The sequence below is a fragment of the Cyclopterus lumpus genome, chromosome 5 (genome assembly GCF_009769545.1).
Source record: "Cyclopterus lumpus isolate fCycLum1 chromosome 5, fCycLum1.pri, whole genome shotgun sequence".
NCBI lineage: Eukaryota > Metazoa > Chordata > Actinopteri > Perciformes > Cyclopteridae > Cyclopterus > Cyclopterus lumpus.
The window spans coordinates 19370103-19514281 of record NC_046970.1 but is presented as its reverse complement, the minus strand read 5'-3'; the positions used below and the strand labels follow the sequence as shown (position 1 = coordinate 19514281).

At 40.4% G+C, this 144179-nt stretch overlaps 4 protein-coding genes across 4 annotated transcripts; 2 read left to right on the top strand and 2 right to left on the bottom strand.

Moving 5' to 3' along the window:
• Positions 1-719: 719 nt before the first annotated feature.
• On the top strand, positions 720-13029 carry LOC117730803 (suppressor of tumorigenicity 7 protein-like). Its single transcript, XM_034532795.1, is given in 16 exon segments — positions 720-915; positions 1328-1410; positions 2092-2251; positions 2336-2390; positions 2549-2664; positions 2802-2880; positions 3145-3233; positions 3509-3609; positions 3770-3884; positions 4033-4105; positions 4203-4309; positions 9398-9547; positions 10011-10103; positions 10327-10353; positions 10356-10465; positions 12018-13029. Coding segments are annotated over 16 exon segments (1623 nt in total). The 5' UTR covers positions 720-746; the 3' UTR covers positions 12114-13029.
• An 8764-nt stretch (positions 13030-21793) lies between these two features.
• On the bottom strand, positions 21794-31030 carry LOC117731349 (protein Wnt-2b-A-like). The gene is made up of 5 exons (XM_034533640.1): positions 30628-31030; positions 27501-27725; positions 26381-26648; positions 25089-25353; positions 21794-22969 (listed from the first exon to the last, which is right to left on the bottom strand). The coding sequence occupies exons 1-5, from the start codon at positions 30807-30809 to the stop codon at positions 22740-22742; spliced, it is 1170 nt and encodes a 389-aa protein (XP_034389531.1). The 5' UTR covers positions 30810-31030; the 3' UTR covers positions 21794-22739.
• Positions 31031-36165: 5135 nt separating this feature from the next.
• Positions 36166-51002, bottom strand: LOC117730936 (CTTNBP2 N-terminal-like protein). Its single transcript, XM_034533007.1, is given in 8 exon segments — positions 36166-37866; positions 38019-38189; positions 38294-38446; positions 38448-38483; positions 38632-38739; positions 39742-39975; positions 47457-47561; positions 50921-51002. Coding segments are annotated over 8 exon segments (1809 nt in total). The 5' UTR covers positions 50960-51002; the 3' UTR covers positions 36166-36903.
• A 16443-nt stretch (positions 51003-67445) lies between these two features.
• On the top strand, positions 67446-132288 carry LOC117731151 (potassium voltage-gated channel subfamily D member 3-like). The gene is made up of 6 exons (XM_034533313.1): positions 67446-68548; positions 119845-120007; positions 126509-126610; positions 130431-130523; positions 131141-131385; positions 132051-132288. Exons 1-6 carry the CDS (start codon positions 67446-67448, stop codon positions 132286-132288), a joined length of 1944 nt encoding a protein of 647 aa, XP_034389204.1.
• The last annotated feature ends 11891 nt before the right edge of the window (positions 132289-144179 follow it).

Below are 144179 nucleotides of genomic sequence, written 5' to 3'. Positions count from 1 at the left end.
TTATTATATTTTTTCAAAATAAATGCTATATTGATTAAACAAAATAATAATACAAAATCTGGATAATTGTTACCTGAAGCTGTAACACTAAAAGGAGAATGGAAGAAGTACTTCTCACCATCACTCACTAATTACTTACCCCAAACATTAATATTCATGGCCTTGTCTCAAAGCGCCAAAAAAAAACACTAGAGCGAGCTAAGTACCATCAGGCAGAAATCTCAACTCCCAATATCTCCAACTCACACCAAAATAAGCTAGATTGATAAATAGCATTCATTTTTTTTATATAGGGGGGAATTGCACGATGAATTGCACTATTTTAGAGTTTCTTTTAATGCATACGCTGTATCCTATTAAGTAGCACAACAAATAGATAGTTACAGTCCTACTCACTCAAATACAATGGGTTACTTACTTGTATTACTAAACTGATTAACGAAATTATTCACTTCGTTGATTAAATATTCTAGATTGGGCACCATCACATGTTTGGGACATTTGTATCACTTAGTTTCTAAAGCCAGACATAAGCTTTGATTTATATCCAACTCAACTGCAAGCCATTTGTATACAACTAATTATTTATGTTTGGATGATGAGTAAACGACACTATTCGTGTACATAAATATACTTATATATTTTTTTCCTCCACCCCGGAAACGGATCTTTGTACGGATTTCAAAATAGAAGTCATCTTCCTTCTCGATCACGTGACTCCTCTGTTTACAGGCATCCGGAGAAACATGGAGGACACCGCTGGCAGTAATCCCCAATCTCTCGGATTTACAGAGAAATTAAAGTCGTGGCTCTCTTGGTCATGGACCTACGTGTGCTTCATTTGGTTCGGCATGGTGCTGATCATGATATACGTCCTGTGGAGCCCGCTGAAACTGCAGGAATCTCTTACCTCGGGTGAATTAATGCAACTGCTAGCTAGCTATTGTTAGCTTTAGCTGACAGCGAGCGCGAGCTCTTGGTTTGACAGTTCGGTTTCGGACTCATTCAGGCACAAATAGTGGCGACTTTCCGGTTCTATTTAAATTGAGTTTTTACATGTTTATTGTCTGCTCTTTGTGATGTTACGTTCTGTCCGCAGGCTGTGTTTATTCTATGCATTCATAGTGCGATAGTTTATTGTTTTATTACCAAGTAAGCTGCTTATTGGTCCTCGTGTAATCAAGATGCACGAGACCCACTCCCACTGTTTGTTTTTATTCTGTTTTTTGTGTGCATGGTCACAGCAGTGGACATTAACTTCTCTCAGTTCTGGTTGCATTGTGACACCAACCTGACTGTCCCTTCCCCCCTCCTCTCCTCCTTTCAGCCTCAGTGTTTTTGAATACACTGACCCCCAAATTCTATGTGGCTCTCACTGGAACCTCTTCTCTCATCTCTGGACTCATCCTTGTGAGTTATCGACTTATCCTCACACCGTCCAATACATGTTAAATAGTCACCCCTTTGCAAAAATGATATTTGCTTGTCGGCCTCTTGGTAGATACAAGTTTCTATAACCTTGTCCTAAATTTCAAATTTGTATTCAGGAATCCAAGATTAGACACATGTGGGTGGAAGCCTAGTTTTAGAGAAGGGTCACTATTGAATTCAAGGCTGTAATGCAACATCATGTTGGTAAACACATGGCAGTGGTTCCTAAACTGCAAAGCCGAAAGGGAGACAAGTTTAATTATTTGAATAATTTTGAAGCATTAAACAAACACGAGTGCTCTCATGTTGGCACGGTTGTATTGATTCATGTTAGCAAGTCGTATGCAGAGCGGAAAATGCCATGTAATGTACAAGAAGGACACATTTTTGACAAACAAAATTGGCACTTTTTGAACAAAATTATTAGCCTCTCTTGCTCTTAAATTCATTGTGATTATATATACAGAGCTTTTTGTGTTGTTTTGGCAGTTTGGACAGAGTTTAAGTGAAATACATTTGTTTAAGCTTCCAAATGGGGTTATGGCAGAAAAATGAACCACTGGTCTAGTGATGTGATGGAAATTACCACTAAGATATAACTTTTTGTCTAATCATTTACTTTTTGTGAAGCATGTTTCACCGTGTGTGTTCTCCCTGCAGATATTTGAATGGTGGTATTTTCGTAAATATGGTACCTCGTTCATTGAACAAGTGTCAGTGAGTCACTTGCGTCCTCTTCTGGGTGGAGTGGAGAGCAGCTCCACGACTGGCCTCTTTGCATCAGTTAATGGAGAGGCAGAGCCGAGGCCCAGTGTTTCAGGTAGATACGTATATAATACAAGCTATAACAGCAATGCTACTCATTATACCACAAGCACTAATAACACAATCTTTTTTTCGGTAGAGTGTAAGGTCTGGAGGAACCCTTTGAATCTGTTCAGAGGAGCAGAATACAACAGGTATGTGTGACTCAGATATTTATTTAGCTGAGAAGAAGGATTCTAATAGTACTTAAACAAGATGGTTCATAATGTCAAAGTCCCAAATACTTTGGGACTTTGGTGAAGGGGAGTTTGGTTTAATTTCATTTAATAAATGTTTATATCTTACACTACAGGTACACCTGGGTAACCGGGAAGGAGCCCTTAACATACTATGATATGAACCTGTCTGCTCAAGACCACCAGACCTTCTTCACAGGAGACACTCCGCAGTTAAGACCAGAAGATGCTGGTGAGTGTTTTAATCAAATACAGACTAACTCCCCAATTTAGTCAATATGTATGTTTTTCGTGCTTTTCGACATGGACACCTGCAATTAAATATGTTGTACGGTCTCATCTGTAATACGTCGAAACCTGTCTCAACAGTGATGCAGAAAGCCTGGAGGGAGAGAAATCCTCAAGCCAGGATCAGAGCAGCTTACCAGGCCATAGAAATGAACCACGAGTGAGTCCTGCTCTTACACAGTTACATATTTTCTCCTTAAATACTGTATCTATAAACACAATACTGTAACTTTTTAAACCATGGTAATGCAGTTAAACGTGAATACTCAAAGCAACTTTCGGTGATTGTGCTTGCTTTAGTTACAAGCACATATACATTAACTTCATCATATTCTAGCCTTTTTATGGGTGCTTTCATACTCAAATTATCGACTTGATTGTGTTACGTTTTTCATGTGCATGCAAACATTACATTTGTGTGCAGATGTGCTGCAGCCTATGTGCTTTTAGCAGAAGAAGAAGCCACAACCATCACAGAAGCTGAGCGCCTCTTCAAAAAAGCACTAAGTATTGGTAAGAATGGATTTGAATTTGCATAAAGTTTTCACAATGACTGAACCGTGAGGCACAGTAGCAGGAAGATAGCTAACTAGTTGAGGAATAACTACTCCACGAATTGTGCTATAAATAGAATAGACCACATCTGTTCACACCTACCTGTGATCGGGAATGTCATCCCAAGTGTATGTATTTTCCATCAATACTCAATGCTTTTCCTCTGCACAAGTGAGAAGTTGTATTATACATGATGCATTAAATGGCTCATATTCTCTTTTTGCCATCCACAGCTGGAAAAGATATCAACTTACTGGTGTACATTAAACGTAGACTGGCAATGTGTGCACGCAAGCTGGGCCGGATTAAAGAAGCGGTGAAAATGATGAGAGATGTGAGTTTATGTCAAAAACGGGACTTCCTTCTATGGTGTGCGATTTGTGCAATTACGCCTGCAACTGAGTGACAGAGGCAACATTTTTACTGTATTTAAAACAAAGGCAGCACAATAATACTACTGTTTTGTTAATGTATGGTATTTTTTCTCTTTACAGTTAATGAAGGAGTTCCCTCTTTTGGGAATGTTAAATATACATGAAAACCTCTTGGAGGCACTTCTAGAGCTTCAGGCATATGCCGATGTCCAAGCAGTCCTTGCCAAATATGATGGTAACACTGAAAGCAATACAAATGTCTTTAACAATGTTTTTTTACGTCATCATATTGTTTTTGGACAGAGCTACGCTCGGTGTCATCGAATTGATCTTGAAAATGTATGACACGTGTCGCATGTCCCCAATTTCTTCTTCCGTCATAGACATCAGCTTGCCAAAATCAGCCACTATATGCTACACATCTGCACTGTTGAAAGCACGAGCTGTATCGGATAAGTACGTGTCCATATCGGTTCATTTGGTTTTAAATATCTTTTGAGCCGTGCATACAATCCAACATGAGTATCTCTTAAACATGTTTCGTTGGTCTCAGGTTCTCTCCAGAGGCCGCGTCACGGCGAGGGCTAAGCACAGCGGAGATGAATGCTGTGGAGGCCATACACAGAGCTGTTGAGTTCAATCCACATGTGCCAAAGGTCAGTTATTTGGCTAATAATAATTGAGTAGCGCGAAAAACCATTGATCTCATAATGGAGTGCTTGTTCCTGTTCCACAATTACCACGACTTGTTTTTGAAATGGTCCTCTGTTCGGGCTGCGTGTTTCCAGTTTTATTTCCACACTCTCATTCAAATGTATGCATTTCAGTATATTTCCTTCCACGTAGCTGCTATGCTGCACATGAGTCTGTCTGATCAGACTAAATATAGAAATAATATATTTAGTCTGATCAGACAAAATATATTATTTCTATATTTAGTCTGATCACACAGGTCTCGCATGTCTGCCATGCATCAATCAAGGTCACAAGCAGAACAAACAGGAAAAACAGGCAGACAGGTAAACCATCAGTCAGACAATATTATGGGTAATTATGTCATCAGCAGTAGCAGACTTACAGAGAGAGTCTCTTCCACCCAGAACTGCTGCATAGTGTATTAACAGCAGGTGTCAGTGTAGGTCTTAGCTAGTAATACTTAGCTCTTAATTCATTTGGTCACACCTGACTTGCCAGCTTAGGACCTTATAGCTTTTGTGCATCTGTGTCTATTACTTCTATATTTCAGTAATTCGGGTGATTATTGTATTTAGTATTAATCAATTCTATACAATTATAAGGGATAGTATATACTTGTATATTTAAAGGACACAATCACCCTCATTATTAACTACTGGTACAAGATGGATTTTTGGAATAATACACACGTTATGTGTATTAGTCGTGTAGCTTGGATTTCACATTTGGGTGCCAAGATAAACATATAACAGATTGTTGCCAGTGCAGAGCAGTTCTCTGTCCAACCAAACCAGAAAGAACACAGGACTACAACTGGATATCTCTCTGGTCTTTCCCTTCAGTTCCCACAGGATTCAATGTCACACACGCACACACAACTAGTTGCAGCAAAGGTTTCTCTCACATTAGCCTTTGTAGTGTGGTGTTGTTTCATCTCTCTCTCTCTGTGTGTGTGTGTGTGTGTGTGTGTGTGTGTGTGTGTGTGTGTGTGTGTGTGTGTGAGAGAGATAGAGTGTGTGTGGTGTGTGTGTGTGTGTGTGTGTGTGTGTGTGTGTGTGTGTGTGTGTGGTGTGTGTGTGTGTGTGTGTGTGTGTGTGTGTGTGTGTGTGTGTGTGTCAGCACTTTGATCCAGCCTTTGATTTTTAAAGTGAGGGCCCTCATTTTCAATGTCTCTCCAACTGCTCCCTCCCCACTGAGCCCATCCTCTCTCCTCTCATCACGTACCCTCATCCTGTTTCTTATCCTCTCATGTTCCCCCATCGCCTGTTTGAGCCAAACAGAGAGTCTGATGTTGGCCACCACTGTCAACTTTAGGTCATTTGTAACACACCTTTCACAGAGGGTTATTGCTCTGCTCGTCTTTCAGCATTTGACTGGCATCTGGTACTTGCTCAGGCCTCCTAACAGAGTTGTGTTACGATTTTTGCCTCGCTGCATGTGAAGATGTAACAGTGGGGAAGGACGAGAGGCGGGTTGTTGCTTTGTGTTGTCTGGCATGATGAGTGCACCTGTGACTGTGTCCTTTTTCGACACGCGGGCTGGCCTTCTGTTAAGAAGGGCTTTATCTGAAAGTTCCCTAGTGCTTAATACTGTAGTCTTGTCCAAGGAAATTACACCATTGTGTACATGTAGGGCTTCAACTAAAGAATACTTTAATCTGTGATCAATCCATTATTCAGTACCGTCAAAATAAATGATTTTACACTGCATTATTTCAAGAAATGTATTTTCCTTGTAGATAAGAACTAAAGATAACACCTTCTATGACGCCCTTGTCTATAATGTGAAATACTTGTAATGTGTTATGATCAGCTTATAGTACTATATACTTACATTTTTATATACACTCATTAATATTCATAATGCTTTATAACAACACTTGTCTGTTTGGGTTTGTGTTGCTATAGAAAGGCCAAAAGAGTGTTGAATGAAGTAAATGCTGGAAAGAGAAAAGGAAGAAAAAAGAAAAAACCAATGGACAAGTGGAGCCAATAAAGAAACAATGTTAGGTCACATTCAGTGTGTGGGTGTGTTATCAAGCACGCCGAGGAGATTATGAATGAATATCACACGAGGCTTCGTCACATGAGTTCATTCAAACTGCTCAAAAAGCTACACGAAACCCCCACATGCAGTCTGTTTCAGTGCACACGACCCCTTACCCTCAGCAGCTCTCCATCTCGCCCCTATTTACCCCCCTTCTATTTTTCTCCCCTCCTCCTTGTCTTTCTCTGTTTGTCCTCCTCCTCCGCCACCCTTTTTCTCCATCTGTCTGTCCACTCCAGTCAGCCTTCCCACCCGCCAGTGGTTAAGAAACTGACAGTTTGCCGGATGCTTGGACAGCTGATCAAGTGTTGCTGCTCTCTGAATCTGTTGTACATTTACATTTCGCACCACTTTGGTCTGCACGCGTTCATTTGGAGGCAGTCTGGATGACCCGATCCCATCTACCTTGCTAGTTTACTCCACTTTGGAAGGCGGTTTTTCATCCCACCCCATTCTGGTTGACATCTTCTCATAGATGGCCCGTCAAGACTCAGAAAGGCAGGCCGTTGCTAAGTTTACCTCCTGAAATTGGCTTTTTGGTTTGTAATTTGAGACGGAGCAGCAGTCGTGGGTTTGTTTTAAATGAAGATGGATGGGGTTCGATTCAGACAAGGCAAAGAGAGTCTTAAGGAATTGCCTCATCCTGTCCTACTTTGGAATAAACACAGAGTTATCTGCCACTGTCCTCAGTAGCGGTTGGAGTAACGAGTAGCTGTTTTTACTGACTATGGAATTCTTAATCTGTAACACCTGTTTTTCTTTTGTTTTTTTTGTTCTTTCACTGTGTGAAAGTGTATGTTTGTCTGGCCTTTTATAGAGCAACTAGTAGGCTGATGTCATTGTTGCCTGTGTGTCCCATTGTGAGAAACAAAGTGCTGCAGATTAGAATCAGAAGGCAGTTTATGAGTTATGCTCTGGGCTTATGACTACCCAGGGATAAAAGGAGAACACATGAAACTCAATCCCTTCATCAAAGAGGCGAAAGGGAGTGGAGAAGCGGACCGAGGAACGAGGGGGGGGGGGGGGGGGGGGGTTTGGTCGGCCAGCACAGAGGACTGAGGTGTCACCAGTTCTAATGCCGTGGCATGCAGGGAAGGACAGCTGAGCAGCCAGCCTCTCTAAATGGTTAATCTTAAACCACAGAGGACCCAGATCTACATGAGTGCCATGTCCTGCTCATTCATTATCAGCAACAGAATGATATGGAGCTACTAATATGTGTACATCTGTAATATATCCCAGTTGACCCAAAATGATAAATTGGCTCGCTGTCAGATTGCCAAAAACGATCAAATCTGTAAATGCGAGATTGGGCCCCAAATTAAGATCACCTTCCTACTCGACAGGCTTCACGCGTGTCCCTAAGTGTTCTCATACAATGAATACAAAATGTGGGGAGTAGAGGATGGTGAAAGGTTTGTGCTCGGGGGGAAAAAAAAGGAGGCCCAAATTTGTGAGGAGGATGAAGGCGGACACTCAAATGTCTCGGCCGGAGCAGAGAGAGCTGATTTTAAGTAAGTCCGACAGGATAAGTGAGAGGGTCAAACACGCAGCTTCTGGTTGAGCTGCCAAGCGTTGTAGCGGCTACAGAGGATGTGAGAAAGAGAAGAGGCGAGAAGACGTGACCGCCTGCGGGAACGGACGCATGAAGTGAGGAGTGGTGTTCACACCTGTTGGCTGGTTGCGTGCTCGATTGAGCTTTTAGTCCGAGTCAGGAGGTGGCGAGTGAGGAGCACACATCAGAGGGCTGAGGCGGGCCTGGCAAACTGTCTGCATTGAACACACTATACGTAAATATGTTTATGAATATTGGCCACAGTTCAGCAATGAGGTCGAGAAAGCAGAGTGGCGACATCGACATGGCTGACATTTGCAGAAGACAGATAACCGGGGATGAGCCGGGTCCGGGGGCAGGCTGGGATCATGAGGGTGAGAGTGGAGGAAGAGGGCAAGGCAGGGGGACATGGGTGAAGCAGCATGCTCTGTCTGGCTGGCTGGCTGGCTAGATGGATGGATGGATGGCTGAGCCTGTGACCATGGAGGGGATTAGACAGGATTAGCTGTGGGGTAACCTTCCCAAAGTGTCAGTCTGAGATCCACAGCGCTGTGAAGCTGGCCGCCTGGGAATCCAGCCCAGGGGGGCCCACAGCCCCGCACTTGGGTTTTGTTTAACACAGACCCTTGGCACACTGGGCACCACAGACATAAAGTATATAGAGTGGGATGTCATCAAATCAGCATACACCTATAAATGACTTATCCATGGACAGAGCTTGGTCTGAATATGAAAAAAAATAAATATATATATAGATATAACAGAAAAAACAGAACACAATATGCTTGTGTTGTTATTTTGAGATGCTTGCTTGCTGTTACTCCAGGAAAGCATACCTGTTCTATAGGCGTAACTCTGGGATGTGGGCCTTTGTCAGCACGGCGAACCGACTGACTCACTGGGACCAACTTACACAGTAGGGAAAGAGAGGAGGGGCGAGCATGGGGAAGGGGGGTGTTGCACATTCATGGAATGAATGTACTGTAACAATAACACACACTCTGAGAGCTTTGGAAAGTGTGTCCCCCCCCTCACTCCCCCCATTTTGAACAATTGCAAAATATGTCTGTCAACAAATACCTCGCATGTAGAAAATATTTTTTTCAGCCACCAAGGACTTGGCCAGGGGGAATTGCCCAATATCATTCTAAGTAAAGTGCTGACTGAGAAACAAGAAGTAGGTGTGAATGAAACCATTAATTCGTATTTAACCACAAGGGGGCAAGAACTTCCGTGAACAGTTGCCGAGCCCTCACCTAGCACAGATAATGTAACGCACCTCTTTCTCACCACCTGTTCAACGGAAGAATGCAAATATTCACTGGGACTTAAATTGTAGTTTGGTTGCCTGAGAAAGAAACGTTGGGCTTCGTCAGGAGACCACAAAGCATTCAGGTACTGCACTGTATACCGATCAGACGTTGTGTATTTCTTCCTTTTCCCGTCTGCAGTACTTATAGAGATGAAGAGTCTGATTCTTCCTCCAGAACACATCCTGAAGAGAGGAGACAGCGAGGCCATCGCCTACGCCTTCTTCCACCTGCAGCACTGGAAGAGGGCCGAGGGAGCCTTAAACCTACTCCACTGCACCTGGGAGGGCAGTATGTGTCACTATCACTACTTCTATCCAATACCAATGCTTTGCATGTGATGCTTTTTTTGTTTTTGTTTCATTTCATGTAAATGAGTTTATTTCAGTTTTGAAAATCATACTTTTCTCTTTGGGTTCTATTGAAAGTGAATGCGCCCCATTCTACGCATGCTCAGACGTCCGTAAACAGTATTTCAACACAGCCGGGCCATCAGAGACGCAAAGTGTCTTCTTCTGCGCTTCGTTTTTTTTAAAATGGTTGCGTCGTGAGTCATGTACAGCCCGAGAAGAATGAGATCATTCCTCAAACGAAGCACTGGTAGAATGTTATGTTTCATTCGGGTGTTAGTATCTTGTCACTGTACAGTATTTAGCTACTTCAGTGATTTACTGAAAATTATGTCAGTTGTTTAAGTCACACTCGTTGTTTTCATTCATCTTAACTCAATTTGTGCCTCTGTCCGCTTTAACAGCCTTCCGGATAATTCCCTACCCTCTGGAGAAGGGTCACCTGTTCTACCCCTACCCAGGATGCACAGAAACAGCAGATAGGGAGCTGCTGCCCTGTAAGCTACACAATTATCCTTATTATTATTATTATTATTATTATTATTAAGTACATTAGCCGACATGCAGTCCATTAATGTACCGAGTTGCTCGCAATTTGACTCCATTATCCTCTCCCTATTTAAACCCCACGTCTATTCAAAATGCGTCATTGTTGTTTTGTTTTGTTGTTTATCTGCCCTGGCTCTGACTTTTTTTCGTGCCCTATTTCACTGCCCGCAGCGTTCCACGAGGTGTCTGTGTACCCGAAGAAGAGCTTCCCTTCTTCATCCTCTTCACAGCAGGCCTTTGCTCCTTCACCGCCATGCTGGCCATGCTCACACATCAGTTCCCTGAGCTCATGGGTGTCTTTGCCAAAGCAGTAAGTACTTCAGCTACAAGCGCACATTTCATCTCAAAGGGTTCTGCTGTACAATTTATAGAGACGCTGATTCAGATGAATCGATGTAAGTTTGGTCGACCGCTGGCATCTTCGGGGTAATCTTCTGATTGGGTCGGTGTTTTGAACGCATGTGTTTGTAACCTGACCTCTGTGAAACCCCCTGTCAGGAACACTGGAGGCTCATGGGAGTCGTAGGCCTGTGAAGTCTGTGCTTCCCGCCAAAACAAGCTGTAGCCCAGCTTAAGCTATCGGTGACCACATAATGCAAGTTTATCTCCATTTCAAACATAGTAGTGCAGCTTACAGCCTTGGAGATTTAGAACAGTTGAATGCGCCCATGGCTTCCTTTGACTGTTTATTTATTATAGACGTGTTTGTTATCTGTTTTTAACAAGTTTGGCAAACTCCATACTTTGGGAAATCTTTTGTTTATGGTCTCTGTTTATTAGGGCCTGCCTTTACATAGACATGTAGTAAAAACAAGGCCACGGAGAACAGCTAGTGCTCTTCCTTTTTGTTATGGGAAAGATCGAGGGCAGATAGGATTTTTAACAGCAGCCCCGGCTAGCCTGGTTTGCGTAATGTTCAGATGGAGTGCATGAAGACGAGTGAGGGAGGAACACAGAGGTCCTCGCTGCCTTCTGAGGAAAAACAGATTCCTCTAAATCTGGTGCTCGTGAACAGAAGATCCAAGACTTTCCTTAATTCACGGACAGCAGACATGTGTCGCGTAGCAGTTGATTATGTTTCATATATTAAATGGGATTAGAGGCGTGCTTGATTTGCACTTGTCTAGCCAGGCTGATACATCCACTTATGAGGCTATTAAAGTGTCAAGTGTATCAAGCACACCTCAAGTAGTTTCAGATAGAAACCATATTGTAATATTTTAGAGGACGTTTCACAGTTACTTTGCAACCTTAAATCACTAACATGTGCATTTGAAATGCTCTATTATACACATACCTATTATATTGTATAACCTAGATCCTAATCGTAGATCTGAGTGGATATATTCACTGCTGGTAATCATGAAAATTAGTGTTTGAGCTGTTCCTTCTAGGTTCTAAGTATGATGAGTATCTGTCCGATTTGGTAAAATTCGTTATTGCTCCTCATCAGTAAACAGTCAGAAAATATAAAGTCTATCCCCAAATCAAATGAGTAACACTTTCCACAAACACCATTTTAAAAAAAAAAAAAAAAAAAAAAGATAATACTTGGATGTATTGCTGCTTTGTTTTTCTCATCCCTGTACTCTGGATGGCATGTATAAATCAGCCGTGAACTTCCATGCTGCAACTCAAATACATATTGCAAACCGTGCTTAGCATCTTAACTGTAATATAAATGTTTATCTTCCTTTTGAAACACACAAGTTTTACCTCAGGCTTTGAGACAGAATATAGTGCATGAGTGACATAACATTTTAGAGAAAAGCAATTTATACTTATAAAGAACAAATGGGAAGAGGTCTTAAGACTCATGCTGCTTCTCTCTCTCTCTCTCTCTCTCTCTCTCTCTCTCTCAGTTCTTCAGCACACTCTTTGCGCCCCTGGGTTTCTTCGCAGACAAGATGGAAAGCTTCATGCCGTCCAGTTTTTGGCACCAGCTGACTCGAATCTGACCCCATCTCTCACACACGCACACACACACACACACACACACACACACACACACACACACACACACCAATAACACTCCAGACCCTCAGACAAAAAAAGTGTTTGCTCTCCTGTCTTCAGCATTACTGTCCACTTGCTGCATTGTTACTGATTATGTTGGCTGAGGTTGTATCAACACGGCAAAGCCACTCTTGAGATGCCCTCCCACATTGTTCCAGCGGCCAGAGTTTTTCCAAGAGCACATTTAGTGAATCCCATCTGCAACGATTCCACGCGTTCATTTGTCATCATGTTAAAATTGTGGTTTTTAAGGTATCCCACCAAAGGCTGTGTTGCAGATTTTTGCCGCAAAACTTAAATAAGGAGTTTGTGAGAGGCACTCTCCTATTCTATCACAATAGAAGTAAAACAAAATTTAAAAAAAACGGCATGTTTTTTTAATATGAACTACTGTCAAGTCAGATGAGTTAGTTTTAACCAGTTAAACAACAGGAAACAGAAACAACAACAGTTTGTACATTCAGAATGTCCCCTTGTAGAATATGTTTACCAATATGATCCTCAATTATTTATCACAAAAGATCCCATTGGCCATTTGGGATGGGACCCCGATGCGTCCTACGTCCACCCTCAGTGCACCACAGACGTCCAGTGGGGCAGATTTAAACGTCTGTAAGGCCTCCGAAAAACAGAGCTGTGATTTACAGCCTCGAAGTGCCTGCAGTGTATACAACGCCTCTGCAGTCCAGCAGTTGTTACCATGGCATGACACCTCAGCACTATATCACTGGGGCAACCGTCGCCCCGGCAACATTGAAATGTAAATGGGCTCATCACTGGTCGCACTCATTCCTGCTGATTGCGCCACAGAATGTTATGAGTCAGTGTGCTCGTCAACTTCTGAAACGGCAAAAAAAACAAAAATGAAAGACGCGCACGTTGTCATACTGAGAATCGACTGAGGCAAAGTAAGGTTTGCTGTAATACAGTCGTTCTAAATGCAGAGAAACATTTGACGATGGGTGGCAACATGAGGATTGATTCTTCTGTATCTGGTTTAGTTCGGGCTTTATTAAAAGATTTACTCATCTCTGTTTTACCAAACGTAAGAGGCCAGCTTCTCCTTGTTGTAAAGTATAATGTAATAACCTGTCAGAAACAAATGTGCCTGGTTAAAAAAAATGTAAATGTAAAATATAATCCTATTATCTATGTAAAAATGTAATGATTGAAGCTTATTGAAAAAAAAAAAAAACTTTTAATTGTTGCACCTCTTGGTCAAGTATAAGAAACATCCCAAATTGCTTATTACATTAACAGGTCTATTACATTTTATCTTAAGGCAGACATGTTTACTTTATTTTCTCAAGTTCTGTTACTTATAGTTATTACATTATCGTTACAACATTATTAGTACAACAATATAGAGCCCTCGTATGTACTTTAAGTGACATCATGCTTACAAATCTTCACTCTACGTGTCATAAAACGTGTGATAATAAAGTGCCTTTAAGTACATGAATAAAAAAAGGATTTAACTATTGTGTAATTTGGCATTTACTGCACCTACAATATTGATGTCAAGTTGAGTGGCAACTCTCTTCAATTTTGATGCATTCAATCTGATAAATAGATGCCTTCAAATGTAATGTGTAACAGAATTGTTGATTGTGCAGTGATTAGCATTAAATTAGACCCAGCAGTCGAGTAACAAAGAAAAACAACGAAAAGGGCAAGCTGGTGACGATTTAATGGCACGTGAAAATGTGCGTTTACGGTATGTTGCAAAGTTGGATTATGATTTTAATAACCCTTCCTCGCTCTGAACTACAAAGATTCTGTTTTTTGCGCCTCACTCTGGTTTGTAATCTGTCTGTTTAAATTTGTGACACTTGAGATGTGACATTTTATAGTGTTCAACCGAAATGTAAGATGCTGAAGACGGGAGAATGTTTGAAAAAATTGTAACTTCCCTTGGATGAGTTTGAAAGCAAAACTCACAAATAAAATTTGCTTTCAGTGAAATTTCTTTCTGTGTTTTAATTTGGTTGTTGAGGTCGTTTTGTGTACCGTTTTAAAAATGCGGAAATTATATTTTCAATTTCAGACATGAACCTATTGAAGCTCACTTTTCTTGACGGCGGGTGCCATTTCAATTGATGTTTTTATATGACTAGTGTATTGATAGGGAGTCGGTATCTGGTTCAAGGACAAACTCCTCGCTCTGCCACCCTGCTGCTCCTAGACTATATAAAGCCAAGAGCCATCATTATGATTACACCACTTCACCACCATCAGCAGATGCTTTTATGTGGCAAGTTCTCAGCGAACCACTGGTGCCATAATCATACTCCATACACTCGTGCTCAAGTGGCGAACAGCAGTAATGAAAATCGCTGTAGAGGATTGTTGACGGGTGCTCAAGTGTCTGCTCTCGGTGCCAGAGCGCGGTCCCATGCTGCATGTCGAAACATGAGTTGTTCACTGACCTCCGGAGTGCATCAAAGTCAGGGTGACGGCAAAAAAAGAAAGAAAGCGTAAAACACACAGGGGGTAACGTTTCGACAACGACTATGTAATGAAGACAGATGTGTAGACGTTTCATATGATCTTCTCATGTCCTGTATGATATAAAAGATGTTTGAGACATTTACAACATGAATGGCCAGAGTCAGTAGGGTTAATAAGATACAAATAAAATACTGAAATGATGATTTGGAGCATATTACTTGTGTGGAAACACACGGACACTTAACATCTCCAGTGAAAAGGTGCAGTCCTGACAGTTGACCCATAAAAGGAGAGTTTGTGTGCGCTGCTGCCATCCCACTAAGCTCTTTGCCCGGTGTGTCCCTGAAGATGACATGAAGTTTGAGTTGGACTTGAAATCTCCTAAAAGATCTGCCTCAAGTAAGTAAAACCCAAGTGAAATGTGGTTTCATCGGCTTATGAGTTATGACAACATGAGGTATTTCATTATCCAGTTTTCTGATGACCACTCAGTGAGTTGATGATCAGCCAACATTAGACTACAATGAGTCACTGAGACTGCTTCCCTCTTCTCTGTCTCCCAAACTGCATCATATCTGACGCACGACAACTTAAAAATAAACTCTACATCTCCAACACTCCAGTGTCGGTGTGTGTAGAGAAAAGTGTCTTAAAAAACGAAATGGAGTGAACTCAAGGTAGTTCATATAGGCCACGTAATAATAATAAGTATTACTTATATTAGTGTTGTGTATTTGATTCCATAATATTGTAATGGTCTGATTTGATTTACCTCACTGCAGTCCCGAAATATTAAAAACATTGTTTTATTCAGTGTGTAAAGCTTTGTGCAGCAAGCACACTGACTATTCTCTTCTTATTCTCCATCTTTCATAGAAAGGTTTGGCCCATATCTCGTCCCGCAGCGTTGCCGGCACATGCGTCAAAATACATCAAACGTGCTGTCTGATCTGGAATCGTGTGCTATTTCGTTTCTAAGAGATTCGCTCGGACGTTTCCCCAAAAAACTTGAAAAACGCAGAGAAATTGTCCCATTCACTTGAATGGGGTTTCGGTGGGAAGAGAGAAAAAAAACACTCATTCTTCTCCCCCATAGTGATTTGCCATACTTGATTTCAAGTTTGAAACGTTAACAAAACTCTGGACTTTATTTTGCCAAATGGGGATTGTTGTAGCTCTCAATCATTTTCATGCAATCGTTGTTTCAGGAACATCTTGGGGCTGTTTTCAGGGTTTATAACGGGTGTGTATTGCACAGAATGTTCAGAGCCACAGTGGAGAGAGGAGCTTCAGAATCTTGTGAAAGAAATATTCCTATTTTGCCACCATTTCTATAATTTTCACTTTTAAATTGAAGGTGCAGAACAGACTTTAAAACATGCGTCTGAAGTGACTTGAATATGTAAATATAGAACATTAACAGTGATGAGGGGACATGCACCAGATCGTTTGACTGTAAATGTCCGAGGGCATGAGTGATTTTCACAGGGATGAAAATGTCTGCGTTTCGTACAGGTCCGACAGACGAGTGACCGGCGTTGGGCGTGGAACCAGTCAGATGGTCTCGAGGAACATCAGTCTCTGAGAGGGCGGTTACTTCCGGTTACAGTCTCTCACTTCCTGTCACACAAGTTGGGAGTGGCCACGGCGTCCATGGGTAAGGGTACATCCCGATTCTTTGATTGGTGGACGCTGCAGATGAACTGATCTGATACATTTAAGTTAAAAGTTTTAATTGGTAATGCTGTTCAGACCGACAATTAAAGAATTAATTGTAGGTCTGAACAACAAAAAGACCACAAACAACTTTGCTTCATTCATTCAAAGGATTTTTCTTTTTCTTTTTTTTGGTACAAACATGATTTTATTTTTGTTATTTTTTCATCCAGCGACATCAATAGGTGAAAACAAAATTGTGGTCAGCGTTTTGACTTGGGGCCAAATAGCTGCAAAATGTAAGGACATTCCCACCAGCCACAGATGTTACTTGTGTTCAAAGATTCGGGGTCGACGGTTCAATCCCCGACGCCTCCTGTACGCATGTCGAAGTGAGCGAGAAGCTGAACCCCAAGTTGAATGTTTCACAGCAGCCCGCTGCTCCTAAATAAAACAAACAATTGCAGCAAATGTCACATATGAACACCTTTTTAGGTGTTTTTATATTTAGACTCAGCATCTTTCTGATGGTCATGTTTTATGGGGTATCTTCTGGTTTTGTTTGTTTTGTAGTGTGTTACTTGTCTGTTGTGCTCTGTGGACTGGGTCTATTGTTGTCTGTATAAATGTTTGGTGGAAAATGAGTTTCCCCACTTGGAATTAATAAAGTTTTCCAATCTAATATGTATGAATACATATGTGACGATAAATCTCAAATTGAAGTGAAGCGCAGCAAAAATCTCATTGTGATAGTGTGACACAACCTTCATGACAGTTTGGTAAAAGACTGCAGATGTGCTTGAAAACTCTTTCCTCTAACTCTAAATCTTTACATCTTGACAGCAACTTTTGAGAACATAATGCAAACGGTTAGGACACAAATGCACCGTGGGAGTTTGTGGGAGCCCGCTCTCATTAATGTTGTCCTCTTTCCACAGTGGAAGTCTCTGTCCAACGACGAGCAGGCCAAGTATTACGAACAGGCCAATGGAGAGAAACGCCTCCACGCTCAGCGCCACCCTGACTGGACCCCCGGCAACAATTACGTATGTACAACTCATGTTAACGCCAGAATACTAGAGCTTATAAAGCAAAGTCACGGAAAGAGTCTTGTTTTTATCAGCACATGTCGGATGGAAAGTTTGTTTGTTTTTGTGTAGGGAGTAAAGAGAAAGAGAGACAGGAGCAGGGCCGTCAAACTGGATGCCAAACTGGCCGAAGGTAAGACAATTTCTCTGATGTTTTTGCCTCTCTGGTTCAAAATATACAGTATTAATACAATTGTATGAGATGATGGGGACTATAAAGAAGAAGCACTGGTATCTGTTTAAATTATGATTTTAACTAAACTGAAGCTGATCAATAAAATGATCAATGTTAAGTCATAAAAGAAGTTCCAAATGGTATTTTAGGTTAACGACAGGACCTGGTTCTGTAATAGACAATTATATTCTACAGTTAAAAAAAACTATCTTCATCACTAAGGGGTTTATGGATATTTTTTATATCACTGTGCACGGTTTAAATCCCTCTGCTCCACGAAAAAGCCGTAACGCTTCATCCACGTATTGTTTTCTGTCGCTTATGAGATTTAATTATTTATTATTCGATCTTTATTTAAAAGGGACCATGTACAGTTAAAACATAAATGTCACCACTGTACCAGATTGTAGCTGCAGCTAATTTGCACCTGTAGTCCCTTGACAGACCATAACAAACATAAAACAATAGCAAACAGTACAGGATAAGACACAATACAACAGTATATGTGGTAAGAAGAACACACAATGTACAGCACATTAAACGTAAGTAATACAAACTATTACAAGTAAGTAATAAAAAACATTAAAGGTAAGCATGAAATGAATTTAGGGATAATGCATTTTGGAACACAGCCCTGTGCCCTGCTCGAGAAAGACGCTGAAACCCCCAATATATTAATTTATTGTATGTCACCGGGGACATAAATGTAAAGGATCTGGGGTAAATGCTGCGGAAATATAATTCACATTGTGTTGCCTTTTTGTTTTCTTTATCAATGCTATATGAGATACTGTATGAGAGATGTATAGCTGGATTCTCCCGGTAACCAATAAGTATGATGTCACTTGGCAAGGACAGTAAATAAATTACACTAAAGCGGCTACAGTCAAGTCCAATTTCATGTCCACGTGAAGCCTTTTAATTTCTGCTGATAGGGTTCCTCTCTTCCAAGAAACACAGGGAAACTTCTGGAACAGATTTTCAACACTTTTCCCTAAATAGTCTAGCGAGCAACAATTTCACAATCTATACACACATCAACATATTTCCCATATTGCTGTACATCATAGATATGCATCGCATGATTAGATGGAGTCCAGTGTTTTGAACCCGTCGGACAAGTTCAAGGGGAATATTAAACATGTTTAGTGTGAGACTGACACACCACTGAATGGTTCTTGACTCATTACAGTGTGTAAGCATGGATTACAACATTCCTCTCCCCTGGCTTCCCTGAATGTGAGACATCCGTGTGGACCACACTGTTAGTCTTTCCCCCCCCCCCACCCCCCCCCGGCCAATTTTAGCTCTGAAATGTTGTCAAATTGAGATGCCCGTTTGATATCACTATGATGACAGAGAATGCCTGCGATGCCTCTCCTGTTATTTTTACAGAGTTCAACTGGATCACACATTGTGGGGGACAAAGCTCTGCGGATACTATGACAGATTTAAACACCAGCAAAGTAGTATTAATCCACTCTGTGCGTGCACAGCTTAGCTAATTGCTCGACGAAAACCAACTTCTCAAAGAAAGTCCCTCGATTTCCCTCAAAAGAACGTTCTTTTTAAACTTTGAAGACGGACTCTGGAATTACCTGACGGCGAGCGCACTGAATGTTAAAACACTGTTGGCTGCATGTCTTGGCCATTTGTCTGAAATCAGGGCTCAACACAAGAGACCAACTGAGCTGTAAGAAGGGAAGACCTCTAATAGGAGTGACAAGGGGGGATCAACAAGGTTTATTATGGAGCCAGTCAGGAATTTTGGGACCTGCATTTCAAAGGTATAAATACCTTCCAGACAGTTATACAATCTAGGACACTGTCGCTGTATGCTGAAGAAAAAGCTTGACTTAGATGTTAAAATGTGGCATCATCTGCTTAAGTACAAATGTTTGTTTGCGTTGGCTGAAATGTAAAGTTATATAACGTCAAAAAAAGTATTCCGATTTTTTTAATGCGATGTTGGAGTTGCGAAAAGCAAAGTGACCTCAGGTACAGGAAGTATGACATTCAGCCTCGACCTCTCCATAAGTCCATAGTACAGATCAGTGCGGGCCCGCTGGTTTCCAATGTGAATGCAGGAATGAAATGTTAGATTTCATAACCGACTTAAGTTGCTTTAATCACGTTCAGAGAATGGAAATAGGAACTTTTGAGTGCAGCCACAGGCCGTATGTGTGAACCGCGCTCACCTTTTCTAATCTTTAAGAAAAACACGGCCGACATGCTCTTCATTTACATTCAAAACAGGCTCCTTTTGTTAGCAATTAACTTTTGACTTGTGAACGTTTAACACGCCGTGTCATTTGGCTTCGATCAAAGCACTTTGCTTTGGCATCTCCCCCCCACCCCCTTCACTACGTGGACTTCAAAAAATCAGTTGACCCTCAGCATCCACAGCTTGTTGTCAGAGTAATTTTAGATCTATAATGCCCTCTGAGGGTTGTGTCTCCGATGGCCGGGCTCGATGTCTGGCAGCATTACCAGATGTTGAAAAAGTCAAATTCAGGCCTCCACAGCTATACTTCGCTGCTCCTTCTGCAACGCGTTGGCCCAGTTTCATGAAATAATTCACTCCTCACAAACCAGTCGCAGCCAGTATATATGCGCACAAAGGACTGAAAGCACACTTGCAAAATATTGCATTGTAAAAAGTATTCTGTCACAATACCAGAAACATGCTGCTGAGGAGAAAAGCTGCACAACCTTGAGATGCAACTCTTAGAATGCAACTCGGCACTAAGAAGCAGACATTGGAGACAGAGTGTATAATAATAACAACTGTTTTTTTAAAAGGGTTTTTTCATAAAAATATATAAACTCTTTTAAACAGAAACTTGTGTTTTTAATATTTTCCCATATAATTAGGTTCTTCAGCGTTACAGTACATATCTTGCTGTTCATTTTTTATTTTTTTTTGTTAAGATCTGCGACAATTTAGCAGCATATAAATGTACATTCTCAAGCCTTTTAGTTTGAGGGAAGTAGCATTAAACGTTATCAGCAGCGACACATTTGCTTGAGCATGGAGCAGTGATCCAAGGGGTCTGACGCCATCTTCAAAAAAATAATGAAATGTGCCTCAACAGCCGTGATCTGTAGCTTTAAAAGCTATAGAACAGCATCGATGCAATATGTAGTAAATGCTCTTCTTTTCTTTTTTTTCTTTTTTACATAAACAACATCAAAAAGCCGCATCTGAGAGAATAGAAAGTACCGTGAGATTTAAAAAACGTGTCCGTAGCATTCTGGAGTTTTACTGCCATCAAAATAGAGGCATGAGTGGTGGATGAAAAAAACAAGAAACAATAATCATGGCCGAGAGCAACTGGAAGTAGGTGAATTATGGTAAACAACAAAGGCTGCAGGGATGGATAACCAGCTGTTCAGATCAACAACAGCTGCTTTGGTCGGGGCTGTTGTTGAAGGTACTGATTAGGTTGTAACGGTATGCGATGTTTACGGTTTCTTAGAAAATATCACGGTATCAAGGTCCGGCGATACACGGTACTATATTATTATTATTAATAGTGGTCGTAGTTACAATGGCCCTTTTGAGGAATGAGAATTGAATTTCAATAAACTAAATTAAAAACCTGATTTAGAGAAATAGTATGAAACTATAATGTGTTATATGACTGGAGTTTAATGTTGGCAGCACTATAGGATGTTAAATGAAAAAGAAACCACATCCGCTGAAAGCTTTTAAAATAATGTCCTATAATTGTTAACACTTACTGTGTATATATAATACAATATTTAATACTGTAGGTGTGCAGTCTGCCTTCTCCCGTCTGAACCTTTAACTCCAAAAAAAAAAAAATGCTCACCTATGTCGGGTTTTTCAATACCACACATGAGCAAATAAGATATGACAATTTTAATACCGTGGTATACCCTGATACAGGTATACCGCTACAACCCTAGTACTGATGATATAAGGAGTATCCGTTTTTATATAATAAATCTGTGAGTTTTAGGATCAGACAGCAAATCACTGCACAGCAATTCGGGATGATATTGCACTGTGTTTTGACAACTTTGGATTCCCTCACCTCAAAGATATCGTCCTACATGACGATCATCAGCTGAAGGAGTTCAATAATCTACATAGAATGTGCACCTGCATGTATTTGATTGGCCTACACAACGTGTTTACCAGACAATGTTACATTTGTTTGACGCAGTAGTCTAATTGAAATGTACGAGGGGGGCTGTGTATTTTTTTTTGGGGGGGGGGGGGGGGGTTACACAGTTCTAAGGACAGTTACCTGAAGCTGTCTGAATAGCGGCGAAACAAAAAAGTTAAAACAAAGACAAAGAGCCAGAGGTAGAAATGATAATGTTCTCCATAAGGAAACACAGCCAGAATGTGTTCGACCAATCGCAGACCAAATATGTGAGATACTGTATGGAAAGTGTAACTCCAAAGTCCATTGTGCCGCTTCATCGTTCCTGCTTCGTCTGTCGTTTTCTCTCCCGGGAACCTGCTCAAATTCAGCTTCAAATGCAGCGAGTATGCGGCCACTTTAACTCAACGTCCTTTCTTGCTCCTTCTGTTTGCGCTTGCTTCCGGTTCACAGTGTCATCATCTGATCTTAATCGAGTAAGAAGCTCCCTCCGACTTTTTGCTGGTTTGTTAGAGTTGCACTCATTAGCAGCGATTGTCTTTTTTTTCTTCGTATTTTAAATGATTTTGTTGCAGTAACGTCCAATGATATCATTTCAAATGACACAGTGTTTGTACAATATCTCCAAAAGATATCTCCATCTTTCTTTCTTTCTCTCTTCGGGCTAAATATGACTGTAAATATGATCGTCAGTATGAGCAGGATGTCATGTGGTCACACCGTCTGAACGTTCTATCACCTCATATCTCTGCTTCAAACGACGGTGCGTTTACAACAGAACAATACAATATATTCAGACGTTTTGTATCAAAGATTTAACGTTTGTCTTAAAAAAGCTCAACAAATTCTTCAAAGCAGCACACAATCAGTAACCGGGCCTAATTTCCAGTTTAGCATCAAAGTCTGTGAAGTCTCTGCTTCATGAAGTGTCAAAGGATCAAAAGCCACAGAGGTATGACAGTAAAGAGATCCCAATTATATATCCCATAATAAAATGCAGTCATTCGCGAGCAGGTTATGGAGTCCGTCCGTCGGGGACTTGTGATTGGTCGGGTCTCCTCGTTAGGTTATGTCCAGCCAATCGGGACGCTTGTGGGGCTTGCAGGTGTGAACGTCCACCAAGTCCTCGCAGTGGTTGCACTCCACGGCGCAGCACCACTTGAACTTGCACTCGCACTTGGTGACACGTTTGACACGCGTGGTGTCGTAGCCCCGCCCACAGCACATGACCTCACAGCCGTCAGTGCCTCTGGAGGACTTGTTGCACACTCTGCCTGCTGTGCCCAGGGAGCCTGGAAAGAAAAATATGAAATATTTGCGGTTGGAGAGTAAATCATAGTGTTCGTATCGCATAGTGAAACATCTTGTTTGGATTCGCAGGCTTTTCCCAGTTTCATGTTTTCATATTAATAAAAGTAGGAACCATAGAAGTGAAACCATGATTGCAGCCTCACCCTAACACTATTTTAACAAACAATTAAGTACAAGAAAAAGTATATTTTTTATGTTACAGGAATTAAATTCTGGAAGAGCTGTAGTTGCATACACATTTGATATAACGCAATAGCAAACATTTGATCTTGCTATTTACAAAATAATAAGCTGGAAGATATTATACCGCTGTGTGGAGCTGAGGAGGACTGGGGGGTAGGGGGGGGGGGGGGGGGGGGGGGGGGGGGTAGGGGTGATTTTGCATTACACATCCATATTTGATCAAGTGGTGATACAGAAATAGAGATAAGTGCCACTTTAAAGGAATTGGAACTTAGACGTGTGAACGACATGCACCTTTTCTATTGTACACACAATAACTATAGTCACCGTTCTTCTTCAGTGGTTGTTGGTCCTAGTCACATTTCAGCTCAACCCTAATTCCTTTTTGGAGAACCTCCAGTGATGACATACTGTCGATGTCCAGAACTGCTCATCTTGGCAGCTGACCACCTCTGAACACCATATTTTGATGCTGAAAACGTTTTTTCCAAAGCAGAATGTGACTTTTCCACACGCCTCGGCAGGGTGTTGGCTTCCAGAGGCGCTGACAGAACAGTCTCGGAGACAAACACCAAAGTGTCCACGTACTCGGGTGTAAAATCTAAGCCTGAGATCAGATGCCATGTCTAATAACAGAGCATCCCTGAAGTAAAGAAAGACGGATAAGAGGAGATATTCCCCTCAGGCTCTAGGGAGTGGAGCCTAATACTAACCAAAAAATAAGCCTGCATGTATCCTTAGGCTATGAATTCCTCTACAATGGAGATTAGTGGCGAGGAGGGTCATAAGCTTTCTTTTTAAGATCACCTTTTAACAAGGAAAGACAGCCTTTCCTTTGAGCGAACACACCTTCATTACCCTGTGTTGTCAGAGGAGTGGGAGAATCTGGTGGTACCATCATGCCCCCTCCACTGATGCCCTGCGCTATCTCACCTCACCCATTAACAGTGAGCGAGTGAACTCCTTCACGCTCTATTGAAGGGGGCTGGATTGGAGGAGAGAGGCAGAGCTTAACAAGGTAAAGCAAACACCAGGAATTAAAGGGGATGTTAAAGGTCAAATCATTGAACGTTAAGCTGTGAAGGAATGCAAGCCTCCAGTGGACGAGTCTCTGATTCTCATAGCAGGACCAGCCACCTGTTGGACCTGTCTCTTAACAATATACGCAATAGTCTTTTTAATTGAAAATTGGAAACAATTTGTCGAATAATATTGGACTCAAAAATGCGTCACTGAATCTCAGAATATGGATTGAAGGTGTTTTGCTCACCTGAATGAAATATAGATTTCTTTATTCTGAATTGTTACACATACTGGGGGTATCTCAATCCAGTCTTTATGATCAGTTATATATAGGCCCCGATAAGGTCCTTCTCTACCACATACAATAGTATCTAAATTAAAGCTGTTCATAGCCAGGTCGGTACGGGATGTTATGTCGGCATAACTTTTTCAGATCAACTTGTGTTGATCAAAAATGGAATTTTTTTTTAAAAAAACGAACATTTTGAAATGGTGAAATAGAGAGCCGTGACACGTTTATTTCTTAACTTTAAAGCTTCTCAGTACATATCTTGGTCACATTTCTTACAAAACAAATTCCATGGTGCGTAATCCAACAATGTTTGTTGATGTTATGTTTTTATGTAAATACCAATTTATTGGCTTTCTGAGAACACAACCTCTCAAAACTTTAAGCATGGCGAAATACCAAAAGGGATTGTCGGGTAAACGTTGTGTAATTTGAGTTAACTGACTCATTTTAACAATGAGTAAGAGCACTGAGCTCAGGGTAGCGTAATGTTTTGTGAATATACAGCCACCATTGTCTTACAGTCTTAATTTCCCTCGTTTTGTGTATGTCCATCTTAAGTATTCAAAGAAAATAATATTTTTTTAAAAACCTTATTCACTCACCCGCTGAGCGCTCCGTGAGACAGTAATCCGGTGAGTTCTCGACGTACACCAACTCATTCTTGGTGCTTCCCTTGAAGTCCTTGTCGGCCACCATGAAGCCCGTCCCGTCCTGGTTCATGGTCACCTCGATGGCCGTGTTGTACTTCTTGCGCAGGTAGTCGCCAGTTCGCCGGAAGTCGGACATCGCCAGCCAGCAGGTCCTCAGAGAACAGGAGCCGCTGACCCCGTGACACTTGCACTCCAGCTTCATAAAGCGCTTCACTGCCTAGAGCAGAGGTCAAAGGTGACAGGGTGTTAAGCCTATGATGTAGCCCATGGCATGATGTAGGTGTGATCAGCGCTTCGTCACTCTGACTGGAGTTTACTTTGAGTTATCTTCCTTTTGAAACAATCTGGCTTGTTTGTGTTGAACCTGAAACTAAATCTACCGCTGACAGCCAATTCATAATGTATGCTTCTGGGAGATTTTATCTCACTTTGTTGCCTGTTGTGAGGTGTGTGTGCGTGTGCGTGTGCGTCTGCGTGTGCGTGCGTGCGCGTGCGCGCATGCGTGTGTGTGTGTGTGTATTAAAGTTATATTTGCAAGATAGTTTACAATGGTCTTAAACAAATCAGAGTATTAAAGGGATATTATAGAGTCTCTTTAAAATAAGGATGTGACTTGTGGTAAAATATACTACTGTCTCTTATAGTCTTTAGTAGGACACTTACATAAATAAGTTGCTCAACTGCAACGCAGACTGGAGCTGAAGCTCACTAGGGGTTAACTTGGGCTGGGGCTGTCCGGGGCTCAGCGTTGCCGTGTCATTTTGCCAAGGTTGAAGCCCCAAATGTTTTGAGCATAGCTCCGATTTTATAAATGCTGTGAAGCTCAACAAAAACCTAATATGTGCAATAACAAAAAACTGTAACATAACTGTGTGTGTATGGGGGGGATCTAACAGTCGATGCTGAGTGACTCAAGGAGCGAAGGGTAGAGGAGAAATAGCAGTTAACCTTCATCATGGTTGTGCTGTTTGATTTGATTTGACCAACCATTCGTTGCATAACATTAGCCTACTTTGAGTTTGAATTTTACAATCGGTGAAAAAGAGACAGACATTTATATACTGCGGGGTAGTATACTCCCTGATAATATGTCATAATTTATGTTTAAGACGTGTACTCTGAACGTTTTAAGGAGCCACAGGGCATGAAAAAGCATAAAAACAGAGCTTACTTATCTATATAAGGTACCCTAACCTAAACCACCCTCCCACATAACAAAACCCAATGTAAGCCCTGCTGCTCACCATCCGCCCGCACCGGTTGTTGTGCAGGTTCATCAGGGCTCGAGCGTCTTTCACCATCCTCTCTCGAGCATCGACGAACGCCTTGGCAAATTTGGTGCCGTAGTTGATGTTGTCGCTGCATCCGCCCCAGTCGAAGTTGCCCCTGTCGTCGCTCGCTCGCCCCCGCTTCTGGCCATCGCAGTTGCAGATCTTTAGCTCGCCCTGACTGCAGGCCCTGGTAATGGCGTAGACCACCCCCGCTGAAGAGATTGCGTACACGAAACGCCGCCTCACGGCTGCCTGAGGGGTGGGTGGGGGGGGGGGACACAGGAAAGAGAGGCGTCGTAATGAAATCCTTCAGAAAATAAGCTATTTCGTGATTTTTATTTGTTTGCATATTTTCTTACTGACACTTTTCATTTGACAGTGTCCTAAAGGTTAACGGAAACCACGCCGCAAACTGGTTTTGTGGCTTTCTTTGGTAAGACTCAAGCGCTTCTTTTAGCCGCCTCTCTCCACTATCTTCCTGACATTAGGAGCACAAAAAATCATTCCATTTATGGTGGATGGTCCAGACAGGGGGTAGAAGCATGTCAACTTTAATCACAATCCACCTCGCTCTGCTTTCACCTTTTATTTTGCACAGATGGCAGCTTTCTCAGTCACTGGGCTGTGTTTTCATTTCAGACAAGAGGAGATTTTGGGGGTTATTTGGTCTGGCTTTCCCACCCACCTCCTGTTCTCATTCCTGCTCACGCAATGAAGCAGAACACAGGCGATATGTCAGGGAGTAAAGCTTTGTCTGGCTGCCAGAGACATCTACCCAAATATTTACTCCTATTACTGTTTATACATCACCAGTGTAGATCTCTCGATCTGCTACTTGTTTTCGGAGAACATCCACTTTCCCAATCTTCCCCCATTCCAGAGAAGGTGGAGAACAAATCAACACTTTCTCTTTCTGTTTGTATTCTAGGACAAAGTTGATTTAATAAGACACCTATTAATTCTCTGCTTATCTGGTAACCGCGGAGGCATTTACGAGGATGATTAACTTGAGTGTCTCTGACATAAACAACCGCTGTCACGCACGCACAAGGAACCACACAGATAGAAATCCCTGTCACACATGTGCAGACACTCACTTCGCAGCATCACCCTGCCAAACACAGTGTGGTCCCGGTCCAGCGTGCTGCAGTTCCAGCGGTGGTGTCTGAACTGGTGCTGGCACTCCTTGATCCACTCCTTGGCTCCCTCGCCGATGGACTGCATCAGGTCCGGGTGCCGCTGGCACAGCTGCCGCTGCTTGTTCACCAGGCCGGGAATGTTGTCGCAGATCACCCGAGCACCCAGCGCCCCGATGTACCTGCAGACAACGGGTGTTGATGGGGATGAGTTAAAGGGGCCCTGCGTGGTTATGCACCCTGTGGGCCCGACAGCTTGGCCTGTGCAAAGTGACGCACTGTATTGCGGCTCCGGAGGAGTCAAGTCTGAGAAAAGTGACCCACAGTGATGTCATCAGGGTTATTTCTGCATTCACGCAAAGGCGGACGGCCCCCGTTGTTAACTTTTTGTTTGTGCCAATAAATAGCCTAATTTTGCTGCTTTGGATGTGCTATACGGTTGTCGTGGTTCATGACAAGTGAATACAGATGCAAACAAACGAGGTTCATCTCATTTTAAATAGCTGAATACATTATATTAGTTTGGGCTGCACGGTGGTGTAGTGGCTAGCACTGTCGCCTCACAGCAAGAGGGCCGTGGGTTCGATTCCCGGTCGGAGCGGTCCTTCTGTGTGGAGTTTGCATGTTCTCCCCGTGGCAGTGTGGGTTCTCTCCGGGCTCTCCGGCTTCCTCCCACAGTCCAAAGACATGCTGCAGGTTAATTGATCTCTAAATTGCCCATAGGTGTGAATGTGAGAGTGAATGGTTGGTTGTATGTCCCTACATGTGCCCTCGATGGACTGGCGGCCTGTCCAGGGTGTCCCCTGCCTTCGCCCTATGTCAGCTGGGATAGGCTCCAGCGCCCCCGCGACCCTAATGAGGATAAGCGGTATTGAAAATGGATGGATTATATTAGTGTTAATATTTTAATTTATTAAAGCGTCACTGTCAGAAATGGCGATTTTGCAGCCATTTTGCCACTGGTTTGTTGACCTTTTTGTAGTTCTTTTGACCAACTGGGAGATATTGAATCTGTCATGAATTCCCGAAAACTCCAACTTTGTTCCAACCAGTTCGACCCTGACCAAGAAAGAGATGTAGCCGCCCCACACACCGCCCAACCCTTCCTTAAAGTGTCTATTTCACTTTTTTACACTTTTTGTACAGTTTTCTTTTCTTTTCTTTTTTAGGAAACAAACGATATACTATGTGTTAGAGCAATGCAGAGATGATTGTCAGTGTATTTTGTCATTTCTGGACTGAGCCAAGCCGGCTGTTTCTGGCCTTTATGCTAAGCTACGTCAGCCGGCCGCTGTTTGTAGCTTTTATATCTATAGCGTGCAGAGAAGAGACGCACATATTCACATCAAGATTTCCTCAAAATGTCGAAGCTGTCCTTTTTAAATCGAGATTACCGATTGGACTCCTGCTAGCGTGCCTCCATTTCTTCACATCCATAGATTGGTCTTCTTGAGACTCCGATATTCAGGACGTAGAAGAGATTATTAAATTCCTCCCGTTCAGTGGAAAGCATCTCTTTCCCTTTGCTTCCTGCTCCATTCAGACATAATCCCGTACTTTGTAGCAACTCTTAAAAGGGCGGATCACATGCTGGTGGTATTGTGACACTGGGGGGCCTCTCTTATCAACAGAGGACAGTCATCTACAGTGCAAGTGACCGCTCAGGCCTTTCCCTCCCAGTCAGACAGATCAACCCCGCTCCTGCCCCCACCCCCCCAGCACCCCCTAAGCCTGAACGCTCCACTCTCCATCCGGATATCATTATAGGCCCTAATCGCAGCCACATTTGTGTCGCCTGGCCACCGAGACAGAAACGGACGTAGCAGGCATTTTCCACTCCCGTTATGGCTCTCCGGTCCCGTTCTAACCGCGACTATCTGCCTGAGCAGTAAAGCAGAGCAGAAGCACTGCTTGTGTTTATTGTGTGTTGTACATGCCGGCTGTGCCAAAAGACCCCTGACTGTCTCCAAGAGGACACACACGGAGAAAGCCAGAGGAAAGGGGGGTCCTGTGCAGCAAGACACATGGTGCACATCTAAATGATCGCAATGGTTAAAAATAGGCGCTAACAATACCAACCAGGATTAAATACATATGAATGATCTCGGCACAAAGCTTCCAAGACTCTGTGTCTCTATTAGTTTCTCTGGAATTTCTCAGTGATTTAATCACAGTTTCTTTTTTTTCATAATATATTTGCATAAGGGATTATTGCACGATGGAAAATAGGATAACGTATGCTTTTGGCTCTCCGGGGAAATTACCATTCACATCCTTATTTACAAAGGGTGCATTTTTTGTTATGGGGGTGCGGGGCTGCACACAAAGGAAGAAAATGTAGAATTAGAACTTATCTCTGGCTGGTTAAACATAAAGTGGCAGCACATCAAATATAATTTCTGTAAGTGTGGCCGACACATGAGACCAACTATTTCAGGTGGGTGGGATGAGGGGGTGCTTACCTCCGTGTTTTTTTCTTCCACCTCTGAGCATTTAAAACCTCAAGAGAATTATCATCAAGGGGCATTTATTCATGCACCAGTGCCAGCACCTGCCACTTGCTTCGGGCAAGATGGATGAATAGGGGAGACCGCCCCCCCCCCCCCCCCCCCCCCCCCCCCCCCCCCCCCCCCCCCCCCCCCCCCCCCCCCCCCCCCCCCCCAACACCATTAATCTTAATAAACACATGACACACATTACTGTGCCACACATTTCACTTTGCATTGATGTTTAAAAAAACCAAAACAATAAAACCAGAACAAAATTCCCATGCAGAGGTGACTTTTTATTGGATGTCAACGTTTAACTAAAATAAAAAAATCAATCTTCATTATCGAGATGAACGTTTTAGATCATGTATGAAAAGTACGATAGTGTTTCATCTTTATACCTGAGAGAGGAACACATTTGAGTAAATGAGCGTAAAATGTTGTAGATTAGTTTTTTGGGGGGGGGTTATGTTTTCACCAAAACTCCTTTCTATAAACTTTTCTATAACTTGGGCTTTTTAGTTTCATAAATATGTATCTAATGAAAAAATACACCGCAAAACGGATCTAGATGTCAGCAGACGCGCTCACTCACCACCACGATGAATCCACCCTCGGTGTGAAGAAGAGCAGCAGCAAAATAAAAACCAAGTACATTTTGGTGATGGGTTTGGAGTGACGCTGGGCTTTGGTCCCGTGTCTGCTCCCCATCGCCCTGCTGCTGACTGCCACGCTGCGAGATTTCATCAGACAAAACATATTTCCTTCCTTTTTCATGTGTTGGCCAAAGCTGCACGGTCAGGTGTGAGAGTCCGTGACGCTTGTCTGCTGTCCATCATCTGGGAACAAAAAGAGCTTTGAAAAAAAAAAAAAAGTTTTTTAAACTCCACCGGTCAACGTTCAATAACGCGCCATGCAGATTCTCGGTCTGTATCCATAACCATCAGCAGCGTCGGTGATTGTGAGCAGAATAAGTCCTCCGCGCTCAGATGTCTCTCTCTCTGTCTCTCTCTGTCTCTCTCTCTCTCTCTCTCTCTCTCTCTCTCTCTCTCTCTCACTCTCTCTCTCTCTCTCACACAGTCTTGTATCAGCAATACATTTTCAACTTCTCTCCTCAGTTGTTGCGCACTGAATGTAATGAAAGCTGGGGGGGGGGGGGGGGGGGGGGGGGGAGAAGACGCGTCAAGTGGAAGAACCGTTTCCGTGGATGGGACCGACGTTACGCGCACCTTTCCTCCCGGCGGCCGGGAATGAAGATGCGCACGGTAAACGCGTAGCTCTCCGCTCCAGTGCGTCAGCTGTCTGTGACCCCCCCCCCCCCCCCCCCCCCCCCCCCCCCCCCCCCCCCCCCCCCCCCCCCCCCCCCCCCCCCCCCCCCCCCCCCCCCCCCCCCCCCCCCCCCCCCCCTTCCTCCGCCCCCGCCCCCCCCTTGTCTGAAAATGACAAATAGCGGTATGTAGACCAACAGACAGCAGGGCAGGAGATGTATATATTTAGTGTGATGGAAAGTAATCCTGCCTGGGATATCTACAGAGCAGTGCGTCCAACTTGTTGCCATTTCGGGACAACCATTACAACTTAGTCTTGCACCAATGATATTCCTTCTTCTTCTTTTTTTGTGCAGTTTATTTTATTATAGAGTATAGTTCTAATAGGAATATTGAGTTCAGGAAGTCGTGCAACTAAACCAAAGAGCCTCCTCTGGCATCCATGTTGAATACATCATGTATTCACAGAGATTATTAATCGTATCGATACGAACGAAAACACACAAAAAAACATCTGTGTTTTCGAAGAATACAAATGAGGCAGGTCGGTCGTGATGTCTGTTTTTGTGTCATCGGTGCAGAGGGATAACCTTCAGCTATGAGGGGTCAAGCTTTCTTGATTTGACACATCATTAAACAGGAACTTAGTGTCTCTAGTCCTTCAGGGGGCATTTTAGACATTGTTTCATTAGCCCTCTGGTCCAGTAGTGATGTCTAAGATTTCTGTTAAAATCAGTTAAAATACATTTGCCTCAAAGCATTTTTACAATATGTACAAGATAAGATGCACATGAGACCCTGTGTTTGGAGAAGAAAACTGCCCAACAGATGAGAGATTGCTCCAACAGGTTGGAGAAGCATGCAATAGTTGTCGTATGCACCGAAAAGACAGGAATAACAATGGCAAAACTGCACTATGAAAAAATTAAAGACTGGCACCATGTGAAAAATGAAGAAATAAAGACATCAAGCAACTTCCAGGTGCCACTAAAACGTCTAGGAATGAACCCCACAACCTCCTCTCTGCCACAAAGATCTGGAAAGAGGACTTCACATACACACAAAGACTCAACGATACCAAAACTCAAAGAGATATAAAAGGTTTAGGAAGATTCATCCTAAATTGAAAAGTTAAATGGATCTGGTGCACGTTGAGAGCAAAATAAAGAGGCTAGATGAACAATTGTGTGCTTTAGTGAACAATTAAATAATAAACCTGCCATCTCCGACCTGCAGAGTTGAATCCCCTTGGCATACTGACAGCCACCCTTTTGTTGTGAAGTGTACATATACATTATGGAATTATCTGGTGGGCTGTAGACTGCAGGTAATTAATGGGAAACACAGGATTAGTCATGGAAAATGAGAACATGTGGAAGCTTTTCTTTTTGTATCGAACTGAAAAAATGATGTGACTGTTGTGCATGTTCATAACGCCATGTCAATGCTGCAATGATGACACTGCACGATACAATACATGGAAACATTTGGCACAAAGCACATGTTTGACACACAGATGTTATGTGAATTTCCCCATTGTCCTCATGTAGTTGTGTCACTAGTCACTGGTTTAAAGATACAACTCCAGTCGTAGCATCTCACATTTACATAGCGATTGACTTCTGACAAGACTCACTGTATATCTGGCATGTGAAGTATGGGGTCCCTTTTCTACTAAAATGAATAATACGTTCTAAAAGGTTGCCTTCATGCCATATGTCATATGCCTTCACCTCCTCCTCCTCCTCCCTCCACCTCCAAGCACTTGAACCTCTCATGTAATGCCACCGGAGTGCATGTTTGTAGTTCAGCTCATATCAACAGTCCCAAACCAGAAACAGCTTTGTCTCATCGGGCCAATGTGGAAACATATGACCCACCTCAAGGACACTTCTGGCCTGTATCCTTGCGACTTCAGTGGGTCACTCAGTGTGTGTGTGTGTGTGTGTGTGTGTGTGTGTGTGTGTGTGTGTGTGTGGGGGGGGTGGGGTGGGGGGGGGGGGGTGTTGTCCAGCAGGTAGAGAAAGACGCTGACGAGAAGCTGTGTGCATGCTGTATGTGTGTGTGTGAGGTCATTTTAATCAGTGTAAATCCAGGGGTGTTAGTTAGAGATGTACGTAAAGGTCAGTAACAATGTGGCTGCCTAAAAATACCACAGCGAATGGAATAGTGAATGTTTGTGAATGCAACCTGTCATCTGGACGGATTTCCAAATGATACTTTTTCTTGATAAGGAAATTATTATAATTTGTTTTTTTTCTCCAAAACAACAAATAAATGCGTATAACTTTGTGCACTTCACAGCACAGATGAGCGTCTCGTCGGCTTCAAGCCTGCATGCATGTGTCCTTTCTGGCTTGCTCCACTCTTCCATATTCTATATCGCACACACAGCCCAGCTGTTTGTCCTTCAGTTATGTCACATCTAGATTTGGAGCGACACTCGGATCCTCATTAAATGTGGCCCCGGTCTTTCTTTACCCCGGGACTAGCTATGGATTTTACAATGACAACTCCATAACAAATCGCTTTACAGGGAGCAGGTGATGGCGGCGATAACACTCGTCATCCGGCCCTCCCTCTCCTTCTGTCTCTCTGTGAGCCTGCAGCTCCAGCTGTGGTCTTAAAGAGGCTCAGTGTGGGGGACCGAGCGCTCCTATTCTAGACCCATCTCAGGGCCTGGGCTAATTTTGGACGGAGAAGAGGCGACGACAGGGAGAAAAGAAAAAGCGAGCGAGAGGATATAAGAGAGGGTATTGGGCCCACGGCACAGACGAGCGAGAGGATGACAGCGATGATGATGACGTCGTTGTGGGAGCCGTGGCAGTGACAGCAGTCGTCACGGATGCAGACGAGAACACGGATGGCTATACGGGCCGCATGTCCGTCTGAAATGAGACGGTTGTAGATGTGCAGGTTAACTCTTGACAGGTTACCCGTCCTTGACCTCCGCTGCGTCATCATCTCATTCACATGACACGGCACTGCAGCCGTGACGCCGTGTGTCGTTTTGGAACGTCTGCTTATGAGTCATAAAGTATACAGCACTTCCCAGATCTGCCCAGGAGGGACACGTGGCGGCTGTGGCAGTTCTTTTCAAGTTCAGGTTAATTTATTTATACTTGTATAGTGTCTTATCACAAGTACATCTCACAAAACCTTAGAGGGGAACCAACAAAAAAAAGATCTAATAGATTTACATCAGAGCAAATTGCAACAGCATGAAATCTCATGAAGATCTTACCCAGGAAAAACAACAGGATTCGGCAACTTTACTTGGGCACTTAAAAAGAAATATAATCCACTTTATTTTTATAAGCAGAAGAAAAGAAAACAATTGAATCATTAGCCCTCTTGTCATGTGGAATCCTCACACGAAAAAGACAAAGATCCATGTTTGGGTCTTGCTTGAATAAACGTTTGTTTAGAAGGTGTACATTTTTTTATCCAAGTCATGCAGCCTGTCTCAGAATTTGAGTGTCAATGCGTACAAATACATATCTGGTCAGCGCAGATATGTAATATACCCAAGTATATTATAGTTGTATACAGATATCCTATTTTACAAATATAACTGGGTATATTCTATATTTCCAAAACACAAATATTGACAATTTGTATAATGTATTAATATTATAATAATAATTTTTGTATTCTTTCTTTCGGGGGGGGGGGGGGCTCAAGTTGGGGCCAGGCCCCGTGAGCCTCTATTGCCCAGCCGCCACTGGTCCCACCTGCAGAGCGGAGTGAGCAGGACGTGGCCCCTCACAGCTCATCAACCTGAGCCTGTGTTTATGGAGGTTGAGAAACACGGGGCTCTGGTGGAGGACCGTGGTGTTCCTGTGCTGGATTCGGGATGCGGCCCTGCTCTGGTCCCGTAACTGGAATGTTAATTAGGTGAACGGAACAGAGATGAAGAGGTGACCATATATATATATATATATATATATATATATATATATATATATATATATATATATATATATATATATATATATATATATATACATATATATATACTTCAACATCTCCACTGAAATTGGTGTTACTCTCTAAAAAATGATAGTAATGGATTGTATGGCAATTCTACATTAATCACATTTTCAGACATTTGGATTCACAAATACAGCCGTTGATAAAAATCGATTAGAAAACCTTTTTATTGTATATATGAAAGAGATAATTGATGGTTCACAGCCTACTTTCCTGTACTGCTACTTATCAAATACTGACCTCTAGTGGACACATCTTGGATGTACAGTACTAAAATATATATGTAATCATATTTTGCTCGGCAGGTCAAAATGTTTATGGATATCAATAACATTTACTAATGCTTTGAATCAATACAAATAAAGCTATTTTCATGCATTCCTCTAAATTAGAGCTGCAACCTTTAGTCAATTTATCAATTAGTCAATCAAAAGAAAATGTATTTGCAACCATTCTGATAATTGATGTTATAGTAATTTTTCATTAAAATGTCAAAACGATTCCGTTTCACAAATGGGAAGACTTGAGGTCAATTTAGAAATTACCACATGGCATTTATTTAATTATGTTCCTGAAATTTTAAAGGCCAAACAATATATCATTTAATCTAGAAAATAATTGGCAGAATAATTGATAAAACCTCTCCACAAATTGTTTCCAAGTCACAGACTGTGAGCAGTCTTTCCTTATTAGATAGTCAGCATTAATACCTACACCACCGCCTACTGCCAACATATAATTCCTCGGAGATTACAAATAAATAAATAAATAAATATGGAACAATCTTTGGGATTCATTTATTATATTTTTCACTTGTCAGCATTTACAGGACTGCAAAAGTAGAAATAACCAACATGGCAGTATTATGCATTATGATACAGTATGAATCAATCATGGTTGACTATAACAACGTGTTTTATAATGATTCCTTATGAATGACAAAGGCATTCTTCAGAATCACTACTCTTAAACAAAATATGATGGTGCCTGCATATAATTTGAGCCTTTAAGATAACTGCACATTAAAGTAATACATGATCAAAGCTCAGTACAACACTTATTAGATTATCTGTTAAACTATTAATAATAAGGGGAACATTAATAAAATACTCTATACATTTGTATAAAAAAGACAACTAAGTACATGAGCTATACATTGTAACACACTGGTCCAAGGACTACTTGTTAGATTTGGTCTGAAGATTTAAGGATTTGTTTTAATAATAAGCAACATACATATAAAAACAATACCTTTTGGTGATAAACAGATTTTCATTCTTTGGAAGTATGACGCCATAAAAAAGACTTATTGTAATAGTTACGGTGTGCCAAACATACAGTATTGGCACATTTGAAATACAAACTACCACGTGGAAGTCCAGCCCTTTAACCACTACATGAAGTAGTGCCTCAGCGCATAAAAGAAGAAAAAAAGAATAAATACAATTGTAACAGTGTTTGAAGGGACCTCTGTTCAAAAAGCATAGGATATTAATCCTGTCATGTTCAAAACAATATCTCAACAATCACAATTACGAGATGTGGATAAAACCCTCGTGTCACAAGCAGAGCAGCAGCTGTCTAAATTCTTGATGAATCACATGATCAGTTTAGTTGGAAGAAACCACCATGTCCAGTTCTTTGACTGCCTCTTGGCTGGAGGTGAGGCCGCAGCTGCCCGAGAGGGGGCTGTCGGAGTAGTGGCTGGCAGACCTGGGCAGTGTGGCCGGGGAGGGAGGGGCCTGTGCCAGACCGGGCTTCTTTGGGGGGATGGGGGGAGGGTTGCCCCTGTCTGCCCTGGAGATGGTGGGTGATCTGATCCCCTGAGGAAGCGCTCCGGCTGCCCGCCCGATGACCGGAGACAAGGGCGCTGCCAGGCTGCGGTAGTCCGTGCCGAAGGGTGAATTGTTTGGTGCTGCGAGCTTGGGCGCGGCGCTCTGCTGCGCGGTGGTGAAGCGGGACAGGACTTGAGTGACCGTGCTCCGGGCCATCTGCTTGACCGGGCTGGCTTCAAGGGAGGAGCTGCTGGTCACAGGGGAGATGTCCTTTGGCGAGAGGGGGAGTGCAGGCTGTGGGGCCTGGGCCGGAGGCTCTGGGTCGGCAGTACCCTGGAACTTGTGACGAGCAGCGTGGAAACGCTGGTTGATGCCGGCCTGGTAGGGAGACTGGTAGCTACCAGGGCTGGGGCTGCCTGGTGGGTGTTTGGCAAGGACAGGCGAGGAGCAGGGGGAGGAAGGAGGGAAAGTGGAGGGGGCGGCACTGCAGGAGGAGACCGATGCCTGGGTCTGATGGATTTGAGAATTTTCAACCCCGTTCTGTACACAGATGTTATCTGAGAGGGCGTCGTTTGGGCCGTGGTACCCGTCGGTCTCCATCCGACAGCGGTGATCGTTGTCTTCCTCAATGTCGTCCGCTGTCATAGCGTTGTCCGCTGTCATAGCGTCTACCGCCGTCTTTCCTGGAGGAACCTTTGTGGCCCACTCGTGTCCTTCTGCCTCTACTGGAGCTGTAACGGCCTCCCTAACATCTCTCATCATGTTCACCTCCTCCAGCGTCCTCTTCAGCTCTTCGACCTGATCACAAAACGGAGAAAGAGATTCATTTCAAATGCAGGCACATTTTCTTCTCGCACTAAGATTAGATGAAGTGCCTTGAAGTAGTTATTTGAAAGATGTGCAATCTATTAACACCTGCAGGATGAGTGTGTTCAAGTGTTAAGTCACACCTGTTGTTGCAGCTGACAGCAGTGAGCGTCCTCCTTCCTCAAACGTGAGCGGAGCTGCTCTCGCTCGGTGTCGAACTCAGCCAGCTGCTCCTCCACCCTCGCCTCCATTCTCAGGGCTCTCCTCCTCTCGTCCTCCAACTCGTCTCTCAGGGCCTGACAAGCCTCCTTCTCCTTGCGAGGGAGGAAAAAGTCTGTTAAACCGGAGTGTAAAATGTACGCAGGCCCGACATTTGTGAGGACGAAAGGAATTAAGTTGCCCATCTCGTCAAGAATACCTTGTCAAGTTTACGGCTCAGCTCGGTCAGCCGATGCCCCTCCTCCAGAGCCCTGGCGCTTGCCCACTTGCACTCTTTGGCCAAAGCGCAGGAGAGCTGTTTGTGTTGAGCCCGTTCTTCTTCTAGCTGGTCCGTAATCCGCCGCTGTTCTTTTTTCCAACCGCCGGACTTGGCTGCGCTCAAACTCCAGCTACAGAAACCGAGACAATAATCAAATGGATGGTTACGGTTTACTTCAAAGCTTTTGACACCAGTTATTTTCAAATTCCACCAATCACCAATAGACTTCTAGCCAAATGTTTACCGTGCAGTCTACGTCACTATTAATTAGAGGGCACCTGTTGTTGTAAGCGCTCCCTCTCCTTCTCCAGGATGTAAGTGACATCATCTCCCTCTGCTGTGTCCTCAGCATGCCTCCTCTTTTCCTCCTCCAGATCTGCAATGACCTGAAGTAAACACAGCGGGGAGACAGAGAGTCGGGAGTGAAGTTATCTCACATGACTTTGGTCTCCTTGATGTTATGGCAAATAACAGTTAATTTGAAGCAATATTATTACTACATTGTAAGCAAAAAATGCAGATGGCAGTTCAGCTAAACGGTTTCATAATTTAGCTCTAAATGGGTACCAGGTTCCGCCTGCCTGCAAAGAAAAGTATAGACCTCACTCTGTGAGCCTAAGCCTAAGTGTTTTTGGTTTGTACAGTTCCAAAAGATGCAGTGGGAATACTTATTTGCAACAGTGTATGTAACGTATACCAAAACAATAACAGTTCTAACTGACTTTCTTTATATTTTTTTTACTACATTATTAAATGTGCGGTATTTAAATACACAGAACACAGAAGAATATGAGGCATAAGGTCATTATGCCTCATATTCTTCTGTGTTCTGTGTATTTAAATTCTCAAGCACAGCAAAGTCTTACATTTAAAGTGACCCTGAATAGGATAAGTGGTTATTGATAATGGATGGATGGCTGAAATTACGGAAAATGTTGTGCAAACACAAGTTAGTGTGTAACCTCAAGCTCACCTGAAACAAAAGAAAAACTATTGGAAACAAGACATTCATGTCAGTTACCTTGCACCTGTAAAGTACTTTTAGGTGTGTGTGTGTGTGTGTCTCTTGTAAATAGTTAATGCTGAATGCTGTTCTTAGCTGCGACCAGTAGCCTTAATAACTGTCAGTTGGCCCACAAAAGAAAAGAATTAGTAAAGAAAAGGTTTTAATAACAAGGGATGATCCAATCGCATTAGTTTTGTGTACCAGCCTTTTTTTTTTGTGTGTACTTTTAGAAAATAAATCCTTTTGTTTATTGTACAGTACTTTCCACCACTGAGGCCATCTTTTATCTTTTATGTTACCCTATTCATTTCTTTTTTTAAACTGTATAAGGAACCAGCTCATTTCTGATTCCCCTAATTAACAACCACACATCCACACCCACCCTTCTGTGCCTGCTTTCCGCTGCAGCCAGCTGGGCCAACATCTTCTCCTGCATCCTCCTGCAGTGGCTCACCACCAGTTTGAGAACCACCAGCGGGTTGGAGGTCGAGGAGGAACAGCCCGGGTCCTTGTTCTGGTCCCCGACGGCCTCGCTGTCCCTCTGCAAGGCCTGGAAGGGGTCGCTGAGGTTGTACCTGCTGTAGCGCTCCTGGATGAACAGCTCTTTACGCTGGGCCTGAAGAGATGAAGAGAGGAGAGGAGTGAGCTGGAGCACTGAGGGGCGGTGAGTAATTCACTGCTTAGCAAAGTATGTTTGTGGTCTGAAGGTTATGTGGTAGGAAACGTTCATGCTTGGCTTGTTTGTGCTTTTTGAATGTCCTTGTTTACAAAAGGATTCCAATTTCTTCTCTGACTTGTCTCCGCTGGTACAGGATGCTGACTCCTGTATAAACATCTACCAGACACATTTGCCCTAGCTATCGTGGCTTTAGGGATGAGTGACAATGTTCTCAACGATAATTGGAGGCAATGTCATGAAATTTGGGACAGAAATTTATATTTATTTGATGATTAATCCTTATTACTTTGGTGATTCCCTGACTTTTCCTCCAGCGACACCAGCAGGTCAAAATCTTCCCTCATCCAGCAACAAAATCTCAAGTATTTGATGGATTTCCATGAATGGTCATTTAGCATTCAGTCACCCCTGAACTAAGTTATTATGATAAGATTCGATTAATTTAAGTTTACACAAGTCAACACATGCTGCTCCCATTTAAAACAGGAAACCCGAATCCTGCGTTCCACACACTATGATCAGCATCTTTAATACTAGAGTGGCAATTGATCTGTAGATAAAGGAAGGAGAAGAGAGGGAGAGGAAATGCAGAAACATGCAAGATAAAGAGTGCCTGCAGGAGGAAGGAGCAACAGATGGTGAGTGTCTGTCTATCTTTAGCAGGACAGCTGCTCCGGACTGGGCCTTGGCTGAGGCAGACCTGTTCTCTGTTTAACTCGTGACAAAGGAAGGATAATAGCAGCAAGACATTTCAGGTTCAGCAGATGCCTTTAGGCCTGCTGTGAAAAGGGGCTACAGTGAGAGAGAGGGGGGAGGAGGAGGACGACGACAAGGCTACAGCTGAACAGGCAATGTGTCTTTGTGAGGTTTCAACAAAAGAGGATCAAAAGATTAGAGGGAACAGTATCCTCTCTGGCAGGGTGAGGACTGAGCTCCTGACGGCTGATACCAAGATTAATTGAGTAGTGAAAAGTGTAGTCAAGAGCGTGGTCTGCAGAGCAATATTCAGCCGATTCAATGTTCTTGCAGAGCATTTAACCGCTGACCGTGTGCGGGGGTGTTACAGCAGACCACAGAGGTATACCATAACATAACATAATCCCTACAAAACTGAACTTAATTGGTATAAAACGATGACTATCTGCACCAATGCAACCTCAGCTCACAGGGTCAGCCAATAATATGTATGAGTATTATCCACTACCAGTATTTTCTTTTTATCAAATTGTAAATCTGAATACTTACTGTGTGGACCTTCTTGTGTTTAATGTAACTTAACATGACGGATTGCCGTGTCATAAAAGGTCTGCGACCCGCTGACTGAACGCCTTTAAGCGATACAGGAAATTTATTTTATAAGACATTGACAAAGAAACTGGATGTAATGTGGATGAGTCACATCACGGCTGACATCTGATCGGCTTAATACGGTGTTTATCAGATAATGGCGCATAATTGTTCAAAAGTCAAACATTTGTCTCAGTATATGAAAACATTTGACATTCAAAGACAGATTCATGTTCAGCAACAGGAGTTCGTTAACCAGCATGAAAAATACAGGGCGTGATGATTCATGGCTGCAGGCGGAGAAGTTCAAGCAATATTCCACGACAGATCACAGGCTTTGTGATTGTCATCTTTAACAACATTACCTCACATGGCTCAAAGAGAGGCGGGCAAGGCTGCGAGGCTTTGCTGCTGTTATTTGATCCAGTCCCATGAGGACTGCGTGAAGGCGGATCAAACAACACGGAGGGGTGAAGCAGCAAAAACACAGGAGCTGCGGTCGAATAGTCATTTTTGGTTAGGAAGCTTCCTAACTGAGTGAAATGACTCGGAAGTGGTCGCCATGAAAACTGCTGGTCGAATTCTCTAAATGCAAAGGAAAGGAGCTTCAACGCTTCCTTACTTCCTTTAGCATAGGAAACCCTGGACCTTCCTTTATGAAAGGAAAGGAGCTTCAATGCTTCCTTCCTTACTTCATTTAGCATAGGAAACCCTGGACCTTCCTTTATGAAAGGAAAGGAGCTTCAACGCTTCCTTACTTCCTTTAGCATAGGAAACCCTGGACCTTCCTTTATGAAAGGAAAGGAGCCTTCCTTTATGAAAGGAAAGGAGCTTCAATGCTTCCTTCCTTACTTCATTTAGCATAGGAAACCCTGGACCTTCCTTTATGAAAGGAAAGGAGCTTCAACGCTTCCTTACTTCCTTTAGCATAGGAAACCCTGGACCTTCCTTTATGAAAGGAAAGGAGTTTCAATGCTTCCTTCCTTACTTCCTTTAGCATAGGAAACCCTGGACCTTCCTTTATGAAAGGAAAGGAGCCTTCCTTTATGAAAGGAAAGGAGCTTCAATGCTTCCTTCCTGACTTCATTTAGCATAGGAAACCCTGGACCTTCCTTTATGAAAGGAAAGGAGCTTCAACGCTTCCTTACTTCCTTTAGCATAGGAAACCCTGGACCTTCCTTTATGAAAGGAAAGGAGTTTCAATGCTTCCTTCCTTACTTCCTTTAGCATAGGAAACCCTGGACCTTCCTTTATGAAAGGAAAGGAGCTTCAATGCTTCCTTCCTTACTTCGTTTAGCATAGGAAACCCTGGACCTTCCTTTATGAAAGGAAAGGAGGTAATGCCACCACACAATTCCTTGCGGCGGCAACATTTAAAGTGGCGCACCATTCGGCCGTTCACAAGAACAAACGATCATGACCGACGAACGCAGATCATGTAAATAAGGTGTTTCATAAACTATTGTCTGCATATTCTTATGATCAGATTATAATCTGCATATAAACCACAACAAGAAAGAGTCATATGAGACATTGTTGGTGGGAGATCGTATTTAATTCAGCATGTTTGAAACTGAACAATGAGACAGTTTAATAGATTTGTACTCTGTGACAATCCCTCGGTTTCACTTTGATATTCTTCTTTCATTTGTTTTCCAACCTCGTTAATAAATAATTGAACCAGGTTGTTTGTCGTTAATAAAGTAATACTTTGAACCGCGTTGTTTATGTCGTTAATAAAGTAATACTATGAACCAGGTTGTTTATGTCGTTAATAAACTAATACCAGTACTATAAACCAGGTTGTTTATGTCGTTAATAAAGTAATACTATGAACCGCGTTGTTTATGTCGTTAATAAAGTAATACTATGAACCAGGTTGTTTATGTCATTAATAAAGTAATACTATGAACCAGGTTGTTTATGTCGTTAATAAACTAATACCATTACTATAAACCAGGTTGTTTATGTCATTAATAAAGTAATACTATGAACCAGGTTGTTTATGTTGTTAATAAACTAATACCATTACTATAAACCAGGTTGTTTATGTCATTAATAAAGTAATACTATGAACCAGGTTGTTTATGTTGTTAATAAAGTAATACTTTGAACCGGATTGTTCATGTCGTCTGCATGAGAAACACTATAAGAAAAGTTAATAGGAATAGACGTTAGGAGGTCATTTTTTGACTATTCGACTGCAGCCAGGATGCCCGAGAGAATTCAAAAATGCCTCTCAAACAATGAGCCCGATGAGCACACAGCACCACGTAGAATATGTTGCAACTGTGGCATATAGCCCACAGGTTTCACATCTAATTGACACAAATAATTCCATTTGTTGCTTTTTGAAAGCATACATTTGTACAGACATAACAAAGCTAAGAATGCATTAGACATTTTATACTGTCCATCAATTTGTCCTCTGTCTTTTTCTAAAAAAAAAAGAAGATATATTAATAAACTGCAAAGATCTTCAAAGAGAAATCTGTTTCTGCAGACTTGACTGGCAGCCCATCCCTTTTCCCGTCAATGACGGTCTGCTATGATTTTACGGTCAAAGATGAAATATGCTTTGATCAGGTTTACATTCCTGGCACCGACTTTGCTCAAGGATACGTTCAGTCGGACTTTCATTGCAGCAGATGTAGAAATACTCAAGCCATTGTTCATACAAGAGGAAACATTTTCGAAAGACGCAAAGAAAAAACCTTTTACAGTATTTTTAAATTCATTTTTTTCCAATTCACCGGTCCCCTATTACTCAAAAGTTCACTCATAAACACAGAGTGCGTGTCTCTCTCAGAGAGACTTCCACAACACAAAGAGAGGCTGTCTTCCTCTGCATCAATCCTCCACTGCAGAGTAGAGGAAGCGAATAAAGGATTACAGGAAACGCATTTCTCACATAACTTAATACTTAACACCCAAATCTACCAGCGCTTAGTCATTGCATCACACTGTACCAGAGCAATACCCATACACGTTCAGTGCATGGCCTCTATGCATCACAGTCCGACCTCCATTATTCATACTTTCGTCTGTTGGCTACAGTTCTTGGCAACTTAATGTGCCTTGGCTGCACTGTTCTACTCCAGCTTATCTTTTGCCGACACATGCCTGGACCCTTTTTAGTTGTGCAATGCCGGTGAAGAGATCTGCATAATACTGAGGGAAGGTGATGCATGAACGTCTTACCCTGGAGCCCTATATATTTCAGAGCTTGCTAAATCCCCTGTAATGCTCGTCCATGTAAATGGGAGAAAAATAAATTGGATGTCTGAAGAATGCTGCCCATCATCGGCACATGATTGTGAATGCTACAGTAACCGACAGTGAATCAAATCATCTGATGCGTCTCGAAGCTAATGAGGCTGTTTTCCCCTATTTCAGTAGCTGCCCCATCACAGAGGAACACGCACAGTAAACCTGTTTTAAGTATGTCCACATGAACACAGCAGATAATTAAAGGGCTCATTTCCATATTTTAGTCCCCTTTGAACTTAAAGTAAAGACTTTTATTCCTTACCGAAAAGAAAAAGGACAACTGGATCAATGCAGAGCTTTGTGGGCCAAATGCGCGCTTTGCCAGAGACTAACTTCCTTTAGAAAGCCACAGCGTGAGCAGCTGCTGAAGTGAGTCACAAAGGGAAAATGCAGCGGATAGTTAGAATGCCACTGATAGTTCTGCATAATTACATATAGACCATAGAAAAACCGCATCATTAACCTCACATCCTGTACTTGCACTACATCCTTTAGAAAAAATCACTATTACAACTGTTGGATCTTTAAAACACAGAGAATGCAAAACTTGCCAGTTCCCAAGCTTTTAAGCAGATGAGCAAAAGCCTGAAGAGTTATGACTGTGGTGATTTGTGGTTGAGCTACATATTTCTCACATGACACTCAGTATACTGGTGACACATCAGTTAAGACTGACATGACCGACATGACTGGACCTACTTCTCTTATTACCGTTGGTTCATCTTATTGTTGGAACTAAGTAAATCTGTACTTAGACACAACCGTACTTTTAGCAAAATGCTGACATCACTTTTTAGATGGTTTAATGCGCACCAGTTTGGTGTCAATGCCCTTTGTTTTGCAGGTATTTTAGTCATAAATCATTGGACATTTAAATAGAAAGACTTGATCAAAAGTGAAGTGATCACCAAGGATTACTGCAATTCTTCCCAAAGGGCGTCTGAATCAAATTGTATGGCAATCCATCCATTCACTCAAAACCACAACTGTCAACCTCATGGGGGCGCTAGAGATAAAGTTAAGGGATCACCAAGGTCACTGGGATTTCCTCCGGGGGACCATGACGAACCGTACGAAATGTCATGCCAATCCATCGAGGGAAATATGTGACCTGCTGGTGGCGCGAGATGAGAAGCCACGGGATCACCATTTCATCATCTGGGCACCATGAATGTCTGTGCAAATCCCTCGAATGACTGTGGAGATGGTTCAGTCTGTGCCACAGGCATGGCGCAACAGACAAACACTGCCATCCATTGAGCCATGCTGCTAAAAAAAAAAAAAAACGAAGAATTATGGTCTGATGTTTTTCTGATAACAATCTGCTGTCATGGGAGGGCGAGACCCGAGGTCGCGCATCGCCAATTCCTCAACAGTAGAGCAGCAGAGAGGAGTGAAGCTCTGCTTCACCTTTGCAGAAAATAAATGGATGCTGCGCTGCAGAGAAGAGATCAGTTTCCACTTACTCCCTGCAATTAATTTTCTTCAGGTCAATGATTATACCCTTTTCTTTAATTAAAGCTCCATAACAGTTAACACTGCAGCATTGATCCAATCCCAGACCTGAATGGGTTAACAGTTAGTGCCGTTGGAGCCATGAAAGAAGCAAAGCCATATTCCCCTCAAGCTCCAGTTAAGGTCAATGTTTATTTGTTCACTCCTACTCTCTCTCGCATTGAGTCATCAGGCACCCAGCGCACTGTAAGTCCTCTTGCCTTAGATGGCCAGATCCCAGGAGAGATGTAGGAATGTGGTCTAGACACAACACAGGAACATTCAGCAGTAGGCTCTCTTAGAATGGCTGCTCTCCAGTTCGCTGGCTGTGTCTCCAGTTGTTCCCTCAATGGGGCATTTTACACCAAGAGAGTGAATAGCATTCCGAAAATACCGGCTTGTAAAGCTCAAATATTAATAGTGAGAATAAAGTCTGCGGAAAATCTGTCTCAGAAAGGCAGGGGGCATTTTTTGCAGGAATTAAGTTGCTTATTCACTGCTTATCCTATTTTTGTGGGGGGGTTTTAACACAGTAACACTGAAGTAAGTGTACAGCTCTTTTAATGACAAAACTCATTAAGGACATCCAAATAAAATGTCACTGAAAGCTTGAGTATCAGGACTCAGCCTGCAGGGGAAAATAGCCTGACAATCCTATAATTGGAATGCCGCATTAATCCTAATGCCAAAGTAAGACATCCTAAGACTGGAGTCTGTGTGTGTGTGTGTGTTCTACTTCTAATATGTTCAAGTCCACTAAAATGCATCTACTCATTTAAATCTATGAAAAAATTCCCTAAAAGAATCTATTCTACAGAAGCCCAGACAATTGTGTGCTGCGAGCAAATTGTTTAGAACAAAAGGAATATCAGTTTCCCTACAGAAATGAGTGCCATCAAGAGGGTTTCTTAGATTAGATGTTAATTGCTTTAGCAGATTTATTTTTTTTTCTCTCCATTTTGTTGCCAGATTGTCATCAGATTACCTTGGATCTAATAACACTAAAACCAAACGCATGACTCATTACAGCCCTCCATAACTCTACATATCCATTACCGACATGTCTTCATAGGCGTCCATGACCAGCCCGTGTAGGTTTCTGCAGGCCAAACCTCCTGCAGGCTTGTTTCTCTGCTGTCAATCATTTTGTATATCGCATAAAGACCTTTTTTTGCCCATGAGGAGACCAACGTAAGAAGCTCACCATGCAAACAAAAAGAGAGCAATGTTGTGGCAATATGCTACTGCAGTGGTTTGAGAGGTTTCTAGAGAGGTTTCTAGAGAGGGTTTGACGTGAAAAAAGCAGCTGTTGTGCACAGAGTAACTTGGGATGGTCTGATGGTGTTACCAGCGCCATTGACAGGTACCTTGAGGGCATCAATGACCATGTCCCGGGCCTCCAGCTCTCCTTCCAGAATGCTGAAAAGCATCAGCAACTCCGGCTTGGTCAAACTCTCCATGTTCAGCTTGGACTGTGAGGACACAAGATCAAAGAGAAGAACTTGGTTGACGGACTGAATTTAGATTTCATTTCAATAACTACTTTACCCGTACTTAATTTATTCTATTAGATTGTTATTCAACTCCAATTGAGGGAACACTGAGAAACTATACACAAAACTAGTTCCAATTCCCCCAAACCAGACATCTAGACAGACATCTGATATATCTGATCCAGCCCACTGATTTATGAGCTTTTTGTGGATATGTGGTTATTATCTTGGGAGGGGGTAATTTTGCAGCACAGAACTACTGAACAAAAAAATGTAGTAAAATTTTTCCCCTGTGTGAAAAGAAACCAGACCATTTATTATGGGTGCAGTTCCAGAGGTGCACTACATAGCATAACTATTTAATTAGGCAAGGTGTGCCGTACAGCTCAACCTAAAAGGTGAGGATGTTAAACACAATAACAATACAATTACTAAAAGATAAATTAATGGGTTTCGAGGCATTTTAAACAACAGGAGTGAAATATTCTTCCACACTTAATCATGTTATTGTTCTTGTAAGTTGTTGGCTATTTCGGGCACAAAGCGGAGACACAAACATGACAACGTTGCAAGCTGACGTGTTCTTCTGGCACAGATGGATCACATATCAAACAAGAGACAGTCAGTCAGCTTTAAGCATCCAAGCTGTTCCGTCATCTGTCTTCGGCACTTAAAGCTGACTCGCTGATAATATGCAGAGAACTGTTGAAAATAATATCACTTTGTTTTTCTTTTTCCCCACCGCACGTCCATTCATAATGGCTCCCGTGACAGTCGGTTGTTTTGTATTGGAAACGTGATGTGGTCTCTTTGTAGTGTCTCTGCACTCTAATCTCACAGCTGTGTTGGTTCTGCTGACAAGCCCTGCAGTGTCCACACCTCAAACATCCAACCACACTCTGGCCACGAGAGACCGTATGCGGGGCCCCTCTTTGAAATAAGATCAAAGCTGTTGATGTTTTTACACTAAGCATCCTTTCAGATCATCATGTGTGATGTGTAGCAGGGCTCAACACTGACTTTAAAAAGTAGCTGCCAGGCTACAATCAGCTTTGGTTGTGATATTCAGTCACGTTGTGTTTGAGTGATTAGGATGTCATCAAGTCAGATTAATAATGATGTCATGCGTACGTTGTTCATGCTTCGCTGTATCGGATATCTCTTGTTCTTTTGTCAGTTAAATCAATGTGCACATTCGCTAGTGATTTCCGCGGGTTACTGGAGCTTTTCACCTCAGTCAAACAACTTTATTTGCTTCGCCACCATTATCTCTAAAACAGATGCCTGTGCGCACTCCAGTCAACACACCAATGCGCATGCAGCGGCACGTGCAGCATCGTCTGGTTCCAGTAATGACTGTATCACAGCCATGCAACAAATATTGAAAAATCTTATATATTTTGGGGTTGCATGTTTTGCTGTCTGACGTACCTATTCGCTGCACTGCACTGCCTGGCGAGTTAATAAAATAAGTCTAGCTTGAATCACCAAAATATTTCTTTCTGAAATGTGGTTGAAGCGTCGGAAAAATAGCACTGGCTGCTGCTTCTTGCAGTGATCCACACCTGAGCTGGTATTCATCCAAGAGGCCCATGCTCTGCTCTGAGCACTCTGTGGCCTCCACAACTTTCCACACCATGAAGTCACCCAGAGGGGGTGGGCTGATTTCTTGGAGCACTGATTATATAATGACAAACCTTTCATATCTGAGCTGGTATAGCTACAATACTATATATTCAATAGCGATACAGAGAGATTAATAGCAACGAGCATATTTCCATCACCTAAATATGCTGCGACACTTGCTTAGAGCAGTATGCAAAACTGAAAAGAGAAATGAGCCACAATCCTGATGAACTGCACCTACAGTGCAGCCTGATGCGTGCAGCACAAAGAAGGCACACAGTGTTTTTAGTTCTGCCTTCACCAGCACTCATGGTCTGTGGCTTAACCGCAGGGGTAAAATGCTAATTAAACTACAGCATACACATCTCCCTTGGTTTTGCTTTTACAGGCTTGCTTGCTAATTTCACAGGGCGCTGTAATCACTGTGCGAAGAGGGTGCACTGTGGCATGAGAAATGTCTGGCCCAGAGGGAGCCAACATGTGTCGTCACGCTTGTTTAGATCCTCATTATTTTAATATTATTTCACCTAATCCCTCCCCAAATTAGATTTGGTAACCATGAGGGTACACAAACACTGAGCGATAGCATGGGAAATATAAATATTCCCACACGGTAGTGCCGCTTCCGATGACGAAGGGCCTGTGTCCATAATCCTTTTTTATCCGTGTTTGTTTTAAGCCCGGCCAGCCATGTGCCTCATCTGCAACACTGTAAACTCATTAAAAACACATAGCAGCTTCTACTGCAAAAGCATATGCTGTGCTCCAATAGAAAGAGGCCCCTTCAGTTTGTGAGCAGCTGCTTGAGACTACACAGGAGTGTGAAAGGAACCCTCTTCACTCAAAGCCCATCAAAGTCCATTAAAATCCACTTCTTGGCCTGGGGACAGTGTCTAAATCAACTACCCAAATTTAATCAAAAGTAATACTAACAATGTAATTATGTGTACAATAATGTACATACACATATATATGCACACACACATATATATGTGTGTGTATGTATGTATGTATGTATGTATGTATATATATATATATATATATATATATATATATATATATATATATATATATATATACACACACGCATATATATACACACACGCATATATATACACATGTCACAGACTGTGAAACCTCTTTTGACCCACAAAATAAGGGTCAACTGAGGGGAAGTACAGTGTTCAGATGCATATGGCTGGGTAATAAATTGGATTTGGTAGCCAACCTAATTTTTGAGTAGGCCACTTGCTGCTTACTGGCCTTTGATGCAGCCTAGTTCAAATAATAAAACAAAAATTATTAAACACGTATGAATTAAACTAGAGTGTTGACACTGCTGAGTCAATACGCGTTAGTTAACAACTGGAGCCACTGTGACGTTAAATGAGTTCAATCAGCGCTCTCGTGGAGATCAAACAGGCTTCAGCAGCGGTCTGGATGAAGGAGAGGACATGTCACCGTCGGCGCTATCGATGTTTTTTAAGGCTACATCTTTAGTGTATTTTTACACGAACAAAGCACATCATTCAGTCTCGAGGAGTTGCAGTTCCGAGCGGTTCGGCGTGTCGCCTTGACCACTTTTGTCAACAGCTAACTTACATCTTTTCCCTTTTGGAAACAAAATTGGCGAAACACGGTGAAACCGCGCAGTTTATCGTCTCCAACGTCGCAATGTCGACACAAACAACGTTTTTTGCGGGTCTTCTTACCTTCATAAGGCCTTCGGGGGTCTTTAGAAACTCCAGCATGAACTTTTCTCCTGTCAGGAGATTTGTTTCGCTTGATTTGCGTCCTCTGATCCCAACGCAGCGGAACAGTTAGTGGCTAAGCGCTGTTCTCGACTGACAGCGCAGCGAGCCAATGGACAAGGCAGAACTCTGATCTCTGACCAATGAAAGAAGAGCTTTGCGGGGAAAGGGCAGGGCCACTGGCGTCCCAGCTCTTGGATTTTGGTTGGATTTCTTTGTTTAGCATTTCTTGAGTGCCTGCCTCTTTTGTAAGGAATTTCTTCTGGGCAGGTTATGGGTTTGTAGCATGCTATTTTATTGACTTTACAGGTATTTTGCTGAGCGAAATGTTAAAGCATGACATTTGGTTTGTTTCTGTTCCTAAATAGTGACTTTATAGTGACTTTATATCACGTTTATTAAGTATTTAACTGGTTCACTGCACCACATTTTAGAATCTAATCAAAGTAACTTGTAACAACGGCTGTTGGACGGATACTATATATATATATATATATATATGCATACACACACACACACACAAAATACAAAGTACAAGTACTTCACATTCATCATATGTATCAGGAGCACTTCCACTTCCACCACAGATAGGATGAACTTTTGTTTTGATTATGTTCTGAAACTACATGCACACAACACTGTCCAAACATTCACAAACACTCAAACAGATTCCGTGCAATATGAGACATAATCGTGCGCAGGCAAAGAATAAAAATGTAATACTTATAGACTTAACTACCCAAAAGCACATAAGGTGAGTAAAAGTGAGGCATGACACAGCATAAAAACAAAACTCCATAGGTAATTGTATCTCACAGAGACAATGACATTATGTATTTAATGTTATACATGTCACCAAACAAACCACCTGTTGACCAAGTATATGAATTATTTCAACATGAATAATTATTCCAGCAAAAGCATCCCTTGCATTGATTCCTGGATTTGTGGGTTTAGAGTATTATTGCCATCTGGTGGCACAGTCACAGTAAGTACCAGAGTAGCCTAGTGTGCAGAGCTGCGTGAAGGCTGTGTGCCGTTGGAGGAATAACTGAGGTCACCTGGGAAATCAAAAGGTGTAGGCTACAGACTGTCGATGGAGCTCATATAACAGCCAGCTTCAGACTAAAAGCACTCACAACTTTCAGAACTTGGAACAGTGTGAGGTATTACGGGATCATACCCTGTGTTTCTTAAATCACAGGAACAGTCTTCTCACAACTTCTGTCTCTTATTAGCAGCACTCGGGATGGAACAACACAAAGTAGACCATGGAGGTCTAACTCTATAGCTGGGGATACAGTTGTGGTGGTGGTGTTGTGGTTTTTGTTTGTTTTTTTCTGCCATAAGGCACAGAGCTCTAAATGCCATGTGACAAAAATCCAATGAGGTCATCACTGTGTTGTAGACCTGACAATGCAAGGCCGTGAAGGCCTGTACTACACAAGAGCTGCCAGTAGAGTGCAATGCTCACACAACTCCAGTCAAAGTTGCAGGAACCTCACTCTTCACCATGGCTGAGCATAATGGACAGACCAGCACTTTTACTTTTACCGGTTGCATGTCATGTTGGTGATGAAGCTTATTCTGTCACATCAGCCAAATACACTCAAACAGTGATTTAAAAAATGTAATATACTGTAGACCTGCTGCTGGAAGAGAGCAAAAATAAACGAGTGCACTTTGATGAGTTGGACAGCAATTTAGCCTGCAGTTACAACACACACCACCTTGTGTCAGCAGTAAATTGCCATCGTTTGCACAACAGAGGGCCTCCTATCCATGGCTATGCAGCATATTTGTGCTATTTGATAACGTGTCCCTTTTTAATGCTATCTTGAGGGTATGAAGAGAGGAAAGTAACATAATTGTGGCTCCTGATAGGCTGCTGGTACAAGAAGACTCTTCAGCCCTAATAAAGAGTCTCTATTTCAGGCTCTTCAATTAAGCTGCTCTGTTCAGCCTGCTGACTGGCTTCTGTGGAGATCTGTCCTCAGGGTCTCTGTTGTGAGTCCTCGTCTCTTTTTGTCACACCATTTAGAGTGTTGTGTTTTTCCATTTACTTTGGTTTAGAAAAAAGATGGGTACAGAGGTCAATGCTAAGATTGTTCAATTTAGCATTTTTAATGTTGGTGTAGAATTGGAATCATCAAGAATATCACATTTACTGACTACAAATTTGAGGTACTACCTGTTTTGTATTCTTCTCCTTCTTATAAATAAAGGTTCTAACTAAAACCAAAGAGGGTTCATGGGCTTGTCCATGTAGGAGAACCCGATAGAGAGTTAAATCTAGAACCATCTGCAAAAGGTTTTGGGGCTGACAGGCTCTTCTAAGGGCCGGGTGTATGTGGTCCAGCGCAACCCTCAACACTCATGATTCCCAATTATGTTTTTTAGGGTGGAGATTGTATATGAAACTAGTTCTACAACAGGTTTTACTTTTAGAGTGATGCAGTGGAATTAAATTATGCCAGACAGTTCAGTCCAAGAGCCATTGAAGTGACCTTTCTTCAAAAGTCTTGTGGGTAGGACCTCAGCCCTTTAAGAAGAACCCTTATTTATGAAGTGTTGTATTAAATCAAAATTAAATTAAATATTACTCCACTACATTTATTTGAATTAAGATTTTGCAGACAAACCGTTTATCAGTTTGTAAAACATGATGAACTTCAAATGAAACTACCCAACAGTATATAAAATACTGAAAACTGGCTCCACCATGACAAAATACAACAGGAAAATACTATGGCATGAATACATCTGCAATAGTAATCATAGATTATTCATTTATTCATGTCTGCACCATATTATGAGTTATTTTGATATATTGGGTACTAATAATACGGTCGTAATTTTACTTAAGTGATATTTTCAATGCAGGAACTTCTGCAGAATTTGCAGAATTAATATATTATATGTCCCATTTATATTGCACCATTACTTGATTAGTCTCCACCCCTGTTTTGTCACAATTTCTCACAATTCATTGCCATTGTTAATGTTTATTACAAAATAATTTAAAGCTGAAACCCTGCAGAACCCTGTTCAAAAGAAAGGCCAAAAATGTTGTTGTGTCGGCAGAACTTCTTGTTCTTTTGTACTTTTGTACTTTTTCACACCAATCTTCTCCCACAGTCTCTCTGCTGACATAATCGCTGACTGAGGTGCTTTTGTCAAGTTCATAGCTCATTTTTCTATAGATGTACCGGCTTTCTAAATCCAAGTCTAAGCGGGAAAAAAAATCACATTTAGCTCAGTACAGATGGAGCGTCCTGAAAAAAAAAAGGCACACTTTGACTTTCAAAATACCTGCTTGAATGATGAAGAATTTTCCAGAAAGGTCACGATAAGCTCAGTTGTGGTCTCTTCAGCTGTGTGAAAACTGCTCAGTGTTCTACTAAAGAAAATATTTTAAAAGTTCCTTTTTTCAAAACTGCAAAAGCCATATTTAACCCCTATCACCTGTCGTCCCAATCAAGCTTTGAATGGATATACGACGACATTTCAATCTCTCCTGCTTGTGCCGTCTCATTCCCTGCATAAGTAAACGTATTCTGGCATTCAGAAGGAATATCTCATCTGCGTTTCACACCTGGCGCTCCATCGTAGATGCCAGACATAAGGTGGAGATGACACACCACGGTGGCACAGACACGATCAGAGGAGGGATGGAGAAAGGGAGCGGTAAATATAGCATCAGAGTCTTGGCAAGAGACGACGACAATCTAGGACCTAATCTGAGGCAGTTATCAACATCTGTTGCCTGGCACCCAGTTCTGTGGGGTTTTTAGTTATTCATCTATTGCTCCATATCTGTCACTTGTTTTTTGCATCTGATTCCCAGCACAGTGGATGCATTCAAGAATGTTAATGTAACCTCTCAATACCCCCCCTCCCCCACTAGTCTGTCAGTAATACACACATAGCCACCTGAGTGCATGTGGAGCTGTGAAAGGTTAAGGTTGGGAAATTGATTTGTTTTGCCAGTGGCCGTGGTAAATGTTAATTGCCCGAGTGCTTGACCTTGAAGCAGTCCAGATTAGTAATTTGCATATATCCAGAGTGATAATGTGTCTTTAAGTAGCAGACAGTATTACTGTTACCAATATATTTTCTAATCATGTGGCCGCAGCTGGATGCAGAATTTAATATCTTACAAGGACTTTATTATTTATATTCCCTGCATACTTTAGGCAAGTTGCTTACTTACACTGCTTTGATGTAATGCCTTGATTGGACCCTGGGAATTGTGCAAAACATAAGGAGAACCGCCTGTTATCTTAGTTATTCAAGTGCTTTTGACTTCAATCAACCAAAAGATGAAAATGATCTCTAGAAGGATTAACTGAAAAAGACATAGCCAATCTAGTTTTTGGTTGAGAAGACAAGAAGTCTCAGAGTTGAGGGGAAGTGTAGCCCACTTAAGTATGAGATGACAAAAATGGAGCCTATAAATCACTGGCTTACAAGACTACAGAGACCAATCGAGGACTGGAGTAATCGGCATCCTGGGGGATATTTGAATCAACTTTTTTGACACAGGTCTAAAACCCATTACAATGGATGTCGACCGCACTCTTCCTATCAAGGCTTCTGTGTCATAAACATAAGAATGTGTTGATGATAATGTCTCTTGGATAGTTTTATGACCCAGTCTGAGCTGAATACACCTCAGATCATTTTCCTGAAGGTGTGCAGGGAGAAATACATCGGCTGAGTTTGGCGGCTTTGAGGTACAGTTTGATTTAATATGTAATTTGCAACAGGAAACATTTGCAATCTTAAACTTAAATACTCCTCAACCTAAGGCGCATCAAAACCTTGAAATGTGAATTATTGAGTCCTTTATGATGTCGACAGAGAAATGGAAAGGATCATTGCTTTGCCTCATAAAAACAGCTGAGCTAAAACAAGGTTTCTGTACTCAATACTTCCCTTCAATACTGGACCCAATCTCCCCGACTCAAAGACAGAGTCAGAAGCTTCTTCTCTGCAGCTAGCAATATATCATGATCAATATCACACATGCAGACAACCAATACAATTATCAAAGGCATAAACATAAAAGGCCAATGTGGCAGTCTGAAGATATCATGTCTCTCTCCTGCTCCTAAATTATGCTCAAAGTACCATCTAAAAAACACTTTTTGAATAAATAATGGAACAATTCAGATTGCACACATCTCTGTTGGAAGAGGGGGTCTCTTTATTCAGGCAACCATCCAGGCTAAAAGCACCAGATAGCAAAATTATGAATGGTAATTTAATCACATAATGGCTCCTAGTACTCTCCAAAGTCTAATTCTTTGTATCTGCTCCTCAGTAACAAGTGCAGTATGCAGTATGAATTTTAATGACAGGTTTTATTCTTTTTAAGAAGACTCTCTTCATGACTGATGGAAAATGATCTCCAACAGATTCAATATAATAATTCAAAGAAGAGCGCATGGATGTGCATGCCTGATATGAACACTGTTATAAAACTGAATTAGATTATCTACTTCTTAGAAATATCTAAGCTATAAGAATTCAAGTGAGGCCATTTATCAATTTCTTTCCTCCTGCTTTACAATGCACTTTTAAGCATTTATCGACAGAGCTTGAGAGTATTCAAAGAGACAGTTGTGACCTTTTTTTATATATAATGTTATTAAGTCTTTAAAAATGAAAAATGAGTAACACCAGAATTGACTGGTCTTTTATGACTCGATTAAGTATTGGCTGTTGATTTCAAGATGAGTAAGAATTCTGTCCATCTTCGACACTCCTCATTCGGCAGCTGTCTGCACAGAACTACAACATGTAATATCGGCAAGAAATGTTCGTATTGGGCAATTCTGTAAAATCCATACAATCAGTGATTTCACCGTTTTAAAATATTTGCACGTGGCAACTACAAAATGGTAGTGGGAAAAAGCACGGTTCCAGTTCATTCAAGTATAAACGGCTGTTGAATTTCTAAACTTGTTGGTAGATCTCATCAACTTTACTGCAGCGAGCTGGCTGACTAATGAGCTGGTTGACAATGCCGCTCCGACTGACTTAAATGTGTAATACTTCGATACATCCATATGACGTTTATATGCATGATTTTGTTTTTAAAAGAAGGCTAATCGATGGATGTGGGAATAAAGAAAACATATTATTTTATTGCAGTAAAGAGTTGGCTGGTCCTAGTATAAAAAAAAATAAAAGTATATAAGAACAGACAAAAAAAATCTAACTGGATTTTCTTCCTGCCTAATTCAGTTTGGCTACTTAGTTTACATACTTGAACAATTTTGCTTTTGACATTGAAAGAAAGTGCGGTTAGGATGAAGTAACGCTGTCTCTATGTAGATAAGGGAGAGAACTTTGCACTGAAAAACTGCACATCATTTTTCTTTTGTATAAACCGTAACGCTTTTTGATTGAATGGTCAGTTCCTGCGAGTTGAGGTGCGGAATCGGTCTACAATGGAATATAATATCAGCAAGTATTGATTTTTTTCAAGCTGTTTCATCAATTTCTCTATGAAATAATGCAAAGACAAACTCTGAAACCAAAATAACTTTGATCAGTCACCTCTCGTTTAGAATGTTCCCTTCATTGTTATCACCCACAGGGAGCATGAAACACATGCAGTAGTCGTTTTCAATTTCCTTCTCCCCAATCTTGGCTGTAACTATAATCACTAGTCAAAGGATAGCTTTTTGCTTTTCGAGGAGGGCGAATATTCGCACAGGACAAAGCGTGGCAGGGTGTTTAACTGTTGCTGTTCTGAAAGCCCGACGCTTTTCACTTTTATGTTGAGATGGTGGCGCTATTGATTCCCAGACAAACGGTGATGGGCTTTCAAAGCATCCCCGCCCCCAACCCCACCCCCCATTTTATCTGTTTGAGGGGATTTGAAAGTGTATTCCGATAAGAAAACCAAAGTCTGAGGAAAATACTCCAAGATATGAACGACTGATTTGAAACAGTTTTCTTCAGTAACTGTTTATACGCACAACGCGGTCCATGTAGAAGATAATGGTTTATCAAGGAGAACGATGTCTGCATGTACAAATGTCCGAAGTTTGCCTACTCTTGTCTAGAACTAATCAAAGTCTGTGTTCAGAACCCAATCAAGCTGATCTGCAGCTGGACTCAAGTAAACACCATTTGAGTTGCAGGTGAGAAAAGTAATTCTCTCTCTGATGTGAAATTGCAGGCTAGTGACTGCTCATATAGTGCAGTGTTTACCTCCAGCCTCGTCATCCTCACTCACCAGACAGATGATTCCAAAGGCCCAATCAAACCAGTTGAAGTAGATTGTTTTTTTGGGTATTCTCTGTGCAATGCCCCTTTCACTCTTGGAAAAATGGCCACAATGTCTCACTGATGTAAAGATCTCCAGAATAAGCACCACATTGTGTTAATTTTCAACAGCTGATGAGAGGAACATTGGAACCTCTGGGATGACGGACAAATTGCAAAGTGCAGCATTTGGCACAGTTGCTAAGGGAAACTTGAAGAATGAGGAGCAAAAGTTTTTGAACCGAGTTTAAAAGAATTCCAGCACCATAGCTAAGACGAGGCGTCTTTAGAAATGCCAAATGGATGTAGGTATTTAGATAAGGTGTTTCCCACATATCACATGCATACCACGCTGGGGAGGAAATTGGACACAGCAAAATATGTCTGAATCCCGCTGCCCAAAGTATTCAGTCATACTTCACTCTAATCTAATTGAGTTGGAAATTAAAGACCGAGAATAAGGTTAGTGACAGAGCTTTTATAAATGAGGTATAATAATAGCCAAAGAAAATTGGATGTAATGATATCATCAAGTCAGTTCTTGGATTTGGATTATCAAGTCATATGGAAGGCAAAATAGCCCTCGACAGAGGATTGTCGAGTGTGTGTACTTGTTTTTGTGAGAAATGACAACAATAAAATGAGTGTGTGCGTGTGTCTATATGTGTGTGTGTGTGTGTGTGTGTGTGTGCGTGAGACTCATGCATACATTCATGCTTGAATGTGAAAGAATTGACAAAGAATAACTGCACATAAATGCCTATTAAAGCTGTGAGTCTTTGACAGAGTAAAGTCTTTTAAATATAATCCACTGAATAAATGACTCCCATAAGTGACAGAAATGTAACAACTTGCGCTACATGTTGAATAGAAAATGTCTGAAACCATACTTTCCTCATAACTGGTTTAAATTGTTCTTGTGTCGTATGTGACTTTTAAAGCCCATCAGGTTCTGAGCATGCATAAAGCTTTCTAGTGAAAATCCCGGAAAATAGCATCTAAATGTCATCACGACATTGTGCCTTACATCTCTTTTTGTGTGTCTGCCCATTGACCCGTTCAGACACAGTACCTACTGTACTGGCTTCTTTGATTTTTATGTTCTTTGATTTTTGTCTCCACCCCCCTTTGTTGCTCTCCCTCAGGTTTCTTCCCTTCTTCTCCCCGTCAAAGGGGTTTTCTGTGCCGATGTGATGTCCCGGGACTGAGGATGTCGTAAGTGTAAAGATTGTATAGCCCTCCGAGGCAGATTTTGTGATTTTGGGCTATACAAAATATATCTTCTTCTAAATATGTCTCATTAATCAAAATGTCGACTACTCAAAAAAGTCTGTGTTTGTATGTCATTGTCCATACATTCTTATATTATAATCTATTACATTTTTTTACCAAGTTTTAAAAAAGTACTTTTTTTTTTTAATTCATCCAATGAACTGTTTTGTAAAATGTCGGAAAACAATGGAGAAAAAGGCCATGGGCTTTCCATACAGTCGCTCAAGGTAACGCCCTTACTATACAATTCTAGTTTTGTCTATCAACAGTACAAACACACACTATTTCAGATGATGCAGATCAGCAGTTCATCGCACAAGAAAGACTAGAACCAGAGAATGTTTAATCACACTCGCAAACCAATGGGAAAGTTGGTAGCACCATTGCTACCGGTTGGAAAGTTAGTCTGTAGCCCTGCAAAAGTGTATTATGAAAAGACGCTATGCATAAAACAAGCGGAAACTGGTGCTATGGTACCTATAGCGTCATTGTTGGAAATGTGGAGCCACTAATCAAGCGTATAGCTAGTTGCGAGTTGGGAGTGAGAATGTTGTTTTTATAAAAATTGTTGAAAGTCTGTCATTCAAATAGTCGGCCAATTTAACTCATTGTCTCAGCACAATATAATTAATTTAGATGTTGTTGTGGATTTCCTCAAACTTGTTCATCCTGCCTCCCTCGGAGCACAATCGAGTGGCTGTCTTGAATCTGTTTAATGCTTTGATGTCTCTGAATACTGTGTCGCAGATAATGATACAAACCATTATACAGTAACTAGGTCAAGACAGGCGAGACCCAGTTGGGCTTTTTACATCCTCCTGTTATCACATTGCCATTTATTAGCATAGCATTGTGTTCATGTGTGTGGGGGTATGTCAGTCATTTGCAAGGGCATACAACTGTAAATAATTGAAGAAAAAAAGAAATCAGAAAGAAAGCACTTATGACTCCCGCATCAGATCCCATCTAAGCTATACAGGATGACATTTGTCCCATTTGAACCCATTGAGGTGGATGATTTTGTCCGGCAGGACATTTATAATTAAAAATATTCATTACTGTATGTAATGTATAACTTTGTCATAAATCAGCCTCGAAGTCCATGGACCATTCACTGCGCTCATTAGAGTTTTAATTAAACACTGAACTATGATAACGTTGCTATTTGATACATACTGGGGAAAGTTATATCTCCTCTTTTATTTATTGTTTTTGTGGTGTACACTGCAAGGTATCCCCACAAAGTAACAAAGTAAAATCCACACGTCGGAGCCAGATCATTGTGTTGACAAACTTTTCACACGTTTAACCTTTATTCAGATTGCAAATTTGACTTTGTCCTTCAAGTGATACAATTAACTAGTTTCGAGCCCTGTGTGGTATTACAGCTCAATGACATACATTGTATTCGTTGCAGGACACTGTGTTGAACATTGAGGTGACTCATTTCTATTTTGTTGTATGCTGCACTTTAAAGGCATATGTTAATCTAAAAGCTAAATGGTAATATGGAAAGGAAGCCATTAACACACAACTTTCAGAAGGAATCATTTTCATCAGAGTGCTGCGACATTACTGCTTTTATGTGTAATTGGTTAGTTTGATGCATTTTCTGGCTCCATTTAATGTTGACAAATGAATTTTAATTAATCATTTCAGTGAGACTCGTGTCAGTGTGTGTATTCTCCCGACTGACTTGACTGTGTGTTTCTTATACATTTCCAATAGGATTTTGTGCGGTGCTTATTTGCTCTGCAGCTCTGCAGCTCAGGGGGTTGCCAGAGTCAAAATAATGTCTCACTAAGTGGTGGGCTTCCATTAGCAGCTGCTTTGCACAGCCCCCAGCCTGACGGTGTCGGAGAACACTGCAGTCAATCCGTCTTTGTCTCCGTCTTTGTGCCTTTTCTCTGCAGCGCCGCAACAGGACGGATCAACAGGATTCATGCATGTTACGCTGGAGTGTGGTTTTGAGGTTTTGGATAATGAACCCCCGGGCGTTTTGCAAGTGAGTCATAGGAAGACCACTCAAAAACAATCAATGCTACTGGCTTTCATCTGAACTCATTTATCTACACCTACCCACAATATCTCTTTGGTCTAGTCTGTCAGACTGATGGGTTGCCTTGCTTTTCCCTCTTTAAGACACACACTGATTTTTCATGCTGGCATTCATTCTCAATTCAGACACTACCGATGAGTCTCCTTATAACCTCTCGGGCCCACTTTCCCAACTGTTCAGGCTCTGTGTTGTACAGAGGACACCTGTTGCCCATGCAAGGCCTCATTAGCTCTACTTCCTTTCTGACCATCCCTATCTTTATATATATTAACTATGTATATGATTTTAAAATGGGAGGCGTTGCATTCTATGGTTTAACAAAGACGTGACATCCGCCTTCATTCCCCATTGAATCTCCACTGTAGCTCTGCTGAAGTGCAGTATTAAAGCATATTTCACTGATGAATGGGTAATGGTTAATGCCTGTAGACTGATTCTCAACAGATAAAGAAGGACATAAAAACCCTCTGTGTATAAAATATTCCTACTCATGATAAATGTTCAAAAGAGTGTTTCTTGGCAGGAAGATTGCAGGATACTAAAGCATCTGCAGTCATCATGGGTCGCATATTGAGGGCTGTTTTATGCACTGTGAGATGATACACACTAAATTATGAAACCATTGGATGTTTTTGTTTTTCATTTTAGCATGAAAGGGGATTTTAAATGACGGGAGGATGGTCAGAAAAATAGGGGTTCGCTATTATGTTAAATTCAGCTTCACGCCAACATCAAGGAGAGAAGATACAGTTACATAAAGAGTACAATAAACGACTTAGCATTGCAACTCTGTTGTTGGACTCACAAAGGAGAGTTGAAAATAAAAAATGTTTTATTAAAAAAGAGAACCAGAAATATCTTTTATTTATTCCTTGCATTCTTTTTCCTACATTTCACACAATGCAATGCACCGGCAGTTTGGTCGGTGGGTGTTTTATGCTACTAGCCACTAAAGTAGTGACCTACAGAGGTCAGGGAAGCTCACTTCTTTCTAACTCCACACACCCAAATGTATTTAATTATCAATCTTGTAGATTTCAGTCACAACCAATCCGGACTCAAGTGGCATTGAACGTTCATTTGCTTTATTTTGTACACTGACCGTAAAGGCTTCCTGTCTATCTTCTGCGCGATATAAATGTCAGTGTCGGCTGTTCTTGAAGTTCCCAGTGACAGCAAAGGTAGCATGCAGCAGGAGTCGTCAATATACATCCACTTAATGCTTCTTCTGACTCTGAAGGTGAAGAGATTGTGAAAGCTGTGAGCACGGTTATTGTAAACTCAGTATTTGATCTTTTCATTTATGTTTTCCTGGTAAATGGACTGCATTTATTTAGTCCTTTTCTAGTCTTAGCGATCATCCAAAGCACTTTACAACACAAGCCAGCGTTGACACACACATGCTAAGAGGAAGAGGCTAGGTGCCACCTGCTCATGAGGAGGGAAAAACATTCACAATCATAATTTGGTGTTCAATCTTGCCCAAGGACACTGCCGATCGAACCGCCCATCTTCTGATCAGTTGACGGCCGCTCTACACCCTGAACCATCTCCTTATGCTTTTAGGTCTCTGCAATTTTTTTTTCCCCTGTGGACTGACTGCCACAACTGAAATGCAGAGATAGAAAGAATGTTTGTTCATAAGGCCATGAGAGTCATGAATGATGGGAGGCCTTAACATAGCCCTGACATAATAACTTTCTGACATAATGATGATCAAACATCTAAATATAAATCTTATTGTAGAGATCTAATCTAATTCAAGTGCGTCAGTCAAAATGAGAAACAGCTCACATAAAAGGAAGCAGATGAAGTCTGTATAAAGTTCTGTACTTTCACGGAGTTGGTCTGTGTGAAAGGGGGCTATAATTCATGAAATGTGACTTTCATCCAATCAGCATGCGGCGACCCCGGGGCAGGACGGCCAAATGAAAAACACCTTAAAGTCTCAGCTGTAGCTTTTGCTCTGGTCAACAGAGATTGGATGATGAACTATTACAGAAATACAGATACCAATTGGTGTGTAAGATGTAAATACATGATACACCGTGATTGATTATAGCTGCATTTCTAAATGCTGAATCCTTGCAAAGATTACATTTAGCCATATATATTGGATGATGTATGATAGAGCAATTTGTTTCCCTTCATATTATCACCGAAACAATTCAGTGTACTGAAAAGCCATCACGAAAAGAATTTATTGTAAATGAGCACCAACGAATGTTTGGTTTTCCTCACACTTTATAATAGAGTTTTAAATAGAGTTGGCAAGTGTGAAAGCCCCCAATGGATTATCAAGGACTTTAAGTCCCAGTGAACCAGAAGTTAGAGCGTCTTTAGCTTCCGTACTGTGACGTATTTCCCAGTGAAACAAAATATTAAAGCTGTGTACAGTTACAAGAGGGATTAAATTAATTTGCATTTGATTGGACCGCTGGGCTTAGAGTCCACCACAATACGGAGCTATGGAGAATAGTGGCTCCACACACACCTCCATTCTGGCTCAGAGATGCACATTGAGTGACAGATGTCATGATATTGTTGGTTGAAATTGGTTTGTACTATTTTACGTGGGCACCCATCACATTTAGTTTTCCAGGAAAAAAAATACGATTCAAATTTTATATAAATATTAAGATTATGAAGTATTTTGTAGATATTTTTGCATATATTGTGAAATAGGTGAACAATATAGGATGTCATCTCAACAGAATTATTTCATTTTCATCTAAACTAAAATATGCTGCAGTACAAACAAATTGCTTTACCTCAAAAGACATGGAATTAAAATAAATGGTTGATATTTGTTTACAAAGTTGTTTGCCTATCAGTTTCCCTCAGGAATGCATTTTAGTCACTCGCATTATTTTTTACTCTTAAAATATCCTTCTTTTTTGAATATTGGAAGCCTCTTCCGTCACATTTCATGCAAAGTATTGTGAAGAATTGCACGTAAGTGCTCTTTTTTAAAGTTCAGCTGCCACCCCAGAGGTTTGAACATTTCACAATAAGGAAGAGAGGGGAAAAAAAACAGGATTATATATCGGCAAAAATAAATCACAAAGGGTGACTGTGCTGAAGACAATGAGCATAAGAAAATCCAAATAATACTTACTATTAATATTTATTTTACATATGCGTATGCAGGAAAGGCACTGATGTAACTAAAGATGTCTTTATAGTATGACTTTGTCTTCAGATGTCTTCTTTAATAGATAGATAGATAGATTGCACCAAGATATATATATATATACTATATATATATATATATATATATATATATATATATATATATATAGATAGATAGATAGATACATAGATACAAAATAAACTGAATTGAATTGAATAGATAGATAGATAATGTAGATAGAATAATGATGGTGTGTGTGGGTTTACGCTTCAAGTGTATTCAGTGCTCACTGAAAAGGGAGTTACACAACACAGAAAATACTGTACACTGATTTTAAAGGGAAAAAAAAGAAAAACACACCTCAAAATGTTTTCATTCTTCGACTCCACAGTGCCAAAAGATCACGGCTGAAACAAAAGCAAGCCTCTTGTGTGAGACTCCCTGCAACTTAAAACATGTTCAAAGACTCAATTCATGAATATTTTACACAATGTGCCAGAACTTCGTCTGAACATGTGAATGTATTGGAGTTAATCAATAGCCTATCTGTCTTCACTTCCAGGCTACACACACCCTTTTTTTCCACTCTCCCTCTCTCCATCCAACGTCCACGCACAAGGCCACCCTTTCAAATAGCCTCCTCATCCAGCCGCAGTGGTCCCCTGAGGGCCCTGTCTACAGACCATGCTGCCCGGGCTTGAAGTGTGAGCTCGGAGGGAGAGCCAGTGGGGCTTGTTGCGTCTCCCTCTCTGATGACCAGGCTCCATAGGGCCCCCCTTTTGAAACCCCCACTCTCTGCTTTGCTTCAGTTTGATGATGAAGGCTTGTTTGAGAAAAAAAAATATGGAGGATGGTGGTTTTTTTTTTCTCGTTTATTACTAATATGTTACACTTCTATAATGGACTTCATGGGTAAATGTTTATACAAAAACAAATGTCCTCTCAATGATGACTATCTATGGGTGAAAATGGGATGTTTTTGAACAATCATGGTTCTCTAATATTCTAACCAATATTCTAATAAAGTAGGCCAGAAAAACGTAATTTTAACAAAATGGGAGGATGGGGACTATTGGGGGGGGGGGGGGGGGGCTAATGTTAAAACCCTTCTGGTGAACACGTTAGGACGGCGACTCCTTTTGCAGCTTAAATCCAAGTCAACCACAGCGAGTTTACTATGCTGGTGACTTTTTGTAATTATTTTTTGTTTTTAATCTCCGTTATCACTGACCCCACCATAACACACACAGTGGTATGTTTCCGCTTCGGCGAGCAATGCATCGCCACATCAGTCTTTGAACGCAGCCAAAGTGGACAAGGTGAGTCCGTCACGTTGTGACGGTAAAGTGATCGAGGCCGGAGGGCTGACGACACGCTGCTGGCACAAGCGGGGGGGGGGGGGGGGGGGGGGGGGACAAGCGCATTGCACTTTGAGAGGAGGGAGCCGCCGCTGCGCCTCCATCGCGATTCACTTTACAAACACTGAAAACTAACACCAAAAAAAAAAAAACGCAAGAGCAGGTCCACACATGAGGCTACAAATCGCTTCTGCTGAGTGTTGCGCTCCAACAGACGGGTTCATTCTGCTCCATCGCACGCGGTTTTTCTTTTTCCTTTTTTTTTTTTGGGGGGGGGGGCAGTCTGCTCGGTGCAGGAAGTCCGCGGACCGACGAGAAGAGCGGTGCTGCCGGATGGATCCGAGCTCTGCCTCTCTTCACGTGCTAACTGAGGACTCGGGTTTTTGCAGAACGTCTTGATTTGCTTTTGGAAGAGTTGGGGATTGTGTTCCTTCCCTCGCCTCTACACTTTATCGGTGAGTGTCTCTCTGCGTTTGTTCCGTTCACTCTAAAGATGGGTTGAGGTGCGTTTAAAAAAAAAAAAAAAAAAAAAAAGGGCATACAGCCAAATGTAAGGGAACAAATAGTCAGTGTGGGAAAAACTTTTATGCTACACTGCATTTAAAAAAAAAAACATGTATACAGAGGCAATTTACTTCTAATTTAATGTTCCACTGGCCGGGTGATGGTTAATTCTAAGGTCTAATATCGCCGCATAGATCAAGTTGCTTCCTTATTCTGATGCAACAGGTTGGTTTCAGTCACCGACAGCCAGCGTGTCTACATGTCGGTCAGTTGTTGGTGCTGCTCGGGACAGATGAGGTCTGTGCTGGTGCTGTTGGACTGATGATGAACCAGATTGTATTCACTGTATTTATTCACATCTGTAGCAAGTGTGGGCTCAGGTCCAGTGGTCTGCTTCCCACATGCAACTCAACAAACTGTTACCAGTAAGACAATAGTTGCAGGCTTTAAGCCTGATCCTAACTAATGGAGTATGAATGGTTATGTTGAGGTAGTGTGTTAAAACTGGAACAGAACCAAAAGGAGGCAAGTCTTCACCTTTACCCGCCTGTCTGGGTGCTTTAGTTGTTGCCATTCATCAGCTTTGTCCTCGAGATTGGATGACATTTTGGGTGGATTTGGACTGAAAGCAGGCGAGAGTGACTAGAAATTGAATAGAGAGAAAAACTCATTTGGACCTCAAAATGTCAGGAGCGTCATGCTGCTCCTTTCACTGCCGCAACGGCAAACACTGATCTTTAGCTTGAACATCTCGTGTGCTGCTGTTTTCAGCTTTATGTGTCCTCTCTTTGTCGCGATTTACCCCCTCAGATGTCTGTGGATTTTGAGGAGTCTCAACTCTGAAGGTGAGGAGGACTACTTTTAAGACTCTGCTTCACGATGGCGACAGGAGTGGCAGCGTGGCTCCCTTTTGCCAGGGCGGCAGCCATTGGCTGGATGCCGGTTGCCAACTGCCCCATGCCTGTTGCACCAATGGCCAACAGCAAGAGAAAAGACGAGCTGATAATCCTCAATGTCAGCGGCCATCGCTTTCAGACCTGGAGAACCACTCTGGACCGCTACCCTGACACCCTGCTGGGCAGCTCTGAAAAAGACTTCTTTTACAATGAGGAAATCAAGGAGTACTTCTTCGACCGGGACCCCGACGCCTTCAGAAGCATCCTCAACTTCTACCGGACGGGGAAGCTCCACTACCCCCGCCACCAGTGCATCTCCGCCTACGACGAGGAGTTAATCTTTTTCGGCATCATCCCTGAGATCATCGGCGACTGCTGCTACGAAGAGTACAAGGACAGAAAGCGGGAGAATTTGGAGCGGCTTCAGGACGATCAGGAGGAGAACAAGGACATGAAGCTGCCTCACATGAACTTCAGGGAGACCATGTGGCGTGCCTTTGAGAACCCCCACACCTCCACCATGGCACTGGTCTTCTACTATGTCACTGGTTTCTTCATCGCCATTTCGGTCCTCACCAATGTGGTGGAGACGGTGCCGTGCGGTTCCACCGCCAACCAGAAAGACATGCCGTGTGGCGAACGCTACACGGTGGCGTTCTTCTGCATGGACACCGCCTGCGTCATGATATTCACAGTGGAGTACCTGTTGCGCCTGTTTGCCGCGCCGAGCCGCTACCGCTTCATGCGCTCGGTGATGAGCATCATCGACGTGGTGGCCATCTTGCCGTACTACATCGGCCTGGTGATGAGCAACAACGAGGATGTGAGCGGCGCCTTCGTGACGCTGCGCGTGTTTCGAGTGTTTCGCATCTTCAAGTTCTCCCGTCACTCGCAGGGCCTGCGGATCCTGGGCTATACGCTCAAGAGTTGCGCTTCGGAGCTGGGCTTCCTCCTCTTCTCGCTCACCATGGCCATCATCATCTTCGCCACCGTCATGTTCTACGCGGAGAAGGGCTCCAGCTCCAGCAAGTTCACCAGCATCCCAGCTTCCTTCTGGTACACTATTGTCACCATGACAACGCTGGGGTGAGTAATAGACATGTGTACACACTCACAGAGGTAAATACATACACATGTTAACACCATAAGCGTATTTTATCCCAATCCACTATGCTGTATTTATATTTGTTACAGAACCAAAGCAATGTTTTCTGATGCTAATAGGTGCACTAGGTGCATTTTTGTGGATTTTGATTGTTTTTGTTGAAAATTGAATAATTTATGAAAACCACTTTGAATTTCAAATGAGCATTAAGACAGCCGGCCCCCATACTTCAGTACACTGTAGCTTATTTGAGGCTGCCAGTGTGAGTAATGGTGGGAAGTGTGGCATTTATCCACCAGCACAATCACTCGTGGCATTTGGTCTGCCTCCCTTAGAGCTCGCCAAATTAGGAGACAGTGGTTGAATACATACGATACATCTGAGTGTGAAAAAGATGCCAGGATACTAAACAGATGTGTGTGCACTAAGGGCTCCATTATTTATTTTTTTATCTTTTTATTTTCTGTTTTGCCTTAGAAATCATTTTTATCCTTTTTTTAAATTTTAGCCGTTTGAGAAAATGATGCACAACATGTCGCCTGACCCAAGAAACAGAGCATGGGCGGAACCATTATGATTAAATAATATGGGTGATGGAAACCATTATGAGAGGCCAGCCTTTTCCTAATTATCCAATAATACCAACGCAGCTTGAACATGTTTCCACATCGACACCATTGTGACATTTAGATGACACAACTCCCCATTGTGTGAACAGTGGTTCAGTCCGATTGTCTTACTGAGAAAATATTAGCTGCTGCACTACATTTCTGTTCTCATAATTGGGGCCACACCAGAAGCAACATGGCACAGGGAAAATGAATTTAACTGCATTGTAGAATTGGATCTCTCCGCTGTGGGCGCCTGGAGGGCGAGGTGTCCCATGAGATCTCCTCTGTCACCTTTATTATGACTCCCCTCTGCTCCTAATCTTTCACACAAAGCTCGCTGATGCTCGGTGCGATGAACAACAGGTCGAACATGAAAGTGTTCCCGAAGTTTGGCTGTAGGCAGATCAGAAGAATAGTTATGATTTCCTAATAATTAGTTTTCCTCTCCGGCCCTCCTTTTGTAGATAATGATGTGCATGTAAATGCCAAAATGGCCTTTTTGGAATAAAATAGCATGACACAAGAATAAAGTTGGTGGTTTCCCTATATCAAGTGACTAATAGTAATTGTAATTTAATATCTTTGGACCAAAAGTCAAAAGATACTCAGTTTTTTATTTAACGAAAGAGAGGGAGAGAAAAGGAGCGTTTTAGAAGCTGAATATCAGTTTTTTCCTCAATGAATGACTTAAATAATTAATCGATTATCCGTTTAATTCTTATCAACTTATCAACAAATCAACTTTCTATTTGCTTTCCCACTACTGCTGCTCAGCAAGGAAACGCTGTCTGTGGAAACACAGACAAATCATTTTGCTCCAAAACATCTGTAGCTTTGGAAGATGCACACCTGATTTGCCTAACATTAGCCATTCAATACATTTATATTCTCTATCTCTCTATAATCTATTCCTGTGCTGGATTTCAGTCGCTAACACGGACTGAAGTCTCAAGGATTATAACTTTAGATGTGAACATATCCTTTTAATTATTAATGAGGATCTACATTGCCAAATGGGAAATACAGTTTAATTTAAGACACTTTTTTTTTTTCATTGATATATCTCTCCAAAAAGGTCTGCTGACAGAAATGCTTTACATTTTTGTACATTTTGAATCTGCCCAGAGAATAAGAAACACTAGACGAGAACAATGTGTGGGCTTTCATGCTTTTATGTAAGTGTCTTTAGTGTCCCAGTTGTAGGTGACATGTTTGTCTGGCACACCTGAAACGTTATTTGCTTCTCTAAGATGACCTTGAAGTAGTTATTTCAGTAATTCCTTCTTCATGTTATGATCAGTGTGTCAAAGTGTCGTCTTGAAATGGAAACCAAATGAAAAGTCAAGCATGGATCTCCAGACCAAAATAGCTCTATTTGTCTCTCTGCGGCATTAAGGGCTTAAAAGGATGCCTGACCTTACCTGTTCTACAGTTTGTATGTGTGTGTGTGTGTGTGTGTGTGTATGTGTGTATTGTAAGTGTTATAAGAGGATCTTTTATATCCAACATACAAAAGGATAGAAATGCCAAGGTGAAAGCATTATGTAAATTGTGAACCCTGAACAATGTGTTGGAGTGTGGAGCCATTATGTCCAACACACAATAGGCAGCGGCACCAAGAGTCCATCAACAGCTCCGACAATGCTGATCCTCACAGCTAACCAGGACAGTCATCAACAATCAGGAAAACTATGAATGGATGTCCGAGGCTCACACACTCAGAATATACTGTAAGTGTGCAACGTTCAACACGGCCCCTCAATACAGCCGCAGCTCTGCCTTTGTTGGAAACGGTAAAGTGAGACTCGCAGAAACGTGGTTTGAAAGAGGAGCGAGCGCATCACTAAGTCTGAACATACAGTATTGTTTTCTCTCAGATTTTTAGATGTTTGATAAGGTGCATACATATGTGTAACAATGGGGGTTCAGAATGTTTGAGATTTTTTACATCAAATAATCAATGGGGATATAATGAATTGACACTTAAATGGGTATACTTTGTTATTATGTGCTTTGTTTTTCTGTGCTTACAATGAACTGCACAGTATCCAGCAGTCTGCAGCACTGTGCACTGTTACCTCCTTTGATCAAAACAACAAACATTAGCCCCCCACCAACTTAGAATAAATATGTAAAAGAGAAAAACAAATGTCTTCAGTACAGTCTTTGATATGTAGAACTCCAACCCACACAAAAAAAATAAAAGCAAGCAGGTACAATTATAATATATTGAAATCCTGGTGCTTAGTCCAGTGTGTGCCCCCTCCTCTTAAATAGTGCCGGAAGAGAAGCTAATCTGTACGTAATGTAAGTGAACACCCAGCAGCTTCTCAGGAGGCTCCGTTTTCCCTCATGCCTGCCTGTCGCCCGTCGATCTGTTCACCTGCTGAAGGGACATATGCTCAGGTGATGAGGTCACCAATAAACCATCTGTCAATGCACATAAGAAGCTACATACACGGCAGTTCACACAGCACATAAAAGAATCCCACTGTTCATACTAATCAGTTTTTCCATATTAGAAAAACCTGCAAGCTTTCATCAGAGGTGTTATTGTCTTTGGTAGACCACCATATTTATTTTTGAATAACATTTTCCAAACCAAAGCTGATACATCACCAAATCTTAATTTAACTTTTGCCTAACCCAACTTAAAGCGGTACTCAACCAATTTAGTATCCATATTTAGTATTGTTTTTAGGACTAATGAGAGAAAGGAATAGTACAAATGTATAGAGCATAGGTGGAAATAATTGGACTTAAAGTCTTTATGCCAACCACGAACACCCAGTCCATATGCGCATGTTGATATTGTTTGACAGTCAAAATCTTTAATATTTTCACGACATCAAGCCTCACCTTTTTAATATACACAGTCTGCGTCCAGCTGACTTTTATTGCGAAGCAAGCCAGCTGTGAAAGGAAATGCAATATATATATGTTACCACGGCCGGTTAACAAAATGCCAGACCGGATGTGGACTTTTTTGGAGCTGTTGGATGAAGAGTTACAGGCTGCACACCTCCACCTCCTCACCAAGGTAGTGAGAAAACGCTGCCCCGGCTGTGTCATACATATTTTGTGTCCAAATGTGGCCTCCGGCAGAATTGCACACTTTCACAAGAAAAAAACCGGACACACATCTTTTAATGTTTTTTTTTCTTTTTTCTGCCAGTTGGACAATTGAAACACACCTGCGAAGACATTCTGCAACACTGTGAACATTTCTGCCAGCTGACCGTAAAGCCTGTCAACATTTTGATCAGATATATATGTCCCAAAGAGCACACACACACACACACACACACTCATTCATATGCTGTATAATCAGCCGCTTTCACTGTCCAGGAACACGGGTGTTAAATCAACCTCAGGTGGCTGATGAAAGAATCTGGATTGAATCTCAGCGAGGTGTGCTCCCTGCGGCTGCCTGCCGGCGCTCGCCGCTGTCGGAGCCTGGCCGGATGCGCGGTCACCGGCATCAGTGGGACAGGATCCAAAGAGATTGATGAGGAAGGAGAAAGCCCTCTCTGCCTCTCTCTTTCTCTCCCTCTTTTACTCCCCTCATCCCCTACGAGTCTCCCACAGGAACAGCTATTTTGAGAGCGGGCTCTGTGTGAAAGAGAGTTGTCTGTTTTTAACTTTAATCTGATACACGATACGGGCTCGACGGATGAGAGTGGCCGTATTTTACCTGCACGACAGGTTGGCTGGCCTTCCTCCAGCTCTCCCACGTCTCTAGACACACTATTACCCCAATAATAAGAGAATATTAATGAGGTGTGCATTGGAATATAATTAGAGTGATTCTCCCAGTTGTAGAGTTCTGGTCCTGGACGGAGGCTTGTTCTGTAGAAAGTGAGAGAAAATGTTGTTATGCATGTAGGTCATGTTCCCATCTCTGCCTTAATCAGTGGCTATATATAATCTGCTTCTTTCTTCAGAGAGACTTTCCGCTCGCTCCCCTCTGCATTCTCAGCTCAACATCTCTATTAGTCCATGTGGACTTGGCCTCGGGGCCGGAGGCAGGAAGAGGGAGGTCAGGCGATGCTGTGCCTCGGGTTCATAAGAGCTCTGTGGTGCTGGGCTGGTCGAAACCAGAATGAAGTGGCGATGTGAAGTGAGGAGGGCCAAATTAAACGTTTCTTTTTTGACTCTTCCTTCAGGTCTGTCACAGTGTCCATATTCATATGCTGTGTGTGTGTTAACACATTTGTGTATGCAGTCACTCTGTCGTATATAAACGAGAAGACACCGTGGTGAGAAAAACAGCAGCATCAGCCTTTTTAGCAGTGTCACAAGAAGCCTTTGTTATTTAGACTGAAGCAAAGCAGGAAGTATTGTTGTTTTTTGTAATTAGTTTTTAGTTTTGTCAGGATATTGTCCTGTTGATCGAGGTGTTGACTCAACAAAAATACGTCCCACTCACAGTGAAGTGTCATTCGTAAGGACCTGTGGAACAGAACCTTGTCTGAGTCTGTTTTGAAGTAATAACCATTAAATCAATCTTCATCGATGTTCAACAAAATGTTTTCCAAAATTTTAAAAATGCATCACAAGAAAACAAAAGCCGAAAGTGAATCCATCGTATGGCTTGTTTTATTTAAACAGTCCAAAACCCAAATGTATTCAATTTACAGCAAAACCAAACAGAAAGAAAAGCAACACAAGTTTGCATTTGGCAGGCTGTGAATGTTCGGCATCTGGCTTGAGCGATAAATCAATCATCAAAATGATTTTGGTTTCATGCTCTGCCAGTTCACAAACCATTTTAGCCACATCGAGACAGTGGACACATTTTCATCTGTATTAGGGATAACTCCTGTTGTGTATCAACATTGCCGCTGTTAAATTTAAACTTTTCTTTGGTGGAAACTTTCAACTACTGATAAGCTGAGTTCTGTGTTTTGAAGTTTGTGTTTCTCGTTAATATTTTAGTCAATTAGGTTAAATGTCTAACTTGACCATTGATCTCCATGGCGCTGTGAACTAACAGTAATAAAGTATTAGACAGTGAGTTTGGTGACAACAAAGGAAGCAATAATCTCAGGCCTTTAGTTCTGATGAAAGGTATTCTTAACTCTAGTCTTAGCGGCACACAGCTCTGCTTAAAGGGATTAATTAACACTGGGTTGAACAAAGCATCTCTTGTTGGGAGTTAATCAAAAGTCTTTCAGTATTTTAGTTTTAAGCGTACATGTAATATCTAAAGTATCCTTTTTTGATTAAAATATGGTATCTCATAGTGTGAGCAAAACTTGGATTGGTGTGTTTTCCTTTTGATTTGCTTGATATGTAGATTATTTTTATTGTGTTTACAGTTAATAATGGATAATAGGGAACAGAAGTGAGGCGTTTTGGCCTATTAATTCTGGAATGGCATACATTGTTTTGTTAATAATTCAGGATCTTTGCGGCACCCTGAAACAGAACTGGGATGTCGAGCTGCATAGTTTGTAATTGGGAATGTTCTTTTACACGCATTTTCCAAATCCTTCGAGGTTGCATATTGTATTTTTTTTTATGGCAGCCTGCTTTCAGATAGAATTTATGGGCTATTTTGCTGCCTTGCTGAACCCCTGGGGTCAAAACAAGTGCATCTTGTAGGAAATTAGAAATCTTCTTGCCTTTTTATCTGACCAATTTGCTCTTGGATCCAATTTCCCAAGACAAGGCTCTTTAATAGAAACCTCTCTAATGATAACTGTGGAATTTAATTTAACTCAAACACAGGTTAATTTAACACCAAAACTCATTTAAAAAGAATTGAACTTGCAAAAGAGAGTAGTGTCTGTAAACCTTGTTGTGGTTCTCTCTCTCTCTCTCTCTCTCTCTCTCTCTCTCTATTTCACTGTTAAAATGACCAATGCTTTTATACCAGTGTATCATATGCTCTCACCCACTGGTATACACAATATACACACATGCACATTCATAAGCTGCCCTCTAGTTTGAAGCCGGCAAATGAGAGAAATTATCTGAAAAGCCTGCAACACTGTTTCTTTGCAGTAACCTGCATCCGTACTGCCATCTGTTACCTTTTTAGGGTTGAGCAGCAGCACAACATGTGCACAAAAATCAAATGATCAAATCAGGTGCGACTGCATGAACCGTGATGAAGGCACAGGAGTCGCAGTCCCACGGACACACTCGAGCAGTAGCTCGGATAGCAGCACACAAACACATCACGATACTCTGGCCTGAAAAAGTCAACCACAAAAGTGGTATCGTCTACTTTTTGATAGCGATAAAGCGATTTCCCCAGTGATGGGGAGCTGTTGACTGTTGAATGTCATAACACGCACACATTTTCATTACAGCAAATATGAAAGAGCATTACAACATGCAGTCTAATCCCATAACAGCTTTTTCTACACACACACAGTTCAAATAAAGACGTGATCATGCTTTGAGGGACCACTATTCTCCATCAGAACGTCGCGTTGGATGGTCAAATAGCTTTTGAAACTTCCTCCCCCCAGATCTTTCCAATGTCGGATTAGGGGGTCCCGTCTCCGACAATTTCTATAACTTTCCAAAGTTGGCAATCTGCCGTTCACACTTGTGTGAAGCTGAAGGTGAGAAAGGTGCAAGGGTTTTATCGTCCCTCTCAAGCTCCCTTTGCTAATTTGTAACACTATGAATCTTCCTGGAGACTGTCAGTCTAAAAATGTGTGCCGTAATCCCCTTCTTCAAAGAAGAATGCGTCTCTATTCAGATCAGGTATGAACTTTTGCCTTCCCATGTGGTTGACAACCCATCATATGAAGCATTGCTCTGTCCATAGCAGGAGCTGTGTACTGTTTGCTTACCTCATTACTGCACCTTATTATAGATGAGTGCAGTAGTAACTTTAATCTTCCTTTAAGCAATATTAATTAATTTATTTCACAGAATAAACTGGAAACACCAAGTTGACATTAAATCCTAAATAAAGTTATGTTGAACATATTGGCATTAATTAACAACATTAGCATTAATTTTGAGTTGTATGTTCTAGCCAACTGATGAATGCAAGTCCAATGTTCGTTTTGGTATTACTTTTGGTATTTGGTAATTTTTTTGGTCCAATTTTTCATTTTTTCCCATGTTCGTTTTGGTCTCCACCAACTCCTGAGAGAAACATCTGGCTCTGTTGCTGCTAAATGCTTCACTTTGTTCACATGCTAGCTGCTAACTTCATATGCTTCACTTTGTTCACATGCTAGCTCCTAACTTCATATGCTTCACTTTGTTCATATGCTAGCTGTTAACTGCATATGCTTCACTTTGTTCACATGCTAGCTGCTAACATCATATGCTTCACTTGGTTCACATGCTAGCTGCTAACATCATATGCTTCACTTGGTTCACATGCTAGCTGCTAACTTCATATGCTTCACTTTGTTCACATGCTAGCTGCTAACTTCATATGCTTCACTTGGTTCACATGCTAGCTGCTAACGTCATATGCTTCACTTGGTTCACATGCTAGCTGCTAACTTCATCTGTTTGGCGTGTGGTGCTCGGCTGGTAACATACAATGGATGTCTCCGAGTTCCTTTGATGAATACAGGTGCCTGATGAGGCTGGAAACATTGCTGGTGAGATGATGAGAACCGTAGGACTGAACCGTGAAGTTTTGGGCCGTAAAACCAAAACAATGAACTGAAGAAACTAGACTGATGATTATGTAGGTTTATTACTACTTGTGACACCTTAAACATTACACACAGTCATATCATCTACTGTTAATATTAAGATATATATTAGCACAGGTTTAAATTTACTGTGGTATTTATAGAAACTAATGATTAAATTGCAACTTCACTTGAACACTAACTGATTTCCCAGAGGATCTTCTCTGAAGGTTTTCCCTCACCCTCTAAAACGATTGATGTATCACACCATCAATTTTTGTATTCATTTAGTAAATTCTTTCATGTTCACATTCATCTGAAAACAAGCAATTCCGGCATCACTGAACAAACCTTCATCCATCTTCAGAGCGATCCAACTCTGGTTTTCTGCTGTCACTACTCCAATTTTTTTCTTTCTTTCATCTCGTTTTCTCTTTCTAGCTCTAATTGTTTAGGAGTCTCCTTTTGCCAGCAAGGTTTAACTATTGTCTTTTAATACTTTACTTGCGATTGAAAGCACTGAACGCGACTATAGTAAACTCCAGCAGCTTCCCTTCATGAAGTCTAAATGGCAGTAAACATGGCGGCTGTCAGACGACACATTCTTTGTTTTAGTTATTTCTTAAAGTTAGTGATGAACCTGTAAAGTAATTTTTCTCTTTTAGCCTAACAAATCCCTGAGTGGTCCTTGTTAGTCGTGATTCTGTCATATAAACAAAACAAATGGCAATAACGCTTTCAGCTTCTACATTCTTTTGCAACTGAGTTGGATTTTCTATTAAGTGTACTTGCTATAATCTAGAGCTGTTACCAGCTTTGATCTTTCTTTTTGTTTTCTACATCAAACAGACAGCATTTTTTAAACATGCTGCTTTTGTTGTCTTGTTTGGTAACACATGTAGAAATTCTTTGGTTGTGTGCTGAACAGATTTCTGAAGAGGTCCATGACGTTTTTCCGAAGTCTCACCTGTTTAATGTCCCCCTTAGCGAGTGTATAGAAGCAGGATGTTAGCAGAGTGGCCTTCGAAAGAGGAGTGTGCGTGGATGGGTTTGTGTGATTGAATGGGGAACGCTAAGGTCGACGGTGTGTGGAGAAGTGAAGGGAAATTACGAAAAGAAGTGCATAACCATAGAAGAACATGATATACAACATGAACTTGTCTTAAAAATGTGATAGTGGGAGGAAACGAGAGGAGATAGAGGAGAATGAAGAAAGACAAGCAAGGAGTAGCAGTAAGGTGAAAAGGAAGAGAGCGAACGTCAAATTAAAAAAGAAAAGGAAGGAAGCCAGCGAGGAGGACAGAAGACGTGATGTTATCTAATACAGTTTCCAACATGTTATCTCAAGATGTTTGTATTGGGGCACAAAGGAGAACTTTGAATGACACGGCGTGCTCTGTACCCACGAGTGAGTCGGTTATTTTTAGAGACTTGGCCCTTATCTTGCTACACAGCTGGCAAGGGTTTAGCTCAGAGAAAGGTAAAGAAAATGTACTAATAACCTTCGGCGTGCTGTGAAGGAGGATGCAGACGAGGAGTGGAACTCGAGGTCGAATTGACCGTGTAGTGAAAATAACATAAAGTGCATAAAACTGTGAGAGAAACAACTTTTGATTGTTCTGTTTTGTCTGAACAAATTCCAAACTGATAGACAGGGAAGCATACACTTACATGTAATTTATCCGAGTATGTGAGTGTGTGGGTCTATCTAGCCTGAGGGGCGCATAGGCCTACCTGACATTATAAATAATACCAGCATGTTTATGTTTTCCATTACAGTCTAAAATGCAGCTCCAGGATATGGTCTCATACCTTCCTTTTCACCTCACCTTTAAATATCAATTTAAATGCAGGCAGAGTTCCTCAAATGTTAAAAAGAATGTAAAGTGTAGGTTTTCTTACATTTATTTGAATCAAGCATTCCCTTCAATAGCACAATTGAAAGTGATGATGTGGCTGTTTCATTCAAACATTTATGACGCAGGAGATGAGATACATTAACCAGAATGAGTTTTCTGATTGGATGGCAAAATCTATCAGCATTTGTGAGTTTTTTTATAATGAAGGCACACAGTGGATTCATAGATTACATATTTACATTGTTTTCATCGTCGGGGAATGACATACAACACAAAGGTTACTGTGAGTGTTTGACTTGAACTGTGTTTGTAGCGATAATAGTGGTTGTTAGTGTTAATTCTGCATTAGACTAGCATCATAAAACACAACAATGTTCTGATGTTATCATGTCATAATTAGACCCTAATTAGACGCTGTGAACCAAAGACAAGTGTAGTACAAAAAACAACTTTATCAATGTTGTTGGAGTTTAAATCTATTTATGTTTCATGGAAATAGGTGAAGAATAGTCTGTTTATAAGAAGTGGACGTCGTCATTGTGACGTCAGCCATTTGTTTCTGGACCGTCGGAGATTTGACCGTCGCCATCTTCGGGTACGCTCATCGCCATCTTGGATCTTTGCAACCAGTGAATGGAAGTTTCCATTGTTGGACCACGGACGAGTGACTAAAGACGCTATACACGGCTCTGGTAGTGGCGCCGACCTGTCAATCATAGTAAGCCCGCCCTAAAGCATACTCTGCTTTATGGTCTATTTGATTCTAAAAAGGGATCATAATTTACTAAATAAACATCAGGCAGTATTGAAGAAGATTTGAGTCTAGCGATTGAGAACACAAACTCATGTTTACTAAGGTAATAAATTAAGTGAGAAGTAGGGTCATTTTCTCATAGACTTCTGTACGATCATCAGACGAGTTGCCGCCTGCAGGAGAGAGAATGTAAGTTTTAAGACGCTTCTGAATTGTCTTTCACTTGTGGGTACCTGGAGGTTGACGCCTGAGGGGAAGCGGTGCTAGAAATCCCGACTGCAACAGTTTAGAGACATGTCAAACTTTAGTTATTAGCCAATTTCATTCACAGGATATTATAATGAATCACTCGCATGTTTTCATGCACAATGTTTCAATGTTGTTGATCATATGTGTGCAACATGTTTGGGTCTAGTCACTAAAATACTCAGTACCTGCCCTGTAACGGCTATCTCAAATCAAGATTTCTATATATACAGTAAATGATGGAGAGAAAATAAGTATTTTTGGTATGCAACAAATATGTGACTGACCATGTAGGCTATGTCTTACTCAAGGTAACCAGATGTTATGATTTATGGGGCACCAAAAGACGTCAATGTTTGCACATGGTAGAACCATGTACAACCAACACACTACTGTAGCTAATAGAAAAAAATGAATGGGAGAACTCTTTCATGAATCTGATAATAAATAATAAAAATAATAAATCTGATAGTATAACAACTTGCACTGTTTAAACATGCGCGTTAATAAGAAGAACTGTCAAAGGCATTGTGCCGATTTGTAAAAATGAGCGTCCTAAACAAGCTCACCAGCTGCCCTCCTTTACAGTTGTGATGATGCTGTGTAAGATGACTGCCTGACCTGGATTTTAGTTTGATGCCTCCAGCTGTGCTGTGTTAAAGAAAAAAAAGAAAAAGAAAATTATTAACCTGTTGTGAGCCAGATGACGCTGCTTTTTCGACATTCATTTTCAATTTAATTTAATTTGTATAGCCCAATATCACAAATATAAATTTTGCCTCAGAGGCCTTTACAGTGTACAACATAGAACCTCCTCTGTCCTTGAAAAACACTGAAGTGGGAAAGGGTACTAAAGAATGAAGCAGATGTGTCTCTTGTGTTGCTGCTGATCCGGATGACAGAAGAACCTGGTTACCCTGAAAGCATGAATTAAATTAGAGCTTGTTTGATAAAAATTCTAAAGATAATATTTGGGTAGTGTAAAAATAACACTTTATTTAAATATGTGTTAATTATCCAAATATGTATCAGTTATTGTTTTGAAATCCACTTAAACCACTTCGAAAGCCGGTTTTCCTGTTCCAATTATTTAATTATTTCAAAACAGAGCAGGTATGCAGAACAAATGAGCAAATGCCAGGAGCTGAGTTTTCATTAAAACCAAATCATGACTGGTGTGTTAACGGCATGCCAAATTAATCATAGCAAACAAGGCCAAATTGCTTTAAAGTTAACATGTGACTGGTCGCTGACAAGCAATGTGGCTTTTTTTCTTTCACAGAGTCTGGTGCATTGCTCACTCCAAATAACATAAATTACATCTCTTCCAGGGCACAACAGCATCACAAATCAGTTTTAACTGAATAATATCTGTACGAGCTCAGCTAAAAACACAAAAGCATTAAATCCGTCAGCCTGTCGCTCACAGTCAAGCCTGTTTCTAACCGGTACCGACAATCTTATCTTCACTTCAGCTGTCTCTGCTCCACTCCGACTGTCGAGAGCCTAAACGGTAGCAATGTCTTTGCCTGTCCAATGTCAATCCTCACTATTCCCTGACTCTGGCTGCTTATAGTAGAGATAGCGAGTCTATTGAATTTTGCAGTGACGCTAATCATTTAGCAATGGCGCTGCGCCGCTCTATGCAGGGGAATAAAGAGGCATAAAACCGATTTAAACGTGCACTGTAGCGCGATACTACCCATCTCACTGTACAAGCAGATCGTGGAGACATTTTTAAAATTTATTTAGTCCCATTTAGCTTTCACCTGTCTAAAAAGAGTATGTGATTCTAAAAAATACATTGATTAATGTTTGAATGTTTTTTTTTCCAGTACAAACACTTTTGGTGGCTCGTATGCATTTTCTTTACATTATTCAAATGTTTTCAATTAAATGAAAACTACCCTCAATGTTCTTACAGCACAGAACAACTGAGTGGAAAGTGTCAACCGGTCTGCTCCCGTTAAAAACGTAAAACCCTTTCGAACCTAGAAATCTTACGATTGGGTTGGCATTGTAAATCATTCTTTTATATACATACATTTTCTTTCTCTCTATTTCCAAAGCAGGGTGCAGTGTGATTACACTTTACTTCTGCAGCGTCGACATTAATGTCTAAAGGCATTGTGTCAGTAACAGTCCATGATTATATTAGTTTGGCCTGCCGTCATTCACTGACAAAATTCTGCTGACAGTGTTTTTGTGCACTGCATCAATAACAAACTTAAAAAAAAAAAGAAAAAAGATGACCCACTAGAATTTCCCTGATTGCCATTCAAACAGCCCCAGTACCTCCCTGAAAAAGCTCCGTACAGAATCGTTACCCTCCATCAAACGGGCCGGCGGCCCCTTTTACTCTGTCACATCAACATGACACGTTTTGAAGTGAGTCAACAGCTCTGGATGCCAATTATGTGGAAATCTGTGATCCCCGTTGACCTCTCTGTGTGTTCATGAGTTTAAGAAGCTTCACCGATGCGTGTTGCCCTCACATGAGCACGGTTGCTTTCTTCACTGTTGCGTTTGGACTTCAGTTGCTGTAGAAGCCAGACGTTGTTACTGAGTAGAAAAAACAGTGAAAGAAGCTGAAACGTTTCTGTTTCGCCACTATAAGACCTCTCTACTGTGTTGAGGATAAAACATTTGCCAAATTAAATTGATAGAAACAATATTAATTGTAACCTTATTCTATAATATAATGTAGCTAATAAAGATGAGTTTGAAGCAGTTTGAGCTGACTCTGTTAGATCACCATCCTCTCCAGCAGGCAGGCACAGACTCACAGAAGGTATCTGTGGCAGCAGGGTGTGGTTAGGCTCAGCTGCAGAGTGGATGGAGCGGGGTGTGGTTCAGGGAACGGTGCCATTATGTGTAATCAGCCTCAGCTGGGGTCAATTGGGTGTGTTTGTGTCAGGAGGAGCTGGAGAACGAGTAAGGAGACCAGGTAGCAGATGCCCGGAGCGTTTCGGAAGCGAAAACGAGACTGAAATTAATAAAACCAGTTACTGCACTAAAGATCGTGTGTGTGTTGCCCTCTTTTGTGCCTCCCGAGACTCAAACATGTTACAGTTTCTTTGGGTCAGGTTATAAAGGTGTGTGAGCGGAGGAAAGCTATACGACCATCCGACAAGCACTTCTCATGAAGCGTGACCACTTTAGAGCGGCAAACACTCTCCTGGTATGCAGAATTTTAGATGAATTTGACCTTGACTGTGTCTTTTGTCAGTTAGATAATGACTTGAGCTTGTTGTTGGCCCTTGTGATATCTCGAGATATTGAAGAAATGAATAGAGCTTCAGGATGGGATGGATAGTGGTGCCCACATGCTTGAATTCCTCTGGTGACCAAACTTTTGACAAGTATTGAATGGCATCAATTAAATTCTGCCCCGTAACTTTATTAATTCTGCTTATATAGTTTGGGTGTCAAGCTGGAAGGTTGAAAAGAATGCAGCCAGGACGATATTGAATCTCCACGGGCATCTCCACAGTCAGACTTCTCAGATGAAACCCAATGGCATGGTTTTATGCTTTACTGGGAGACACCTTAGTTACTCTTCTGCTGAATTCCCACACTGGGAACCCCCACGACACTGTTCCATGAGAGCTGTTCACTTGCACATTCTCACACGTTTGAGCTTTTCTGCTGTCGCTTCTGTCGACTTATAACCATCTTTGCCCAACCAAAACTCAGCCCTGCAAATTGTATTCAGGTTGCCTATCAAAGAAACATTTTTTTGTGTCTGTATCGAATAGAAAGAATTGGAAAATGTGACAAGCCACAGAAATTACGACAAGCCTTCCAAAGCCATTAAAATATAATTGTGCGGTCGACAGGAGATAATGACAAACCAACTGGAGGAGTAAATTGACCAAGTGAAGGGCATATCAAGTTTGGATTTAAAAGAGCTCCCTGCATTTCTGAGCAGTTCATAATAAATAGCAGCTTGGGCCGGCAGATTGGTTCTCCTGTGAGCAACAGAATAATCATGTGCCATGACTGTCCAGTGCATTAATTAAAATATTAGAGGATAACAATACAACAGGTTTTTAAATGTCACGTGACACTGATGGACTTCTGTTTGCCTGTTTGGGAGCTTGATTGTGACGGAATGTCAGAAACATTGCATTGATAATGTTAATTATTACACAATGCATATTTATTTTTATGCTTTAAAATGACTTAATATTGTCATTAGCACTTGAGGAGTGGTGTCATAACAATGCTAACATGTTATTTTGTTGAGGAGAAATGATTTAACCCACAGTTATGACAACCAATTATTGATATGTACATTTTCCAATAATTAGTAATGTTAAACTCAGATTATATCACGTCTTCGATATTAACATCTATATAAAGGTTGTTTTGTTTAGAGCAGAACAAAAGCAGTTCATTGGAGAGTCAATCTTTCTGATGGACTGTTCAACACAGTTACACAAAGTGTGCATCCTTTGGTTTAATAATTATACGAGCGAGTATTATTTAACAAACTTAAACTTTGTATACGTTTTGCTGTTCTGCTTCAGTTTGAGCTGTTTTTTTAAAAAAAATTTACCATTTTATTTTTATTTAACAATAAGTACACCAATACAAGTCATCAACAACATCGACAGCCAGAAATAAAAATGAAAAATGAAAAACCTGCTGTCATATCAAGTCTGTGTGAACTGCCATAGAGTCCACTTCCTCCATTTACTGTCCATCCGTGATCCTGTCAGCCGTAGCCTGTGTGTCAGTCTTTCCATAATGTTTATTTCCCCCACTGTGTCCACCCAATGGGTCTGAGTGGGTATATCATCCATCCCCCATTTTCTTGTAATGGCCTTTTTACCTGCAACCAAGAGTATCTTTAATAGATACAAGTCCCCATCATGTACATCATTCTCTGAGTGCATACACAGATAGATCAGTTTATGATTCATTTAAAATGTGTATCCCAGAATATCTTGTGTTATCCTATGGACCATTCCCCAAAACCCTATTATTTTGTGACAATTCCAGAATATATGTGCATGGTTGGCTTCAGATGACCCACAATTTCTCCAACATGACTTTCTTGTTTCAGAATAATTATTTGATATTTTAGGTGTGATAAAGAACCGTATTAGATTTTTCCAGGAAAACTCTCTCCAGGCTCGTGAACAGGTTGTCGTCTTATGTTTTTCCCACATGTTATCCCATTCATCTTCAGATATTTCCATATCAAATTCTCTTTCCCATTTTTCTTTTATATACCCTGTTGCATTTTTGTCATTCATCAATGCCTTATATAGTGTAGTTATAGTCCTAACCCGGTTCCCTTTATATGCATCAATCATTACTTGTACCACCTTGTTCACTTCTAGAGAGAGCTCCTGTTCAATCCGTTTCCCATAATAATCCCGTACCTGTAAATATTTGTCAAATTCCCGCCAATCCAGGTCATATTTTGTTTTCAAGTCTTGAAAACTCCTTATCCTCCCTTTTTCCACCAGTGTGCACCATGCCGTAATGCCCTTCTCCGCCCACCGTCCAAATCCCCCACCGCGCCCAGCTGGTTTAAAACTGCTATCAAAAGCCACCCATTTCAATAAATTTGCGTTCTTCTCCGCCTTATTATGTCTAAGTAATTTGAACCATAATTCCAAGGTAAATTTTGTGATCGAATCCATTTGATTTCTAACCTTCTTAAATGTTTCCTTATCTCCTATTATACTCTTTATCGGACACATTCCAAATGATTTTTCCATTTCTTTCTATTTTGCTTCATAGTCCAGTTTACACCAGCTATGCACATATCTCAGCTGGGCTGCGTGGAAGTATTCTTTCAGGTTCCTAATTTTATAGATTTGACTAGTTGCGAGTTGCTTACGGGTCCGTCTTGCCAATAATTTAGTGGCTCTCGGGCCTATCTCATAATAACTTTGCTTACAGAACAGAATTTTCCGCTGCATCTCCTCTGTTAGATGTTTATTTATCTCTAGTTTTATGTGTTTCATTTTCTTTTGTGTGTCCAAGCCCGCCGAATTCTGGCAGTCTCTTTCCAATTCTCTCAGTTTTTCTGTATTTTTCGTATACCTTTTTCTAATTTCATTTTTTTTGCGTAGGTTGATTCCGAGATTAATCTGCCTCTCATAACTGCCTTCAAGGAGTCCCAAACCATCGTACCAGGAGTCATACATACAGTGCACTCATATCTGCCTCTGCCACAACCTGTGAATGTATTCTAGCTCTGAAATTTAGAGGAGAGACGATATGAGTCCCGTATTAGTCGAAGGCTTTTACTTTCAGGGCCATCAAACTTATTATTGGTCTCATATTATCGTGTATTCTTGATTTGCTTGTTTGGACACCGTGGTGGTTTCAGAATTGGACCTAAGTGGTCCATAAAGAAGCAGGAATAACAGTTATATTTCGGTGTAGTCTAATGGCAAAGGGTCAAATATAAAGAGCTCCGCTGCTGCTCATGGCACTGTGTGTGAGCAAGTCTATATTACTTCCATTTGTTCCACAAATCACATTACCGTTTGTCAATTCTTCATAAAACTCTTCAGGAGATTGTATAGATTTGTTTTCCACACAGCCATCACCTCACATCTACCAGTGATTGCCACCATTGATTTCTTGTGTTTCTGTCCTCTCATCTCTGGGCTCATCTCTGCTTGTTGTATCTGAACCGTCTTTGTTTTAATAATTTCAGACAAGGATTAGGGGATGGAACGGGTCCTAATCGTGTTGGCAGATGTCACTCAGTCTTATGAAAACTAAAGTTATAATCCTTAAGATTTTAGTCATAACTACACTGCATGGCTATTGCGATTGCAGACTTCTTGTGGATATAATTATTGTGAACGCCACATGTTACTGTATATTAGAGCGACCACAACGGTTCGGTTTGTCTGATTTGTTCCCCCGTCGCACACCTGAGGTTCTATTTGACAGCAAGTATTAAAAGCACAATGGAAGTGTTTTATTTTAGACATGCATGGCTGGCTCCAGGGATGGCGATGTCAGTCACTCCATCACTTTGGTCCAGATTGAAATATCTCAGATGGATTGCCTTGACATTTTGTACAGACATTTATGATCCCCAGAGGATGAATCCTACTGACTTTGATGATACCCTGACTTCACCCATAGTGCCATCAAGCAAGTTTGACATTTTTGTTTTTTAGTGCAATATGTTCAACAACTGCTGCATGGATTGCTTTGAAACTCGCTACAGATGTCCATGGTGCCCAGAAATGAAATTAGTGATCCACTGACTTTTACACTAGTTTGAACTGTTTCCAATATTTTAAGACCAAATACCAGCAAAATAACAGAGTCACAGCAGACTATATCATCTTAGAATGCTGAACTGAGATGGTGAACGTGTGGCTCACTTCTTGGACAATGGGGAGGCCCATTTTTGTCTTGCAGTCATTTTTAACGATCTACTCTGCGCTACTGTTTGATATGCGTTAATCACCGACTGCTGATCATCATAAATTAAACACCAAAGTATGGTTTATATTTTGTACTACCGTGTCATTCATCATTTCAAGGGTTCATTGTAAGAATAAATGTTTAGCTGACTGAAGGACAACCTGAGTCCCAGATCTCCAAAACTGGTGTTAAATTAATGAGGTGTATGCCTCACTGTGTGAAAGTAACTGGGATCATTCTTTAATGGTTAAGGCAACATTTGGCCTGACGTATTAAACATTGCTTTCCTAGGTTTGTAAAACAAAATTAATTAGGTATAAATGTACTGAATTATTATTTATTCAAAAAGCAGGCAAGCGTGAAATACCATCAAACAGCTGTCATGTTTGTTGTTATCTCCCGGAACCATGCACCTATGTACCTGCGTGCTGCTGGTGCATGATAAAGTATGCGTATGTGTCATCAAACGTAAACATGGGATTTAATTAATTCAATCTGAGATGGACTCGCAGAAAACCATTTCAATTCGTAGAGCCACACCACTGGCACGGCTAAAATAAAACTACAATTTTGACTCATATTTCATTATTTATAGACTCAGCACTACGTACATCTTATATATGGGCGATACGGCCGTGTACACATCTTGAACAGAAGATGCATACAGGATTTAAAGAATGAGGAAAGAAAACTAAATACACATGAGCATCCAGTAAAGGTGTCAGTGTGCATAATCGTCAAACTCTCCCTGTGGGCAGCTGCTGCCTCTCTTCGGTCTTCGCCACTGAAAACTGATACTTCCACTGAACCATTCCTTTCACTGGGCAATGACTCTCCTCTGACCACAGTAACAAGGTAACCAAAAATGTTATTTCTTCCCAAGACTATTTTATATAAGATGTTCATGTCCATGAGTCAAACAGCCCCTCTGCACAAGGACATTTCTTTCATCTTGGAAGAAGTGCACTGCTTTCAAGGAGAGGAATGGTTATGACTAATTCTTTGATAATGTATTCCTCCTGTCTCCACACGTCTTTCTCCACAACCCTACGATAAAGTCATATTTGCAAATTCCCGATTGGTTGAATCCTAAAAAAAACTAAAAAAAAGGTTATACAGTCTCTGTCACCTTCAGTTGCTGTGACAAACTTTACGGCAGCTGGTGATTTTGTGTTTGTCAGAAACGCCAGTCAAAACGTTTTTTTTATTCAAACTTTCAAAGAATTCTTTCACTCTTTCGCAGTCATCTCTTCACACTTTTTTTTTCTGGAGGCCAAGTCTGAATCACTATGCAATTTCACTGAGTGCATGTACCTGCTGTGTGCGTTAGCATTGTCCTACATATCTTTGGAAATGGTTTCCACAAACGTAATTTCAACATTTACATCAAAGACAGCATCTGTATTGCTATTTCTGCACACATTATGTAAAATATCGGAATAGAAACACATAGAGATGAATCCCTTCCATGTCTTTTAGGATGATGTTAGACACCATACATATATGATAACTGATTTGCAACGATGAATTGCCACACATATGAACTGTTTACTTGAGTTTATTGCAATCAGTGTGCAAAACACACTCACACATACACACACATACACACACACACACACACACACACACACACATATTTCTTGTATGATAAGTTTTGCCTCCAAAAACACCACAACACTTTTACTTTTACTTTTACAATTAGAAAAAGTAATTCTGAAACCAACATGTTCTTTTTTATCAATTACAGAAGTATCTCAATCTCTAATTCTTAGAACATTAGGCCTGTTCTAACTGACATTTGTGTTTGCTCACCTTTTCACAACCAAAATAAATAAGAAAAAAAGTAATAAATAGATTAAAGAATGTGTTTGTCTGGTCTAATGCCATTGGTTAACGTTAGCATGCCTGACTGTCGTTATCTACAGCAGTAACCAAGCTAACGCTCCTGGATGGGTGAACTGAACTGGGGACAGAGTTGCTTGTATTGCGTATATTGTGCAGCTGGCAATACATCATGTGTGTACTGGTTTGTGGATTGAGGTGCAGCTGCACTGCATGCAAGGCGTTTCAACTCCAGCACCCCTGCACGCCAGGCACTAATGTTGTCGGTTAACGTTTAACGATTGGATAATGAGGGTCAGCTGTTGGCCTTGACATTCGTATTGTTAGACATGGCATGAAGCCTTTTAGTGGACAGTAATTATCCAAGATGCAATAACTCACGGTGATCCCAAAATACAGCCAATAATTTTGTAACTGTTGCTTACGTTTAGACTTTGTTAAAAAAGAAAGAATCTTGTTAGCACCAAGTCAGACTGGAAGACCAGGGCAGTTCTTCAAAGTGAGGAGTCACCATGGAGACAAATCGACTCTAGATTGTCTCCTGTGGCCTTTTCTCTTCTGTCATTGTCTCTTCTGACGAAGCGGCAGCACAATGCTTGGTTCCCTTGAGCTGTCAGCAATGTGTTCCTCGACTGTCCTCAGCACAATAGACAGGCTGTCTTGTTTGGTGCTCGTCCTGGAAAACCTCGTGGCTGTGGGAGCTTTGGCTCAGATACGCTGTTGCATTAAGAAATGGTCTTCCAGACATACATTTTTAACAAAAAAGAGGCAATTATCTGGTTAACCTGACAGCAAGTAATTCATCCAAGCATGTCTATATTTTATGATATGAACATGGTCTCTTTTAAGAGAGTACTTATTGGGGTGTCTGGCTTGATTCTGTTAATGTATCAAGCAAATCATTTTGACAGTACCTCACCAAGAGTGAGCTGCAAAATGAGCCTTCTTTTCTCTGCACACTGTTCCACCATTAATTACACCAGGAGGAAACACTAATGGCTTCTATTTGTGCAGTTTTCTTGTGTTGATAGTCGTCTATGAGACTCTGGGGGATGTTTAGCAAGCCTGACACGGGGGAAAAGTTTTGTCAATGCTACTGTTCAATTTAGCAGGAGCTTTTACCAAGACTACAATTGTAAATGAGCCAAGCAGCAGTTCATCTGGAGGGTAAAGTCATACCTTTTCTGCTACTGAACCTTGAATATGTGTTGTAAGGACATTTTGAATTGTATGTATTCATTGTGCAAGAAGAGGCTAAATATAATCAACTAGCTGAATAGCATCACTTCAGCTCAACAATAGACCAACATGGAGGATTTCTTTTGTAAAACTTGTAAACTCCTGTGATTACATTATTGCTTGAAAGCTATACAACACAACAAGTTCAAGCTGCTTCAATCATATAGAACTAGTACAATACTAGAAAGAGGCCAATAGAAGAAACAGACAGGTACAATCAAAATAACAAGTTGCTGCATGCCCTTTTGTTTTATGGTGCTAAACAAAGAGCTACTGTAAAGTAACTGTATCATGCATCTTCTTATGTTCTGAAATGTACTTTCCTGCTGTCAGGAAGGTGTTGTTATTGTGCAAAGTAGTCTCCCCATTTCTCTGTCCATCCGGCTCTCTTTCTCACGCCTTCTACCTGTCTACGACAGAATTTCAGAATTCAATTTGTGGTCTTTAATTAGGGAATAAAGGAAAACATATTCATCCTTTCTCATAGTGAATTCTAACTCATATTTAGATAGGTATGTCAGTTCCAAGTGTTAAACTGTCTCACTCTGAACATAGTTCTGTTGAATGTCCAATGGATCGTGTACGTAATCATAAAGTTAAGTTATTTAGGCCATGGCAACACACTCTGTGCCAGTGTTTTTAAGATTGGAGCGAAGCGAGTTGAAGAAAAATATTTTTTAAAAATGTATAGTTTACGATATCTGACAATATGGAGAAGACGTGATAATTTTTTTTTTATCGAGGGGGTCATATCAAAACTATTATTCAGCACTGAGTGAACAATTCAGAGATGTCAGTGTAATTTTTCCCATATAGACCCGGCGTCCTTTCTGGGAGGATTTGTGTAAATGTTTGAGATTCCTTGTGAGGTTAGTTCTGGATTCACAATGTATTGTTTGAGGAAACTCAACTTGTTGGACACGGACACAAAGTAGGATGAGTTGAGAAGAGTAGAGAAGGAGGACTGTGATACGCCAACAAAGACGCCAAGGAAAAACAAACTGTGCCAGAGTCTCAACCCGGCATCTCGCAGCAGGAACATAGAGGTAAATGATCATTTTCCCCAGACATCCAAGCAGAGTGCTGTTTGTTACTTTAAATCAATTTACAGCAGCCTCCATAGCGGCACCAATTTCGTCTACCGGTCTCCATTGTTGTTATTATTACTCTTTGGTTTCAGTGCACAGTTTACATCCCTTGTCAATGGCTTGACAGCTTGACAACGGCATGTCTCCCCCCCAGCACTGATTACCTAATCGTTAATACCCTTCGCTGCCCTTATTGGTCGATTACTTTTTTATCAATAAACCGCTGTTTCATGAAACGAGGCCAGACGAACCAGTGGGCTTAAACTTGGTGGAGTGGGCGGATTCAAAGGTCTGGGTCCACGCAACTTTTATTTCTTTAATTCTAAACTTCTGAAATTCTAATAGGGATAAACTCAAAGCCTTAAAGTTAAATCGCCTAATTTAAAATTGAGTTGAAATTTGCTTCAATTGCATTTATTTTGGTCTTCAGCAATGATAAAACCGATGCAGCGACATGTATATTTCTATAATTTGTCATTCAATCCCATATTTTGCAACTTTAAACAAGAAGACCTTCCAGTAAAATATATGATCCTAAACAATTTACCTGCACAAATCGGGTTGTACTCCCTTAGTAAGAACTGCAAATGTACTATTTACTGCCTAAAGGAAGAATGTTTATTACTTTCATTCATCCACGATAATTATTTAGAGCACATATTCAGAGCACTCGTGGGTTGTAACATCTGGGCCACTTCAGAAGGGCCACACATGTTGTTCCATAACTGAGTATCACTTTGAGCTTTCAAATGCTTTATGTCCTTCATCGTGTCATCTCATTTGATTCAGTAGACCACATCTACAGTATCTGGTGCTTAATGGTTAAGTGCTTGATGATGATGGCTTAGACCTTTTTATGAGTGAGCCACAAGATGACCACTCGAGCACGATGAATGTTTCAGGCTTTCAAATGAACTCGTTGAGCACACCAACTCCAAACTCTTCACACACCGGCTGTTCCTCTGTCCATCTCCCTTCCTTTTTGCCACTCCTTCTACTCCTCATTCTGCAATTAGACTCAATTTGCTCTCAAATAATGTATCATCGCGATGAGCCAGTGGTGCGACTCCGATAGCAAACAAACAGAGAGATAAAGCAGCTCCAGCAGATGCTCGAAAACACATTAGATCTGACATTTAATCTTTCATGAAACTACCGGTTTCAAACAACAAGCAAACAGCAGTAATGTTAACTGCTTCAGCTGAAGATCAAAGTGATCATTGCAGTATTTGTGTCCAGTACGTGGTGCAGGGAGCAGAGAGCTAATGATACCTTGAGCCTTGAGCATTTAATCTATGTAATGGAATGCTAATGTGATTCCACATTAGGGAGGACTTCAACTTCACAATGCCTGATGTCATAACATATCTGGAGGAGGATTTTAATGTTAATGGTTTTGTGTGCAGGTGGCGTCCAGTGGGCAGTTTGCACCCTAATATTGTTTTTGTTGCAGAGTTCCAATATAATTAGTTGGTTATACTGTGTATGTATTTATTTAATCATATTTTAACAAAACAGTCCTGGGACTAATGTTCCAACCACACAACATAAACACGAAACAGGACCACAACCAGGCATCACCATTTTTAAGATGATAATCCTAAAAAGCACGAGAGGTTAACAGCAACAGAAATATTTAATTCTGTAATTGTGTTGCATTCAAAGACTTCTGTAGATGAGCTGAGAGCATAAGGGCTTAGCTAAATATGTGTATGTGGTTTACCGTTGCAGTGTTTTTTTCACACTGAATATACTTGAATATTTGAGTCAGAATATAATTAGTTGCTGCCGTGAATGGCAGTGTTTGCAATCTCATGGTTCAAATTCCAGACAACATAACACCAATTCAATTTTCTTTCACAGAAAAATAAAAAATAACCTGTGCATTTGGGATTTAAAATCCTAATGAAATTAAACAAGAAATAAAGTGCAATCAGGGCTTAAAACTAATGACTTTTTTCACAACACAAGTTAATTTGCCCAATAATAACGATAACGGGGAATATAGAACAATTATTTTGCTGAAGATGATAAACAGCAAGAGAAGTTTTTTCAGGCCTTGTTGAATCCTCCAGGTCAAACTTATTTTAAGTATGTGGAGTTCTCTAGCCTCCTCTCTCTGGTAGCAGCAGCGTACAGCCAGGCTGCTCACTAATAAAAAAATTAGTTCCCCATATGACTGCAATTTTCACACTCACAATCCACTTTACTAACTTATAATAGACCACTGTACATATACTGGCATTACATTAGCATACAGTAAACCCAATAACATTTGCGGTTTTTGCCTCTCCACAGGAAGAGAGTAATATATTTCAACATTAAGTGGGAGTGTGTGATCCAGGAGACTTTTATGTTATTAGTTTTGATATGCAGTTTAAGGATGTCTGTGACAATGTTGAATACCCATTGCTTTATACCAGTCACTGTCTGAAGAATGTTGAATAATCTGTTGAAATACATGCTCTACTTTATTAAGAATCGTACCAGAAAACTCAAATATAGTCATTATGACCCAATAACAATTTCCAATAGATGCGTGTATTTCAGCCCACTAGTTTGCCCTTATTATCATTAATTTGTGAAACTTGCAAACGGTTGACTTTTCATGACAAAACTGTATATATTGTTTTACATGCAATTTCAGAAACAATGTGTTATTGCTATGAGGATGTTGATACAAAATAAAGATTGTATAGATTAGTAGTGCTAATATGCTTTGCTTTTAGCAATGCCATTGTCCCTTTTTCCTCTTTTCGACAGCAAGAAATGAAATAATAACACGCCATATGTGCCCTAGATTTCATTATGACATGGCTGTGCAGTTGCAGCCAATCAAAGCTCATCCTCAATTCCATCAGGTCAAAGAGAGAAATACAATCTCAGGGGCCTGATTTTGAATTGGTCATAAGCAGCTGCAAAAAAAACTTCCAGATGACAACAAAAGACACTGACATTTAGTTCATGGAGTGATGATGGAACATTAAAAAAAACTCAATGGAAACCGAAAGCCTCATTGGTGTTAATTAAAGTGCTGCAGCCAAATAGGCCATCTGTTAATGTGATTTTTAAATCTGTGACGTACATATGCTATCATGGTGCAAACACAAGGCTCGGGTCCCCAGGGAGCCAGATGAGGGCCTCATCGCGCTGCTCAGTGGTCCTCCAGAGACCTCCATGAACTCTTGAGTCCACATGGGTTCAATGTGGTCTGAGTTTCGCTGTTGGCTGTGACTGCTTACACCTAGTGCCTCGACTCATCACAAACTCGGTTTGTAGGTTTGTAGTTCTGCGTTCATGTCGTTAATATCCAAGCACAGCTACACATTCTTTGAACACTAAAGACAAATGTGTCAAATCACCTAATGGCTTAAAATGAAAAGGATACTATATATCAGATATGCTGTGTAGTCTGAGTCACTCAGAATATACTGTATGCTGCAGGCTAGTGGAAGTTATGCCCAGCTTTTGAATAATGAATATGCCCCGGCTATACTGCAAACATTTAAAATCATTTTTTTTGTCCTATGTGTGAGGCTGCTCTGTAATGACTATGAAAAGATAAGGTTCCGCTTCACCCAATAGCTAAACCTGTTCAACCGCAATATTAATGTATTTATAGCAAAAAGACCAATTTCAGGAAGGTATGAACAGAGATCAAATACCCAATGTGGGTGTACCTATCATTCAATCTTTTCTGACTTTCTGAATAATACTATAGAATATCTGATCTGAAGTTGCTTGCAATAGAATAGTGACAAACACTTGGTGAGAAATCCTGGAGGATGACGACTCCCGTTAACTCTAATAGAACAGGCTAACTCAACAAATCTCTTATTCCCATCATATTTTAACATTATTAATTATTATTCTGAACATTAATATGAAGTGTAGTCTTTTACAATGTATTGTAAAAACCTTGATGCAAGGGCTTCCTTGTATGGAAAGTACCCCGTCTGTTCCGATAATATAAAGCACTGCACTACGCAAGGCGCTGGGCAGGTGGGGGCATCTTATTTGAAGGATTGACGAGATCTTAAATAATATCCAGTCATGCCCAGTTTGGGTATCAGAGCAATGCATTTGAAGGCTTATACCTGAAACTGCACAGCTCTGAAACTGGAAAGCTATCATAGTGGCAATTCTTTTTTTATCTTTCCTGAGGAAAATCATCTTATAATGTAATACCAGGAATGTGTGCTTGCATGTTTTCGATTAGCCAAAGCCAACGTGGATTGCAGCGGCTCACCTGGGACTGGATCCCGGTATGGGTGACTGACTGCTGCACAAGCAACACAGCCTGCAGGGATTGTTTTTATGAAGTCTTATCGGCTATTGTCTCACTGCTTCTTTGTTGTTGTTGAACTTAGAGGTAAGGAGCCAACTAGTGTTGTTATAAGGATAATTGTATTCATCTGACAAGTCTAAAATAAGATATATTACTAAATAACATAACGAAATGCTGTGGGTTGGTTTCTGAGAAGACATAAGCTAGTGAGAGAAAATGGAAAGATAATTTATTTACTTGGACCTCCTCTGTGTGTCCTAGGACTTCTTTCTGTTTCCCTGTGTAAACAATAAAAAAAAGCTATTCATTCCTCATTCTCTGTATCAAATAGAGCCTTGATCCTCGATGCCCAATGGAGAGAAAGGTGCAGCTAAGTGGCTCGTAATTTGTGGAATCTGCGGTGCTTCTGCTCGCTCTGTTTGATTGCAGTAAACAAACGTCTCTTTCAGTCCCTGACAGCTGGACACCAAAGACGCCCCCAGACAGCTAAACAAAGGTGATTCGTAAATTGCAGGGCCTTGTTCTAGGTGAATTGCACTCGGTACCTGTGAGTGGTGGCAAAGGTTGACTGAGTTATTTGATTTCTGTGGTAGCTGCTTGCCTTTCAATAGAGCCTATGAGAACAAACTTAAACTTCAGATGCTTTTATTGGTTTCTATTGTCTGTGTTACAACAATGCTAAGCCCATTTTGTCATGACCACTGGCGGATAGGGTCTGTTTGTGTTTGTGTATTTGTAGAAAGGCAATTATCCTCTTTTGAAAGCAGGGAAATGTACCAGTTGTTCAACCTGAACCAACAATTGGGTTAATGGTCTGTGAGTGATGACGGTTGGTCGGCCGGCCACTTTGGTTCAGGCTGAAATATTTCAACAATTACTGGATAGATTGCCATAAACAGACAGGAGCGGGTGAGTTCAAAGTTCTTGGGGTTTTAATTGACTCCGACCTCTCCTTTAACCCACATTGTAAATGAAACATTTGAAACAATGTGCAAGTTTGAACTTTGTTGCACATTGTTCTAATTATCTAGAAATCTCACGTCTACAGAGTAATTGTAATGGTAAACGGAATTGTACTTGTATAAGTGCTTTAACACTACCTGTCATTCACACCCATTCACACACAATGCAAGGTGCCACCTGCCCATCGGGACTAACTAACCATGCACACCACGTAGAAGAGGCTGCTAGTTGTTTATACAGTACATGATTTCCACTACTAGCCACAGGCCAACAATATGGCACTGGAACCACTCGAATCACGATACAAACAAGCAATTAAAACACTAATAATAAAGCACTTCCATCACTGCCCAATTCTAAATAGTATCAGATGTTTGGTTGGGATGACCTATTCAAATATGCAAACTTCTGCTTGGAAGTTATCCATGACTAATCTCCACCATCACTTGTAGCATCCACTATATCAAAAGAAGAAATAATACTAATCATGTCGGGGTCTATAAAGGGCGATTGCACTATTCCGTTGCAGACTGTCAGAGGTTCCTGAGAATGGAATATAATTCCAGACTGAACACTTATTGAACTTTCAGTAACCAATTAAAACCACGGAGGATAAATACATGTCAGCACTTAACTTTGCTTTTGCCGGTGGGTTTTAATATGTATAAGTTAAAGGTCATTACTGCTTTTGCTGCGTTTAACAACTGTGTGTCCTTTACCAACTCTTTAATATTTTTTGAGTTTTGGTATTTTAAGAAGGCTATTAAACTGCATGCCCTCTTCTTGTTTCTGTTTTGAACTATTATAGAAAGATGTTTGTACCATCTTGGCCAGGGACTAAAGATAAAAATAGCCCTTTGGCTAATTTGAGCATTTCTTTTATACCATGTGCATTTATTAAGTTGCTCTGTCCCTTCTCATGAATAAACTAAACCTAAACTGTACTAACACTACAGTTGCTAGGATGTTAAATGATGATGTTAAATGTGGTAAACATAATACCTTCTGCTGCTAATTGTCAGCGTGTAAATTGCCAACATTTAGCTCAAAACACCGCTGTACCCAAGTATAGTCTCTCAGAGCTGCAAGCATGGCTGTGCATTGTCGACTCAGCTTTGTTTATTCTGTCTGTGTAGTCTAAATGCGGAGTACATTCTGACCAGCAACCCCCTGCTTTTATTGACTGCACTAAAAAAACGTTTTACTGATGGAGGCTTTCGTGAAAAGGCAGAGAAACAGGGAGCTCGTCCTCTCGTGCCTTTCTGCTGGTCGCTAAAGGTTAAGGTCAGTTTGAAAGGTCGTGGAGTGAATCCTCAAAGTCTGAGTGGGACTGGGGGGTAAGTTGGGCTGTAGACTCCCCCGCTGTGGGGCTCAGTGGGTGGAGAGCTCTGAATAGCTGAAACATGTTCTGTTCTCTCTCACCGAGCCCAGCCTCTATGAGATCAAAGCAGGAGGATGATGGGAGAGAGAAGTGGCGTATGTAAGGAGGTACAAAGGGTCGATAACAGTTCCTTTCTGACTGCTGTGCTAAAATGTTTGATTTTTGTTTACTTTTGTTTTCTTCTTTGTATTTCTATCATCTCCTCACCTCGTGCCTCAAGCTATTGAGGAACTGATTTTTATCAAATTCAGTCTGATGCTCGTCTTTTTCTTTTAGCCCCATCTCTTCATAAAGCATCACCCGCCATGCTCTCGAGTTCCCATCCTGTCAGGGAGTTAGAACTAATCCCAATTGATGACAACGGACACCTTGTTCTCTGCCACACTTCAAGAGCCTGGCAGAGTGCCAACGGGAAAAGGAGTTTATTTTTGATTTTGATTTCTTCAAAAAAGTACGTCAGAACTATAGATCTACAGTAGCCAGCAGGCTGTCTTCAAGAGTTTCAACCTGTTCATATTTGAATGACTTTGTGCAAGTATAGAGTGGTTGGGTTTTGACTTTACACCCAGGGACCATCATTACCACAGCAAAGAGTAACTACGAGTGGCCAGCACTGCTGTTCCCGGGAGTGCTGTAAGTGATAAATAAATGCAGTTTAGCACCCTGATGCATATGGAAATGAGAAAAGTGCAGACGTTAAGTTTGACTTTTGAAGCTGAAGTTTCACTGGTGGGCCCCCAAGAACAGAAGTTTAAGACTAAAGATGGTCTCTGTGAATGAATCGGCCAAAATCCCACCTGGAAAAAGAGAGATTCTTTGTACAGGAGGCGTCATGAAGATGATATTGCAAACTACGGTTTCTCCTTTAAGTGATGAATAAATGTCATTTAGTGTGTTTAATATATTTTTGGTCTGTCATTCCACTCTTTCGCACAACATTTTTTTTAGGGATTAGAATGTTGAGATTTCACAGTTCTTTCTCTCCTCTGACTGTGTGTGTGTTTGTGTGTGTGCGTGTGTGTGTGGGTGTGTGTGTGTGCGCGCGCACGTGTGTGTGTGTGTGCAGCAGAGAAGGCACTCCGCTAACTTGTTACAATAGTAGCTGCTCTGTTTCAACAATGTTGGCCTGAAGAAAATGTGCTTGCGGGCCGAAAATTAAAATGGGGTGTTGTTCTGTCGGGAGATGCAGTGACTCAAACTAAGCACGAGTAGAAGAGTCATGAGTAAGGACACGTCTGCTTGCCACTAGGCTAATTGATGCAGTGTTTTTGAATGCACTTTTCCAAATAAACAAAAAGAGAGTTCATATTTATCTAACTGTATTAATTCATGAAAAGGTAGTCATGTGCATGTAAGAGGGAGATTCACACCTACGTTTTATTGAGATAATACTATTTTCTAAATACTAATACTAAATGTCATATCAACAGTTACATTGGAAGAATGTTTATTGAAAAACAAAAGTTGATATATTAAACACATATTCACCCCGCTATATCTTAAATCATAACAACCTCACTGGAAGCATCAGTGAGGTGTTATCCATCCCAGGCCCTTCTTTGTTTATGGATCTCCATCCTGTTGGTGTCCACCTCTCCTTGTCTGCATTCCTACAGATGCCAGGACCTTAACAGCAGCCTGCAAAACATATCATGATGTACATAATGAGATTATTGGATATAATCAGGGGTTCAATTGTGTCACGGACTCGCGGCTCCGCCCGCCCCGGCACAAAGGCCCCCGCTCTTCTATGTCAGTGTCGCCAGGTCATTTTGCCAGAGCTGAAGCCCCATATGTATTGAGCGTGGCCCTGAATATATAAATGTTGTGAAGCTCGACGGAAAAGATAATGTGCAATAGGAACATAATAGTCCAAGTTAACGCAGGTCTCTAAACCGACTGTGTGACTCACAGCTGGGAGAGTGGAGGAGAAATAGAAGAGTGTATGTCGAGGTGGAAAAGAGAAGGATAACATGTTAACCTGTATGATTTATATTTTGAAGTACATTTCTCTGCCTATTTAGACTTGTCAATTTGTTTTGACAAACCTCATGTTGCATAACATTAGCCTACTTTACAATATGGCGTGGCTCCAAAATGTAAAACCCTCAAGGACGGATGTTACTATCTGAGAGACAGACAGACTGATTAGACCCTTTGTAATCATTGTGAACCGATAATATCTAATGTTTGCATGAGTCTAATCGTGTGCAGAAGCATCTCCTGGCATGCTATGTTATGCTGTTCATTTGTCATACGCAGTACAAGTAAATATATTCAGGAGAAACTGTTGATTTCTTGGTTCCTAACAAAAGACACATGTGTTGAGGTGGTTTAATCTGATCTACAGTATTTTGGAAAATCAGTTGTTAAAGTCCAGTCATAAGAATAATTTAATTATTTGTTATTGTGCTCCAGCAAAATGAAATTTGTACAGAAAAATAAAATTCAAATGTGCTTTCTTTTCAATCGGGTGAGGATGAGCTTATTAGGTTTATTAAGATTCACAGACTGATTTCCACTGACACGATTCAACAGAGGCTACATCTGCATTGCATATTGCTTGAGACAAACAGGGCACTGAGTTTAGATCACACACACCTATAAATGAGGGCTGGGGCTACTTTTTGTTTAGGGGAACGTGTTAAAAAAAATTTTGTCCAGTTTGTGAAAATTACGAGCTACTTTTGTGTACCATTTAGATGGTTTCTTGTAAATTTCCCCTGAGAAATGTTATAAATTGATATAGCAGTGAATCAGGTCCCTTTCCTTCCCTGGTATTATGATTTAGACATTCAGGGCTTCAAGTTCAGTACACACACCTGAGGACAGAGAAAACCAAATATCATTTCAGTAGCTGCTGATGTCTTTCCTATTTAAGTTATTTGTTACGTCCAGTCATAGAAGTATAAACTAGTGTTTTCTTTTGTGTCAGTCAAATCAGGCAACATTAAACATTAGCCATCCTAAATACTTTCAGCTATCTAATTACAAATGTTAAGCATGTTAGCAGTAATAGCATATTCCATATATAATATACTATTTAAATAGATAGACGAATATAGTCCTAAAGTAAAACGAGAGAGGCAGTAAGCCATCTGTATTCAACACATGTGGATCAAATGTAAATCTCCTTTCCTTGTTGGGTAGCTCACATTGATCCTACGTATGGCTGGCACTTCTGCTGGTGGAGGGACTCATAGGGAGAGAGGGATTGGGGGATGAAGAGAGTGAAATGAAATGCAAGGTGAGAAAGTCAAGAGAAATGGTGAAAACCACAGGGATACCAGCAGGAAAGCCACAACACTGTAATTATATTTTGTGTTCATTCATTCACAGGAGATGCACACTTCTCGTATAGAGCTGAGCGGGAAAAAAGGAACTCAACTAGTATGCAAATATCACGAGAAAATAAACAATGTTTCTTTTGCTGGCGCAAAATCATCACCCCCAATGGAAAATGTCAAATGTAATTTATTCTGCCCCTTCCAAGTAGCTTGGGGAAGCGTTGCTGCCTAATATTTAAAACCTATCGCAGCTGAGCAGATGTTTGCCCAGGGAAACGGCAGAGTACAAATGTTTAGTTTAAAGGCCCAGAACACAGAGAGACAAGCACAAACAGATGGTAATAGTCTTGGAATTACCTGGAACTGACATAACAAAATACGTGTCTGGGGTGAAGTTGTTTTGCCTCACATTTAGCTGGCTAATGCATTTGTTACTGATTTGAAATGTCTGCCGCAATCAGTGCCAACTGTCCTCATCTGTGATAATATTACACTGCTCAAACTGCCGTCATGAAAATCCCTCCTTATTTCTTAGGGTTAAGATGCAGATATTGAATTTCAGATGGTCTAATCTGATCAATTTAAATCTTTCATAACAGTTAAAGCCATCCGAGAATGGGCTCCAACTGCTGGAAAATTCTCTAAAATATATTTGCTTTCTTAGCCTTCGTGCAACTTATCAGATCAGATTTAGGCATCAGACAAGATTACCCTAGACCATATGCTATATATGCATTGATAGCTGTGGTTAAGATTTCGGGTTGTGTACGTCCTTTCACCAGTGATTGTGTTTCCCCACTTCTGAAGAAAAGAATATATATATATATATATTATATATATATATATCACACTATATATATATATATATATAGTGTGATATGGATTTCAACCATATCGCCCAGCCCTTCTGTATGACTGATGCTATCTATAACTAGATATTCGTAGTAAATGTCCACCTATCCATCTTCTTTTAGTCTGGATTATTTTTTCTTTAGAAGTGGGGAAACACATCACTGGTGAAAGGACGTACACAACCCGAAATCTTAACCACATAACATAACATATGGTATACTGAACAAATGTTCAAAGCAACACACTGTTATGCAAAACATATTTTTCCAATCCATATTTCAGCAACTAGATTTGGTAGATTTGATTTGCAGATACTTATTCATTTGGACAATGAAAAACTGTAAAATGGTAACATAATATGTCTCCCCTATGTGGGGTAGAGCAATATTAGAAAAACAGTCTCTAAATTGACCATAATGTTGACTCAACAGCCACCTCTCTAAAAACAACAAAGATTTATAGCAGGTTGTTGTCCTAGACTGCATTAGTTTGTGCAGGGTAATAAATTGTCAACACTGGCTACAGCTTTCTGCCTGACTGCTACATGCACCCAGTGACAGACTTTAGCCAGACCATCCATCATCACATTCACCCTGATTTTACAAGCATCAGAGGAAGTAAGCCACTCCTATCTGACTTGCACATGGACCACCTTTAAGCTGAAGGGCTGACACCCCAAGGTTTCACAGCAGGCACCTCTTCAAAGAGACATCATCCTAGGGGGAGGGGGGGGGGCAGGAGAACCACCTCATCCCATTCTCTTTTATCCTCACACACAAATAAAAGATTCAGCTAATGCTACACAACATGTCCAAATAGCTCACATGAGTTATCAAATGCTCTGTATACCAGTTTACACAACATTTGTAAACATGCCAGTGGTTTCAAAACAAAAATGTATGCAGACTAAAAATATAGGAAACACAGTACCAGAAAGGTGCACTTTTCATTAATTCATTCATTGTCTAACCCGGCATTTAGACCACAAGTGTATCAGACATGTTCATAACCTCACGTTTAGACCACAAGTGTATTAGACATGTTTATAACCTCACGTTTAGACCACAAGTGTATCAGACATGTTCATAACCTCACGTTTAGACCACAAGTGTATCAGACATGTTTATAACCTCATGTTTAGACCACAAGTGTATCAGACATGTCTATAACCTCACGCTTAGACCACAAGTGTATCAGACATGTCTATAACCTCACGTTTAGACCACAAATGTATTAGACATGTTTATAACCTCACGCTTAGACCACAAGTGTATTAGACATGTCTATAACCTCACGTTTAGACCACAAATGTATTAGACATGTTTATAACCTCACGCTTAGACCACAAGTGTATCAGACATGCTTATAACCTCACGTTTACACCACAAGTGTATCAGACATGCTTATGACCTCACGTTTAGACCACAAGTGTATCAGACATGTTTATAACCTCATGTTTAGACCACAAGTGTATCAGACATGCTTATGACCTCACGTTTAGACCACAAGTGTATCAGACATGTTTATAACCTCATGTTTAGACCACAAGTGTATCAGACATGCTTATGACCTCAAGTTTAGACCAAAAGTGTATCAGACATGTTTATAACCTCATGTTTAGACCACAAGTGTATCAGACATGCTTATAACCTCATGTTTAGACCACAAGTGTATCAGACATGTTTATAACCTCATGTTTAGATCACAAGTGTGTCAGGCAATGTACTCGGCTGAGTTTCACTTGCGGACCCTTGCGGTTAAGATTAGTGATTGAGGAGTCAGCAATCAATCAATGGCCGTATCAAACAGAATTTTAAAAGTATTTTGAGAAAGTGTGATTAACTGCAACCATGTGGGGTCCTTGAGCATGCATCCATAAATGAGCACCCTGAATAGTGTATCAGACATGTTTATAACCTCAAGTTTAGACCACAAGTGTATCAGACATGTTTATAACCTCGCATTTACACCACAAGTGTATCAGACATGTTTATAACCCCGCGTTTACACCACAAGTGTATCCAACATGTTTATAATCTCATGTTTAGACCACAAGTGTATCAGACATGTTTATAACCCTACGTTTGCACCACAAGTGTATCAGACATGTTTTTCACTCGCACATCGCATGGAATAACCTCTCTGGCTACAGAGCAGTGGGTGGGGTTTGGCAATGTACTTTTTTGGGTTCTCCAGATTGAGGTCTCTAAATGAGCCATGTAGCTCATATAATTCAATACCTGAAAAAAGAAAAGAAGATAAATCACTTAAACATGCTGAATATTTAACTCATTTTACCTCTGTTGTGTGTCAGAGAGGAAATATCTTTTTTGTTGTTGTTGTTGGCTGAAACGGATTCTGTTACCACTTTGGTCTTCATGTTCAAAAGAGCTATTCAAGTGTCTTGTTTTTGTTGTTTCATCCTGTTGTGAATTCAATCAGCCCGTGTGCACATTTTACTGAACCAAAAGGGAAGACAAATCTTCATGCCTTAATTAGGAACATCAGAGGAGAGAAAGTCATTATTGCTGAGAATGAGCTGAATGCTTGTGGGGGGGGGGGCTCCATATGTCTTTATTAAACCACAGTGCTGAAAATAATTTCTTCCACCCTTACCAAAAAAGATTGTGTTGATACCGTGGCTAAAATATGCATGTGCAATACCCAAACATCTCATTAAGCAGTAAAAGATACTGATATCTAAATATCTTTTAACCACTGTGATATCATATCCATCCACGGTATTCATGACTCATTTCGCGGAAAAGAATTTGACATTTCTCTTTCGTGGCTTTCAAATCAGTGTTCTAATATTAAATGAAAAATCACTGAAATACAACGTATTTCAGAAAGTATGCTTTCGGTTGACTTTATGATGAAATTCCAAGCAACATTATTTATGCATTTTTGATCTTTGGAAGTGAAACATGTTAATATTGTTTTTGCATTCATGCCGGAAATATATATACATTTCTTTCTTCCCTTTTCTCACTGCAGTAGTGGACCTGAAGGCCAGCTGTTTTCTTTTCTTCTTTTTTTCAACAACAATCTTACAAGCAAGTGTGTTGTCTTCTTTTGGTTTTATTCCAATGGAATAGCCTAAATAGGAGTTTTAAGAAGTAGGAATAATTATGTTCAAGCATGATGCTCTCGTTTCTTTGTGGACTTGTAGTTCTGTTCTCATTAGTTATGTCCCCCATGAAAAAACAACAACTGAACAACTTGTACTGTTATCATTTAATTAGATCCTATCTTTTTCTCCAGACTTTAATTAAGATATCTTATTTAAGGACCTCTTCTCTGCTTTGCTGAATTTTGTTTAGTTGCCTAGTAAACCGAAACAGAGGCTTATTAAACAATCCAGTTGCTAAATCCAGGCTCTCAGCACTCACTTCTTATCTGGATTAATAGCTTCATAAAATAATTGCTCTCCTGAAGGTTTCTTCCCTTTTTTTCCCCTGTGAAAGTTTTTTTACTGTTTCTTTTGGGAGTTTTTGTCAGGTCCTGGGACAGGGATGTCGTATGTGTACAGAATGTAAAGCCCTCTGAAGCAAATTTTGGATTTTGGGCTATACAAAATAAACTGAATTGAATTGAACTGAATAAACCTTAGTTAAATAATCGTTAACTTGTTCAAATGTGCTTCTGTCTAATGACAACTTTACGAAGGCTCATTTTAGTTTGGTCCCTGCACACTCTTAACAGTTGTCTCTCAACAGGAGTCGTCATCCCTCGTTCTACATTTGTAACATTAAAAGATAAATCATAGAGAGACGGAGTCCATCGAAAACGGGGCGATCACACAGTACCCATTGTTCCACTTCTTGCAAGACGTGTGCCGTTTTCCATTCACTGCTTTCAAAGTCAACTGTCTTTAACAAGTTTGGAGACTTGATTTGCAATTTATATCTCAAAGTTTAACTTAATTTGAACTGTGAAACATTTCCTCTTCATTAGATCAGAGGATTTTTTGTTCCACTTGAATCTGAGGTAATACATATTATACATTTAAGTAGTATCAACGTGTCCAATGCTTATACTCAACCTAATAAACTGTATTCCATTACAATCTATTACATGGTTGCCAATGGTAGCTGCATTGAACAAGTTAGTGCATCAGAAATCAGTGTTGGGCAAAGCACATCATTTGTTATTCCAATTGTAAGCATTGGTTTTGCGTATGGTGGCCTAGTTAAAGAAGTCTACCATATAACTGGAGTCAAAGCCCTGCTGGTTTGATTCTGGCTGTGAAACCTTCGTTGCCTCTAATCATCAGCAGAGCAACATTATGTTTCTGAGCCTTTCAAAACTGTTACAAATCCCTGTTGAGAAATAAATTGGTTTTATGAAGTGAAGCAACGCTATGGTCAAGATTTGGTGTTCAGGGACAAAAACAACTTAGTCAGGTTTGGGCACAGGTGATGTTTGAGTCAAAATGACTACTACACTAAGGTCAGAGGAGCTTTGTGGTGGTAGAGATAAGAAACATATGGTTCTGAACTAATCATGGTCATGTTTTAATGCAACAAAAACAAGATTCACTGTCGTAATCATGTCATACTCACTCAAGCCACTAGAGGTCTTTGTCACCTGAACATAGACACTTGTTGGAGGCACTTTGTGTCATACGCATCTATTTTTCCCTGCACATTTCCTGACTGTATCTCAACTGTTTCAACAGAATTAAGACAGTTTTGTGATTTTGTGATTAAAAATTCTGCCTGCTAGAATATTCAAAGCAATTTTTCATATTCTGGAGTGGAACAACCAGTTGTTCCACTCAAACAAATTAAGAGGCAGAGCAGAAGTATGCATACAAATTACAAAAGCAAGTGAGCAGCACTGTTAAATCACGAGGCGTATAACATTATAGTGATACAGGACACATTCATGACTTACAATTAGTATTTTTCACCCTTTACATCCTGGGTGGATGCTAATGAAATAATGAAAAGTCTGTGATTAAAGCTCTGGGTTACTGATGAGTAAAATTACATTTATCATGCAATCCTGCGACATAACACCATGCATCTGCTGCCCCACACAGAAATACACTTATCTATTACAAATTTCATGCATAATTATAATTTCATTATGAGGATTACTTCCTCTTATATAATGAGGAAATTAAATTGGAAAAATTAGCCACAGCAGGAATTAAATGCCGTGGTTTTTTAGGTGTCTGAGGGATGTTTCTTTTTAGATTCAAAAGCTTGAAGGGCATTGGCTTTGATGGAAAACCAGTGTCTTTTATCTGTAAAACCTGACAAAGTTCAACATTGGTTCTATTTAGGGTATTTCCCTTAAATTACCCTTTAGAGAGAATATTCATACACATATATGAGGCCAATTACGCTCCATCACAAATACAACATTTGTATTCGTCTCTTCCTGCGGACTCCTGAAGTGGGATGCCACTCCTCTTGAGTGATACAACAGTAGCTCCTTGGGTCTCCTGAGCCTTCCTGTTAGCCCACTTTCTCCTGTAACCTACTTAGGAGGCTTTTTAAAAAGATCCCAAAGAAAGCTTTTTCATTTCTGTTCTCATCTCACGCTCTCTAATAGAGCCGGATGGAGAGACAGCTGATTGGGCATTGGACGTGAGGAGGGATATACCCTGAGAGAAGGTAGACACGTGGGAAGGTGGTTGATGAGGGCATGTGATTGGACTGTAAACATGTAAATCCAAACAGCAGTTGTTCTCTGCTAGGAATCTTTCTTGTCAGCCAACTGGAGGTCCAATGAGGTGTGAAACTATGTCTCTCACTATGTATTGAGTGTATTTTGTGAAACCACAGTTTTGTGCAGATGCTGCTTCACGTTGCTATCAGTAATAGTAACACTAATTTGTTTTAAAAAACAAACTCTTCTTTCTCACTAAACCAGATGTCTCATCTTCTGAAAAGCTACCATCTATCTTATTTTGACACTTTTCTTTTGCAGCATAGTGGGTTTTAATCACCCAATATGCATGTTCTCGTCTCACAGGGATTGTTTTGCTCCTTCATATAGTGCTGCAGCAGTCCTAAAAGCCATAAATGAGTTCGCTTTTTTGCACTTCTGTTTCCCTCCTCTCGAAGTTGTTTTTTATGGGTTTTAGGTCGGATGCCTGAAATAAGATTTGTAATTAACACAAGTTTAAGATTTGATTGTTTTGTTCTACGGTATAAAATACATCAGTAAAAATGATGTTTTATAAAAAAGGCGGTTGCTATCAAGTGGCTAAATAAGACTATAAAACGTCATCATGCCAACTAGTTTGTTTAAATTCTCGTTGTATATACTATACGTAGCAGTTTGTGTCCAACCTAACATTAGCTTATTACTGCTGCCGATTGCATTCACACTTCAAAAATCATAAAAGTGGGGTTCATTTGTGAAGATTATCTTGCTGAACAATCGGTATCATAAATGTGTGTTTGCCACAGAGCTTATTGTCTGAAATAATCCAAACTCGATGGAAGAAATCTCATTGGCTTGTTGTCATGGGAACCAGTGCGATGCTAACTTCTGGGGTGGGCCTGAAAAAGAATGGCATCCCTGCTGCACTCATGGACATGTGAAAAGTTTGCCTTCAGAGCTTTCTGGCAGAGATCTTAGGTTTATGCAACACACCTTCTGAGTTAGGAAAACATTATGGGGTCACATAAACCTCTGAAGGTAAACCTCCCATGTGCCACTCATATTGCCTGGCTATTGCCTCTACTATCACAATAGACAAACAATACTATATCTTTCTTTTCTTTTTTTTATCCTCTGTTTAGGTTTGTTGAAACGGCCCTTAAATATCAATGGTTGTTGTTCAGAATCTTGTAATTAGAAGAGGAAATGTAATTAATCAGCTGTTTGCAGAGTCTTCTCCAGAAAGCTGGCCATAATCCAATAAATCATGTCTTACTCGCTTGTGATCATCTGCGTCTGGTTGACCATCTGCGGTGGATGACAGGTCCTACTCTCTGATTCGCATCAACTCTTTTTTTCTTCTTCTTTTTTTCTGCCAATACTTCTCTACCCTATGAGTTGACTGTCTGTGTTGTGTTTATCTTGTATTAATGCAGCTACAGTGGCAGTCATAATGGCACAAGAATAGTATTTTGAAAGAGAGGCTTGATAATTGAAAATTAGTCTGTAGAAACACCACAACAAAGTGTTGCTTTCACACCCAAAGGCAGTAGATAATAGGATGTTCTTTTGAAGAGCAGCCTGTCTAAGAGGGAATTGGGAGGTTGTTGGTTTGAGTCTTCAAATTGGCTCAGAAAAGGCCAAAGTGAATGAATAACCCATTCATAGAGAAAGATAGTAGCGAGAGGGAGCACGGTGGAGACGTCCTCCTGGAGTCAATCATGGCCAACATCTCTCCTGTCTTGTCCTTTGTCATCATCACAAGGTTGACATTTTTGTTTTTTTGGTGATGTTTCCAGGAAACTAATCAATGGATTGCCATGATATTTTTTAAAGACAGATAATGTCCCTCTCAGGATGAATCGCAATAACGTCAGTTCATATTTTGGTTTGTTTACCCGCTTTAATTTAAAGTGCACTATGCCTATCTGCAGCCTCGAAGGGCCGCCAGAATGGCCGTAGAATCTCACTCATGCATGTTATTTGACTGATGGCTACGATGGGTTTACCGTGATTGTAAAAACCGTCATAAAAAAATATTATTTGTGAAAACGTATATAATTGTTTCTAAATGATCTAGTCCCCTAGCTTCTTCTTAGAGAATAAAAAGTCAGCATTGCTTTTGTTTTTGTTTATTATTGTCCATTTCCATTTCACACAGCCAGTTTGGGATGGCCCTTAATATGTCAAATGCTCCATGCAAACAATAAACAGAGATCGAGTTGATTAAGTTATGTAACACTCACAGGCATTTTGGCTGGCATTCAGCTTTCCCTAAAAACGCAATTGCTAATGCAGAATACTTAAATATCAAAGCAAATTGTATGACAGTGGGTTTGTATGTCCTATCCAACTGTCCTTTGGCATTATGTCACTTTAATCTGGTTTCAGTGCAGAGTTCTCCGGGTAATGGGGCTTGATCACAGAATTACCAGTTGGCCCAGTTGGGAGGGAATGATTGGACAGCACTTCCTGCTTATTAATTGTCGCATTTGTATTTCCTTGCCCCCAAAATGACGCAGGAGGCAAGTTCCCCAGACGTACTGCTAATTGTGATGCAATCACACAACGGTTGAAGAAATCTCCGAACCATTGATCAAGAGCCACAGCTCTTTCCACTGGACACCTCTGGTGATGGAGATTAAGGCGAGGAGGAGAAGCCAAACTCAAGCAGAGATTAAAAATAATAGAGTTGTGGCTCCCCTTGTCCAACATTATTAGACTCACGGGATGTCATATTCTTTTTTTGGAAACCACAATTAAAAAGTAGAGTTTGCAATAACTTAGCTCTCAAAATACCTTCTGACTAAATGGTCATTTAAGGTGGAAAGCGCTCCTGTGTGTCCAGAGTGTACTCAAGAATGACCTTTGCAAAACCCAAGTCCATTTGATAAGATGTATTATTAGATTTTTGATGTAGATATTAAAGAAAAATGTGTGTTGAACAGTACAACAGCAGCAGTTCTAGCCTTCACACTAATAATACTCATATTCATACCGAGTATACCTTGATAATAAGTAAACTGTAATCATACTGCAGTGTGCATTTGAATTGGATGAAAAAGTACAAAGGAGACGATTAACAATGGGTCTGATTCATGAACAAGGTGAAGACGTTTGTTGCAGAAAATATATCTGTTCCTGATTAACACACTTACTTAGGCTTTGCAAACATTTGGTCTGTATTTCATCATTTGGAAACATTCCAAACACACAGAAATGTTAATTATTCAGCCTTAATAAGTCTGTCTGCCGCTCACTGCACTCATATAATACAACACAGTAAATCCTCTGTTGACCAGAAATAAGACCAAAGCCTATAGAACAATGCAGTATTGTATAGCTGTGTTTGCAATTGACTCACTGTTAAGGTTTAGCAGGCTTAATGTTCCATTGAAGTCTTTTTACCACAATAAAAAAAAATGTCAACACTGGTTCTGTTGCCTGGCTCAGCACTGATACAACATTGTTCCTGAATGTCTTGCTGCAAACGCTGCTAGATCTTGCAGACGAGCTAAATACAAAAAGCTAATATGTATTTCCTGTCACATCCTCACGACAATACGCTTCATTACTTCTGATGATTGTGTGTCTGAAATTGTCGATGAAACCCATCCAACAGCATCGATTGAGAGAGTTGTGAAGAAGCGCTGATAGAGAGCAATGGGTGTCCATAGGGTGGAGGTGAAATGGAGATTTAACATAAACTCATCCGACAAGCTTATAAAATACAGCATATTTTCAAAGATTACGGTCATAATTTCCAATCCTTTCTGCTTGTGACACCTTACAAAAATTAAGTCTAGTTTGGGCCCCTTGTCATGTTTCAAATATCTGAGCAGTTCAATCAAAGAGATATTTCCTCTCTGTATTATTTGTTGGACTTTGCTATTGATATTGGATATTGTACCTTGGTATTTAAGTTGTTCTTTTTTTTCTTCTATCAATAATCTCATCATATTTAAGTCAATGGGGCATTTTTCTGCAAGATTAGTACTTTTACTGTTTATTTATCTATATTAAGCTTTTTCAATCAGTGGAAATACCAGCTGTTTATAAGCAGGATGAAGGAGAGAACAGATTCCATGTCGGTGGAGTGAAATCTAAGCAGGGTTTTTGTTTTTGTTCACAACATTAACCATGTGTTTATTGTGACCGGAGTGGAGCATCGTAGTTGGACTTGCCGTGCTACCCAATGCTCGATAAAGTCCTGAAAGGTCCTGAAAGTGTCAGTATTTGACGAGTTGGGATGAGAACGGATTGCAGTGATACTGTAGCCGTATGAATATTAAGTGAGTTGAAAAAGACAATGCATGCTTGTGGAAACCTTAGCTGGGTAAATAAAGGTTAAGAAAAAAAAACTGTTTTTATTGTTTGCTCTCTCATACATCTTCCTTTGGCCAACAGCTAACCTCAGTTAAACCAGCTTTAGTCACGCTTTTAGATAAACTCTGTGTTCCTACGGCCATGTTCTGACCTGTCTTCTGTGTAATGTTTATTTGCCCTTCATGTTAAGTCTCCCTTTTATGAGAGACCAGCTTCTAATTGAACCAGGAGCTCACATAGGTCATGATGGATGGTGCTTTCTTTCCAGTGGCAGTAGGTCACACAAACTGTTATCCCACACTGCTTGCGAGCTTTAATAACAGACATTGGGTTGTTTCTTTTCCTTCTGTTAAATTCCCCCCCCCCCCCGTTCTTACTTTCCTCTTGTTTCCGTTGTTATTTACCTGCTTTCCTTCTGTAGAAAACACAAGGTGAGGTTGTGTGTAAATGTCAATACAGCAGGTTGTGTACCCTTGAAGTCCCCCTGGAAAGAGGCCACGTTGCCTTTGTTGAACTTTTGTAGAGGAAATTGGTTTCTGTGTCTCTCTGTGAAAGTCATAAGAGCACCAAACATAACCACGATGGTTCTGCAGGGAGGTGTTTGACCTTTGAACGCTGCTTTACTAGAAAGGGAAGTGTATGAGGTGATTTTTACAGACATGTTACAATTTTACCAGTATCTTGTTTTCATAATCGGTAGAAATTATGGCAAAAACGACAAAAATGAGACCCATGTAGTAAGAACCAAAATCGTTGAATGCCGGCAACCCCAACTCTTACTGCCAACTGTATTTTGAGAAAATAATAAAATACAAGATTAAATAAGAATTTAATAAAAGTTCAAGTAAATGAGATATAATCTAAATTAATAAGAATTATTAATATATAAGGGTTGGGAATCGACACTCAATACCTTTCAAGGTATTGTACGAAATAAACCAGCACCATGTGTACTATGAAACGTTCTGTAGTCAAAAGATACCTCCAGTTAATCCTTTTTGAAGCCGGATCTAGAAAAAAAGACTTTTTGTCTGGGTTTTGCTGGCAGACGATCACAGCAAGCATTCTTATATTTAATGAGAAATGTGATTGTCCCGCTATCATGGCAGCTATACAAGCCATGCAGTCTGTTGGAAGAGGAAGTCAAGCTCTGTGTATTTGACGGAGTTGGCAGTTCAGCCTGCAGAGATGCCACCAAATACCAAAATGCTTCCTTTCACATGATACGTATCAAATAAAGTCGAGAATAAAAGGTAGCAAATAAACTACCCTATTGGTATCGATATCACTTAAAGGGTACTGATATTGGTACTGGTGTGATTTTTTTTTTTTTAACAATACCCAGCCCTACATTTTATTAATATTTGAACAAAAGTTTTGATTATTTCCTGTTTGGTAAAAACGGTCGCAAATATCCGCTCATTGCCTCTTTGTTTTGGAAATTGGAATTCCAATCCACTTTGCCAGGCACTCTTTGCTTGTATCTATAATGGGATTATCCAACACTGATTCTCAAGCAGAGCCATTTAGATTCAAGGCAAATTATGTAAACATGCAAAGAGATCTCCTATTTGACCTGCAGTGTCACACAGTAAATGACAAAAAGCAATCAGGATTTGGCTGCTTTCCACATATTCAGAAGATTTATATGAGTTTTTTCTTTAATAATCCTTAAAAGACATGAATGGATAATCCATTGATTAGCAAATGTCTACTTTCAATAATTTTTTTTAAATGTTTTCCTATGATGTTTAATTATATGAGCTTTGCCTGATAAATTAAACTTCATTATACATTGACAGCAGAAGGACAAAGGACATTTGGATTATCTATTGCACTTCTGATCCTCCACTGTTGCCCTCCCTAAGGTTTCTTCCCTTTTTATCCCCATTAAAGGGGTTTTCTGGGGACGTTTTTCCTGTACCGATGTGAGGTCGTGGGACAGAGGATGTCTTATGTGTACAGAGTGTACACATGAGCTCTCTAAGGCAAATGGGTGATTGTGGGCTATACAAAACAAATTGAATTGAATTGGATTTAAGCTTTGTTTTTTATACTTGCCCTTGGGACCCACCCTCCGCGGATGGTGCGCGAGCACCATACTTTGTTGTATAAAAATACTTAATACCACCATACTTTACTGTCAGCACGCGCCATGGCGTTTCGGAGCATACTACAATGAACAAGGCACTGAGCATGTTTAGAAATGGATGTAGTCTCCGTGACGTCACCTAAAGAGCCATTATGACGCTCAAAGCGTGTGGCAGTGAGTGGCTCCAGGTGTCGCCATCTTAGCAGTGACGATACAGCCGATACTTAAAAAAATGGGCAAAGAAGTGGGCTTGAGGAGAAAGCTAGCACCTAGCGACCTGAGATAACTTCCAACCATAATTTAAAGCAGGGCCTCTGTCATTTATGCCCAACCTTAAACCTTTATGGCACATTTTTATATAACTAACCCATTTAAATTATATAGAGACCAAAACCGGTTTATGATCCAGGCTTTAAACATTTATTTCTGCTGTAAAGTTGGACATTTTAACATGAGGGTCTATGGAATATGACTATAACTTTTGGAGCCAGCCTCAAGGGGGCAACAGGAAATGCAGTTTTTGGTACGTCTACATTGGCTTCATTTCTTAGCGCCAAAGGTCTCGACATAAACGGCTTTGTGCATGCTCGTTGCTCCCATCCCATCTGTGAAGGCATGATGTCTTGGGCAAGTAAAAACACTCACTTAACACTTCTGAGTCTTTAACTTTTCTTTTCTTTTCACCACTCTTTTCAAAATGCTCAGCTTTCACAACCAGTGTCGACGTTTAATTTATTCATTTGCGATGATCTCCAAATACTTTAAAAGAGTGGTTTCAATAGTCTATTCGCCGATTCTCTCGTGATCTTGTGACTTCACGCAAATCCAGCTTTCTGTCATAGGAATTCAAAACCCTATCAAGACAGAATCCCATGCTTTTGGCACACTGTGTAGATGTGTGTGTGTGTGTGTGTGTGTGTGTGTGTTTGTGTGTTGACTTACATGACCAGTTACTCTGCTCAATCAAGTAAGGGTTTTTCTCAGCATCAGGTCACATAGGTGATCAATCTTCAAGAAATAAATAGAAATCACAAATTACATTGTGAGCTCTTCACCTGTCAGAGCAAGAATAACAAAGGCCCTTCTATGATTAAGAAAAATAGTGTTGTCCTTTAGCTGCTCTCATGATAACAGTTTTATAATGTTCCTCATTACAGCTGTAACAATGTTAGACTATTAAGCCAGATTGATTGTTTTGGTTTCGTTGGAGCTTCTTGTTTCAGCACCTCCAGGTCAATTCTGTTTCATTTAGCGTCCCTCACAGATGTCTCAAGAGCACGCTGTTCCTTTCCCGTGTTGCGGAAGCTACAGCTGAGGTTGTTTTTTTGTTTTTTTTAAATGAAGAGCAAAAAAGGCAAGAGATTGGGAAAGATAAAACACATGACTGAATAAATTCCCTCACAATTGATTTTTCCACTCGCTTAGGCCTCTTTTTCAAACTGTGGCAGATGGGGAAAGCCAAGTAATGAATCCCTGTAGAAGACCATTTACCGGCGAAATAGCCCCACTGCTGTGCATCGTTTAACTACTCTTTTAGGGTTTACTTGAATAATTCATTATTTACTTAATTTACTATATACTTGCCTGTTTCTCATGGTAGCACATCAGTGTATTGATTTGAAAAGGTTACCAGCTCTTATCCTGTCATCGAGGCAAACCATACTTCACAAAATGTGCCTATTTGGGAGACGAGCACCTTCCTGACCTGCAGTGTTTTGCATTATTTATACACAAACTCATTGACTCCCTAATTAATCCTAAATATTTGAATAAGCGAAAGTTTCTCACTCTTGACATTTCATACTGCAGCTGCCCACTGCCGTGAAACTGATGCAAATTTATAGATCTATTTATGCAAAATACAGTTATGGGAATCGCCAAAATGTCCCGCAGGACTCTATAAAATGCTACAAATAGATAAAAGACACACAGAGGATTGTCTTGGCACAACTTGGGAACATTGACATGTACCACATACAGAACAGTCTTAAAGGCCATGACATATCAGTCAGAAAATAAAATAAAAATGTAATTCAGGGATTTTGAGAAAATCCATTTAAACAGATGAGTCAAATGAAGACCGTGTTTTAAATATTGGTGTTTTAAATATTGGTGTGCAAACAAGTGTGCCAGAAGTGTGGGGGTTAGGATGTCTGGATGGGGAACCCCCCCACTGTTAGGAGTTGGTGTTACCGCTGGTGTGATCCCACCAAAAGATGCTCTCTATATCAATTTCCTCATTTTATTTTTATGCTCTTCCTATTTTTCATATTTGCAAACTTACTCAGTTTACACTGTTGAAATTTAATTTCACTCTTTTACAGATTATAAATTTGAATCAAATTATTTACTACTTTATATTCTATATGTTAATGTAATCAAACAACATTCACTAAATCATGTGAAATACTATAAAACAACTATGGAAAATGATCGTTGCAGCAGCTATTTCATCTTTCATCCCAATGATCCGAAATACCGCGTTCACTTAAAGTAACCTATAGGAATGTGGCCTCGCTCGTACTAGATGCAGCATCGTGTGGAATGGAGCAGCGTGTGGCATCCTACAAAGGTTCAAGCATCGGCAGATTATTTTTTTAACATGAGAATAATCAAATCAAATCATCAGCAATTCAAAGTAACATTTTATAATGAGAGAAAGTGGTTGCTGTGAATGAAAGGCCAACTCCAGAGTTAAAATCACAACTAACTATTCATTATTTAAGTGTTTCGCTGGCTGCTCATTTCAATTGAATTTACTGCAAAGAGCAAAGTTTTGCATATGCTACCTTATCGCAGTTCTCATGTTAACACATCATTTGTGGGTATGAAGTGTCACATTATTACAACGAAGCAGTCAAAGACAGCCAAGAGCATGTCATCTCTCATCGGCTGACAGACAGTTAGCAGAGAGAACTGTGAAATCATTTGTCTGATTGTCTGTCAGCCAGGAGCAAGACTCGGAAACAATAACGACAAGCCCTGTGGTCAAATATCCATCGCTTGTTAATAATCCATCATATTTCTGCCTCCATGTGCTTGCAGTTCAAATCAGCCTGCTACGAGTTTTCAAACCACAGGAAAAAGTTGTACGCAGGAAAGAAGGGGTTTGGTGTATGAAGAGAAACGAGAATATAATCTTTTATTAATACAATAATTTGGAAGCTTCCAACTGGACTATTTCAGGGGGATTAGTTAATGGGTTGTCCGTAAATAAAAAAGTCGAAAATATTGTCTCATATAATTTTTCATTAATTGTGGTCTGCATCATTTGTGCTCCTCTCTACTTTGTAAGAAAAATAATGTACAAAAATGGATTTGAGAAATAGCACATTCTTCCCTCTCCTGCATATTTGTTCAGGCAGAGCAGAAGGCTGGTTTTGTGATAATCCCCCAGCTCTTCAGTTTGTGGGTAGTAAGCAGGAGGTAAGTCTAGCGATTAAAGCGCTTTGCAGCATGGAGAGAGGGAGCTTTGGGCCCCTCACCCAAAATAAAACCCAACAGTCTGAAAAAAAAAAAAGTGAAAAGCTAGCAACCACCCACACCCGGCCAGAGAGCATCCCTCAGGAGACACCGTGGTCAACAGTGCACGGGCCTTACCTGTCAAGAGTCTCGTTGCGTCGAGAACGCAGCGGAGAGGAAATTCAGAGGAGCCAACGAGGCTAAACAGCCAGAGAGGAAGAGGGGGAAAAAGAGCCCTCTGAACAAGAGCAAGTGTTTTACAGAAACTTCGAGGTTCAAAATCAAACCGCTGTGCTCGATCCGTGGCCCTTGAGGATAACGGTCCGTCTGGGACATGTGGTTTACGGGAACAGTGTGTTAGGCACAATATTCACTCAACTTGCTCAGTGTTTCATCTATATTCAGGCTGCCTTGAACGGCGGAATCACATATCACAGAAGAATCCATCTTCTCAGGCGTCGTGGGAGGAGCTACTGGCAGTTACGGGCGTGGCTTAAGTGTGCACGAGAAAACACAGAGAGGCGTCCGTTCAAAACAACAATGCATGGATGCATCGGTTGTATCAGAAATGTCGTATTGTTTTCCATTGGAAAACCAAAGAATGCCTCTGAGTGTTTTTGATGTTTTTGATGAAATCTCAATTCAGTTTGATCGACAAATGGGTCATCAAATCACGTGCCGGTCCTTTTCCAAACTATTTACAGTGACGGCTTCTCAGTTGGTTGTGTGTAACAAACCACCTGGCTCTTCAGGTTGATATTCAGGTGTGCAATTACACACACACACACACACACACACGAGTAGAGCCGAGGCAAGTGAAGATACCGTTGACAATAGCCTACCGTTTACAAACAGGCTTGGTAGTGAGCGACTCACTAACATGCCGATTCTGTTTTTTATTTTTATTTGAGCTAAACCAGATAATATTAACCCTAACCCTGATGTTTCTGTGGAGTGATTACTGCGCAGGAATGCTCATCAGCAACCGGTTATATATGGTAACCTATGAGCAACGTGGCCGACTGTGCTCTGATTAATTTGGCATGCAGTTAACAAACGAGTCATAATTTGGTTTTAATGAAAACTCCTGACGTTTGCTCCTGGAGTTTCACGACTGTTTTGGAGCAATGCACTCAACCTCGATGAAATGCTGATCTAATTACTCTCTTTCCCTCAAGATGGTACGGATCAAGCACGAGTTAACATTGTTTCCCATAACTTCACACCACACTACTTAAACTTGATGTCAGGGGCCTCTCCAGGAGACGATACAGACTTCCTGCTTGCGAGGAAGTCTGTATTTAAAAATCCATTTGTTCCACTAAACTCCATCATGGCCCACAGCTTTGGCCAGCGCGTCAACCTTGGCTTCTTCCTGGTGGCGCTGGATCCCACTGGCATGGCTCTTTTATATGCCAAGTCTTAGCAGCAAAGATAGCAGTGGTCCTATGTCTGTTCCTCTGTCACCTGTTAAAGCAGTCATCTGTGCAATCGAATGATCTGTGCCTGAAGGAAGCTGTGAACAACAGGAGTTATAATGCTGTGATATTGCCATTCTCTGGTATGCTTATAAAAGAGATGTAATAGTTAAAGCTGTTTTAATTATATTTCTTGTATATGTCCATAATGTGTTTACACCGTGTTTCAGCTGCCACCAAAAAAATCCCTTAATGCAGGTTTACCTTTATAGTGAGACGGACATTGAAATTGAGTACTTACTCTACTCACTGACGGGTGTAGTGTCTCACAGTGGGTGTTTCTTTTGCGCTCATTAAATACAATGCATGTGTGGTGGGATTTTTGGCAAAACACATTCAAATAAAATGACACCAAGTAAATAAATTGCTCTTTGCCAAAGTCAGATCAGGGAAATACTTATAAAACCAGTTAGAATAATTCAACCTTGCTCGTTGTGCGTGTGGCATTTTTATTTTAATTGCCTTTTAAAGAAACTCATTCCGCATTATGTTATCGTATATAAGAGGATGTGACAAGATTACATAATTAATTGAGCTCCGGTAGGTTTGATGCTTCGACACATTACTGAAATTAATTATTCTCTTCTGGTTATTCTTTATTTGTGTCTCTTTACCACGCAGCATGATATACATGCTTTGTGTACACTCTGTCTTATGTTGAGGTGTATTCTAAAACTATTATTTCTTTATTGATATTCCAGCTTTTCTGCCTTTTTCTGCATTTCCACTACGTTTTGTCATGCTCAAACTGGAAATGGCCACAAACACATGTGGATGGAAACATACCTGTTGTATCAAGGCCACACCATGTATCTATTTCAGCACTTCGTCTCACCTAATCTGTCTCATTTCCAGGTACGGAGACATGGTGCCAAAGACGATCGCCGGGAAGATCTTCGGCTCCATCTGCTCCTTGAGTGGCGTGCTGGTGATCGCTCTGCCGGTCCCAGTTATCGTCTCTAACTTCAGTCGCATCTACCACCAGAACCAGAGATCAGACAAACGGCGTGCTCAGAAGGTAAAAGTCAGTGTCTTTACTTTCATCCCTTCTGCGGGATTCAATGTATGGGTTAAAATAAGTGTTGTTATGTTGAAGTGTGTGCACATTCACACAAAAAAAAGAGTTCAAGCTTTCGATTTTCCAAAGGCCACAGGATTATTAGATATTATCACTGTTATGGAGGGAGCACGAATGGCAGGTTGACGTGTTGAATAAAATGTGCTGGGTTGTTGGATGGCAATGGTTAATCCTGAAAATCCATTTGAAGGTCTTATTTTTATATAATTATTGTGTGTGTATATATATATATATAGATGAAGAAAACACCAATGAAAAAGTTGAAAAGATATTGATGAATGATGGTTTGCTTTTCATCAAAAGGACGGAGGAAACATTTTTCTAAAATAAAAAAAGGTGATGCTGAAAAGAATTGAATCAGTCCTTCAACCAACATTATGCCCCATTTTTAAAAACCATCGCACACACACAAAGGACAAGTTGTGCCCTTCAGAACTACATTATTCAACGTCCTTCAACAAATGCACACACTCCCTATCCCTCTCTTTCTCAAACGCACACTTTAAATCCAAGTACCAAATGTTCGCTATCCACTTACTACACTCACCCAGTGGGCTTGACCTTTCTGCGGGGCTAGATAAGAGAGCTATTAAGTTAGAGAGCAGCTGCTGATAGCTAATTAAGGAGGGGAAAGTCTAGTTTGAATCCATAGCGATATGAAAATCCTATGTGTCGGGTTTTCTCATTAATATGTTGCTTTGAATCGGCAAAAATAAGAAGGAAATAAAATAAAAAGAGGTCAAAGAAGGTTTAGATAACATCGAGAAAAAAACATATTCATTATGGTAATTTTTAACACATGGTTGGACAATAGATACAATAGTGATGTATGTAAATTGGGGGGTAATTCACTAAAACCATTTTATTAAACCGTTAATGTAAGCCAATGAAATGTCACACGTTTAAGTAATGAAACCTTTTTTATTATTAGTAAGGTGATCACCTAAAAAAAATATATATATATGCAAATAGGATTTTAATTTTTACAAGATGTGAGGCATGATCGTTACACAACCAACGTAAATGGGAAAGAATGATACAATAAGGACGCACGCCATCTTCTTATTAAATAATAATAAGTGCTGCAGGGATGATGTATTTTTGTATGCCAACCTGGAAGTTAGCGTCTTACTGCTTCCCTTATTGCAACAAAACATTTATTATACTTCCACATTTTGCGCATTATAATCTTCACAAAAAGCTTATGTTGGGCTGTAAACAAACTACAGCGCCGTCATGAAAATGTGGGGCAAATGAGATTCCTAGATAAATTGTTCCATGATACTTTTAAAACTTGTACTTATTACCTCTTTATTGACTATTTAATTTATTTTTTTTATATCAAATTTTGTATGTGGGCATGAATTAACTGTTTCCTAGCAACAGCTACTGACAAGAGACGACGAAAAAGCTGTGAGGACAGACATCTGTCTGAGTAGTATCTCAGGAAGCTTTTTAATATTGTGACTCATCTTCTACCAAATATTTCAGAATCCAGAAGAACATTATTTAATTGCTGATCAATCACACAGATGTTTCTAATATTTAAATGTAGATACATTTCTTGAGTTGATGTGATTCAACAGCAACAAAAAGTAAATCTTCACTCTCAGATTATTTGGAAACTATTGTTTTATATGGATCTTAACATTTCTCCTGAGGGAAATGTTTAAATTTCCTAATTTTCATACCACAAAGGGAACGTAAAACTCCACAGTAAAACTCATTCTAATGAAGTTCTTTAAGAGTCAGCGTTTATCTGCCACATTAAATTAGTGAGGAGAAACTCTGGGATGCATAGTCCACCTTAAATGAAGAAATCATTAAATAAAAACATTAGAGATGTTAAATGAACAATTCAAATAAACTACATCTTAATGCAGCTTTTCTTTGCTGCAGTCATAGGGGACTAGAAATGAAAATCACTGATGCACAAGTTTCAAAATGTTAAAGACCAACATTGACCTGATGTCTTGCACACTAACTAAAATACGAGCACTAACTTGGTGCTTTTCTTTGAACCAGTAAACGGATTGAGTGGGTCAGACAATAGCATTTACTAAAACAGATTAGTAAGCTGTGTCAGTTAGTTTGCTGCTGCGCAGGTACAGTACCGTGGGTTTTTGGCCATCTGTTTCCAGAAAAAAAAAAGCTCTGTTTATGCAAAAAAAACATAAGAGCGGTGAGAGAGAACCAGAACAGCTGAAAGATACTTTAGAGCTTTAGCATGCTATAAATGCTAAACATTAAAAGTTCATTTTTGTCCTTGGAAACAGCAGCAACATAATTATGACGTCTATAATTGAAAGAGGACGATGCAAGATTACAAGATTGCAAGATTGTTTTCTCAACTGCTGTTTCCAAAGTATACAATTAACAGTAAACTGGAATTTTTTCTTTTACATAGAAAGATAGATGGACGGACAGACAGACAGACTTTTTTATTTTTTTTATTTCAGAAAACCATATATACGTAAACTTTATTCAAGGATTTCTTTCATGCATACAAATATATGAAATCTACAATACACAAGCAGTTAAAACTACAGAAAGGTGCGTCTTTTCTTTCTCGATTCTCAGTAATCTTCTTACACCGTAAAGAATGCTTTTCCACGCCAGGAAAGTATATTTCATTGGTACATTGGAAACCTGGAGCTCTGCCTGCAGGAGCTGCATTGCTGGATTGGTTTGTGTAATCGTCTGTTCTTATCTTGTATTTATAACCCACAACTGTAAAAGGTTAGCAAGTTACCAAGATATTTAGCGTGCACATGTGTGCAATTTTATTTTCCAATTCACATAAAATCGCTTTTATAGCCACGTATGTGCCACGTGTTTTCCCCGATAGTTTGAGAACAGAAAGAAGGAGGAAAAGTAGGAAAGATGCTATATATATATATTTATTAACCCTGTTCTTTCGCTCTCCCTCCCTCTATTACCTTCTCTCTCATGGCCTTACCTTTCTCTCTAGGTCTCATTCGTCTTCATTCTTCTCTAACAACAGGCTGCTCCAGGCTCCCATTACAATTATGTAGTCATCTGGGGATTTGACTTGACAAAAAGGTCTTCTCACGTAGCTTCACAGTCAGAAAAAAGAAAGTGAAGAATCCAAATTGGATGTAATGATGGTCTTTCTGTACTAACTATGTGGGCCTCAGTGAAGTGTGCAGTGTCTCCTCTTCATGTTCAGTCACCCACAGATGGCATAACTAGTCTGGGAAACAACGCCTGCTACTAATGTGCCTTGTTCCCTGAGGTTTTCAAAAAGAAAACTTCCCCCAGAAGAAGACAGGTCTCTTTTATATCACTGCACGACAAAGCGGTGCAGCACATCAGAGTGTCGCGAACGTCGAGGCGTTGAAATGGACTGAGGTCACGCCGGTAATGGGAGAGCAAAGTCAAGTGTAGCTGCACTGAGAGATGGCAGAGTGTCGAAGAAATTTTTTTTTAAAAAGGCCGGAGACGTGAGGGCAAAACAGTTCGACAGGAGAAAATGAGGAAAGGGAGGAGGTCGGACATGAAGTAAAAAGCAGAAAGGGAACATAATGCAAAGGAGGGAAGTTGGTTGGAGAGAGGCTGAGTAAAGGAGAGAAAAAAAGGAAAAGGTCTTTATATGAGGCAGTTTCAAGGCTCACTTGTCTCCAAGCTGAACATGTCATACCCTTTTCCCTGGACGGCTGTAGTTTGGCTGTCTGGCTGAGTGGTAATAGTGGAGCAAGCAGGCTTGATTTTCTCACTCAACCAAGACCACGGATCAAATAAAAAAGGTCAAATCACAAGAATCCATCATCACCTGGCTTTGAACAGTGTCGAGGAGATCCATTAGGCCCGTCTCTGAACAGACTGTAATTTACCTCAAAGAAGTTCTCCAGCCATGAAAAATCATCTTCATCACCCTCAATTGTCACCCAGAAACGCATCAATGGAATACATATAGCTGCACTTGATGAAAATGTTCCTTCATTAATAAGATCATAGGCACTGTCATTTATTTTCGGCAATCCCACAGACAGCATCCTGCTGCCGTGAATACTCACTAGCGCAGCAATGTGTATTAATCCACAGGTGTCCAGTAATGCACTTTACTCCTGCTTGAGTAACGATTGCTCAAAGAAACACAGTGCCAAAGCTGTTTAAAGGGAGGATCTAGCCTTTTTATACCCTGATTTAAAAAGGGGACTCCACTAGATTTACACACAAAGGTCAGATTAGTCATCTAATCAACTACTGAAGAGAGTATTATTGTATTATGTCTGTATATATTTAGCGATGGGGGGGTTTTAAGGTCTGAGAAAATAACGAGTGACTACACATTCATAACAACGTTATTTGATAGATGAAGAAACTTACCAAGCAGGAAGGTTCTAGATTAAAGATATTTGTTGCAAAATGAGAATTGTACTGATCTTTGGTGCTAAACCCACATTAGGGAATAAAAGTAGGGACGTTTTTGACTCTGCTGCACTGATTTTATTTAATTAATTTGAATTTTATAATATTAATATTACTTAACAATAATTGACCTCTTCATGTGTTACCATGGGCTTTGGGAGAGAGCTACAGCAAGGCAAGACAAGTCATACAGTGAGAAGGATAAACTAACCATTGTAACATTTTTGACAGAAAATAAAAATATTAAACACCAGACATATCCTTTAAATATTAACATGAATCTTGATGATGACATGAACCTGGACTTGGTTTGGTATTAGACTTAAAAACGTGTGTCTCAAAGACTTCCCTAATCTTGACTCAGTTTCAGCTCAGTCTTCTGGACCTCTAAACAAATTCAGAATGTCATCATCTCGGAGTAAAAATTCCTTAGACAACCATTTGAGCTCAACGGACCATCAGAGGAGATGAAATACTCATCACCACATCAATAGGATCAGAGTTAGTTATTCTTTCATATTTTTTTTCTTTTTTTGTGTCAAGTCGAGCTTTTAATCAATGAGAAGCGCAGGCCGTCAACGACAGCGCTTTCCCTTCAAATGCATTCACGCTTTAGGAACGGCCGTCTCCCTCTTTCTCTCCATTTCACATACTGAGCACGTAGAAACACAATCATTATCATTACATCCGAGTCTCCGGCATTCCTCAAACCTTCACAGGTATCTCGAGTCTGACGGACAATTCCTGAAGTAATTCCATTACTTCTGATTCACGTCTATGAAGCAGATATTGCTCCTCCTGTCTCCTGTTTCTGAAATGCATTTATCAGGAAGGGAGAGAGCAGCAGGACAAGGTTAAAGGAACCTCTCACCCTCCGTGTCCGGGAGCACTTGAGGCAGCTATACATTGTATACAGTCGTTCCTAATATCCTCTTCATTTGAAGAAACTCCTAATCCGATTTCTCTCTCATTTCCTGTCTGTCTCTCTCTCTCTCTGTGTCTCTCTCACCCTGGCTCTGTTAAGTAATCACATCTATCTGTTGGAGGGGTTATCACATGTATCTTTTTTGCTACGCCTCATTGTAGAAAAAGAGGAACTGGGAAACAGGTTTTCCCCGAATTTACAACAAGTTAATGTTCAGTAAAAAGGTGTGTTGTTGTAAACTCGTCAGCCTCTTATGGGCAGAACCATCACTAATGCAGGAAATCGTCCATTAGTTCTAACTCAGTTGCGGACAGACTACATCAGCAGGTGGGCGTTGCTTTGTTCTGCGGGGGAGGGGCTATCTATGCTTTGTGGTTCAGGTTGAATCTTCATTACCCAACATTTGAAGGCAAAATAAAAATGTGCAGCTTTCATTTGGATCCTCATTAGCTTCCACAAAGTGGTTGTTGGCCAAACTGTAGAGGATGGAAATTAATGGTAATTTAGAATAACACAGCATCATTCAATCATTATTATTTTTTGTTACCGTGCCAAAAAACTATATTAAATCATTATTTGAGATTCATCTGCCTTTTTGTGAGTGAGTTTCTATTGGAAAATCTACTTTTGTACACTATACGTAACAAAAATGTGTGTGCACAGTCCTGTCCTCATAAGGGCTATAGCTAATTATTAAATTAATGATTAGTTCATCTTTTTGACAATTTCTCAATTAGTTATTTCCTGACATTTCCAATAAGAAACAGAGAGAAAAATGGTATCTATCAAATGTCGTACGTGTGTATGTGCGACCAACAGTCTAAAAGCAAGACCGGTAATATGGTTTCATAATATACCAAATGTGCTTTTTGCTTGAAAAATCCCTTATAAGATAGACCGATAACGTAAAAGGTTGCCACTGAATCCAGTCTCCATACTTTTGACCATGTAGTGTATGTTGAGGAATATTATCTATTGAGTTCTGTGCTCACCCAATATACTGTTCTCAATGAATACAGAGCTTGGTTGCTGAGTTGGCAGTTTCTCATTCTGCATTAGTCATCTTCTGTGACCTCCCGCCCACCCTGTCTGATTCTGTGGCCTCTTCTTCTTCCCACGCCTAGAAAGCCAGACTGGCCAGGATAAGAATATCCAAATCCGGCAGCGCCAACGCATTCCTCCACAGCAAACGCAACGGACTGCTCAACGAACTCCTGGAGCTGACGGTGAGAACGACCTCTGACCTGAACCTTGAGAACCATCAACAGCAACAGCTACTGCAAAACAATTTCAAATAAAAAAAATGATGTGAATTTGTCAGCAGATTATAATTCAGTGCGAGAGATTAATCATAGTGTTCCTTGTCAAACACCCTTCTGCTAATTAGTTCAGTTCACTGCAACTCTAGCTTTGGAAGCAGCAACTTCGCATCAGCAGTACTCAATCATCCACACACACACACACACAAAGCGACAAACAATTGCTGCTGTAATTAAGCAAACAACAATTTAGAAGTTATTTAGAGACTATAAACGAAGAATGCAAGTTGCAGTCATTGCATTCTAGTTGTTATACGGGGCAGAGGAGATATGCCAAAAAATATCCCATGCGGGCGTTCGATGTAATCACACAAAGTTTTCTTGGTTGTCTTTCAGTCCGACACTTTATTTCATCCATGTCTGTAAAACTGGCAAAGTCAGACAACAGAGGTCGTTTTACTTGTCATGATTGTCGCTCTTGGTGATAATTAGATGGTTAGTGCATAAAAAAAAAAAAAAGCTGCTGCTGCAAATTTCAAACTTGCAGTGGTGAACAGTGAGGCAGCGGAGAACTTAAATTCACACAAACACTTGTTCCCACAAAAGGTACAAAAGGTTTTTTGTATCTTTCCTCCTCTATGATACCAGTATAGAGTACATACAGTATGTCTTTTGTCATCATCATACCTGGAGCCTGCAGTATTTTGAGGCGACTCAGGGGCAGCTGAAACAAGTTGTAAACACAAGCGTCGATGAAGTTAGCGTTCATTTAAAAGTCATGTTTCTGACCACTGGGCAAATGTAAAGTATATTCACTCTACTTTTAGCTCTGTTTTTGGTCCCTACCTTCTCCTGGGGGAAATAGCTGGCTCTGAGCACAGACAGAAAAACATATTTGTTTGGTACAGATCCTCATTATTTTGATATGAATTAAAAACAAGTCTGTTCCCTCCAATATGGTTGCAATTATAAGTCACTTAGCCTTATTACATGACGAAAGCTAGGCAATAAGGTTAAATTAGTTTACAGACTGGAAACTTTTGGGTATTTCTTTTAACTCTGGACAAGCCAAGCTAATTATCGCCTGGATCGAGCTCCAAACTGAACTTCACACACCGACACGAGGTATTGATCTTCTCATCGAACTCTCTACAAGAAAGCAAATACGTGTGTTTACTAACAAACAACTATTCATTTAATTGACATGTGCCTCTCTTTATCTCCACTTGCAGACATCAACCAACTGTCTACTTTTTCAAGTAAGTAGCCACCGCCATGTTCTCCTCCACTTTTTACTCAACCCTTTTCTATTCATTACTCGTCACCACCATGGAAAAAAATGTGTTTGGTAATGTATGAGCAAATTGCCTTCAACCCGTCCATCCAGTCCATCATTCTGTGCTTTCAGTGACACACTCCCCTCTTTGCAGATGGTTACTAAAATGCATTCGGATCTAATCGAGTCCAGTGTGAAAGCTCATGGGTGTCTGGAAGTGGTTAGAATTATCATATAAATGCCATCTGTGAGTACTGAGCGACCTGTATCCCTCTGCGAGTGTGTGACGAGGCTGCCAGAGTCCTGCCGCATCAAATTACGGCGGCGGCGCTGCTGTCAGTCAGTCAGCAGCGCTGCGTGGGTCTGGGTGGGAGTGAGTGGGGATATATGACAGAATGACTGGTTCTCTCACAACCTATAGTTAGATTAGAAGTTCTGGTCTGCTGGTCTTTTTCAGTTTCCCCCAAAGGCTTTTTAATTTTCTGACAGACATTTATTGCTTACCCAAATCACAGGCTCATTATCATAGAGGGAGATTTATTGATAAGCCTGTCAAGTTTTATTATAACCTTGCACAGAAAGAGCACACAGCTTTATCCCTTTAGGTGCTTTTAAATTTATACTTTTCACTTTAGAGTGAATTAATTCCGATAAGCCCCAGTGGGTGAGACCCAATCACTGTCCACATGGCTGATTTATATGCTAAACCGTCTGTAAGTGCATACGTTCGGTCCATTTCCTTGAACGTGATATCCCAGAAACGCCTTCAGGGAATTTCTTCACATTTGGCACAACAAACTACTTGGACTCAATGATGAACTGATTACACAGTAACACAATAATTCAAAAGAGTTTTATGACAATTTTACACATTTTACATGTCTAATACGGTAAAATTATGAAGTAGTGAACTTTTGGATAACATGGATGTAATCATCAACTTTCCTGATTGGCGGATTCATATACAAGTCTAAATACTCCCAGAGATGTGCCTACAGTACCACAGTATGGCATGGCACTGTGTGACCAAACCTTTATTATCACAGCATACAGTATATATCGTCATATCACACACCCATAATTGTTTTTTGTAAGCTCACTTGCAAAAATTATTAAATTTACTTGTAGAAAGTATGAACAAGGTGGACTGTAGGAAGTCATCTCAAAGCTGGTAAAAAAAATAATTTTAAAAGCACAATTTATCACAATGACAAAAGCTCTCCTCCCTTAAGTCATTACAAGCCATGTAAAATAAAAAAATAGCTGATCTGAGACTGAAATCCACACGCTCTGGGAGATGGTTATGAATGATATACAGTCCTGCAGGATATCTGATGACTTACTTTGATTTGTCAAGTATTTCATTTTCATTTGCCAGTAATTATGACTAATATAAACTTGAATGTTCACTGTCGCAATTTATATCTATAATTAAGTAAAACATGGCATATACCATATTAAATCCATATCACCTGATTATATTCACAACACAATTATAGAAATTAAAGAACCAGTTATTCTCCATCAGTAGTTGAGGAAACGGACTTCCTCTTTTTACTTACATAAAGAAAAAACGTCCTCAGAGAGATTAACATAATCAGGGTCACATTCCAGGTGGATTATATCCATTCAGCATCTTTTGTTACATGGAAATAATCTTGAACCTTGACAGTTCTCAGTCTCTAGCTATACGATGTAGTTGCCAGGGCCTCTGCCACAGGGAAGATCCACACATTGAGACATCAGAAAGTTTTTTTTTCGTGCCCACATTACTCTATTGTTCATGTGTCTGGATGTGTCTGAATGAAAGTCCTTGGGCTGGATCGCCACCCACAAAAATCCTTTGAGTAACAATGTTCGCTCTAGGGAGGGAATTAATTTGTTTTTATGTTTTTTGGCAATTGTGATTACTTTGAGAAAAGTCTCATTTGGGAGACTACCAAAACAATAGTTCCATCAGTTTCTGTTATTCACAAAACTTCAGAAATTGGAAAAAATACATAAATAACTGTGCAACTGCCAGGAGCATCACATGAAGCATAGTGATGCCGACTTAAATGATTAAGTAAGAGAGCTGGCAACAACGCAGTTTCATACTTGTATTAGTTCAATAAACTGAAAGGGGGAGTTTATTTGCACCCTACGTATACAAGGAACCAAACGAGAGGCAATTGCACTATTAATGGCACACAAAATTCAGAATAGAAACAATAATTATAAACAAACCACTTGCCAAGGTTGAAGGCTCAATTTACACCAAGCAGAAATGTGGTCCACTATGTAACTACACTAATACGTTGATTTGATAGCAAACAGCAAGAATTGTTTTCTACCTGCTAATAACGGAAATGAGAGTGAAAATCAACCAAGGTGGCATGCTCCAAGGTAGTCCAGTTTAAAATGGAAGCCCCGTCTGACATCTGAAGTTAATTCTGTGGACGGAGTGGGAGGCTTTAACGTAATTTGTCAACATTCATCAATTTTGTGTGTGTGTCTTTCTCTCTTACTAAGGATACAGAAGAGGACGAGCAGAAGCTGACTAAGTCCACCTCTCTGTTGGAGAGCCAACACCACCACCTACTGAACTGTCTGGAGAAAACCACTGTAGGTACACTGGAACACTTCTTTGTCTTTGACTCCGACCACCTACATGACTAATATGGTTGAAATGATGTGTTGTTTGTCATTTAAGTATTGAATTATCATCATAATATTTTCACACGAGTGAAAAAGACACAAAAACTGTGCACAACTTGTACATTACTTCAGGGTTAGAGGTGCTGGCCGCTGCAACATAAACATTTAATCAGAAATGTTATGGTATATATAAGGTGGAGGAAGTATGTTTTACTTGAAGTAAAAGTACTAATGCCACACTGTAAAAATAATTTTATTGAACATTTTACTGTAAATGTTGGACAATTTTAACAGGATGTGGATGTTCTAAAGAGTAGAATTGTTTGCAAAAGTTTTTGGTGTTAAAAAAAACAAAACAATGTGTAGCACTGGATCCGCTCTCCATTCTGCAAATATACTAAGTGAGTGTCTGAATTTACCATTAGTTTATTATTATCAATATTAATTATCTTTCTTCCGTGTATTTATTCGGCAAAGTATTCCGTACATCACTGGTGTTTTTTTATTTACTCCACATTCTGTTCTCCTCTCTGCACCAACACCTCCATGTGTATTGAAAGCACCGTTCTGTTTCTTGTCTCCAGGCCCACGCGTTTGTGGACGAGCAGATGTACGAGCAGAACTGTTTAGAGACGGCGCTGCAGACCTACCCGTCACGTAGCCCCTCTCTATCCAGCCACGACAGCTCTGTGGGTACCTGCTGTAGCCGCAGAGGAAAGAGAAACACTCCTCTGCCCTCCAGCCATCCCGTCCCGACACACCAGGGGCCCCTGCAGGAGCTCAGCGCCATCCACATACAGTGTTGTGATCGGCCGTCGCACACCGCCAGGTAACAGTAGCAACTCTCCTTTATATCCTGGGGTGTTAGCTGAACTTTATGAGATTACATTAGTTTACAATTAAGCTGCCCACAATATTTCCTATATTATTATTACATTGTTCTTGCAGTAATGGATGAACTTACCATTTTAAGTGTCTAATACCCTTTAAATGTTCAAATAAATTAGACTTACCAAATTATATAATGTCTGAACATTTATACATTCATAAATGTAACTATTTACTTGATAATAATGTATCTTTATTTTTTTATTGTATATATACAGGTATATATATATATATATATATATATATATATATATATATATATATATATATATATATATATATATATATAATAGTTAGGGAATCAAAAACTCCAAAAACAGTAATAGATAACAAATTTCATGCAAAGTCATTTACTTTAATATCATTAAGGTACCAGTGGTTGTCAAGGCTCGATATTATGCAGCAATAGAAGAAATGCATGGAATATTTGTTGTTATTATTTTTATTTGTTAATGGCTCAAAGGTGACGTGCTCATGGAAGAGTCTGCCTGTTATGTTATGTGCTTCATCTTGTGGACAGGGATTACCTCCACGCACTATGCATATCCTCTGCGTAGATGAACATGATGACATTTTTAATATATTCTGTCTATTTTTCCTCTTTAGTCGTTCAAACCTCAACCGCAAAACCGATGAAAGCGGCAGGCTCAACAGCAAAGGCAGCCGGATCACCACAGCGATCATCAGCCTCCCGAGCCCCCCCGCCTTGACACCTGATGCCGATAGCCTCCGCAGGCCCCCGCAGAGGAGGCCGCCGCTAACCTTGGGTCACCCGGCAGCTCCAAGCATCCAGACCACAACGAGCTCAGCTGGCACCAACATCGTAAAAGTCTCTTCTCTGTGACTTACTGGCTGCCGGATGTAAGAAGAAGAGGAAGAGGAGGCCAAACAGGTTACACTACCTTTATGGACACGCCATGTCCTGTCTCACAGGGTCCACAGGAGGAGCACCGTATTCCAGTTTGAGAGAAGACCGATGACATGGAGCCGTTACTGAGGTAGAAGATTGTAGATATGTGAACCGAGAACCATGCACTTGTCATGCCGTGTATGCACTGTAGATACGGACAGAGTCGCTGCATTTCTAATAGTTTCTAACAGCACTACAGATGGTTTTACAGCGAGTACTATGGAAACATTTTTAAGACATTGCGCAATTAGCATATCCGCACATCAGCACATGCCGTTCAACATACCACGAATTCTCACTTAATTTAAAGTGAATTCCCCGGTGGAATAGTGAAAAGGATACTAAAAAGTGTTTGAAGACAGATTAAGAAAAGTGTTGACTGTTTACTTGAATTTGATTGGACTCATTTGTGTTACGTGTTGTTTGTCTAAAGAATTTTGAAGAAAAAAAAACCCGCTGGCTTTCTTTACAGCAGTATTTGAAAAGTCCGGTGCCTACGACGCTGCTAATATCATATCGCTGAAATGTGAGTTTTTTTTGGTCAAATTTGTATCCATTCATGGTGTCAAAGACTCAAACCAAACTGTGCTTTTTAGTTTCTTCATGTTTAAATTTCAGACTGGAGATGGACTTCAGCGAGTGAGGCTGACCTGACGAAGCAGTAGGTTTCAACTTGACAGTAAAACCCTCCAGCTGACCACACAATTACTTACAAGTGAAGGTTTTATATTTTTATTAAAGAATAAGGCCATCTTTATTCTCTTTTGTTTGTTATTGTTAATAAATCCCATGAAAACATCTCAGAAGTGTGTAAGCCTGTCTCTCCAAACGTTCGGACCTTCTCACCCTCTCTGTGGCACTCAAACCAATGTGTTCATACTGATGACACATATTTTTACAAAGGCATCACAAAAAAAATAAAAAGGTTTGTAATTCCCTCAAACACGGTGCATTGCCATTCCTAGCAAAAGTTAATAGTTAATATTTTCAATATTGCAGTTATTTTGAACTATTTTAAGCTGCGGATGACTACACATTTAGAGTACAAGTGACAGCAGCATGACAGGGTATATTGTAAATGATAATAATAATAATAATAATAATAATAATAAATAATAAACTACAGTGGCCTTGCCTACTGCAAGGAAAGAACATGTCATCCAATGTAGCTGTAGTTTTATGGAGGCCTATGGGCCATAGGCCTTTGATGCATTGACAATACATGTCAGTAGGGTTGATTTAGTGTTGATTTTGGTCTTTTCTTTGGATTTGTTGGAAAAATATAAAATACGTCCTGCCTTTTTCCTAAAATTAAAGAAATGATATCCAGTTTATATAAATGTGGTTGGTGCTTTTTGTCCTGTACAGTCATTAAAAGCTGCAGCTTTTATGCTGCCTTCGCTGTCCGAGAAAATGTTATTGTACGTATTCATCATGAACATGAGTGGGCAATTTAGGTTTCAAATGCCAAAAAGGTCGAGCACCACTGTGCTCACTTCCTCTAAAACAGTATCGGAGGGGCACATGGTGAAGGGGGAAGGGGAATTATCAATTCAGATTTTCAAGCTAAAACTGGAACTAAGAATCAACATTCAAACTGATTATTTGTAGACTTTTCAAACGGAAAGAACAAGGGTAAATTATGCAATTGTAAAAAAAATATTTTGGAAAATCCAGTCACTATGGTTTTGGCGGGGAATCTTATTGTGTAATCTTCTTTCTCTTTCTGTCTTTAGATAAATTCTAACAAAGCCGTCCAAATTAGTTGTCTTCATTTACAGTACCATTTTGTGGACTGAGTTAATGTTATATTTCATTCCATGAGATATGGTTGAGAGCCTCATCAAAAGGTATTTAGAGGACCTTGAGTTGGGATTGTTCTGTCAAACTACTTCCAAGGTCAATTAAGAAATCGGAAGCTTGACAATAGGCGATTAATAATTAGAGCATTCATGATAATCCCAAAGATCGTCACAGGATGGCAGAATTGATGCATTCTGACCTTGAAACTAATTTGGTTGAAAATTGATTAAAATGATTTGTTATGGTTTATGGCCTTACTCCTGCATTAATGTATTAATGATATCCTGTTGCACATTGTTGTTCATTGGAAGTTGATAGACGCCTGGTGTTTGGAATAGTTTGTGATTACTTGCCAAGTATGCAGTTGTTATTTGTATATTTGTTGTTTTGTCTTTATTGTTTTGCTAAAGCGGAACTACGATTCAATTTTGTGTTTTTGGATCACGAAGCACCAAGTGAAATGGTTTTGACTGTATTTGTATACATTGTGTTACATTCCTGTATTTTGTCACGTTTTAAAACCGAGGTGTGCCAAAACGGTCACTTTTACATCCTTTGTGGGAACAACAAAGTAGTAGTACTCCTTGTGCTGCTATAGAAAAAAAAAATTACAAACCCTTAAGATCATTTTTCCTCTCACTGTTATTGCAGAAAATAATGATCGTCTTCTCTGTTGTGTTCATAACTTTGATCTTGGTTGACACAGTATGGCTTTTATCACTCATCACCACCATGCTCCAACAACAGAACGCTCTTCTCTCATGATTACGGTGATTACTCGTTGTCATTATATGATGGACTTGACTTTGTGGGGGTCACTTTTTTAAAAGTCTTGGCATTGCTGTTTGTGTAGTTTGTATTCCTTTTGAACTGAACTTTTTTGTCTGTTTGCTGTGTTTTAGTATTCTGTCAGGTTATTTGTTATAGCAGCTATGAAGTGTCAGATGAGAATAAAAATGTACCACAACAATCAAGTGTCGTCTTTCGTCCCAATCCTGTCACCAGCATAAAAACCCGTGAATGGATATATATATTTGCATTGAATAGTTTCAGTCGTGTTTTTTGACATAGCTCTCCCACTGTGTGTGTTAATTCTTTTGACAGGATATACTATGACTTTTCTTTCTCTTCCTTGATATACTGCACAATAAAATATTTTACAATGTTTTTGTGACAAACTATACCGTGACATTTTTGACATACAATACTGGAAAATACAACGTGATAATGTTTTCTACGACATATTTTACTATGATATACTGTACAAATGACATGTATGACATACAACATAATTACATTTGTTCGTATTATTTGTTTACGATGTTTCTATGACTTAATATACCCTGACATTTTTTAAGCCACACTTTACTAGGACATTTTTTCATGGCATTCTATTCTATGACATTCCATACTATGGCATGTACTATTCCATTATATGGCATGTATTATAACATGCCATTTTATGGCATGTATTATATCATTCCATTCTATGGCATGTATTATAACATGCCATTATATTATATCATTCCATTCTATGGCATGTATTATGACATTCCATTATATTATGACATTCCATTATATGGCATGTATTATATAATTCCATTATATGGCATGTATTATAACATTCCATTCTATGGCATGTATTATGTCATTCCATTCTATGACATGTATTATGACATTCCATTATATGGGAATTATTATGACATTCCATACTATGGCATGTATTATATCATTCCATTCTATGGCATGTATTATGACATGTCATACTCTGGCATGTATTATGACATTCCATATTATGGCAGTTTCTATAATAAAGTATAGTATGACATGTAACATGACATACAATACATTTTTAATTACATTGTATACAAAGATATTTTTATGGTATCCTATACTGTCACACTGTCCATGTCATACTATGTGATATTTTTGAAGACTATGATACTTCTTGTTATATTTATGACATTAAATACTTTAAATAAAAAATAAAAATGACAATTACCTTTTGATAGGATGTTATACTAGTCCTAAATGAATGTCTTTTTATATTGTTGTTTATGACATAGTGTATTATGAGGTTTTATTAATGGTGGAGTATACAATTGATTTAAAACAAAATGTAAATGTACTCTTGAGTATCTGGGCATTGTCTATATGGACAATATAAATCAGTTGAATGTTAGGCTGCTTTGGCCTTTAATTAGTGAGCTTTATATTTCTGGGATGTTGTTACCTTCCTATAGAGTTCCTACACCTGTTTATCAAATAGAGCCTCACTTTTCACCTGAAACAACATTACCTTCCTCTTAGAGACCAACCAAATCCCTCTGCCATCAGTATCCTAAAAGTATTAGCTTAACCCCTCACAAAGTCAGTTAGTGATCCAAGGGCAAGACCTATAAAGATAGGTGCCCCCTATACTATAGGATTCCTAAGCCACAACATAAGATATTGATCCAGTGGCTCACACAGTTCTCACAGCAGGAGGACTCATTCCACAAAACCAGCCTCTAGTCTCCCTACATGCAAGTAGGGATTCCAAGAGCAGCCATGCTTCTTATTTGAGTGATCACCAAGCCAGCATTCTCGAGGGAAAGGAAAGTGGAGATGAGCTGGAAGAGCTCAGAAGACGAAGACAAGAGGATAAGGAGCTTGATGACCAATTCAAATAAAAGACATAGAGTAGATGCTCAGCATAGGCAAAGAAAATGCACACAAGGAGAGAGAGAATTGACAGACAAGCTGACATGATCCAACACATTCATATTAAAGAACCAGAGCTTGAGTCAGCCTTTTTCCAGTTTCATCAGACAGGATTTCTCAGAATATGAACACCCTGATGGGGCCTCTGCTCCTACTCCCATATCTCATCATGGAAACAGAGCGACTTCTTCCTTTTATGATCTGCCTCCTTCCAGGATATTAACTCCAGCTCCCCTGATGTATGCTGATTCTCCCTCTCATTCGTTTTTTTATCTCCCCTGATACCTCAACTTAGCTTTCCTGGAGAACTACCTAGGGCCTCCCGGACTCTTCCCATGCCTCAATTGATATCTTAAAGCTTAGCTCCTGTCCAGGCTCACTCTCTGCCCTCTATAGATACTGCTCAAACTGCCCGGGTGTCTCTTTCCCATGTGTCTGCTCAGGTGATACACTCCTCCAGTCAGCATGCATCTGCCAAGGTAATACACTTCTTCCCTTTCTAATCACCATGTACCTGTCCAAGGCCCTATTTATATAGCATCCATACCTGGTCCTGGACAGCTCACTTTCACAGGTAGTCTAGTACAAATGCAAGCCATGTCATCCCAGATGCCTCATTCTCACACCCCCAATGCCATTGATCTGTCCATCTGCTTATAGGGGATACCAAGACCTTCACTTCCGGTGTTTAAAAGTGTCTGAGATAATAACTGTGCCCTCCTCCTCAAAATGGCTCTGATCCCTCTTGACAATCATCTCCATCTTACTGAGCAGTATAAATACCTTTAGAACGTCTTTAGAACATCTTTATTACCCAGGAAGGAGCAAACCAATTGGCTCTATCCAGCATGCAAGATGGAAACACAGGCCACTGCTCTCAAGGCAAGGCAAGTTTATTTATAGAGCACAATTCGTACAAAAGGCAATTCAAAGTGCTTTACAGCTACATAAAATTACAAAAAGACAAATAAAATCATTCCATAAAAACATAAAAATAATCATTAATTAAATATATTAAAAGTGAAGAGTGCAGATAAAATACTTTCAGTTGTCAAACCGTTTTCAGCCTGGATTTAAACATTGTCAGAGTTGAGGCCTGTCTCACATCTTCTGGAAGACTGTTCCAGATTTTAGCATAAAACTGAAACGCAGCCTCACCGTGTTTAGTCCTGACTCTGGACCAGCAGGAGACCACTCCCTGAGCTTCTTAGAGCCCGAGATGGTTCTTATGGCTCTAACATGTCATGTCACGCATGTACGTTGGTGCTAGACCATGAAGACATTTGTACACAAGCAGAGCTGTTTTAAAGTCTATTCTCTGAGCAACAGGAAGCCAGTGCAAAGAGCACTTCAAGAGAAATATGGTCAGCCAAGGCTGTTAGTTCAAAGTAAAATTCAAGTATTATTGAACTCCCCCCTTATTCACATGGGTGATGTAGAAGCCTTTAAAGATGTTTCCCCTTCAGTCCAAGCTCTGGTGGAAATGGTGCTGTCCCTGAAGGGTCCTAATGGGTCTGAGTTAAGACGTGGCTCTCGTGCTGTCAGACTCCTCAGTAAACTCCCTGTGCAGTACAAAATTGGATGTGTTAAGCACTGTGTGTCATTATGAAGTGAAGATGCAGTAAATGTGGGAGAATACACAAAATGGACAAATGCAAAGAGGTCATGTAACATCTGTAAGGAACTTCACATGATTGTTCTTCATGATGACAATGTAAACAAATCAGCCACTGTGATGTTTACTTCCTCTTCCTCAGAGCTCCTTTACATCTCATGCTGAAAGTTGTCAATATATGTCTCTTTAATGGAGAAGGACCATTGAAACCTATGGTGCAGATATATATATATATATATATATATATATATATATATATATATATATATATATATATATATATATATATACTTATATATTCTGTTCCCACAAGCTGCTCAGTGTTTGGGTCTTACAAGTCGGCAGAAAACCATCTCATTATGCGCAGTGAGACAGGACATTGTGCAATTGAATGGTGCATCTGTATCCTGTAAACGCCCATCAACCAGCCAACTGAAATGTTATCAATGGAGCATTCACTGGAGGACATCCTGTCAGAGCACACATGCCCTGTAAAGCAACTACCAGAAGAGTATCAATATCTCAGAGGTATCCAATACGGTCTATTGATCATGCATGCCCTCTTCAGCTTGGACTGTGCTCAGCTCATCACAGCCACAGAGCCGATACGCATGGGGCCCTCTGGTGATCCGCTGGTACAGAGGCAAGGTTGGGCCAGCCAGTTTATTCCAAACCTAGCACACTATCTCCTGCAGTCTTCCCTGCTTTCAAAAAGTGAATCACTCAGGAATGTGGAAAGACTGGCAGATTGTACACTTTGCCCTACGTCAAAGAAAAGACAGGCTGACTTTGGTTGTACTCTATTCTTAGATAGTTAGAGTAGATGTATGGTGTAATGAGCTATGCTACTCAAATACAAAGAGATCCCAACATTCCTGTCCTTCAGGCTCCAAATGCAGCTTTGTTGCCCCAACTCTATAGAAAGACAGCTGATGAAAGAAAGATGTGCGTCATGGGGCGGTGGATCGCAACTCAAAAATAGCCCAATCAGAGTGTTTTCCTGAGGAATTCAATGCCCTCAAAACTGATAAATGAATGCCAAAGAGTAGCAAACTACTTCCCCCGTCTCCTTATTATGACCCTCATGTCTGTCTCATCAGAGTAGGAGGACGACTTCGAGGAGCAGAGACCCTTTGCCATGACAACATCCATCCAATTTATTTGTATACAAAACATCCCATAACTCCGGTGAGAACCTTGAATCCAGAACAAAGCCACCGTGTCTTCAAATGTATTACCCCAGCTTCCTCACTGCCTTGAATATATGTTGATTATTATTTTATTACCGTATTATTTTTTAACCAGGCAATATTATTTCAATTTTTGTTTACGATAATAACCCGTGTATTAGTAATATTATAAACAGTTGTCAGAGACATTGCATGAGATGCCCCTGCTCTTAAAACACACAGGCATCACCACATGAAGTGTCCTAGACAGATAGTCTGTAAAATGAATGTCTTATTTCTGTGGACCGCACGACAGTCTGAGGAAAGTCTTGAAGGCAAGCCTGTCTCAAAATCCTGTAAGAGCAGTTAGGGACCCATTATCTGCAGTAGTAAATACAACCAAGGTAACCCCTTGGATGAATTATGATCAGCAGATAACACACGTTGTCCTTTGGACAGGAGTCATTTAAAATACTGGACAACTTTGACACTGAGGCTTTGTGTCCAAAGCGAGCCAGGCAGCATCAGAGAGTATGAGGTCATCAACATACTGATTCAGAGCACAACCTGGAAGTGGTGAAAAACTATTGCACAGTACAGTAGAAAAATGTAAATTAAAATGTAATTGCTTGGCACTGGAGGTGAAAACAGAGAAAGAAGAAAGGAAAGTGTCTGAATGGACAGGAAATTATGAAAAATGATGGTGATTGCAGTGAGGATGGATGGAACATCAGGAACAACAGGTGTTAAAAGAATAATCAAATGAATGATTGCACTGGGGTGAATATGTGAGAAGGTTTTAAATGTTAAAACTTCTGTATAAGAATAAATACATTTCCCTAGCAATCAAATATGGTAATATAGTTATTCATGTTTTCCCAATAAGCCTTATATTGTTAACATTAATGTTAAGTTCAGAAGATGGTTCCACTGGAGAGTATTTCTCTGTACTTTGAGTTGAAACCAGGGTTTGCAGGGTGGCATGTTCTGTTGTTAAGTTTAAAATACTGTTTTTACATCAATGCTCAACTAACAATAATGTAATCAGTTTAATACATAATAGTAGAACTCTCACAGAGGCCATTTTTCTGCCTTGAGCGAGTACCTTTACTTTCAATACGTTAAGTACTTAATTCTGATCATGATACTTTTGCTGAAGTCAAATTTTCCACACAAGACATTTACTTGTAATGGAGTATTTTAATTAAAGTCTCTGAATACTTCCTCTACCAATGCGCATAAGGAACCAGTGAATAACAGGTTACATCCTTCAAACTATTACATAGACCAGCTGTTCCTATCTGCAATTGTGTTCATGTGTCACTAGATGGCAGCATTATACACAATTCCTCTTTTGTTGAGCGTACATGGCACTATCTAACTTCACACAATGTTTATACACCGGTATTGATTTTACCATCACTACTGGATTTAACAGGTCGACCTAATCAAACATTTAGTTTAATGGGAGAGTTATTCAGTGATTACATTCAACACCAATGTGTCTAAATCACTAACAGTGGTATATTTTACAAAATGCCTGTGACATAAAGTAGTATAATCGGTTTCAGGACCTACTCTTTTTAACGTTTACATTATCTTATACATCACAGTTTCCCTTTGTGTTCAGATTTGTGTCTATGTAATGAGCTGTTATAACACTTTATTTAATATCGGATATACAATTTCGATCAAGACATTTCTCACTGCAATTCTAATTCTGATAAAAAATATAGTGTGTTGCTCCGTAAACTTCCTCTTGAGTTAACACAATCCTAATAATAATAAAATAATGAATGAACATTACATGACAAAACTAGTTAGGTAAACCCAAAGCTTGGGAAACAGCATCTAAAAGCGCGACATAACATGAAGCACAAAGTTATGTTTGTGACGCACCTCTTAAATACCACTTCATGTATTTTACCAGGTGTTACTGTCAGCTCATTGCCGGCCACAAAAGGGACTCTGACCTTCACAGCATATTTCCATCATTAGTGGTTGTCTGCCTCGTGTCCTCACACAGAAGGACTGGATGACTCACACAGACTATGACTTATTTAGTTTGGATAAAAACAAACTGAGATCATCTTCATTGTGGGACAAATTATTCAAGAAGGGTTGATTGTTTTGAATTTTTGCTCAAAGGATATACTGTTTTCTAAATCTCTGCGGCCGTGTAAAAGTTATTGGTAACACAATTACAGTAATACCTGTGATGACACATCCTGACCTTTAGATGGTGATGTACTAACAGCTTTGGCAGACTAGGAAGCCTGTTTAAAAAGGGACATACTGTACAAAATAATAATAATAAAGTTTTATACCAAATAATCAATACACAGTGGCTCTGTATATATGCACATAACACATTGCATTAGAGCCACATATGTGTGTATGTATTTAAAGCAAGAAACATTAAGATATTGTTTAGTTTCTCGCAACTAATAATGTTATTTACAACTTCAATTATGGCATCACTCTCAGAGCCAACAACTTTCTTCAGATGTCTTTGATGTCAAAAACTCAATAATGTTCAATTTACTAACATAACACTTCAAGAATTACTTGAACAATTAAACTCTATAAGAGCCTGTTATATTGCATACTATATCCCTGAACTATGGCCACCTCATAAGGAATCTAATGTCTGACTGATGATGTACTAAAAAAGTACTGAGTAAGAAAGTCCGGTTATTGGATTCCTTTTATTTTTTCCATTGTCATCTTTTGTCAGTCTCCTTGTGGGAAACATAAACAGTTGCTGTTTAATGTAACATGATAATATAAATATATTATCAAGACTGTTCAGGAGACTGATGTGGTTTAATTACATGTTTAACGGTTTGGGAATGGATACATTACATCAACAAGAAAAACATTGCATCATCACAGTGCCTGGTCCTGTTTCTTTTAAATCTAAAAGCATGAAAGCACGTCATCTTCTATTCAGTTATTCTCACTACTACAGTACAGAGAAATGACATAAGACCTGCTCTCACATATACAGTAAGAGCATGAATAGACCTGATGCATAATTAAGATACACTTCAAACCTAAAGTCACGATTACGGGGAATTAACATAACTTACTGATAACTCCGGATTTGGACATTTAAAAATCCAAACGCTCAAAGGCTTGTTTCACAAAAGCAATTTGCAAGCACCGTCGACGCGTAGATCATAAACATCAGCATCATGTTTCACAAATGATTGTCGCTTGCAAGTTGCATATAAATTAGTTAAAAGCCTGACAGGGATCTTCCTGACTGTCAGCTAACTATTGGAACGCAAGTATATGTTGTTTGATTTTGTTAGTAAAACTTGTCAACGAGTGGCAATAATCTCATATTACAAAACGCGGCATGTTGCCAATTTGGACCAACATGCACTCGTGGTGGCAGAGTACACCATTTCTTGAAGTTTTACAACCCAGAGTATTGTTTGGAATATTGGCAAAGCAACCAAATTAATTGATAGCAGAGGATATTATATGTTAGTTGAATGGCAGTGTGTGAGTTGGAATGACATTCATGGTTTCATTGCAAGTCCAATCATGTTTAGTCTTTTCTTCGTAGTTTAATTCATTTTGGGCCAGAACACACGAAAAACGTTTAGATAGTCAAACAAGCCAGAACACTCAAAGGATGATCATACAACCATGTACTATATTCATATAGTTAGACAGTTAAACAGTTGTTGCTGCTGCATTTACTGACTGAGTGCTTCTGTGCTGAGTGATCTGAGGAGACACTTCCTTCAGGCTGCAGACTGACAGCTGGGAGGAAGTGGACACATGCAGGAGAAGCAGCTGCAGGTTGGAGGTCACATTTGGGATGAAATTATTCCGAATCCCGAAGCAGCTTGCTAAACGTTAAATTAGACCCAGGAGTCATCATCTCACTCCTGACTGTTAAAGATATATAAGTACAGCGCCTTCACACTCAAATGGGCTGATTGTATATCTGCAAATAAGACATTCATAGTCCAAAGAGCAGGAAGTATATCACTTACTGTATTTGAAAGGTTTTTACTCTTTGAGTTTGTCAAAAGGACACTGAACAAACAGAAATACTTAGAAATTGGCTGCATGAACACAGAGAACTCTATAAATATTCAAAGTACCGACATGCATGGCATAAAACATGCAAGTCTCTTCCTCTCTATCAGAAATTAAGTCACACTAAGATGATTTTCTTCATTTTCCCCTGTGTCATTGCTTTTCAGCAACACAATCATTCAAAAGAGACCTCATATTGTTTCCTTGACATCTTCAGATTGGAGGAGGTGCAGTGAATGTTTACTTTGCGTACCTTTTATGAATGTAACATCTATATTGTGGGGGATGGATTGACCAACCACTTCCAGTTGGTTTCCTTGCATATGCAGCTCTTCCTTCCCTTTGCCAATAATAAAGCGTTCTATCCGGGTCACAGCAACAAAAGCCAGTGGCTCAGGTGTTTCCTCTCTGACCGCGGTGAAGGTGGCCAGGAAACTGGCCCTATGGCTCGTTTCATGACACATATGGTTTCTGTT

Excerpts from the sequence above, each read along its gene's own strand:
- LOC117731349 (XM_034533640.1), bottom strand. The coding sequence starts at position 30,809 with ATGAAAAAGGAAGGAAATATGTTTTGTCTGATGAAATCTCGCAGCGTG. Across the intron at positions 27,726-30,627 it reads AGGGTGGATTCATCGTGGTG|GTACATCGGGGCGCTGGGTG; the intron begins GTGAGTGAGCGC and ends CGTTGTCTGCAG. Across the intron at positions 22,970-25,088 it reads TCTCACGGAGCGCTCAGCGG|GCTCCCTGGGCACAGCAGGC; the intron begins GTGAGTGAATAA and ends TTTTCTTTCCAG.
- LOC117731151 (XM_034533313.1), top strand. The coding sequence starts at position 67,446 with ATGGCGACAGGAGTGGCAGCGTGGCTCCCTTTTGCCAGGGCGGCAGCC. Across the intron at positions 68,549-119,844 it reads GTCACCATGACAACGCTGGG|GTACGGAGACATGGTGCCAA; the intron begins GTGAGTAATAGA and ends TCTCATTTCCAG. Across the intron at positions 130,524-131,140 it reads ACTGTCTGGAGAAAACCACT|GCCCACGCGTTTGTGGACGA; the intron begins GTAGGTACACTG and ends TCTTGTCTCCAG.